This window comes from Salmo salar, chromosome ssa13 (assembly GCF_905237065.1).
Source record: "Salmo salar chromosome ssa13, Ssal_v3.1, whole genome shotgun sequence".
Classification (NCBI taxonomy): Eukaryota; Metazoa; Chordata; class Actinopteri; order Salmoniformes; family Salmonidae; genus Salmo; species Salmo salar.
The window spans coordinates 38,087,946-38,232,124 of NC_059454.1; the positions used below are offsets into that span (position 1 = coordinate 38,087,946).

General features: G+C 43.7%; 5 protein-coding genes across 13 annotated transcripts in view; 1 reads left to right on the forward strand and 4 right to left on the reverse strand.

The window, feature by feature from the left end:
• Positions 1-15,161: 15,161 nt before the first annotated feature.
• Positions 15,162-33,255, reverse strand: mcp (Membrane cofactor protein). 6 transcript variants are annotated; one of them, XM_014135560.2, is made up of 12 exons: positions 33,100-33,255; positions 32,707-32,799; positions 24,344-24,529; positions 22,545-22,641; positions 21,931-22,004; positions 21,661-21,843; positions 20,504-20,680; positions 20,111-20,245; positions 17,558-17,587; positions 17,322-17,363; positions 16,761-16,806; positions 15,162-15,589 (listed from the first exon to the last, which is right to left on the reverse strand). In XM_014135560.2, the coding sequence occupies exons 2-12, from the start codon at positions 32,783-32,785 to the stop codon at positions 15,565-15,567; spliced, it is 1,074 nt and encodes a 357-aa protein (XP_013991035.1). In that variant the 5' UTR covers positions 32,786-32,799; positions 33,100-33,255; the 3' UTR covers positions 15,162-15,564. The 6 variants fall into 6 exon arrangements, with proteins under 6 accessions (XP_013991035.1, NP_001134457.1, XP_013991032.1 ...); XM_014135557.1 differs by lacking the exon at positions 15,162-15,589 and adding an exon at positions 15,625-16,185; XM_014135558.2 differs by lacking the exon at positions 15,162-15,589 and adding an exon at positions 15,625-16,185 and having other exon boundaries at positions 32,707-32,921; positions 33,100-33,227.
• A 22,202-nt stretch (positions 33,256-55,457) lies between these two features.
• Positions 55,458-74,638, reverse strand: LOC106567155 (C4b-binding protein alpha chain). 2 transcript variants are annotated; one of them, XM_014136140.2, is made up of 11 exons: positions 74,359-74,638; positions 73,665-73,827; positions 73,325-73,513; positions 72,959-73,058; positions 72,611-72,684; positions 72,335-72,517; positions 64,515-64,691; positions 61,147-61,197; positions 60,276-60,317; positions 58,327-58,372; positions 55,458-57,592 (listed from the first exon to the last, which is right to left on the reverse strand). In XM_014136140.2, the coding sequence occupies exons 2-11, from the start codon at positions 73,741-73,743 to the stop codon at positions 57,568-57,570; spliced, it is 966 nt and encodes a 321-aa protein (XP_013991615.1). In that variant the 5' UTR covers positions 73,744-73,827; positions 74,359-74,638; the 3' UTR covers positions 55,458-57,567. The 2 variants fall into 2 exon arrangements, with proteins under 2 accessions (XP_013991615.1, XP_013991616.1); XM_014136141.2 differs by lacking the exons at positions 55,458-57,592; positions 58,327-58,372; positions 60,276-60,317; positions 61,147-61,197 and adding an exon at positions 61,221-61,978.
• Positions 74,639-91,584: 16,946 nt separating this feature from the next.
• Positions 91,585-111,140, forward strand: ptn12 (Tyrosine-protein phosphatase non-receptor type 12). Of its 3 annotated transcripts, none has more exons than XM_045692217.1 (24): positions 91,585-92,052; positions 93,890-93,998; positions 94,110-94,186; positions 94,296-94,391; positions 94,517-94,555; positions 95,222-95,293; positions 95,674-95,733; positions 96,018-96,160; positions 99,802-99,868; positions 100,042-100,119; positions 100,521-100,613; positions 100,945-101,072; positions 104,967-105,751; positions 105,846-105,932; positions 106,304-106,564; positions 106,715-106,831; positions 106,927-107,040; positions 107,170-107,318; positions 107,958-107,985; positions 108,338-108,400; positions 108,627-108,733; positions 109,710-109,740; positions 109,841-109,924; positions 110,047-111,140. In XM_045692217.1, exons 1-24 carry the CDS (start codon positions 91,927-91,929, stop codon positions 110,106-110,108), a joined length of 2,976 nt encoding a protein of 991 aa, XP_045548173.1. In that variant the 5' UTR covers positions 91,585-91,926; the 3' UTR covers positions 110,109-111,140.
• Positions 110,985-122,586, reverse strand: LOC106567154 (lysine-specific demethylase 9). Its single transcript, XM_014136139.2, has 7 exons — positions 121,861-122,586; positions 120,961-121,592; positions 116,831-116,968; positions 115,226-115,368; positions 114,009-114,176; positions 113,534-113,642; positions 110,985-113,108 (listed from the first exon to the last, which is right to left on the reverse strand). The coding sequence occupies exons 1-7, from the start codon at positions 122,438-122,440 to the stop codon at positions 112,500-112,502; spliced, it is 2,379 nt and encodes a 792-aa protein (XP_013991614.1). The 5' UTR covers positions 122,441-122,586; the 3' UTR covers positions 110,985-112,499.
• A 415-nt stretch (positions 122,587-123,001) lies between these two features.
• LOC106567150 (membrane-associated guanylate kinase, WW and PDZ domain-containing protein 3) overlaps positions 123,002-144,179 on the reverse strand; it is a 192,983-nt gene continuing 171,805 nt past the window's right edge. Inside the window, 17 exon segments of the mRNA XM_014136132.2 lie at positions 123,002-126,255; positions 128,018-128,156; positions 128,478-128,615; positions 128,829-128,904; positions 130,111-130,207; positions 130,461-130,646; positions 130,968-131,174; positions 131,860-132,052; positions 132,262-132,356; positions 132,511-132,568; positions 132,570-132,614; positions 132,616-132,717; positions 133,540-133,571; positions 136,673-136,838; positions 137,093-137,251; positions 137,478-137,752; positions 139,161-139,358. Of these exon segments, the coding sequence (XP_013991607.1) occupies positions 125,201-126,255; positions 128,018-128,156; positions 128,478-128,615; positions 128,829-128,904; positions 130,111-130,207; positions 130,461-130,646; positions 130,968-131,174; positions 131,860-132,052; positions 132,262-132,356; positions 132,511-132,568; positions 132,570-132,614; positions 132,616-132,717; positions 133,540-133,571; positions 136,673-136,838; positions 137,093-137,251; positions 137,478-137,752; positions 139,161-139,358 (3,221 nt within the window). The 3' untranslated portion in view covers positions 123,002-125,200.

The following is a 144,179-nucleotide window of genomic DNA, read 5'->3' on the forward strand; positions in this document are numbered from 1 at the left end:
GCACGTCTAGGACCTGTTGGATCAGAGGGTGAGGGTTAGGGCCATTCCCCCCAGAAATGTCAAGGAACTTGCAGGTGCCTTGGTGGAAGAGTGGGGTAACATCTCACAGCAAGAGCTGGCAAATCTGGTGCAGTACATGAGGAGGAGATGCACTGCAGTACTTAATGCAGCTGGTGGCCACACCAGATACTGACTGTTACTTTTGATTTTGACCCCCCTTTTGTTCAGGGACACATTATTCCATTTCTGTTAGTCACATGTCTGTGGAACTTGTTCAGTTTATGTCTCAGTTGTTGAATCTTGTTGTGTTCATACAAATATTTGCACATGTTAAGTTTGCTGAAAATAAACTCAGTTGACAGTGAGAGGACATTTCTTTTTTTTGCTGAGTTGATGATAAATTTGATATATTAATGATTGGGTCTATAAAAGACAAACTTAAAATGTCCATGTAACCTCCCGATTTAAATGGGAAGATGGTGAAGTCAATGTGCTTTGTGTACATATCCGAGAAAAGTAGAGCGATCTTTCAACTATTAACTTTGATTAAAAAAATAGATAGAAGTCGTGGAGTAGGAAACACCTATCCATTGACAGGAAGATTACCCTGATGAATTATTTAGTGATATCGTAGTTTACATATTTATTCATGGTTCTACTGACTCCAGACCAATCCTTTTTCAAATCATGCGAGAAAAACATTGGCCTTTATTTGTAATGGTAAACCAAATGAGCATATTTATATAACGAACATGAGTTTGGCGTGATAAATATGATTAAACCTCTCACTTAAAGCCTCCATTGAACCAAAATCGTGTCTAAATCGAAAGAGTTTTTCTAGCAAGCTACGAAGAGAGGCCCACCATGCTGGTGTTTGCAACAGCACTTAACAAAGCAGTGATGCCTCTCAGATAGTATTTAAGACCACTATTTGAAGATGTGGTGGGAAAACGGAGGACCTTTCTCCATTAGAGATTTACAAATTAAAGTGCTCCAGTCATGGTCTCAATGTGTGTGTCCCAAATGGCACCCTATTCCCTATATAGTGCACTCTTTTGACCACCACAGCCCTATGGGCCCTGGTTGTTTGTCTCATTTCTTTATTTTATTTTTTTCTTGTTTGTTGTGTAGTAAATATTCCAGCTTGCATTTTCAACATGTTTTATTTGTATTTTCCTGTAAAGCACATTGCATTGTATTCCATGTCTGAAATGTGCTGTATAAATAAAGCTTGATTTGATATAGGGAATAGGGACGCGGCCAGTCTGCATCAGATCCTCCCAGGCCGGCCTGCCAGGGTATTTAACTGTCTCCATTGAAAATTGCCTGGCAGTGTTCAGTTTCCACTGACTCTGAAAAGGCTGGCCCTTGCTGTGTTGTCTTCCTCGTCTTGTTTAGGGCGTACGAGTGTGCCTCTCCTCTCCCCCCTAGCACAACCAACGTTTTGGATTTCAGAGGATAATAACACGGGTGATGGACGTGGAGGCAGGGTTTCAGGAGACAGATTGTGACTTATAAAAAGTGCTTGGGCCGGAGATAAATCGATTTTACTTTTGGTTATACTTTACATTAGTCAAGTTTATTCGTCATATGCATGGGATACACATGCTACACAATACAATGAAAAGCTTACAGTACATCACTCTAAACCATGCGACATAAGAATAATAAAAAGGAATAATAAAATAACCTCAATGGAATAAAAAGTTATTTGCAGGAATGTTTATACAAGGAAAGCACTCAAATAAATGTACACATGCCAGGAGGGAGAATGGGGAGAAAGGTGTTGTTGTTCAATAAGTGGGCTTGACGTGACTTACAGCACGGGATAGAGTGGTACCATACTTTTACCATGTTATTACCAATTTATTCTGTGCTGTAATGTAACGTGCTAACGAATGTTTAGTGTGTATCAGACACACCTCCCAAGCTGTTTGGTAGCTTGACATCCTGCAAACATTTGTATCGTACGTTGCCAGCCTTGGTTACATCATATCCAAGTTGACATGGATGAACTCTGCCAGTTTCTCTGCTAGCTAGGTGCCACTTAACCTGATTTAATGCATGTCAAACACCCATCAACTCCACAAAACGTGTGAGAATTTGACGTATGTGCAGCACATGACTCCGTGAGCTTTAACGTGTATCCTAACACTTGCAATGATTAATAATTGTGTAACCAAGATTAGTACTAACAATTTCATGTTTTGTTTTCTAATGTCCAGCAGGTTCAGTGTGTCGCTAGTATCATCAGTTAAGGTTGGTGTGACCTAACAATGCTCCTCTTGGAAGCTGGTTTCAGGTGGTGGCTTAGAGTGTTGTAGTCATTATCTAGCACCATTTGAAATCAGTGTTCTTGGGGTGGGAAGTAGCTACGTCTTCGCTGTGCCTCGGACCATCAACACCCTACCAAAAATCCCTGAAATGACTAGAGTTGACGGACAAGCAGCAGAGTGAGAAAATTATACTTCGTATTAAGTGGGGGAAACACTAAGGCCGAGATTCAATCAGATGAAGCTTTAACCGGCGATAGCCGACACCTTATTAGCTGGTGTTTTGGTGGTGTTGGAACTGTGTTGGAGCTGTCAAATCGGTGAGCAGCTGCACTTGTGATCATTGTCATGGAAGCCACACCATTCCCACTCCTGTTAGAAGTTCAGAACGAGAAAGTGTAGGCTATATAGAAATAATAACGCTCAAATTGAAAATCATTCAAACGGAATAACGATTTCTATCAGCCTTATTGAGGTGTAGATTACGTATCACATTCCAGTGTTCTAACTTGTAAACATAATCTGATAATGTGACTCCATGCAGCCGATGGCAATGTTCCCTTCAGGTATAATGCCGGCAGCCGCTTGTGTTTTTAACAGCTCTAACGCAGTTCCACCTCCGACACGTCAAAACATCAGCTATGCGGATGTCGGCTAAAGCAGATCTGATTAAATTGGGCCCTACGTGCCATTGACTATATCCCTCAGTGGTGTAATGGCCTCTTCATCATGGATGTCACAGCAGAGACAGACAGACACCTCCAGCTAGTTGTCCTATCACCAAGGGTGACCGATTTCTTTTGGTGTTCAGAGTCTTGTTGTGTTTCTAGCACCATTTGAAATCGGTTACAATAAAGGACAAAGTCAACTGGACAGACTCAGGGGAAATGACTGCATTGAGTGAAGAACCGGACTTCTGATGGGCTCTTGATGCATCCCAGATTATGGTGTACATTCGTTTATAATGGACTCTGCATTTGTAAAACATTGCACACTGAATCACTTCACTTTAATGAGTAATAAGGTATTAGAGGCTGGTCAAAGGTAAATAACAATGCAATGAACACATATTAATCAGACATTGCCTCTGTCTTTGCAGTGTACACACCAGTCAGGAAATCAGATGTAATTTGAAATTTAGTCCACCAGGTGGCAATGATGATCACATGAACACAGTCTCTCAGTGCCCTTCTCACAGTGGGAATTTGTCATCGCCCATAGTTTTCCTGACCATGTCACCTGACTCAGAAAGTATATAAAATATATATATTTTTTAATTTATACATGCATATTTATTTTAGTTTGGTAAATACAGCAACGGAAAAATAGAGGTCCAACAATTTCAAAGATGTTAATATAAGGAAATCAGTCAATTGAAATAAATACATTAGACCCTAATCTATGGATTTCACATGACTGGGAATACAGATATGCATCTGTTGGCCACAGATACCTTTTTTTTTTAAGTAGGGGCGTGGATCAGAAACCCAGTCAGTATCTGGTGTGACCACCATTTGCCTCATGCAGCGTGACACATCTCCTTCGCATAGAGTTGATCAGGCTGTTGATCGTGGTCTGTGGAATGTTGTCCCACTCCTCTTCAAAGGCTGTGCGATGTTTCTGGATATTGGCTGAAACTGGAACACTCTGTCATACACGTCGATCTAGAGCCTCCCAAACATGCTCAATGGGTGACATGTCTGGTGAGTATGCAGGCCATGGAAGAACGTTGACATTTTCAGCTTCCAGGAATAGTGTACAGATCATGAGGTGATGGCGGTGGATGCATAGCACGACAATGGGCCTCAGGATCTCGTCACAGTATCTCTGTGGATTCACATCGATAAAATGCAATTGTGTTCATTGTCCGTAGCTTATGCCTGGCCATGCCATAACCCCAACGCCACCATGGGGCACTCTGTTCACAACGTTGACATCAGCAAACTGCTTGCCCACACGATGCCATACACGCGGTCAGTAGTTGTGAGCCCAGTTGGACATACTGCCAAATTCTTGAAAACAACGTTGGTGGCGGCTTATGGTAGAGAAATGAACATTAAATTCTCTGGCAACAGCTCTGGTGGATATTCCTGCAGTCTCAAACTCAAAAAAGTTCTGGGACACTGTAAAGTCCATGGAGAATAAGAGCACCTCCTCCCAGCTGCCCACTGCACTGAGGCTAGGAAACACTATCACCACTGAAAAATCCTCGATAACTGAGAATTTCAATAAGCATTTTTCTACAGCTGGCCATGCATTCCACCTGGCTACCCCGGTCAACAGCCCTGCACCACCACAGCAACTCAACCGAGCCTCCCCCATTTCTCCTTCACCCAAATCCAAATAGCTGATGTTCTGAAAGAGCTGCAAAATCTGGACCCCTACAAATCAGCCGGGCTAAACAATATGGACACTCTCTTTCTAAAATGTTCTGCCAAAATTGTTGCAACCCCTATTACTAGCCTGTTCAACCTCTCTTTCATATTGTCTGACATTCCCAAAGATTGGAAAGCTCCCTCTTCAAAGGGGGAGACACTCTAGACCCAAACTGCTACAGACCTATATATATCCTACCCTGCCTTTCTAAGGTCTTCGAAAGCCAAGTTAACAAACAGATTACCGACCATTTCGAATCCCACTGCACCTTCTCCACTATGCAATCTGGTTTCAGAGCTGGTCATGGGTGCACCTCAAGGTCCTAAAAGATATCATAACCGCCATCGATAAGAGACAATACTGTGCAGCCGTTTTCATCGACCTGGTTAAGGCTTTCGACTCTGTCAATCACCACATTCTTAACAGCCTTGGTTTCTCAAATGACTGCCTCGCCTAGTTCACCAACTACTTCTCTGATAGAGTTCAGTGTGTCAAATCGGAGGGCCTGTTGTCCGGACCTATGATAGTCTCTATGGGGGTGCCACAGGGTTCAATTCTCGGGCCGACTCTCTTCTCTTATAACATCAATGATGTCGCTCTTGCTGCTTGTGATTCTCTGATTCACCTCTACGCAGACGACACCATTCTGTATACTTCTGGCCCTTCTTTGGACACTGTGTTAACAAACCTCCAGGCAGCTTCAATGCCATACAACTCTTCTTCCGTGGCCTCCAACTGCTCTTAAATGCAAGTAAAACTAAATGCATGCTCTTCAATCGATCGCTGCCCGCACCTGTCCGCCCGTCCAGCATCACTACTCTGGACGGTTCTGACTTAGAATATGTGGACAACTACAAATACCTAGGTGTCTGGTTAGACTGTAAACTCTCCTTCCAGACTCACATTAAGCATCTCCAATCCAAAATTACATCTAGAATCGGCTTCCTATTTCGCAACAAAGCATCCTTCACTCATGCTGCCTAACATACCCTCGTAAAACTGACTATCCTACCGATCCTTGACTTCGGCGATGTCATTTACAAAATAGCTTTCAACACTCTACTCAGCAAATTGGATGCAGTCTATCACAGTGCCATCCGTTTTGTCACCAAAGCCCCATGTAGTACCCACCACTGCGACCTGTATGCTCTCGTTGGCTGGCCCTCGCTTCATATTCATCGCCGAAAACCCACTGGCACCAGGTTATCTATATGTCTTTGCTAGATAAAGCCCCGCCTTATCTCAGCTCACTGGTCACCATAGCAGCACCCACACATAGCACACGCTCCAGCCAGTATATTTCACTGGTCAGCCCTAAAGCCAATTCCTCCTTTGGCTGCCTTTCCTTCCAGTTCTCTGCTGCCAATGACTGGAAGAAATTGCAAAAATCACTGAAGCTGGAGACTCATATCTCCCTCACTAACTTCAAGCATCAGCTGTCAGATCAGCTTACAGATCATTGCACCTGTACATAGCCCATCTGTAAATAGCCCATCCAACTACCTCATCCCCATATTGTTATTTATTTATTTTGCTCCTTTGCACCCCAGTATCTCTACTTGCACTTTCATCTTCGGGACATCTATCACTCCAGTGTTTAATTGCTAAATTGTAATTACTTCGTCACGGCCTATTTATTGCCTTACCTCCCTAATCTTACCTCATTTGCACACACTGTATATAGACATTTCTATTGTGTTATTGACTGTACGTTAGTTTATTCCATGTGTAACTCTGTTGTTGTTTGTGTCGCACTGCTTTGCTTTATCTTTATCTAAATTAGAACTTGTTCTCAACTGGCCTACCTGGTTAAATAAAGATAAAATAAACATTTAAAAAAATACAAAATAAAGATGTTTCTACAACTTGATTGGACATCATTTGGAAAGGCACACACCTGTCTATATAAGGTCCCAGAGTTGACAGTGCATGTCAGAGCAAAAACCAAGTCGTGAGGACGAAGGAATTGTCCGTAGTGCTCCGAGAAAGGATTGTGTCAAGGCACAGATCTGGCAAAGGGTACAAAAATACTCTGCAGCATTGAAGGTCCCCAAGAACAAAGTGGCCTCCATCATTCTCAATGGAAGAAGTTTTGAACCACCAAGACTCTTCCTAGAGCTGGCCGCACGGCCTAACTGAGCAATCGGGGGAGAAGGGATGATCACCCGATGGTCACTCTGACAGAGCGCCAGAGTTCCTCTGTGGAGATGGGAGAACCTTCCAGAAGGACAACCTCTGCAGCACTCCACCAATCAGGCCTTTATGATATTTGGTATTTTATTAGGATCCCTATTAGCTGTTGCAAAAGCAGCAGCTACTCTTCGTGGGGTCCACACAAAACATGACATAATGCAGAACATTAATAGACAAGAACAGCTCATGGACCAAACTACATCAATATGTATGTATATATTTATAAACTCAGCAAAAAAAGAAACGTCCTCACTGTCAACTGCGTTTATTTTCAACAAACTTAACATGTATAAATATTTGTATGAACATAACAAGATTCAACAACTGAGACATAAACTGAACAAGTTCCACAAACGTGACTAACAGAAATGGAATAATGTGTCCCTGAACAGAGGTCAATCAAAATCAAAAGGTAACAGTCAGTATCTGGTGTGGCCACCAGCTGCATTGAGTACTGCAGTGCATCTACTCCTCATGGACTGCACCAGATTTGCCAGCTCTTGCTGTGAGATGTTACCCCACTTTTCCACCAAGGCACCTACAAGTTCCCGGACATTTCTGGGGAGAATGGCCCTATCCCTCACCCTCCGATCCAACAGGTCCCAGACGTGCTCAATGGGATTGAGATCCGGGGTCTTCGCTGGCCATGGCAGAACACTGACATTCCTGTCTTGCAGGAAATCACACACAGAACGAGCAGTATGGCTGGTAGCATTGTCATGCTAGAGGGTCATGTCAGGATGAGCCTGCAGGAAGGGTACCACATGAGGGAGGAGGATGTCTTCCCTGTAACGCACAGCATTGAGATTGCCTGCAATGACAACAAGCTCAGTCCGATGATGCTGTGACACACCGCCACAGACCATGACGGACACTCCACCTCCAAATCGATCCCGCTCCAGAGTACAGGCCTCGGTGTAACGCTCATTCCTTCAACGATAAACGCGAATCCGACCATCACCCCTGGTGAGACAAAACCGCAACTCGTCAGTGAAGAGCACTTTTTGCCAGTCCTGTCTGGTCCAGTGATGGTAGGTTTGTTGCCGGTGATGTCTGGTGAGGACCTGCCTTACAACAGGCCTACAAGCCCTCAGTCCAGCCTCTCTCAGCCTATTGCGGACAGTCTGAGCACTGATGGAGGGATTGTGCGTTCCTGGTGTTACTCGGGCACCTGAGTAACACCAGGACCTGTCCCACAGGTGTGATGTTCGGATGTACCGATCCTGTGCAGGTGTTGTTACACGTGCTCTGCCACTGCGAGGACAATCAGCTGTCCGTCCTGTCTCCCTGAAGCGTCTTATGCGTCTCACAGTATGGACATTGCAATGTATTGCTCTGGCCACATCTGCAGTCCTCATGCCTCCTTACAGCATGCCTAAGGCACGTTCACGCAGATGAGCAGGGACCCTGGGCATCTTTCTTTTGGTGTTTTTCAGAGTCAGTAGAAAGGCCTCTTTAGTGTCCTAAGTTTTCATAACTGTGACCTTAATTGACTACCATCTGTAAGCTGTTAGTGTCTTAACGACCGTTCCACAGGTGCATGTTCATTAATTGTTTATGGTTCATTGAACAAGCATGGGAAACAGTGTTTAAACCCTTTACAATGAAGAGCTGTTAAATTACTTGGATTTTTATTAATTATCTTTGAAAGACAGGGTTTTGAAAAAGGGATGTTTCTTTTTTGCTGAGTTTAGATAGATCTATATCTATATATATATATATATATATATCTATATATATATCTATATATCTATATATCTATATATATATATATATATATATATATATATATATATATATATATATATATATATATTGCTCAAAAAAATAAAGGGAACACTTAAACAACACAATGTAACTCCAAGTCAATCACACTTCTGTGAAATCAAACTGTCCACTTAGGAAACAACACTGATTGACAATAAATTTCACATGCTGTTGTGCAAATGGAATAGACAACAGGTGGAAATTATAGGCAATTAGCAAGACACCCCCAATAAAGGAGTGGTTCTGCAGGTGGGGACCACAGACCACTTCTCAGTTCCTATGCTTCCTGGCTGATGTTATGGTCACTTTTGAATGCTGGCGGTGCTTTCACTCTAGTGGTAGCATGAGACGGAGTCTACAACCCACACAAGTGGCTCAGGTAGTGCAGCTCATCCAGGATGGCACATCAATGCAAGCTGTGGCAAGAAGGTTTGCTGTGTCTGTCAGCGTAGTGTCCAGAGCATGGAGGCGCTACCAGGAGACAGGCAAGTACATCAGGAAACGTGGAGGAGGCCGTAGGTGGGCAACAAACCAGCAGCAGGACCGCTTTGTGCAAGGAGGAGCAGGAGGAGCACTGCCAGAGCCCTGCAAAATGACCTCCAGCAGGCCACAAATGTGCATGTGTCTGCTCAAACGGTCAGAAACAGACTCCATGAGGGTGGTATGAGGGCCGACGTCCACAGGTGGGGGTTGTGCTTACAGCCCAACACCGTGCAGGACGTTTGGCATTTGCCAGAGAACACCAAGATTGGCAAATTCGCCACTGGCGCCCTGTGCCCAAATGAAAGCAGGTTCACACTGAGCACGTGACAGACGTGACAGAGTCTGGAGACGCCGTGGAGAATTTTCTGCTGCCTGCAACATCCTCCAGCATGACCGGTTTGGCGGTGGGTCAGTCATGGTGTGGGGTGGCATTTCTTTGGGGGGCCGCACAGCCCTCCATGTGCTCGCCAGAGGTAGCCTGACTGCCATTAGGTATTGAGATGAGATCCTCAGACCCCTTGTGAGACCATATGCTGGTGCGGTTGGCCCTGGGTTCCTCCTAATGCAAGACAATGCTAGACCTCATGTGGCTGGAGTGTGTCAGCAGTTCCTGCAAGAGGAAGGCATTGATGCTATGGACTGGCCCGCCCGTTCCCCAGACCTGAATCCAATTGAGCACATCATGTCTCGCTCCATCCACCAACGCCACGTTGCACCACAGACTGTCCAGGAGTTGGCGGATGCTTTAGTCCAGGTCTGGGAGGAGATCCCTCAGGAGACCATCCGCCACCTCATCAGGAGCATGCCCAGGCGTTGTAGGGAGGTCATACAGGCACGTGGAGGCCACACACACTACTGAGCCTCATTTTGACTTGTTTTAAGGAGATTACATCAAAGTTGGATCTGCCTGTAGTGTGGTTTTCCACTTTAATTTTGAGTGTGACTCCAAATCCAGACCTCCATGGGTTGATAAATTGGATTTCAATTGATTATTTTTGTGTGATTTTGTTGTCAGCACATTCAACTATGTAAAGAAAAAAGTATTTAATAAGATTATTTATTTCATTCAGATCTAGGATGTGTTGTTTAAGTGTTCCCTTTATTTTTTTGAGCAGTATATATCTATATATATCTATATATCTATATATCTATATATATATATATCTAAACTCAGCAAAAAAGAAACATCCCTTTTTCAAAACCCTGTCTTTCAAAGATAATTAATAAAAATCCAAGTAATTTAACAGCTCTATATATAGATATCTATCTATCGATATAAAAAAAATTAAAGGCAGACTTAGCCTACAAATCAACACATGCAAACTTTCTAGGTCAAATAGGGGAGAGGTGTTGTGCCGTAAGCTGTTGCTTTATCTGTTTTTTGAAACCAGGTTTGCTGTTAATGCGAGCAATACGAGATGGAACGGCGTTCCATGCAATAATAGCTCTATTTAATACTGTCCACTTTCTTGAATTGGGGACTGTGAAAAGACCCCTGGTGGCATGTCTGGTGGGGTAAGCGTGTGTGTCAGAGCTGTGTGTAAGTTGACTATGCAAACAATTTGGGATGTAAAGAAAAATTCTCCCCAATTTCGTCATATCCAATTGGTAGTTACAGTCTTGGCCCATCACTGCAACTCCCGTACGGACTCGGGAGAGGGGAAGGTCGAGAGACATGCGTCCTCCGAGATACGACCCTGCCAAGCCGCACTGCTTCTTGACACATTGGTCGCTTAACCCAGTAGCCAGCCGCACCAATGTGTCGGAGGAAACACCGTACAACTGGCGACTGAGGTCAGCGTACATGCCCCTGGCCCGCCACAAGGAGTCACTAGTGCGCGATGGGACAAGGACATCCCAGCTGGTCAAACCCTCCCCTAACCAGGATGACACTGGGCCAATTGACTGCCGCCTCATGGGTCTCCCGGTCGCGGCCGACTGCGACACAGCCTGGGATCGAACCCGGGTCTGTGGTGACGCCTCTAGTACTGCAAGGCAGTGCCTTAGACCGCTGCGCCACTCGGGAGGCCCACATTCATGTTTTTTTATAAAAAGAAAAAAGTGATGCAGTCAGTCTCTCCTCAACTTTTAACCAATAGAGACTGGCATGCATAGTATTTATATCAGCCCTCTGAGTGGCCAGACGGATGCCACTCCTCAGTAAGGCACGACAGCCCGCTTGTAATTTGCCAAAAGGCACCTAAAGACTCTCAGACCATGAAAAACAAGATTCTCTGGTCTGATGAAACCAAGATTGAACTCTGGCCTGAATGCCAAGCGTCACGTCTGGAGGAAACCTGGCACCATTCCTACTGTGAAGCATGGTGGTGGCAGCATCATGCTGTTGGGATGTTTTTCAGCGGCGGCGACTGGGAGACTCGTCAGGATCGAGGGAAAGATTAACGGAGCAAAGTACAGAGAAATCCTTGATGAAAACCTGCTCCAGAGCGCTCAGGACCTTAGAATGGGGCGAAGGTTCACCTTCCAACAAGACAACAACCCTCAGCACACAGCCAAGACAACGCAGGAGTGGCTTTGGGACAAGTCTCTGAATGTCCTTGAGTGGCCCAGCCAGAGCCCAGACTTGATCCCGATCAAACATCTCTGGAGAGACCTGAAAATAGCTGTGCAGCGACGCTCCCCATCCAACTTGACAGAGCTTGAGGATCTGTAGAGAAGAATTGGAAAAACTCCACAAATACAGGTGTGCCAAGCTTGTAGCGTCATACCCAAGAAGTCTCTAGGCTGTAATCGCTGCCAAAGGCGCTTCAACAGTGTACTGAATAAAGTGTCTGAATACTTATGTAAATGTGATATTTCAGAAGTTTATTTTTAATACATTTGCAAAAATGTCTAAAAACCAGTTTTTGCTTTGTCATTATGGAATATTGTGTGTAGATTGATGTAGGGGGGGAAAAAACGATTGAATCCATTTTAGAATAAGGCTGTAACGTAACTAAATGTGAAAAAAGTCAAGGGGTCTGAACACTTTCCGAATACTTTTCCCCCTACATCAAGTTATCAGGGTTGGGTTAAATGCGCAAGACACATTTCAGTTGAAGGCATTGTTGTACAGCTGACTAGGTATCCCCCTTTCCTCTTTTATCGTGGTATTTATTCGTTGTGTTATTTTTCTCTCTGCATTGTTGGGAAGGGCCCATAAGTAAGCATTTATTTCACTGTTAGTCTACACTTGTTATTTACAAAGCATGTGACAAATACCATTTTATTTGATATTCAAGATTCATTCTTGATTATCCATAATCACGGTAGCATCCAAGTGGATAGATATTCTTGTTTATAATTTTTTTTTTTTTTTAGATTGGGCACAACATAATCCGAAACAAAAACAAACTGCAAATGCATCCAAAAAACATGACTACTTAAAAAGGGATTCTCCGGTACTTTCGTATACTTTTTAGCTAATAGTTCTGAAGTAGCACTCACAAGCCAAAACATTTCCCTGAAAATTGCATACTACACATTTGCAGATTTGTACACAACATCATTGCTCTCGCTCTGCTGTGGGTGCATCATGTGCATCTTGCTAGCTGTCACTATTATGGCGAGGGGCTGAAGCTCATTGGTTGAACTTGAATTGCTAGGGGACTGGCTCACGTGGAGGAAAATGCACATCTTCCAGAAAAACTGTTGCTTTCAAAACTAGGGATTTCTTGGCTAATTGAGGTAAAACAGTAATTCTGCTCATAGATTATGCATGTATGAACTACACGTCGCCACATCCAGTCCAAAGCGCGAAGTTTAAAAAATAATTAGTCGTCAAAGTTCTGGAGCATATCTTTAATACACAAATGAATTTGTCCAAATACTTATGACACCTTGAAATGGGGGGACTAGATAGATCAAATCCAAGTTTATTGGTCGCATACACAGTTTAGCAGATGTTATCGCAGGTATATCGAAATGCTTGTGTTACTGGCTCCTAACAGTGCCGTAAAAAATGTCAAGTACACAAATAAGAAAACAATTTGAAACAAGAAATCACAAATGACAGGATAAATCCAGTTAACAACCCAAATAACACCATCAGTAATCCAAATGCAATCTGTATGTATGTATGTATGTATGTATGTATGTATGTATCACACACACATTAAGAATGATATGTACAGCAGTAGATTTATTACAGTGAACTATGTCAAGAATTCAGTTGATAAATACAGGCGGTGTGCAAAACAGCGTAGCAAAAATGCAATGCACAGTATTAGATCTATTAGAATGAGCAATGTGAAGAATACAGTAGATGAACACACAGGATGAAAACAGTATAAAAGAAATGGTCCAGTGTTTAATGTCTCTATATACATGGGACAGCAGCGTTGGCTGTGTATGTGTATCAGTGGCGATCGGTGCCATTTAAGATGAGGGAAGAATTTTTTATTTTTTAAGAAGTGTGTCCTTATTTCTATTACAGCATATTGGATGACTGTCATTCATATTCCATTAACCCAGCTCAATGTAACATCGATAGGTTTAGGCTACTACACGCTCCTCGATTTTTCCCTATACCCCATCATTAGGTTGCTACAACCTAGTCTATGGAATGTAAGTTTACAAAGTAGGCGCACAGGTCAAGAGAAATTTGAGTAATCAAGGTGACAGACATTGACACATTCAATACCGCTTTGCACACTCTCGCCTGCATCTAGCTGATCTAGGATGTGATCATTAGTCCAACAGTTGCAAAATAGTTTCTATTGAACAAATTCAGGTATTTATTCCCATTTTGTTCATTTTGCTTCCGTTTTAGATTTTTTTTAAACAGAATTGCCGAAATGAATAGACCTGATCACACGTTAATTTTCATAGCCGCCACATACTAACAGCATGAACCCTTTGATCATTGTATAATTCCTTCTCGCATCTACGCACTCTCCTCCTCTCACCTTTTCCCTTCACGTGTGCATATATGAGCTGTCTGTGACCAGGCAAAAAAAACCTCTAAGCCAAACCGTCATATCATAACGGCTAACCGCTACACACAGCCTACTTCGTTGTCACCATATTAGCTAGTCATAGTCAACATAGTCATTAGAACTAACGCGTTAGTAAACCCGCTACAATCATCCAGTACAATGTAGTCAGCAAGCAGTTTAGCACTTACACCGACGGGCCCGGGGGCAATATATTTATAAAACCTAAAGCTTACCTTGACTTGGAAGAGTTCCAGTGTTGGGTAGCCATAGCCAGCTAACTAACATAGCATCCCTCACTGTTTCGGCCAGGCATTTGAGTAGGCTAAACTAGCTAAGTAAGCGAGGGAAAAACACACAAAACAATGAAAGAGCTAGCTCTCACTCTTTTGCTTCTCCTTCATTTTTAAAGAAATGAATTTGTTTAAAACTGTTCAACTATTGGTCTCTCTGAGTCTACTCACCACATTTTATGCACTGCAGTTGTAGCTTGCTGTAGCTTATGCTTTCAGTACTAGATTCATTCTGATCCTTTGATTGGGTGGACAACATATCAGAGCTCTTGCAGCATGAACTGAGGCTGGTTTACATCCTCTGGAAGTTGTCATAATTACTGTGTAAGTCTATGAAAGGGGGTGAGAACCAGAAGCCTCCTAGGTTTTTTATTGAAGTCAATGTATCCAGTGGACGGAAAGTAGTTGTCCTCAGGCTACACCATGGTGCTACCCTACATTGTGTTGTTGAGGCTTCTGTAGACCTTCATTGCAAAACAGTGTGTTTATATAAATAATTGTGTGACGTGAATATATTTTGTATAGTTTTATCTAAAAAGGGTAACCTTTTTAATGTTTCTCTATTTGAAAAAGAATAAATTCATTAAGGATGGTCCTCCCCCTCCTCCTCTGAGGAGGCTCCACTGGTATGCATGTGTATATATGCGAGTATGGCGACTACGTGTATGAGGTGTGTGTGTTTTCTTTGTCTCTTACTTACTCCAGGAGTACTACTTACTACAGGAGATGGTTGTTGGCTGATCAGCAGTCTGATGACCTTGAGATACATTTGGCTCTATACTGAAAAACAGCTTGTAAAAGTTTTAGCTTCACTATCCAAATAAATACACAGGGGAATCGTGTTGGACATTCTAATAAATATGATTTCCTTCAAATTCTTTATTTCAAAGGGTGCAAAACAGACTTTGTACTGCAGGGTTGCCCAAAAGGGGAGAATTGTAACTAACAATGCTGGCAATGAGATAAAGCAGGCTCAGATAAAGAGTTATTTGTGAAGTACACTGGAAACATGAATAGTTACTGAATAATCAGGTTAGGCCACTCATTAAGCACAAGCTTCCAAACGGGAATGAACCGATTCATTCTTCATCATGAGGTTTCTAAACATCACGTAATAGAACTTCCTTTGAAAGGATATGAACCCAGTGTTTGGGAGGGGCTGCTGCATTCATAAGCAGGAGAGTAGTACATTAAATCACAGCAGCCTGTTCACTGTGACTCCCTTCTCAAGGATGCAAGAGGAGACTAAAGCAAATCAGAAGACTTGGTACTGAAAGAGAAAACAGATACAGTTAGACAACCCCAGAAAATACATTTTACATTTATTTTACTTTTTACTTCTCTGCTAAAGGAATGGGTAGACCTGTGGGACATAAACGGGATAAATCTGTTGGTCTTTGACACATACAATATATATTGAAAAGTATGTGGACACCCCTTCAAATTAAAGGATTTGGCCAAATTGAGCACACAGTCATGCAATCTCCATAGACAAACATGGGCAGTAGAATGGCCTTACTGGAGAGCTCAGTGATGCTCACCCGTCAAAATAAAAACATTTAGCATTTCACTGCTATATCATATCACCCATATTTTTTTAATTACATTTTCTTATACAAAGCGAGGTCCATACAAAAATTGCTTGTTGAGATCGGCGTAGAAGAACTTGACTGGCCTGCACTGAGCCCTGACTTCAACCCCATCGAACACCTTTGGGATGAATTGGAACGCCGACTTCTTATTATATAAAATTAAATAAAAAACGGTGTGCTCAGATGTCCATCTTCTTACCCTGGCCAAGGGTGCTACAACTCTCTGTCTTCAGAGTTATTAGTGGCCACATTTCCTGAGTATCCAACTCGAGAGCTGTAACACAAAAGTCAAGCACTGGTCACCATGTCTGCATTTCTGGGTGACCAGGAGGCCAAACCTAGCGTGGAACTCAGACGCGTTTTGTGCTAACAAGCCACTCCTTGCCACATGTCATATGCCAAACGGTTTGCTATATGGCACGGAGTGGTATGGTTTGGAATGTTATGGATACCAGGCTAGGCCAAACCTATTGGCCTCACCAATCCGCCACCCTTGCTTGCCATGTGTGTGACAACCCCTCTGGATCTCCAACGACAGACACACCAAACAGCTCAATGTTTAAGAACACTAGAAGATTTTTGGGACAAAATGGCCATTGCGTTTACTTTGCAGCTTCACTACTGTGGCTGGTGTGTGTATATTGATGTTAAACACCAGAAAGCTTCGCAAATATAAAGCATGCAGCATTTAGCTGAAACGGCATAGGTGGTTATGACAGCAGTAAGACCTCAAAAGAACACATGAAACTGAGTAACAGTTGTTTTAGTGAGCGCAAAGAAAAGAGGGAGGAGCCATGACAAGAAACAAGCCTTGATTGGATGTTAGTTAACGAAATGAGAATTACTTACCGTGCTTTATATTTGTAGATTATAAATCCTATAATACAACCAACGCCTAGAAAGAAAAAGGAGAAGTTTGAATCCTTGAGGTATTATTTTGTTTAACATATGAAGTAGTTAATTTTTACTTGGCATAGAGTTTAAAACCACAACATTCCTTCTCCTTACTGTGACCAACATGACAAAAAAATTATGGGATGTCAACAGAAAGTGGTATCGTTAGAGGTTTGTATGCCAGTAACAATAGCAAATTATTACAATTAACTTAATGTCTGTCCTGCAAGGTAAGGCTTGAACAGAATACTACCATGGTAATAAAAATACATTGGTGAGTACATGTTAGAAAATAAATGATTGGTAGAGCAACAAGTAAACATCGTTGCATGATGACTAGATTTGAAAACGTTCAACATAAAACAAAACAAATAGGGCTTATCCCGTTCATCTTTAGAAGATGGAATATAGTACAATTCTTGGAACTTGTTTTGGAGAAGATGGTACGACTTGATTTAACAGGTCACCATGTTACTGTCATTATCCACACAACTTGTCATTTCTATTGCAACTTACCAAGTCCAACTAGAACACCCACTACTATTTTCCATGTGTGGTCTGTAAGAGAAACAAACAGAGGGAAGGAAGATGCCATCATGAATTTGCAGTGAAGATGAATCATCACTAAATAGCCTAAACACTGCTTGAACCATCAAAGAGAACATCATACACTGTACAACATGTACGGATGAGAGCTAACTGTTGTAACATCATATACAAGACCAATAGATAGCAACTGGGTGACCGCTTACTTTTGGCCTCTGGGGGACCAGGTACGCGATCTGTAACACAAAGAAGAGATATTAAGGTTTGCGCGCACACACAAAATACTTTATTTGAATCCAACAATCAAATGTACAAAAAAAAGGATTCAAACACTTCAAAAGGTCCCTGTATGCACTCAAGGGTACAGGAAAAGCACCTCCTTCTCCAAACTCCAAGGCTTCCCACGACAGCTGAAACAGAGCAGTACCTAGCCAACTGCTTTGCCCTAGTTGTCCGGCTCGCAATCTGGAGGCTACGCACTGCAAGCCTGTGTACGTGGCAAAGACTGCCAAATATCAACGGCACCAGCTTGCACCTACACCCATTTCCATTCATGTTGCGACAGTCGATGTTCATACTCAAATTCGGCCAGGTATCCCCGCCCACTAGATGGATTGGGGATGGGTCGTGAATGCTCCATTGCTGCTAGTAGACTCGGCCACTGAGTAGGACTTGTTTGAAAGCTGATTTTAGCGTTGTAACAAGCTAAAGAATATCATGCAAAATGTGTCCAAAATATTATCCAACCTTCACTGCATTAACGATGGCAGTTATGCTAGTAAATAACCATGTTTTACCACAGAGCTGCAGCACTCATGTCTGGTCCTGGCGAGCATGCACACACAGAGTCTTGCACAGCTAACCTTGTGGGGATATACAATTCAGTCCCATTAAAAATCCTATTTTCCCTAACCTGTACCCTTACCTTGACCCTAGCTCCTAACCCTAAACCGCCTACAAATAGCATGACCTTTTGGGAACCAACTGTCCCCAGTTGGTCAAATATTTGTTGGTTTACTATTCTTGTGGGGACTTATGGTCCACACACACACAGTAGAATGGCCTTACTGAAGAGCTCAGTGACTTTCAACGTGGCACAGTCATAGGATGCCACCATTCCAACAAATCAGTTCATCAAATCTCTGCCCTGATAGAGCTGCCCCGGTCAACTGTAAGTGCTGTTATTGTGAAGTGGGAACATCTAGGAGCAACAACGGCTCAGCCGCGAAGTGGTAGGCCACACAAGCTCACAGAACGGGACCGCCGAGTGCTGAAGCGCGTAAAACCATCTGTCCTCGTTTGCAACACTCACTACCGAGTTCCAAAATGCCACTGGAAGCAACGTCAGCACAACAATTGTTTGTCGGGAGCTTCATGAAATGGGTGTCCATGGCCAAGCAGCCACACACAAGCCTAAGATCACCATGCGCAATGCCAAGCGTCGGCTGGAGTGGTGTAAAGCTCGCCACCATTGAACTCTGGAGAAGTGGAAACGCGTTCTCTGGAGTGATGAATCACGCTTTACCATCTGCCAGTCCGACAGACGAATTTGGTGGATGCCAGGAGAACGCTGGCTGAGAGAATGCCAAGTGTGCCAAGCTGTCATCAAATATATTTGTATAACACTATTTTGGTTACTACATGATTCCATATGTGTTATTTCATAGTTTTGATGCCTTCACTATTATTCTACAATGTAGAAAATAATAAAGAACCTTGGAATGAGTAGGTGTGTCCAAACTTTTGACTGGTACTGTATACATGGAAGGCGGGAAAGCCCCTAATGAGGACATCTTTCACTAAGTTCTCTGCATCAGACAATATTGTACTTCTAGTTTTATGACAAGTGTGTGTGTGTGTGACAGAGAGAGGCTGGGATTTGTCAACAACCTCACGGTACAATAGCGCAATACTTAGGTGCCGATACGATTCTCAAGATTCCATACATATTGCGATTCAATGTTCCAAACATATTGCTCACCATATGTCTGCTGCAGAGGGACGCCAGAGCCATGAGAAAATGAATGTTGATCAGTCATTGAAATAAAAAGTGCTGAAAACAAATTTGCTCCCATTTAAAAAGATGGAAAACAAGCTATGAAGGAGTTTTCGTGCAGGTTCAGCCAACTAGTGCAAAAATAATATTGCGATTTTGTCAAAAGGGGGTGTTTCTACATTCATGTGGATGCTACCATGACTACGGAAAATCCTGAATGAATCATGAAGAGTGAAAACGTTAAGACGCACAATGCTAACCTCCCGTTATTCTATCATTCTTCACAATTCATTCAGGATTATCCATATAATCAAGGTAGCATCCACATTAATGTACAAGTGTTTAAAAACATATTCTTATTTACAATAAAAAGTGACTCCAAAATGACACAATATATTATTTACCATTCATTTCTATTGGGCACTAAATAATCTGAAACACAACCTAAACAAACAGCAAATGCATCCAACAAATGTGCAGAGTCACAAGCTTGATGTAATGTAGTCTTTTCGTGCTATGAATATGGGACCAAATACTTTACTTTTTACTACTTTAATATAGCTAAGAGAATTTGTCCCAAATACTTTTGGTCCCCTAAAATGGGGGGACTATGTACAAAAAGCTGACAGTCTGCACTTTAACCGCATAGACATTGTATCATTTCAAAGCCAAAACAACAAAAATATTCACTGTTCCAATACTTTTGTAACTCACTGTAAAATTAGATTAGGATTGTAACAAGCAGTATCAAAATGGACTCAACCTTGGTTTGTGGTTCTCTTTGTAGCAGTGGTAGCAGCTATTGTGGTAGTAGCTGTTGTGGTAGTAGCTGTTGTGGTAGTAGCTGTTGTGGTAGTAGCTGTTGTGGTAGTAGGGGGATTTGTTGTAGTCGGAAGGGCTATTAAGGCATGCAATGCAATTAGGCCAATAACTATTCTTGTCCAGTCTGTCACATCAATTTACTGTTGTTATCCCTCCACATACCATATTATCTTATCAAAATATTCTCTATATGTTTAAATAAGATCAATTCAATTCAGAAAGTCAGTTTGCTGACACATTGGTCTTCTGGTCCTAAACACCAAATGACGCACAAAATATCTGATCCAAAATATAGGCTAAAGTATGTTAAGTAACACACTGAAACAAGCCTTACCTTTGCATGTGGGAATAGAAGCTGACCAGCCTTCTATTTCACATGTCAGACTGGCCTGTCCCGTCATCTCATATCCATCGTTGCACTTATACGTCACATAAGACTTGTGCTTGTAGGGGGGCAAACGACCTTCAATCCTAACGCCATTCTCAACAACAGGAGCAGGACATGAAACCACTGCAGATGTAAACAAAGAGATGTTTATTTCTCTATGGTTGTGAAGTAAAGGTGGCCCAAGTCTCTTATTTACTGGTTTTAGGCTACTTGAAGCAATATAAAACACAATGTTGTTATAACCACCTATTTATGTATATTATGCAACTAATCCATTCAATAAATAAGCTAGATTTTTGTAACTCATTTCCCCTGAGCTCAATGTTGCATCATGGTTTTAAGTGTATAGTACACATTAGGGCATGGCTGCCCAAACCTCTTCCTGGAGATCTACTGTCCTGTAGGTATTCAGTCCAACCCTAATTTAGAATATCTGATTCAGCTACTTAAGGTCTTGTTGAGCAGCTAATAAGTAGAACCAGTTGTGTTAAATTAGGGTTGGACTGAAAACCCACAGGATGATAGATCTCCAGGAAGAGGGTTGGGCAGCCCTGCATTAGGGTGTCCACGGTTCAGTCTCATGGACATCTGTGCTATCAGGCTAGATACTGTGATATTTATACACTTATTTTATCATCTGGACCGTGACCTTGCTCATGATTGTGTAGTGGACAGGACTGGGTAGGTTCATTTCTAAACGTAATCCGTTACCTGCCCAAAATTGTAGTCAGTTACATAACCTTTGGATTACTCAAACGCAGTAATGTAATCTGATTGCTTTCCCCTTAAGAGGCATTAGAAGTAGACAAAGGATCCATCAAACGCATTTGGGGTGTCATCATAGTGGTCTCTGACTTGTGGTCAGACTCGCTCAGGTGGAACAAACTTAAAACTTGCTCCGTTTTTCAAAGCTGAATTGAATGTCATTGAGAAAACAGAAAAGTGTTGAATCCTTTCTGAAGTCAAATAATCCAAGAAGTAATCTAGTTTTCAAAAGTATCTTATCAGTGTGAACAGTTCATACAAACAGTTCTATGTTTTGTCAACAACCATAATTATGACTTTAAAACAGAAGGGGGTAAAAAGGCAAGCTTTCAACATACTTTTACACTCAGGTGGAGCTGGCTGGAATTCTCCGTCCTTTTCACAGACTATGGATTTAGCTCCAACCAGAGTGAATTCCTTCTCACAGCTATATCCCACAACACTTTTATATTCGTACTCTTCTTCAGATGGCATAACAGGTCCACCGTTGACAATGGTGGGGGGCTTTCCACACTTCACCACTGCAGAGTAGAACACAACAGCAGTTATAAACAGTTTTGATCTAGGCACAAGCATAGAACTGTTAAAGTTATTTTCACTTGACTAACCTTGACATACAGGAACTCGGCCATCCCAGCCTCCGACCAAACAGTTCCTTACACCGCTGCCCACAAGCATATAGCTGAGAAAGAGAAAGATTAGACAGTATTTGGAGCATTGCTTTCAGGATAGCAAGTGTTACAGAGACAGCTCTGATCTTAAGCAAGACAGTAAAGGAAGATCATGGGCTAAACATTACAAACATTTCCTTCAGCTTTTAAGGAGAGGAAGTTTGATTAAGGCCTAACTGGAAATCATAAAATTGGTCCTACAAAAGGACAGCTTTGTGAAGCATGACAGTTGACATGTTAAAGCACTCAGTTCAGCCCATGAAGATAGACTCATCATGGACATTGCAATAAGGGCTTCCAGCATTTTAAAATAGCCAACTGGGTGGGGATTACTATGAGTTGGGAGCCCAGTGAAGAAGAATAAAAATTGACAACTTTAAAACGTAGCGGTCACAGATCCAATAATGGCACAGATACAAAGATGAGTGCTCGCTCTCTCTATGGTTCAGCCCTATTAGAGAGAGAGAGAGAGAGAGAGAGAGAGAGAGAGAGAGAGAGAGAGAGAGAGACAGACAGAGAGAGAGAGATGAGGCAAATAGCCTTGCACTGACCCAGTGTTACAGAAAGCAACAGCCCTGGCGCCAAACAGAATCCCCGAGAGATCATACTGGCCGTTTATCACATCTCCTGGGCTGCCACACGACCTTACTGAAACAACCATAAAGAAAAATAGTCATGTACGGAGGAAACATAGGCTAGCCTGACCTGTTTTGTGCCAACATTCCACTCCTTGCCACTCTGTGTCATATGCCAAACATGACATGGAGTGGCAAGGAGTGGAATGTTAGCATAAAACAGGTCCAGATTCCAGGCTAGGCTACTTTGTCAGTGAGTTTTATGAATGGGCAATGAATATATCAAGTTGTGAGTGGGTGGGTAAAAACTGTTTAGTGAAAAGCATGAGCTGGTGCATACCCAAAAGAGTTAGTGGAGGTGGACTAACGGTGAGTAAACTATAGGCTATGAAAAATAAATGTTAAAAAAAAAGAGCGTTGCACACTGTATACACAAGCTCCCAGTAATTTAATGGGTAAACCACCAACATTTCTGCATCACTGTGCCTTCTTCAGGGTAATATCATGAATGCTTAAACCAGGTTATATAAACAACCAGTGCAATTAATGCAACCAATAACTAGTGAGGGTTATGTCATAGTAATTAGGGTGCGGAGGATAAAAAGTCACTGTTAAAAGACAATAGTTTACAGCATGTTAAATATATTAGGCTATTGTTATCATACTTCATGATTAGATATTGTACATAGTATTAACATGAAAATGCATTTTCCTATTTCATATCTATATCTATATCTATATTGAATTGTTTCCAATTAATTTCATCTTAGTTACAATCTTTTGGTTCAAACGCAATGCATAACAAGCATCTCTACCATCAAAGGGAACATCTTAGGTGCACGCTGATAAGCTGTGGAAAGAATATCTTCATTTAGCAGACCTGGTCATAAAAAAAGGGGGACTTGTTTATAAAAAAGGGCCTGAGGTCCAAGTCAACATTCAGACCACTAGTATTTTTGTATAGGAGATCCAGTAGGTCCTCCCTCTGTAGTAGTAGGGTTTCAATGTTACCTCTTCTCCTTGGTAGGGTAACATGCTCGATACCATTTTGTATTTGATGAAAGAGAGAGGATGGTTAGCTTCAACAAAGTGAGCTGCTACTGGATAGTCAGTGTTCTTACACCTGATTGAGCTGCGGTGTTCAGCTATGCGTTGTTTGAATTTTTTCCCCCCCTTTGTCCTACATGGGATTTCCCACATGGACAGGTGAGGAGATGGATTCCTCCATGTGTCTTGCATGAGATGACACCACTAACAGGGATTTTTTATTATGACACACCTCACTACTGTCATTGGTTGCACAAACTGTGTCTATATAGTCTGAGGTGCGTTCAGTTCGCATGAACGGTTGCTACATTGCAGAACAGTTTGTGCTGAACGACACGTTTCCCCAAATCGCTCTTGAACAGACTGAGGTACATTTGCTCCCGTGGGGCGAGGTGTGGCTTGAAGCAATGAGTGACGTATTTAAAAAGGACAGAGCCACGATGACAAGGCTCCCCAACCCCTCCACGTTTTTCAACAGGCCGTTCCGTACAGCACCGTTTACGTTTAATTGAACGCTCCAGAATGTAAACATTTACTGAACGCAGCCCTGGTTCAAGCATTCATGATATTACCCTGAAGAAGGCACAGTGATACTGAAACATTGGTGGTTTACCCAATAAATTACTGGGAGGTTATATAGAGTGGGCGACTTTCTTTTTATAACTAAAAACATTTACTGGAATATGGCCTAACGTTTGCACAATAAAAAATTTAAATGTTGGAATTACATTCGCATGTCAGTTTCACATCACTCCACACGCCAGCAGTACAGGTGACTGATCGAGATCCTCCTGCACTGACATATCCAGTTGCACACTCAAACGTTGCTCTTGTTCCATCTCCAAATGTCTCTTGAGTTGATGTAAAAACCATGTTTGACCCTTCTAACGGTATGGGTTTGGAGCAGTCTTGACCTGAAAACAAAGGAGACAAAATTGAATGACCAAGGTGGACAAATACTGGAGACAACACCTTCAAAACCCACATTGTCTCACGTCAGATGGCGTCGTTCTAACCCGACACGCAGTTGCCAGGAGCCACGTGTCAAACTAAACGGGGAACTCATGGTGCTTTCAAGACAACTCATACACTCGAAGGGTTAACATTTACGTACGCGTTTTGCGTAGAGCTTCCTATTGGTCGATTCATATATTTTCCAAGTGGGAAACTCTGAGCTAATTTTTCTACAGTGGGTTTCCAAGTCAAAATTGTTAGTTTTGAGCTGTTTTGAACGCAGCATCTCTTAAACTGAGATTTTGCTCATTCTCCAAACACTAGTTCTTAGTTTTGAAAATCACACAGATATAACGCACTGGTTACCAGAGACGGAAGTGGAAGCGAGACACCCCACTCAGTTTTTTTCTGGTTCAATTTAAGGCAAACGAACTAAGTAGATCAGACTCAGTTACTATTGCATTGGTGTCTATAGGAGACCCACCCTGTTAATTAAATAGACCAGAATTGTTTTTCAATGGTAAAGAGCCTGAGTGAACCATCTTTGCTGGCTCCTACGGAAAGACATGCTTGATCAGCTCCTCTTGCCCCAGCTAGCAGCCTTGTACTAGCTTGTTTGAATGGCCATTACGGTAGCTAGTTTGCCAGCTTGTTGATGAAGTTGTATGTCACTAAAGATACGGGACTGTTCTAAGAAATCATCATGTATCTGACTGACAACTGGCACTGTCTCACTACTTTGTAACATGTTGCCAACGCGATGACGTCGCAGCTAGAACCGTCAGCTGTGCTGCAGAATTCGGCACACTAATCAGAACATTAACAATAATGAAAACTAATTTGTGTTATTAGATAGCATTTCAGTACACTATCAGTGCAGATGGCCGTCGCACAATCTGATGTGAGACAATGCTTCAAACCATAGACGGTATAAGCAAAGACAGTACAGTATGAAGATATCCAGGCTATATCACAACCGGCCGGGATTGGGAGTCCCATGGGGCGGCGCACAATTGGCCCAGCGTCGTCCGGGTTTGGCCGGTGTAGGCCGTCATTGTAAGTTGTTCTTAACTGACTTGCCTAGTTAAATAAAGGTTAAATAAAAAAATAAGCGTAAACGAGATGGGATGGCGTATCGCTGCAGAATGCTGTGGTAGCCATGCTGTTTAAGTGTTGCTTGAATTCTAAATAAATCACAGACCGTGTCACCCGCAAAGCACGCCCACACCACCACCATGCTTCATGGTGGGAAACACATGAAGATCATCCGTCTCACAAAGACACGACGGTTGGAACCAAAAATCTCAAATTTGGACTCATCCGACCAAAGGACAGATTTCAACCGGTCTAATGTCCATTGCTCGTGTTTCTTTATTGGTGTCCTTTAACAGTGGTTTCTTTGCAGCAATTCGACCATGAAGGACTGATTCACGCAGTCTCCTCTGAAACTGCAGTAAAAGTGCAGTGGACTGTGGTATTTTGGACACACTTATACTGCCAACTTATTTTGTAAGGGTTAAGCTAGCCAAGTTAAGCTAGCTAAACGTCTTACCTGTGATTAAATGTTTTACACACACACACGGAAAGTATTCAGATCCCTTGACTTGTTCCACATTTTGTTACGTTACAGCCTTATTCTAAAGTGGATTAAATACGTGTTTTTCCTAATCAATCCACATCCCATAATGACAAAGTGAAAACAGGTTTAGAAATGTTTGCAAATGTATAAAAAATTAAATACCTTATTTACATTTCAGACCCTTCGCTAAGAGACTATAAATTGAGCTCAGGTGCATACTGTTTCCATTGATCATCATTGAGATGTTTCTACAACTTGATTGGAGTCCACCTGTGGTAAATTTAACTGATTGGACATGATTTGGAAAGGCACACCGGTCTATATAAAAAAAGGTCCCACAGTTGACAGCGCATGTCACAGCAAAAACCAAGCAGTGAGGTTGAAGGGATTTTCCGTAGAGCTCCAAGACAGGATTGTGTCGAGGCACAGATCTTGGAAAGGGTACCAAAACATTTCTGCCGCATTGAAGGTCCCCAAGAACACAGTGGCCTCCATCATTCTTAAATGGAAGAAGTTTTGAACCACCAAGACTCTTTCTAGAGCTAGCCGCCCCGCCAAACTGAGCAAACGGGGTTGAAGGGCCTTGGTCAGGGAGGTGACCAAGAACCCGATGGTCACTCTGACAGCTCCTGAGTTCCTCTTTGGAGATGGGAGAACCTTCCAGAAGGACAACAATCTCTGCAGCACTCCACCAATCAGGCCTTTATAGTAGTGGCCAGACGGAAGCCACTCCTCAGTAAAAGGCACATGACAGCCCATTTGGAGTTTGCCAAAAGGCACCTAAAAGGACTCTCAGACCATGAAAAACAAGATTCTCTGGTCTGATGAAACAAAAATTGAAAACTTTGTCCAGAATGCCAAGCATCACATCTGGAGGAAACCTGGCACTATCCCTATGGTGAAGCATGGTGGTGGCAGCATCATGCAGTGTTGATGTTTTTCAGCAGCAGGGACTGGGAGACTAGTCAGGATCAAGGGAAAGATGAACGGAGCAAAGTACAGAGAGCCTAGACGAAAACCTGCTCCAGAGCTCTCAGGATCTCAGACTGGGGCGAAGGTTCACCTTCCAACAGGACAACGACCCTGAGCACACAGCCAAGACAACGCAGGAGTGGCTGCGAGACAAGTCTGAATGTCCTTGTGGCCCAGCCAGAGCCTGAACACAATCGAACAGCTCTTGACTTGAAAATATCTGTGCAGCGACACTCCCCATCCAACCTGACAGAGCTTGAGAGGATCTGCAGAGATGGGAGAAACTCCCCAAGTATGCCAAGCTTGTAATGTCATACCCAAGAAGGCGCCAGGCTGTATTCGCTGCCAAAGGTGCTTCAACAAAGTACTGAGTAAAGGGTCTGAATACTTAAAATGTGCACAAACCTGTTTTGCTTTGTCGTCATTGTAAATAAGAATTTGTTCTTAACTGACTTGCCTAGTTAAAAAGGTTAAACATATATTTTTAAATACATTATGGGGTATTGTGTGTAGATTGAGGGGGGGAAACTATTTAATCAATTTTAGAAAAAGGCTAACCTAACAAAATGTGGGAAAAGTAACGGGGATATGCACTGTATGTGTATCCTACTTGAACAGCGTCCCCACATTTCCCACTCCAAATAGCCTGAAGCCACAGGCTTCTTTTCACACTGAGGTAAAGTTGGTTTTATAGTCGCACATTCAACGGATATTCACCAAAAGCCACTTGAAAATCAATAACTAATTCACCGTTTGTCACAAAATCAAACTAGATATGACTTATTCTATAAATGTCTAGCATAGTTTTACAACCTTTGTTTTGAGTAGAAATTCCAGTTGACTTGATAGAAATACATAACTATGGCATCTATAAAATGGCATCTATCAAAATGCCATTTAAACAGTATAAATCAATAGCGTTTTCACTGACAATCAAACTAGGCATGATTTATTCTATAAATGTCTAGTGTACTTAAAACCTTGGCTTGGAGTAGAAATTTCAGTTTTGATAAATACATAATCTCATATTGCATTTAAAGACAGAAAAAAAATCTAACTAATTCAGTGATTTCACAGAAAAGTGAAAATATGCATTTGCAATAACTTTAAAGAAATGTTAATTTCAAGTGCAATTTGTTCTATATGAAGTTGGATAATGTTTACAATCTTACATTGTATGCCAAATCAATGTTTGCATTTTTAGTGCAACATATTTTAAAGTAGTTACAAGGCACAACAGTCATTTATGTCTCTAATTTAAAACAGGAAAGAGGGCCCTTCCAATCATTTTCTATTTTGGCTTTGTTCAAGTCCTCCTTTGTCATCTCCAGACAAGCTGAATGGTACCATCTCCTGAGGTAATAGATTCAACTGTTCAACACTTAAAGCCAAATGTGTTATACCCTGGGTATTCCCAGAACACATTCTGGAAAGTCTATAGATTCAGTTGTCACTTTATTAGGTACAACCCCCTTTGCATCTGGAACAGCGTGAATTCAAAATTGTTGATGAAACTGGGAAAGGAGCTAGACTGTTCACGTTATGTCCAGTTGGAGTTTATTACAGTCAGTACAAGTTTTGGAACTTTTCTGAGTTACAAAAGACCAGACTGTGCTATCATTTTGCACATTCTAAAGTTCTAACAAACACTAACAGAATACTTCTCTGCATGCTTTAGTGTCTAGCAAGCCAAGACCACAGGACTTGGTGTATGTAGGAGAAATGTATTTTTGTGAATAGGGTGGTGAACCTAATAAAGTGGCGAGTCTAGATATCACAAACAACTCCTTTTGAGCAGTGTGTGTTATACGTTTGATCAATGGGTATAATGGTAAATCTGATCCCCAAGGTCCTCATAGGCTCACTTGGATATTTAGAGTTGGAGGTAAAGAAAAAAAATATGAAACTAGGACATTAAAACACTGGCAGAATTCTTTCATCCACATAAAATATGTCTTTTAAAGTAGAAATACCTTTAAGACCACTGTCTTTCTGGATGTTTTAAAAGATTTGCAAATAGTTCTTTCTGCAAGGAATGTCAATTGAAAGGGATATGGTAATACCTATGTAGTTGATGTAGTTTCTCCACTGGTATAATGGGTATAAATGTGTGGTAGTTGCACACCTCCCTGCTGAATTATGTAGAGCTGATTTGGGCCAGTAGATTTATTTATTTGTCAGTTTGCGCTGTTCTGTGAATGGAGTAGTACACAGCGTTGTACGAGATCTTCAGTTTCTTGGCAATTTCTCACATGGAATAGCCTTCATTTCTCAGAACAAGAATAGACTGACGAGTTTCAGAAGAAGTGCTTTGTTTCTGGCCATTTTGAGCCTGCAATCGAACCCACAAATGCTGATGCTCCAGATACTCAACTAGTCTAAAGGCCAGTTTTATTGCTTCTTTATTGCTTCAGTTTAACTGTGCTAACATAATTGCAAAGGGTTTTCTAATGATCAATGAGCCTTTTAAAATGATAAACTTGGATTAGCTAACACAACATGACATTGGAACACAGGAGTGATGGTTGCTGATAACGGGCCTCTGTACGCCTATGTAGACATTCCATTAAAACTCAGCTGTATCCAGCTACAATAGTCATTTACAACATTAACAATGTCGACACTGTATTTCTGATCAATTTGATGTTATTTTAAGGGACAATTTAAAGGACATTTCTAAGTGACCCCAAACTTTTGAACTAGTGCATGTTATGGTTCACTCTTAGTTTTCCTTATCTCCACTGTGGAATGTCCATGTTGATCCTATTGGTTGTCTTGGTCCTCTTGATCCACCAACCGGTCTTTGTTAGTCAGGCCTGACCCCTTCATCCTGTAGTTTTTTTCCTGTAATCTAATTTAATATGACTTAAGATGCAAAATTTTATGCCAGGCCCCTTCTAATAGGGTATGTCATGATGTTGGCCTGTGAGTAAGGTTTATGACCCCCCCCCCATAAATACCTTTCTCCAATCTCTCGCTCGACTCTACTGAAGGACTCTTGAATAGCCTTTGTTAAACATAGAGAGTCTGGGAACATCAAACGGTGGGGGGAAAGGAACCATATTTAGGTAATCCAACCAGTGGAAAATATGCGTTGGTACTTAATGAATATGATGTCAGTTCGGTTGTCATCTGAGACATTATGACTGATGACAGGACGACAAACTGTATCTGGGAAAGTCTACACATTCTAGTTATCAGATTCACATGGAATTGTTGTGTAATTTAAATGTTTAAATATAAAACTAAATATAAAAGCCTTTCTGTTCCGAGTACGCGAGGCCTGCAGCCTCTGCGTTAAAAGGGCGAATAACTTTCTGTTCCGAGGACGATAGGACGACGGTCCATACGTTAAAGGATTCAGATAATAACTACAGAACTAAGCCAACCTCAGCGTGAGCTTTGGTTGCGAATGATATGAACTTTGAACTCTTATTCACTACAGAAGTGATACCTCCTAGCCATTGAGTTAGCAGCGGCCGCTGTAAACGTGGGCTAGGAAAGGACGGAAGACGTATCCAGTCTAACACACAATGACGATACTACAACGTAAACCATTTACCACCAGAGACATTCTTCCGAGGACAGCAAGATCTCTGCTGGGCAACACGGCCAGCATCTACGACCAACCTACCGAAGTGCAGCTCAGAGTAAATATTTATATTGCATTTCCCTTTTCCAAATGGGCGGTCATTTAGAATGCATAAGATACTGTATTTACGATAGCATAGCTGCTCCCTTTGTTCCTCAGTCTTCCCGGCTCCGTCCACCAGGGACGTTTTCTGTATGACATAATTTGCATTCTGTGTATATGTAATTCTGTGTGATTAGTTAGGTATTTAGTAAATAAATAATTAAACCCAATTTTGCATTGCTGATTCAACTTGTTAGCCAGGGTTCGTGAAGATAACCAAGAATTTACAACTTTCAGATGAGACTGAAATAAGTTGACGATTAATATTGACTGCTATTGATATAAAATATTACTAGGTCTTTAAGAGTTTATTCGGAAGATAACAGCTCTATAAACACTCTTTCGTGGTGACGACTTTCTAGTTAATTACATTTACATGATTAGCTCAATCAGGTAATATTAATTACAGAGGAAGGATTTTATAGAATAGCATGTCATATCACTTAATCCGGCATAGCCAAAGACACGACAGGTATAACAGACTCGTTAGAAGTTTGACCACATGCCCTCTATCAAAAACTGTAATGTTTACACAAAACAAAAGGTTGTAAAAGTATGCTAGACATTTATAGAATAAATCATAGCTAGTTTGATTTTTCTGTAATAATCTGTGAAAACGTTGTTGATGTATATAGCTTTAAAAATTGCATTTTATAGATGGTACGTATTTCTATCAAATCAGAACTGGCATGCTTACTCAGAACAAAGGTTGTAAAAGTATGCTAGACATTTATAGAATAAATCCTACATAGTTTGATGTTTGTGACAAACGGTGAATTAGTTAATGATTTATACAGTTTTAAATTGCATTTTAAAGATTTGCATTTCCATCAAATCAAAACTGGAATTTTTATTCAAAACAGGTTGTAAAAAGTTATTTATAGAATGAACAATATCTATTTTTATGTTTGACAATCAATGAATTCGTTATTGATGGAACGAACTACAAAAATCTCTGAAACTGGAAACACTTCTCCCTCACTAGCTTTAAGCACCAGCTGTCAGAGCAGCACACAGATTACTGCACCTGTACATAGCCCATCTATAATTTAGCCCAAACAACTACCTCTATTTATTTAGCTCCTTTGCACCCCATTAATTCTATTTCTACTTTGCACTTTCTTCCACTGCAAATCTACCATTCCAATGTTTTACTTGCTATATTGTATGTACTTCGCCACCATGGCCTTTTTTTGCCTTTACCTCCCTTATCTCACCTCATTTGCTCACATTGTATATAGACTTACTTTTCTACTGTATTACTCCATGTGTAACTCTGTTGTTGTTGTTGTTGTTGTTGTATGTGTCAAACTGCTTTGCTTTATCTTGGCCAGGTCGCAATTGTAAATGAGAACTTGTTCTCAACTTGCCTACCTGGTTAAATAAAAAGGTGAAATAAAATAAATTTAAAAAAATTACAATTTTAAATGGCTTTTGGCTAATGCATGTTGAATGTCTGAATATCGGAATATTAAACCAACTTTACCTCGGGTCTTTTCACTGGCTCTATTTCCCTGCATGGAAGCATTGCAAACCATCGGTTGGGATTTTTGACCTGGCATCATGAACTCCTGAACAACACTGCAGCCTACCGCCATGTTATGTTAATTCTGTATAACAAAAATTAATAATCGACGAAGACAAAGTTGCCGATTTTACAATCGGGGTCAATAGGAATCTAATGTTGGTTTTCCCTATTTTGTATCCCAACTTTTCTCATTGCCTTCTCAAACCCTGGCCTGGTCTATTTGACAAGCGTTCCCGGAAGTCTCGGAGTGTTGCGCCTCTGGGTTTAGAAACTATATGGTACACGCTTCAAACCACAGAGTTTCAAACCAATGAATGAAAACATGCACTCATAGAAATAGAGTTCTGCTTCGAGATGACCCTACCTTGAACAGTGGGAACCATGAAGGCAAGGTGGACCATCCATATTGTCAAGGACCAACAGACGTCTTTAGAGGGGTGCATGACGTCTTCGTTTCCTGTAACGAGCAGCAGCACACGGTCTCCTGGATTGGTTGATTTGTTTGATAATCTGTACTGTAAAATTTGACCCCCTCTTATACGGATGAATTTCTCTCAAAATCCACTTGTCGTAATCACACTGTGTTCACAATAAAATACAGGCACAACTAAATTAGCTAGCTGGTACTGGAGACTGCGAGCTAGCTAGCATGTCTAATTAACGTTAGCTAGCTATTGTGTTTGCGTACATCGCACTTTCTTCTATAACAATGTCCAATAATGATCAGTTAGAGTATTAGGAAAACTCATAGTCCTACCTTATTGTTCAAGTAGTCTAGCTACGACTTCTTCAACTGGCAACTCTGCCTGTCTGTTTCGCAACAGCAAATAGACGTTTATTTGGCGTATTTCCTGGACGGCGGCGGTTTGGAAGCCAGTGAGAATAGTGGAATTTGCGGTTTGCCTTCAAAATAAAAGTTCCCCATGTAAACTAATCCAAAGAGTGGAATAATGCCATATTTGGACTAAATAATGCTAAACAAGGTTGTAATGGTGTTACATAGCTTAAAAATTAAATACAATAATGAATTATATTTACAATAAATATAAACAGTCGAAATCCCACTGTGGATGTATTAGATCAGGGGTCTCAATTTGTCTATCACTGTGTGTAGCCAATTGATGTGATAACCATCTTGAGGGATGACAGAAATACTTTCCCCGAAACCTTCTCAATTAAACTTTAACTGCAAAGTAGGCTTACATGGCAGAAGTAGTGTATATCATGAGTAAGTATGTTATTTATATATATTATTTGTCATTTGCTAACTTAGCCGTGAAATGAGGAATGGTTCTGTACTACTGCTGCTATTGTAACCGATGTGAAATGGCTAGTTAGTTAGCGGTGGTGCGCGCTAATAGCGTTTCAATCAGTGACGTCACTCGCTCTGAGACATTAAGTGGTTGTTCCCCTTGCAAGGGCCGCTGCTTTGCAAGGGCCGCTGCTTTTGTGGCGCGATGGGTAACGATGCTTCGTGGGGTGTCAGTTGTTGATTCGCGCAGAGGGTCCCTGGTTCGAGCCCAGGTTGGGGCGAGGAGAGGGACGGAAGCGATATCACTATCAACTATCAACACATTAGATGGCACATTCTTCACTAGCTAGATGCCCAATTAAAGGGGAATTATACAAAAATAAAACATTTCTTTCATCCCCCCATCCCTGAAAAAGGTATTCAGATTTAAGCATTGACATGGACCCTCCATTATATTGCTAGAAAATATAGTGCACGACTTTCGCTAAGTACCTGGGGAAGAGTTGCCTATTTGAAAGCTAGTTTTGTAGCTCACAACATCTAAAAACAATTTTTAAGTAGCTCATTCTAGAAAAGTTTGGAGACCGCTGTATTAGACAAACTGGACTGCATAATTGCATTGGGTGCATACATATGCACCGTTACCCAAATTCCATTGGTGGAAAAAGTACCCAACTATCATACTTCAGTAAAAGTAAAGATACCTTAATAGAAAATGTCTCAAATAAAAGTCACCCAGTAAAATTCTACTTGAGTAAAAGTATAAGGTTTAAAAATAAATAGACGTCTATGTTTGCTTCAGATTTGGTCCAGTCTGGACCAGCCTTGATTTGGCCCAAATATAGATGTCTATAAATTACATATTTTCAACTTTCATTGAGAAATGAAAATGTATCTGATTTCAATGTCCGGAAAATACATATTTTCAGCTTTCATTCAGAACCTAAATCGAACTTCGTCTGGAAAAATACATATTTTAGACGTCTTTTCAGCTTAATTTTTGCTTACTGGGACTATTCTTGTAGGCAGTGGCGGACTTAGGTATAGGCGACATGGGCAGCCGCCCAAGGCAGCACAGGGCGCCCGCACAATTGTTTTTGTAATGGTGACATTTGCTCGTCACGTCAATGATATCTTGTCACCATGTGGGCCTGTGGGTCTATTAACCTTGTCGGAGTGGGTGCCCTGATTCTAGTTTGTGAGCTAGGCAGGCTACTGCCTGGGAAGGTCTCCCACTCAGAAGTACAAGATGGGGAGGGGGGCGGGGGTAGGTTGACCTCAGGTCTCCCACTGGAAGCCCGAGGTAGGGGGAGAGGGTGAATCTATCAAATAGCGCAACTAACTTTGTACAGTACTAATGCAAGTAGTAAAATTAGTCACACTACGAAATGCTACAAAATAAACCACAATTCATTCATAATACTGTGAATATATAGTTTCACAGACATATTGTTGCATTTTTCTGGTTTGTGTGAAATCGTTAAGAATAATATAAAACCAGTCTGCACACCACCAAGGTGAACTGGTTTAGTCTTGACTTGGTTGACCGTGTTGGGGGATGGGTAATGTATTGATGCTCGAGTGCCAAATCAACACAAATGGATTAGAAAAGGTCTAAGCCATCAGGTACCCAGTTTAGGAAAAAGAGGAAAGAAGAGGAGAAACGCCCAAAAGATAAAAATATGCAGCTATGTCATATCTTTATGAGTATAATATTATGCATGTAATGAAATAGGCTAGTATAACACTTATGTTTGTTAGCCTGTGTTGCTATGTTGCTTGGTATGCTATTACACATAGGGCGACAATACTCCGTTTTCTGTCCAACATGCTACATAACATTGCTTATAATTTCACAGTTTCATCATGATGATGTTTGTAGCCTGCAGCAAAACAATTATAACCTAACTAGCACATTATTGATTTGGTTAACTTTTATTGAGGTGACAATGTCACGATTCTCTAAAGCTGAACCCAGAAGCAGACCAGGACAAGGTGAGTAAAATGAAGGTGAGTATTTATTTACAGTCTCGAGGTGAAAATAGAATAATCCAGGAGACGGAGCGGCAGCGGAGGTGAGTTGATGAGAGTGAATAGGCAGATCCAATGATGTCACTGAAACCACCGACGGCCAGGCAAGGGAGTTGAATGTTCTGGGAGGATGACTGTAGACAGAGTAAACGGGGGTGAGTAACCGGCAAAAAGTACAGAACAACAAAACTAACTCTGGTAACATGAGGCTGATACGCTGACACAACATACTGTTCATTGCTAACAATCCGGCAGGGAATGGATGTCAGGTCAGGGCTTATGAAGAGAAGAGGTGATGATCAGGACCAGGTGTACAGATGGCTGATGAGATGCAGGTGCGGGTAATCAAGAGTTCTCCCGTCTAGCTTCGTCGCCTGGAAATCAGACAGGGTGTGTTCAGGAACCTCAGGAAACAGACTCCAAAACAAAAAACAGTCAGCTCAGGCAGAAAACGGACTCAGGAAGCGGGATTCCTGACAGTACCCCCCCTCCGACGAATGCCACCGGAGCGCCAGGATGGAGGAGGTAGAAGGAGCACCAGGATGGAGGCGGTAGAAGTCACGAAGGAGGGCATCAAGGATCTGACGCCGAGGAATCCAACTCCTCTCCTCAGGACCATACCCCTCCCAGTCCACGAGATACTGGAAACCCAGACCCCGCCGTCTGGAATCCATGATGCGGCGCACCGTGTAGACTGGACCACCTCCGATCATCCGAGGAGGAGGAGGGGGTAGCAGAGGACTGAGGTGCACAGGCTTGAGGCAGGAGACATGAAAGGTGGGGTGGACTCTGAGCGTTCTAGGCAACTTGAGTCGAACCACAACAGGATTGATCACTCTCTCCACCACAAACGGACCAATGAACTTCGGTGACAGTTTCTTCGACTCAGTCCGCAGAGGAAGATCCCGTGTAGCCAACCATACCTTATCTCCGATGGCATAAGCGGTGGCTGGAATCCGGCGACAATTCGCCTGGAACTGATAACGGTCAGAAACTCTAAGGAGAGCCTTTCTGGCCCGATGCCAGGTCCGGTGGCAACGACGAATGTGGGCCTGGACCGAGGGTACCGAGAGATCCTTCTCCTGAGAAGGAAACAAGGGAGGTTGGTAACCGTACAGGCACTGGAAGGGAGACATCCCAGTAGCAGATGTAGGGAGAGTATTGTGGGCATACTCGACCCATGGGAACTGAGAGGCCCAAGAGGCGGGGTTGGAGGAGACAAGGCAGCGCAGCGTGGATTCCATCTTCTGGTTGGCTCTCTCCGCCTGACCATTAGATTGGGGGTGAAATCCAGATGTGAGACTGACAGTAGCTCCAATGGCCAAACAGAAAGACTTCCAGATAGCAGAGGTAAACTGAGGACCACGGTCGGAAACTATGTCACTGGGCAACCCGTGGACCCTGAAAACCTCCCTAACCAGGATCTCGGACGTCTCAGAGGCAGAGGGAAGCTTGGAGATGGGTACAAAGTGGGCGAACTTGCTGAATCTGTCCACAATAGTCAGAATGACCGTGTTCCCATCAGAAGAGGGCAATCCAGTGACAAAGTCCAGGGCCAGATCCGACCATGGTCGCCGGGGAATAGGTAGGGGGTGAAGAAGTCCAGAGCTGGCCCGATTGGCACTTTTATTCTGTGCACATACTGGGCATGCAGCAACAAACCTCCGGGTATCTTCTCCCATGGCAGGCCACCAAAACCGTCTGTGTAGTAACGCCATCGTCCGAGCCATCCCCGGGTGACAAGCCATCTTGCTGGCGTGGGACCATTGGAGGACGGCAGAATGGACAGATTCAGGCACAAACAACCGACCGGGTGGACCGTTACCGGGACCGGGCTGCGTCCGAAGGGCCGCCAGAACCTCCTCCTCAACCTTCCATGTGACTGCTCCCACGACGAAGTTCTGGGGAAGAATCGTCTCAGTCTTGGCCCCACTCTCCTCCGTCTTGGAGAACATCCGGGACAAGGCGTCCGCCTTGCCGTTCTTAGACCCAGGTCGGAACGTCAGGGAAAAATTAAAGCGTCCAAAAAACAAAGCCCACCTGGCCTGACGTGAGTTGAGACGTCTAGCCGATTGCACGCAAGCAAGATTCTTGTGGTCAGTCCAGACAATAAACGGTCGCTCCGCTCCCTCCAACCAGTGACGCCACTCCTCCAAGGCCAGTTTCACCGCGAGAAGCTCCCGGTTACCCACATCGTAATTCCTCTCCGCAGACGAAAGACGACGAGAGTAGAAGGCGCAGGGATGGAGTTTACCGTCAGTGGAGCGTCGCTGGGACAGGATGGCGCCAACCCCCACATCAGACGCGTCCACTTCCACGACAAACTGCCGAGCAGCCTCAGGTTGAGAGAGAATCGGGGCGTTGGTGAATCGACTCTTCAATTCCAGAAATGCTCGGTCTGCCTCAGGATTCCAACTGAAGGTCCTGGTGCTAGAAGTCAGGGCAGTTAATGGAGCGGCCACACGGCTGTAGTCACGGAGAAATCTACGATAGAAATTCGCAAACCCCAGAAACCTCTGGAGCTGCAATCTCGTATTGGACTGGGCCCAATCCAGAACTGCCCTAACCTTCTCTTGGTCCAGCTTAATCTCTCCCCGGGAGATGATGTACCCGAGGAAGGATGTAGTGTGGGCGTGAAATTCACACTTCTCGGCCTTCACAAACAGGCGGTTCTCCAACAATCGCTGCAGAATCTGCTTGACATGCTGGACGTGGCTGGAAGGCTCCTTAGAGAAGATCAAAATGTCATCCAGGTAAACGAACACAAACAAACCGATCATATCTCTCAAGACGTCATTAACCATGCTCTGGAAGAACACTGCTGGAGTATTGGTGAATCCAAACGGCATCACCAGATACTCGAAATGACCCATCGGTGTATTGAAACCAGTCAACCACTCGTCCCCCTCTCTGATCCGGACCAGATGATACGCATTGCGTAGATCTAGCTTAGTGAACACCGTAGCACCCTGTAAGGAATCGAAGGCTGAGCTCATCAATGGCAGGGGATACTTGTTCTTGACCGTAATATCATTCAACCCCCGATAATCAATACAAGGTCGAAGAGAGCCATCCTTCTTACTCACAAAAAAGAATACTGCCCCCAGGGGTGATGATGAGGGACGAATGAGTCCAGCAGCTAGAGACTCCTTTATGTAGGTCTCCAAAGCTACCTGTTCAGGTCGAGAGATACTGTATAACCGTCCCTTGGGATAGGCAGCTCCAGGGAACAGGTTAATGGAACAATCATAAGGTCGGTGAGGAGGAAGTGACAGAGCCTCCTGCTTACTGAACACTTCACCCAATTCGTGATATGTTTCAGGAACCAGGGACAAATCTGGGGGTTTAGAATAACTGACCTGACTGGGAACAGAATGGGAACAGGCCGTCTTCAGGCAGTTAGCATGACATTCAGTGCTCCAACTAGTTACCTTGCCAGTCACCCAATCGAATGTGGGATTGTGTTCTCTCAGCCAGGGGTATCCAAGAACCAGAGGTACATGGGGAGAAGGCAGAATGAAGAAGGAGATAACCTCTGAATGATTCCCTGACAACAGCATCTTGACCGGTTCAGTCCTCATAGTGATTCGTGCCAGACTACTGCCGTTCAGAGTGGTTGCTTCAATGGCTTCCGGTAATTTCTCATTGGAAAGCCCCAGCTGTTCCACCAAGTCGGCATCTATAAAGCTGCCATCTGCACCTGAGTCGACAAATGCGTTAATCGCTAAACTCTGATTCTTGTTCATGAGTGTAGCAGGAAAAAGGGGTCTAACAGAACTATTGAGAGGTTGAAACTGACTCGCTAAAAGACCTCCCAAACTTAGCGAGCCGGGCAGTTTAACGGGCGCTGGGAACAAGCGAAGATGTAATGTCCCGAGCTACCACAGTAGAGGCAGCTGTTGGTCTCATGTCTACGTTGGCGCTCCTCCTTGGTTAACCCGTGCCGCCCCACTTGCATGGGTTCAGGATCTGGAAGCAGAACCCCTCCACTCATCCCGTGAAGTGAATAATGATTGACTCGTTCCGGCCCGCTTCCTGACCCGAATGGTAACCGAGTAGCTGACTGATGGGACGTGCCCCATTGCTTCTCCCTCCTCTCTTGGATTCTGTTACCCACCCGAATCGCTAATGCTACCAGATTGTCCAGGTCACTAGGCTCAGGATAGGAGATCAACTCGTCCTTGAGTTGCTCCGACAACCCCTGGTAAAAAACCGCTTGCAGTGATTCCTCATTCCACCCACTCTCCACAGCCAATGTCCTGAATTCAACAACAAATTCTGCCACACTGCGCGCTCCTTGGCGAAGAGAGAACAAACGCTTAGCTGCGTTCTTACCTCGGACAGGATGGTCAAAAAGCTTCCTCAGCTCTGCCGTGAACTCCTGGTATGACACCATGCAGGTGTCCTGTCGTTCCCATATGGCTGAAGCCCACTCCAGAGCTCTTCCACGCAGCAGTGCAATAACAAAAGCTATCCTAGCCTTGTCTGTGGCGTAAGAGTGGGGCTGCAGATCAAACACTAGCCCACGCTGCATAAGAAACGAACGGCATCTTCCCAAATCGCCTTCGTACTTATCTGGCGTCGGAACCTTGGGCTCACGGAAGGGAACATCTCCAGATGCGACAGGTGAGAGGGGTGAAGTAGGTGGTGGATGATCCGCCGGCAAACTGAGCTGGGCCTGGATACTCGTCAGACTAGCAGAAAAGTTCCGAACCGAAAGCGCAATCTCCTGTAGCGCCGTGCTATGTTGTCCCAACATCTTCCCTGATGGGAAATGGCATGGCGAACAGAGTCCAGGTCCGCTGGGTTCATTTTTGGCCAGATCGTTCTGTCACGATTCTCTAAAGCTGAACCCAGAAGCAGACCAGGACAAGGTGAGTAAAATGAAGGTGAGTATTTATTTACAGTCTCGAGGTGAAAATAGAATAATCCAGGAGACGGAGCGGCAGCGGAGGTGAGTTGATGAGAGTGAATAGGCAGATCCAATGATGTCACTGAAACCACCGACGGCCAGGCAAGGGAGTTGAATGTTCCGGGAGGATGACTGTAGACAGAGTAAATGGGGGTGAGTAACCGGCAAAAAGTACAGAACAACAAAACTAACTCTGGTAACATGAGGCTGATACGCTGACACAACATACTGTTCATTGCTAACAATCCGGCAGGGAATGGATGTCAGGTCAGGGCTTATAAAGAGAAGAGGTGATGATCAGGACCAGACAGGGTGTGATCAGGACCAGACAGGGTTCTTCGTCGCCTGGCAACCAGACAGGGTGTGTTCAGAAACCTCAGGAAACAGACTCCAAAACAAAAAACAGTCAGCTCAGGCAGAAAACAGACTCAGGAAGCGGGATTCCTGACAGACAAAGGTTTTCTGTGATTGTATTGACTCAGTAATTCCCCTTACTGAGCTCAGTAAGGGGAATTTCCAGTGGTGTAGGCTAACTTAAAAGACGTATTATGCTGATATTTTGTATCTTTTGTGATTTATTGAGTCTTTTGGAGTGAATAAAAATTACAGTTAGTGCAGAATGTTTTTTTTTGGGGGGGGGGCTGCCACTGCTTATAGGGGCTGCAATTAATTTTCTTCGCCTAGGGCTCAGATGTGTTTCACACATCATTGCGCAGGAGGAAGGCAGGTCTGGGCTTCGCCCGATGAACGACACACCGAATGACGACTTTCGGTGTATTGATGTGGCATTTCGCTTAGTCTCTATCTCAGTATTTCCCAACCTACGTTTTTGTGGGTATGTATATGATTGTCCTTGTTCGGAAGAGTCTTTCAGTGATGTTCCTATCAGCTGATTCATTGCTAAATATACGAGCTGACACAGTAAATCTCTGGTAGGTAGAAACTATGAAAGATTACACATTTCCCGCTTGATGACAAACGTGAGTGAAAAACAGACCATAAAAAAATGTGTGCCTTGAGAAGTTCTGATATTAGTGTGTGTTGGTCGTTCTAAATAAACAACGCCATCAGGCAAGTTTGTGGGGACGTCCCGTCTACGTAGTGGGCCGTTGTCTGCATTTGCTATGAATGCCTGACTGATTCACTATGAGCAGACGAATACACAGGAAGTCAAAACTTCCCAATGAAAATACGTAAAATGAAAATGTGCTCGTTCTAGCTTGTGGTTTGGATAATGTTTATAATGTTTATGACAAACACAGTGATGGAAAAAGTACCCAATTTTCATACTTGAGTAAAAGTAAAGATACCTAGATACCTAGAAAATGACTCAAGTAAAAGTGAAAGTCACCCAGTAAAATCCTACTTGAGTAAAAGTGTAAAAGTATTTGGTTTTAAATATACTTAAGTATCAAAAGTAAATGTAATTGCTAAAATATACTAAAGTATCAAAAGTAAAAGTATAAATAATTTCAAATTCCTTATATTAAGAAAACCAGATGGCACCATTTTATAGTTTTTAATTATTTACGGATAGCCACTATGTAAAGAATTCAGAGTAAATTAAACAGATACTTAATAATGATAGAGTAACTACACTATATATACAAAAGAATGTGGACACCCCTTCAAATTAGTGGATTTGGCTACTTCAGCCACACCCGTTGCTGACCGGTGTATGAAACTGCCATGCAATCTCCACAGACAAACATTGGCAGTAGAATGGCCTTACTGAAGAGCTCACAGAACGGGACCGCCGAGTGCTGAAGCGCGTAGCGTGTATTAATCGTCTGTCCTCGGTTGCAACACTCACTACCAAGTTCCAAACTGCCTCTGGAAGCAACGTCAGCACAAGAACTGTTTGTCGGGAACTTCATGAAATGGCCGAGCAGCCGCTCACAAGCCTAAGATCACCAATGCCAAGCGTCAGCTGGAATGGTGTATAGCTTGCCACCATTGGACTCTGGAGCAGTGGAAACGCATTCTCTGGAGTGATAAATCACACTTCACCATCTGGCAGTCCGACGGACGAATCTGGGTTTGGCTGATGCCAGGAGAACGCTACCTGCTCCAAAGCATAGTACCAACTGTAAAGTTTGGTGGAGGAGGAATAATGGTCTGGGGCTGTTTTTCATGGTTCGGGCTAGGCCTCAACGCTACAGCATACAATTACATTCTAGACGATACTGTGCTACCAACTTTGTGACAAGAGTTTGGGGAAGGCCCTTTCCTGGTTCAGCATGACAATGCCCCCGTGCACAAAGCGAGGTCCATACAGAAGTGGCTTGTCGAGATCAGTGTGGAAGAACTTCTGTTCTTGGCCTCCCGAGTGGCGCAGCGGTCTAAGGCACTGCGTCTCAGTGCAAGTGCTTTTTTTCTCAGTTGTAAATGCAAGCAGAGCAGAAACTGGCTACTCTTTAGTTGAGTGATCTAGCTGGCAAGGTAACTGCTGTTTGACAAAAAAAAAAGTTTATTCCCAGTGCTGAGCTAGTAGTGAAACTGACATGTTACATTAGCTAATATTTCATCCCCTCTTGACTTAGGTGAATGACCTGCAGTGGCGATTCTAGCTTTTATTGCTCCCTGGGAACCCCTTTAGCCGCCCCCCCCCCCAAAATAGGCCCCATTCTGCACTAACTGTAATTTTTATTCAGACATTTGAAACAACACAAATAAATAATCATAACATTTAAAACTATATAAATATATATACAAAAATAAGACTCATAAATATCAAAAATAAGTAACAAAGACAAATAGAAACAAATTGTTGTATATAAATACAAATAAAAAAAGAGAATCTAATTATTACACTATTAACCTATTGCTAACAAAAAACACACAAATAAAACTAAAGTGCACAAATCCTATATCACACAAATACACAAATAGAATAACACACTTATAAAGAAGAGAACCTGATTATTACACTATTACACTTCAAACAAGAAACACACAAACTAAATTGCACAACTAATTGCATTAGTACTGTACAAAGTACAGTGCGCTACTTGATAGAGTCATCCACTCCCCCTACCTCGGGCTTCCAGTGGGGAGACCTGAGGTCAACCTACCCCCGCCCCATCTCGTACTTCTATGTGGGAGACCTTCCCAAGCAATAGCCTGCCTAGCTCACAAACTAGAATCAGGGCACCCACTCCGACAACGTTAATTGACCCACAGTCCCACACGATGACATGATATTATTGACGTGGCGTGCAAATAAGTGATAGGAAACCGATCGCGCAAATGTCACCATTTTATATATATATATATATATATATATATATATATATATATATATATATTCCAATCTTCTTTTTTTGTGCGGGCGCCCCATGCCGCCCCAGGCAAGATGCCGCCCTGGGAGGCTGCCCATGTCACCTATGCCTAGCTACCACAGCCAGTTCAGCTCTAGCTATCTGTCTGGTAGCAGTATCTAAGAGCTGTTGTGTGTATGGTAGTTTGGTAACCTTTGTTTTGTCCCGTTTCAACAGAAGTAAATTTGATGATGTACCATTGTAACTTTAGCTAGCAGAGGGTAGGTAATATTATGGCTACCGTTAACTAGCTAGCTAATTCACTAACTTAGCTATTGTTTTTTCCTCAATCACACTAGACCTGAATCAAACGATGAAACCAGCGGCCAAACGATTGAAGACCTGTCACACCCTGATCTGTTTCATCCGTCTTTGTGCTTGTCTACACCCACCTCCAGATGTCGCCCATCTTCCCCATTATCCCCAGTGTATTTGTACCTGTGTTGTCTGTTGCCAGTTTGTTTTGTTCGTCAAGCCTACCAGCGTTTTTTCCTTGCATGTGTCTTTTTTTTAGTTCCTGTTTTCTAGTTTTCCCGGTTTTGACCATTTCTGCCTGCCCTGACCTTGCCTGCCGTTCTGTACCTTGTCACACCACCCTAGATTATTGACCTCTGCCTACCCTGACCCCAAGACTGCCTGCCGTTCTGTACCTTATGGACTCTGATCTGGATTACTGACCTCTGCCTGTGTCACGTTCTTCAAAATGAGTGGACCAAGGCTCAGAGTGTCTTGAGTTCCACATCTTTATATAAGTGAAACTAGAAACAAAACTTACAAAGAACGTGAAGTCCTAGTGTCACAAGCACATACACAAACAAACAAGATCCCACAAAACACAGTGGGGAAATGGCTGCCTAAATATGATCCCCAATCAGAGACAACGCTAAACAGCTGCCTCTGATTGGGAACCATACCAGGCAAACAAAGAAATACACACAATAGATTACCCACCCTAGTCACACCTAACCAAAATAGAGAATAAAAAGGCTTTCTATGGTCAGGGCGTGACAGCCTGCCCTTGACCTGTCGTTTTGCCTCCTCCTGTAATACACTTTTGTTACTTCGACACTGTCTGCATCTGGGTCTTCGCAAATATTCAGACATTTTTTCAGTGCAATTCGAGCTTTTATTAGTCAGTATAACAATGTAACGTTATTGATCTGTCAGTTTCCCTAGCTAATTCCCTGCTTTTCACACTGCCATGGTATGAACAGCTTTACAATTGTTTTATTTAACTAGGCAAGTCAGTTAAGAACAAATTCTTATTTACAATGACGGCCTAGGAACAGTGGGTTAACTGCCTTGTTCAGTGGCAGAACGACGGAAATTTACCTTGTCAGATCGGGGATTCGATCTAGCAGCCGTTCGGTTACTGGCCCAACGCTCTAACCACTAGGCTACCTGCCGCCCATCCATTTTCACTAGGCTACACTGTCATGGTGCACAGTCAGTACACAACACTATGCTCATCATGCCTTAGCAGGATCAGATGGTGACAGGTGTCCCTGCAGGGTCAGACAACCAGGGAAGACCAGTCTACAGAGGTCAGGTGAATTTTTGCAGATACACTTTATTTCTACATTTACATTCTCTGTGCTGCAAACACTGGACAAGCAAAAATATTGAAACTATTTTAAGGCAGTCTCTAAAATTAATTTCCAAACTGTATCAAGGGATGATAAAGGCTTTTCCCGGTGACACAAAACATGTCGAAAAATAGGAAGTCCTGGGAGACGATGTTGATGATGATGAATGGATAAAGATATGTTAGAATGCCCAGTCGTGTTCATAGAATCTCAGACATAAATTACTGCAGTTTAAGCCTATCCATCCATAGCACGTACTATAATGCAGTGAATCTGAATATCATGCACACAGAAATGTAATTATTCTGTTGGAAGTGTAAAACACCAAAGGGGACATATTTGCATATGTTGTGGTCTTGGGAAGGCTGGCTGAATTCTGTCAAAGAGTATGTTCTTTTATCTCAGTATGTCTACAGATTCTCCCTTCTCCCTGTTTTTGTTTGCTTGGAAATGTTGATACTGGAGACTGTTATCAGAAGAAACTGTGTAACCTAGCATTTATAGCGGCTAAGAAATGCATTGCCATTAATTGGAAGGTTGGTTATCCTCCCACTGTCACACCCTAATCTGTTTCACCTGTCTTGGTGATTGTCTCCACCCACCTCCGGGTGTCTCCTGTTTTTCCCATTAGTCCCCAGTGTATTTATCCCTGTGTTTCCTGTCTCTCTGCCAGTTTGTCTTGCCAAGTCAACCACTGTTTCTTCTAGCTCCTAGTTTTCCCAGTCTATGTTTTTTCCTAGTCCTCCTGGTTTTGACCCTTGTCTGTCCTGATGCCAAATCCACCTGCCTGACCACTCTACCTGTCCTGACCTCGAGCCTGCCTATCCCCTGGTACTGTTTGGACTCTAACCTGGTTTATGATCTCTCGCCTGTCCCCAACCTGCCTTTCGCCTACCCCTTTTGGTGTAATAAATATCGGAGCTCAACCATCTGCCTCCTGTGTCTGTATTTGGGTCTCGCCTTGTGCCCTTACACCCACAATGTATGGAAGAAATGTCAAGTTATGTATCACTAGATTGTATTTATTACAAGACAAAGGGTATACTGTGGAACTTTCATAAGGTCTGGATGCCATATGGAATACAGTACGACAAAAGGAGTCGGTATTGAAAACATGCCCACGTCATGGGAGATACCTATTAGGCAATCCCTAGCTGTTGGGCTGCTCAGTCCTGGCCTTGGGGGTCTGCCGTACTGTTGGTTGACACTCTGGCCTTGGCCTAACACACCTGAAACCAATAATGAATGTTTCACTGAGATCCTAAAGCTGAGTTGGTGTGTTGGGTTGGTGCGCTGCAGGGACGTGGACCCCTAGGGGTAGGACGGGGTGACCCAGCTATATTGTGTGCAAGTACAAATATATGAATTATATGGAGGGTGTACTGTTTCTGTGTGTTAATATGTGTATGTGTGTTTTTTTATAAAAAAATATTTTTTCCAAACCTTTCCTTGAGACATAAAAAAAAAAGATGGGAAGGAAGTTGTGTTGGGGCGTGCAGGCGGCTCGGGCTGGCTTAATAAAGACAATCTTTGTACTTCATTTGTAAGAGTTGTTCATTTGTTAAGCTATTGGTTAAAGGTGCAACATAATATTGGTTATTGAATTATCATTGATCTAGTTCGGTCTTATCAATCACTTAAACATATTTAATAATGATATCTTACCTAGCTTGGGCATTTTTGCTTACTTTATGTTCTAAATAGAGACTGCTAAAGGGCCATGGGTCATATTAGATTGTATAGAAATGCAGGAAATGAGCTTTAGATGCCCCCAAAAATGGGAGGTACCCCAGACCCCCACCAAGTTATGACCCCTTCACTTCTAAAACCAAAGTTGCCCCTGAAAATATCCATCTACTCTCATACCATTTGTTGATCAAACATTCTCAACCGAAGCTCTCAGATGGGCAGCATGTACTAGACAGCGCAAAGAAGTGGGGGAAATGTTAATAGCGGTATTTTGACATACATAAGTGAGAGAAGTGCTTTGATAAAGCAACCTATGGTTTACAGAATAAAGTTAGGAATTTTCATGTGAGACATGAGTCAGGAATTTGTGTTTCAGTGAGATTGGGACTGAATAGGAAAATAGCCAACAGGGTCTAGGAAAATAGAAAATATAATTTCCCCTCATGCCTCTCGGAATTGTGAACAGACCATGGGTGGGACAGAGATGCCTATGTAATGAATTGTGCATAGGCCTATCAAATTGGTAACTGTCTGAAGACACAATGAAAGCTCAAAGAGGCACACATTTTATAGGTTGTGGTGGTTTTCTGCAGGGTTTATTAACTGCATTCGGTTCGAATCGCAATTTTAATTATTAGTGTGCTTTGAATTTATGCTGTGTATTTTTGCATTAGTGCGACTAAAAAAAGGTTGTAATTTCCTGTGAGTTTCTATTGAATAAATTAAGGTAGGTCCTCCGTTTCATTCCTATCAGGAATGTGAAGTAACAATATTTATTGTAACCACAGGCAGGCGAACGACAGGTCAAGGCAGGCAGGGGTTGATAATCCAGAGCAGAGGCCAAGGTACAGGACGGCAGGCAGGCTCAGGTCAAGCAAAGGTCAGTAATCCAGAGGTGGAGCAAAGGTACAGGACGGCAGGCAGGCTCAGAGACAGGCAGTGGTCAGGTGGGCGGGTACAGGGTCAGGACAGGCAAAAGTAAAAAAAAAAAAAAAAAGGAGGACTAGAAAAAGAGACTAGGGAAAAACAGGCGCTGAGACAAAACGCTGGTAGGCTTGAACAAACAAGACGAACTGGCAACCGACAGACAAGAAATCACATGTATAAATACACAGGGGATAATGGGGAAGATGGACGACACCTGGAGAAGGGTGGAGACAAGCACAAAAACAGGTGAAATAGATCAGGTTTAGACAGTTCTGTTTGCTTCCGTTTGGTTTCTAAATGGTAAACGGTTTCCGTTGCGAGACGTATTGAATACACCCCAGAATGTCCAAAAAAACTATTGTTTTTGTTGAAAAACATTTTCTGTTTTGAGTAAACAGTTAATTACAAAACACCCCAGCTAGGAACCAACCAGGTCAAGTCAGTAGTGAACCTGGGTGTATTCCTACTACACCGGCTCTGACACTCGTCGGATGTGGCAGGGCTTGAAAACTGTTACGGATTACAAAAGGAAACCCAGCCACAAGCTTCCCAGTGACGTGAGCCTACCAGACGAGCTAAATGCCTTTTATGCTCACTTCGAGGCAAGCAAAACTGAAGCATGCATGAGAGCACCAGCAGTTCCGGATGACTGTGTGATCACGCTTTCTGAAGCCGATGTGAGCAAGACCTTTAAACAGGTCAACATTCACAAAGTCGTGGAGCCAGACGGATTCTCAGGATGTGTACTCAAAGCATGTGCAGACCAACTGGCAAGAGTTGGGGTGGAATGTGAATTGGAGTGGGTCATCACTAACATTTTCAACCTCTCACTGACCGACATGTTTCAAGCAGACCACCACAGTCCCTATGCCCAAGGAAGCGAAGGTAACCTGCCTAAATGATTACCGCAACGTAGCACTCACGTCAGTAGCCATGAAGTGCTTTGAAAGGCTGGTCATGGCTCACATCAACACCATCCTCCTGGAAAACCTAGACCCACTCCAATTCACATACCACCCCAACAGATCCATAGACAACGCAATCTCAATCGCACTCCACACTGCCCTTTCCCACCTGGACAAAAGGAACACCTATGTGAGAATGCAGTTGACAACAGCTCAGCGTTCAACACCATAGTGCCCTCAAAGCTCATCACTAAGCTAAGGACCTTGGGACTAAACACCTCCCTCTGCAACTGGATGCTGGACTTCCTGACGGGCCGCCCCAGCTGGTAAGGGTAGGCAACAACATATCTGCCACGCTGATCCTTAACACGGGGGCCCCTCAGGGGTGCGTGTTTAGTCCCCTCTTGTACTCCCTGTTCACCCACGACTGCGTGGCCAAACACGACTCCAACACCATCATTAAGTTTGCTGATGACACAACGGTTGTAGGTCTAATTCACCAACAACGATGAGACAGCCTATAGGGAGGTCAGAGAGCTGGCAGTGCGGTGATCGTGAGGAGGAGCTGATCGTGGAGGAGCTGATCGTGGACTACAGGAAAATGCGGGCCGAACAGGCCCCCATTGACATCGACGGGGCTGTAGTGGAGCGGGTCGAGAGTTTCAAGTTCCTTGGTGTCCACATCACCAACAAACTATCATGGTCCAAACACATCAAGACAGTTGTGAAGAGTGCACGACAATACCTTTTCCCCCTCAGGAGACTGAAAAGATTTGTTATGGGTCCCCAGATCCTCAAAAGGTTCTACAGCTGCACCATCGAGAGCATCCTGACCGGTTGCATCACTGCCTGGTATGGAAACTGCTTGGCATCTGACCGTAAGGCACTACAGAGGGTAGTGCGTATGGCCCAGTACATCAGAGGAAGGCCCAAAAAATTGTCAAAGACTCCAGTCATAGACTGTTCTCTCTGCTACCGCACGGCAAGAGGTACCAGAGCGCCAAGTCTAGGACCAAAAGACTTCTTAACACCTTCTACCCTCAAGCCATAAGACTGCTGAACAATTAATCAAATGGCCACCCGGACTATTTACATTGACCCCCCTCCATTTGTTTTTCACTGCTGCTACGCGCCGTCTATTATCTATGCATTGTCACTTTACCCATACCTACATGTACAAATTACCTCTACTAACCTGTACCCCTGCACATTGACTCGGCACCGGTACCCCCTGTATTTAGCCTTGTTTTTGTTATTTTATTGTGTTAATTTTTATTATTTTTTACTTTAGTTTGTTTAGTAAATATTTTCTTAACTCTTTCTTGAACTGCATTGTTGGTTAAGGGCTTGTAAGTAAGCATTTCATGGTAAGGTCTACACCTGTTGTATTCGGTGCATGTGACAAATCAAATTTGATTTATTACGCCGATTCTGTTGCAAAGCGTTTCTTAAATGGAAGCCAACGGAACGAAATGGGGAGGGACCTACCTGAATTTGTCAAGTAGAGACTCTCATTTTAGTTGAGAAACTGAACATTTGCAACTGTTTGGACTAATGATTACACCCCTGAAGGAGTGGCACGCTGAGCTGGATGGATTGTTTAAAAAAATGTAACATAATCACCACTTTGGTATTTAAAGTATCAGAACCACTCCATGTAAATGTGCTATGTAGAACAATTCTAAGTGTGACCCATGTAGAGTAACTGAGGAAACGGCACACCCTTTCATAATTTCCTGCCACTCCTCCCAGCTCTGACACAATATTTGTCAAAGCTGTAGATATGCTTCCAAATACTTGGGCAAGACATCTGCATATTTTATGCATGGTTTCTAAGCAGTAAGATACTGTAAGTATTCTTGTGTGTTTGTGGTTAACCCAATATCATCACAGCTTCCACAACTTTATGGACACATATCTGATCTCTTAATATACAATAATCTATCACATACCATGATGGAAAACTTTTATATTGAGGTTATTCATTTAAAGGAGGGGCTACAACCAGAAGTGGTTTGTCATTTCCGGTTAAGATCTGAAAGGTTTGGCTGTCCATTATGTTGAGTGTCTACAGTGAAAACGGACTCTCACGCTGTGCAACATTGTCTCATTGTATGACAGTGTTCCTGGGAGGGATAGAATAACAATCACCATGAGATTATAAATGGATCCTAAACTCATCATCTTGTCACACAACTCAGTATTCTCCCCTTCTAACAAAACAAAATGTGTGCTACAATGCAATAACTTATTTATTGCAACATACAGACGTTTATTTTTTAGCTCTCAACTGCATTTATGTTACGCTTCTTTTTTCCTGTCTCCGACCAAAATCAATGGATAAGACTTGTTTTATACGGGGCAATAAAAGCTGGATTGAGAAAGTTATCAAACAAGTAGCCTAAATCAATCACAGGAAGAACATACATGATGAATTCCTGACAAATGCAATGAAAGTCACCGGACTCATTAAGCAACATTTCTTTATTGCATTATATTGTTTTACTGTCACACTCGATCAGGTTTAGATTACTAATACACACAAGAATAGGCCTACAGTAAGTCAGTATTTAGACCCCTTCACTTTTTCCACATTTTGTTACCTTACAGTCTTATTCTAAAATGGATTAAATAAAAAAATGTGCTGCGCAATCCGCACACAATACCCCATAATGACAAAGCGAAAAAAGGTTTTTAGAAATGTTAACACATTTATTTAAAAAATGAAGAAATACCTTATCTACACAAGTATTCAGACCCTTTGCTATGAGACTTGAAATTGATCTCAGGTGCAACCTGTTTCTATTGATTATCCTTGAGATGTTTCTACAACTTGATTGGAGTCCACCTCTGGGAAATTCAATTGATTGGACATGCTTTTGAAAGGCGCACACACCTGTCTATATAAGGTCCCACAGTTGACAGTGCATGTCAGAGCAAAAACCAAGCCATGAGGTCGAAGGAATTATCCGTAGAGCTTTGAGACAGGAATGTGTCGAGGCACAGACCTGGGGAAGGGTACCAAAGAAATTCTGCATCATTGAAGATCCCCCAAGAACACAGTGGCCTCATCATTCTTAAATGGCAGAAGTTTGGAACCACCAAGACTCTTCCTAGAACTGGCTGCATAGCCAAACTGAGCAATCGGGGGGAGAAGGGCCTTTGTCAGGGAGGTGACTAAGAATCCGATGGTTACTCTGACAGAGCTCCAGAGTTCCTCTGTGGAGATGGGAGAACCTCCCCGAAGGACAACCATCTCTGCAGCACTCCACCAATCAGGCCTTGGTAGAATGGCCAGATGGAAGTATCGACTATCAATAGACCTAATAATAACACATATTCAACTGACAATTTACTGATAGTTCCAGTGGAGGGTCCTCAGAGAAGGATTTCAGAAAAATACAAATAGTTACATTAAAAAAGTTATCCTTTTTAGATAAAACTATACTAAATATATTCACGTCAGCAAATAATTGATTAAAACACACTGTTTTGCAATGAAGGTCTACAGTAGCCTCAACAGCACTCTGTAGGGTAGCACCATGGCGTAGCCGGAGGACAACTAGTTTCTGTCCTCCTCTGGGTACATTGACTTCAATACAAAACCTAGGAGGCTTATGGTTCTCACCCCCATCCATTGACGTACGCAGTATTTATGTCAACTTCCGGAGGACGTCCTCCAACCTATGTTTCCCACCCAATCAAAGAATCAGAGAATTAATCTAGCACTGAAAGCATAAGCTACAGCTAACTAGCACTGCAGTGCATTACATGTGGTGATTAGTTGATTCAAAGAGAGCAGCTCCAAAATGCAAGCGTTTCAGCCTAACTCAGTGCTTTCTGTGGTGGTGGGGCACCGTGATTGGCTCCAAAAATCTAGCCCCTTTGGTGCTGCCATAGAGTTACATTAGAAGTGCCCATCCAAGAAGGCTCAAGTTCATTGGCCACAGATAAAATTATGTCAAATCACATATGTACAGTAGCTTTGATTGGACTGATCATGTTAACGTCATACTTTCAAAACCTTAGCTAGCAGTCATCATGAATCAAATCGACAGTCTTCTGCAAATCTTTTGTAATCCTTGTCAGATGAAGAGAAATAATTAAGTGAAATGATCGATAAATGTATCAGTGCTCATTGGGCAATGGACATAAACATTACACAAGTTAAAAATCGCAAATTCAAAAATGAGTGGTTTGGAAGGAATCGGTGACAGTGGCTGTGTGGTCCCAAATCTGCGATTAAGAGGCTCTTTTCCAAGTTTAAAATTATAAACATTCAACATTGGCCATGCTGTCAATGAAGCATGATTTGTGCCAAGCTCAAAACAACTGTTAACTCAGACCTGCGAAAACTTGTCTTCAGTCAGTTCAAGACAACTGGGAAGTTGGGAATAAACGAGCTCCAACTGGGAAAATACGTTTTGAACGGTCATCCAACTCGGAATTGTAAATCCAGCCTCTTTCTAGAGCTACGACCTAAAGATCAATGACGTCATCACAATTCTACCCATTTTTTTTTCTCACAAGTTCCCAGTTGTTTCGAAAGCACCATAAATCCAGAGAATGCCAGACTTTGATGACAGAATTTGCCCACGAAGGACCGCCGCGCCACCTTCCTGTTCAACTGAGCACAGCCCAAGGTGAGTCCAACAATGTATTGTATGCTGCTGCATAAATTATGTAATATGCCAGGGAGATATGTATACTGTAGTTAAGAAAGTAATACTAAGTGTATGTTGTGTAGTAAGATGTTAGTAGCCCATGTGCCTCACCCTAATAATTTGGTCTATTAACCCCTCTTAATTTCACCTACTGTTCTGACTTTGTGGTGCACATGTAGCCTATAACCTGTTTTAGAGAAATGTAATCATCAAATATTGTAAGAGCTTTCATTGTCTGCTTATATGCCCCTTTATTTATCATACAGTTCTGACTTGGTGTACAGGGAGAACACTAAGAACAGCCCATGTTCTGAATTCTGTTGCTATACATTTCAAAGGTGCTAAATAAATAGTTCTATTAACTATCTCCATCCTAGCTCGCTCATTGTCTTAATAGAAATTACAGATTGCCTCTTAACCGCTTGTCATCCCCTTATGCCATAGTTTGTACATCTCAATTAGAAACCACATTTAAGCAAGTCAGCCACATCAGCTATGTTTTTTTAAAGGCAGTAAGGCTGAATGAACTGTTTTGCTGCCAGACAAGGCTCTGCTGATAGCCAGGTGTAGCAGTGGTAAAATGTTGGGACTGCTGTTGGGACAGCTTTATGTAGGCCCTAACAGTTTGTGGGCACAGTTTGTCACCGTTATAGTGTAATTAATGTATTGTTTAGTGTTGTGGTTTTGCTGGCATGCATCCCACTTTTTTGTTGTTGTTGCCCCACCAAGATGTACATGCTAAAATCGCCACTGACTACATCCCAGGTTGCGTCTGGCAAAACCCATTCATAAACATCAATATCCTGCCAGGCACGATTAAATCTACATTTGCCCGGCGTTTTAGCTATCGATGTGACATTTGGCGGAGCTTTATCAGTCAGTTCTGTACCTGCCTGGTTGAGTGCTAGTGTGGGTGGAAGGAGTGAGCTCGCCTGGCAACCTGAGCACAAAACACGTAAGGGGGGAAAAAAACATGGATATTAATTCGCAAGACCAATACATTTTTCAAATATTTCTCATATTAACATATTTCATCATTTTCTGTTCTCTAATTTTTATTCAAGTACCAACTTGTCTGTTCAGACCAAAATGTCTGATTTTCAAGGTATTCCAATACTTGAATTTCAGAGTGCCAAACTTAAGTACTTTAAGCACCTTGTGCAAACCCTGCTCTTGGAGTGGATCCATCGTCAGCATTGTGGAATAATAGTAATGCTAAGGGACATTTTGAATTGTAGAAGTCTGATCCGAGAGCAGCATATGCTTTTCTTTTGATCCCATCAGTATCGACACATGGTCTAATGACTTCCTTAGCGAACGTTATCGCTACGTGCTTGTTCGTTAAACAAGTACAGTTGGCTCCTAAATAATGATTGGTACTATCTTAATAATGTTTAAAGGGATACTTCAGGAATTTGACAATGTAGCCCTTCACCTTCTTCCCCAGGGTCATATGAACTCGTGGATACCATTTGTGTGTGTCTGCGTGCAGTTTGGAGGTAGTTGCTAACTAGCGTTAGCACAATGACTGGAAGTCTATGGTAACTGTTAGTCGATACCATGAACTTCGTCATTGCGAAACTACCTCAAACGTCCTTAATACTAGATACAGATGCGTTTCTCAGTTCATTGCCAAAATCCTTAAGTATTCCTTTAAATTACATCAGAGGCCCAGAGCAGTTTCGGCAAGATAACAGACCCATCTGAGATGTGTAAATATTTGGTAAAGAACCAAGGACTGCCATAACCCAAACACAGTATACTGTAACAGTAACTATGGATACTAGTTCAGTATCAAAAGTTTTCAATGGACAGACAAATGACACCACTTCATGTATAAATGAGCGCTGTTTAATTGATTGGCACATTAAACAAGTAAAAATAAATTAAATAAACTTTCATAACTGGCTGACCACAACATACTAGCTTAAAAGTGGTTCCACACTGATAATAAAAGTGGTTATAGACACAGACAAAGTACAGCATTTAGTGTCAGTGGTGAGATCTACATTATACTTAAACACACATTAATACTTCATTTTATTCATTAAAATTGCTCCCGTTAGATAGTTGTCTTAGATATAATGAAAGATGACCTTCTGGAACATGTATTTTCATTCCATTTTGAAAACATGCTGTTTTACATTTAATACTGATCTGTTTATTTAGTAGGGTACATTGATCAGAATAAAGCAAAGTCAAAACCTACTTTTATATTCACCTAACATTGTGCTCTACTAAATAACATGGGTTCGTATGAAGCAACCACTTGATTAGATCCCACGAAATACATAAAAAATGTAAATCGCATTTTCATCAACACTTTTTTTTTTTTTAAAGCTGTAAAGACCACCAGTATGAGACAACCAAGCAATGGAATGAAAGGGGGAGTGGAAAATGTCGGTCAAGATCAAATAAATACAGGGTATAACCGCAGAATGTTTTGTCTTTTCCATTGATAAGGCAAAGTAAAGAATCTACAACTAACATTCAAAATTCACTGTGCTGATTTTCATCTACTTTGTATATAGAGTTTTTCTACTTTACATTTACTCTGCACTGTTGAAGTAGTAAGCATTTTACTACTGTTACACGCGCTATTCTGTGCATGTGACAAAAACTGATTCATTTTAGCCTTATATATTAGTGACAACTGCAGGCTTCCTCCTAGAACACCATGGCCCAGTGGTCTTATTGCAAGAGACGTTGCAATAAGGCAGCAATTCAGCTGTCAGGTACAGTGGATGTTAAATTAGAAGTGGTTGAATAGCAGATCTCCAATACATTTGCTCAATATGCTTCAGCCAGTTGCCATAATGAATCTCACAGATTCAATGTGACAGATTCAAAAACAGTTTACAGGGGAAAAAAGTCTCAAACATGATTCATCTCTGGAAATAGACATTGGAACATTACATGCATTTATTTCCCCTTTTTATTAAAACAAAATGTTTTTACTTCTTTTTAAAAATACATCTTTCCTTGGCTTATCTACAGTAGAACTATACAAATAGGCTATAAGTTCAAATAAAGATTCCAAAGCTGGATTGTGAGCCAGAGTCCTTGATCCCTCAAAGAGCTAAACACAGTCAAAAGTATACTCTAGTGTTTCAAGCATGGTCTCCTTGTAAAACCAAGCTTTTCAAATTCACATCACAATACTTGTCTAAGGCCAATGATTAGAGCTAAACTTGGTGAAAGCAATTGATTCACATTGAACCATCTTTGTTCTTGATCTCCAGGATATAAGCGTTTCAACACACCTGCAACCTGCTCTAGCAAACCAATATGTTGACCTTCGGTGGCATGACTTATATTAAGACATTGCGTCAAACACACTCCGATGTATTTATTTGGTCAGTGAAGCTAAAACTTAATTAGGCTCTATACTCCAGCAGTTTAGATCAAATGTTTGACATGAGGCGACAGTACAGAATGCCACATTGATTTGAGGGTATTTTCATACAAATCTGTTTTACTGTTTAGAAATGACAGCACTTTATGCATCTAAACTGTGAGTCTTGCTGGGCATCTTAATGGATATGATTTCATTTATTTCAGAGCGGGCAAAACTGGCTTTGTGATGCAGGGTTGCCCTAAAGGGCAGCTTCCATACATATGAGAGAATTTTAACTAAGAATGTTAGCAATGAGAAAGCAGGCTCAGATAAAGAAATAGTTATTTGTGAAGTACACGGGAAACATGAATAGTTATTGAATAAATCAGGTTAGGCCACTCATTAAGCACAAGCTTCCAAATGGGAATGAACCAATTCATTCTTCATCATGAGGTTTCTAAACATCACGTGATCGAGCTTCCTTTGAAAGGATATGAACCCAGTGTTTGGGAGGGGCTGCTACATTCATAAGCAGGAGAGTAGTACATTAAATCACAGCAGCCTGTTCACTTTGACTTCCGTATCAACGAAGCAAGAGGAAACTAAGGCAAATAAGAAGCCCTGGCACTGAAAAATAAAATACCAAAAATACAGTTAGAAAACTCCCGGAAATACATTTCACATTTATTTCTACACCTTCCCTGCTAAAAGAGTGAACATAAACGGGATACATTTGCCTTCAGAGTTATTAGTGGGTACATTTCCTAGGTAGCCAAATCAATAGCTGTAACCCAAAAGTTGAGCAATGAGGGGTTGTGACTGCATTTGACTGCATCACTGGATGACCAGGAGGCCAAACCTAGCCTGGAACCCAGACCTGTTCTATGCTAACAATCTACTCCTTGCCATGTGTCATGGCAAACTGTTTGTTATATGACAGAGTGGTAAGGAGTGGAATGTTAGCACAAAACAAGTCTGGATCCCAGGCTAGGCCAAACCCATTGCCCCAACAATCTGTCACCCTTGCCCAACACGTGAGTGACAACCCCTCTGGACATCATCAACGACAGACCCACCAACCAGTTCAATGTTTAAGAACACTAGAAGATTTGACAAAATGGCCATTGCGTTTACTTTGCAGCTTCACTACTGTGGCTGGTGTGTGTATATTGATGTTAAACACCAGAAAGCTTCGCAAATATAAAGCTGAAACGGCATAGGTGGTTATGACAGCAGTAAGACCTCAAAAGAACATGAAACTGAGTAACAGTTGTTTTAGTGAGCGCAAAGAAAAGAGGGAGGAGCCATGACAAGAAACAAGCCTTGATTGGATGTTAGTTAACGAAATGAGAATGACTTACCGTGCTGTATAGTTGTAGATTATAAATCCTATAATACAACTAACGCCTAGAAAGAAAAAAGAAGTTTGAATCCTTTAGGTATTATTTTGTTTAACATTAAGTAGTTACATTTTTACTTGGCAAAGAGTTTAAAACCACAACATTCCTTGGTTGGGATGTCAAAAGAAAGGGGTATTGGTATAGGTTTGTGTGCCAGTAACAACAAAAGTATTACAATTAACTTAATGTCTGTCCTGCAAGGTAAGGCTTGAACAGAATACTACCAAGGTAATAAAAATAAACTCAGCAAAAAAAGAAACTGCCCTTTTTCAGGACCCTGTCTTTCAAAGATAGTTCGCAAAAATCCAAATAACTTCAGATCTTCATTGTAAAGGGTTTAAACACTGTTTCCCATGCTTTTTCAATGAACCATAAACAATTAATGAACATGCACCTGTGGAACGGTCGTTAAGACACTAACAGCTTACAGACGGTAGGCAACTAAGGTCTCAGTTATGAAAACTTATGACACTAAAGAGGCCTTTCTACTGACTGAAAAACACCAAAAGAAAGATGCCCAGGGTCCCTGCTCATTTGCGTGAACATGCCTTATGCATGCTGCAAGGAGGCATGAGGACTGCCGATGTGGCCAGGGCAATAAAATTGCAATGTACGTACTGTGAGTCGCCTAAGACAGGGAGACAGGATGGACAGCTGATCGTCCTCGCAGTGGCAGACCACGTGTAACACCTGCACAGGATCGGTACATCCGAAAATCACACCAGCAGGACAGGTACAGGATGGCAACAACAACTGCCCGAGTTACACCAGGAACGCACAATCCCTCCATCAGTGCTCAGACTGTCCGCAATAGGCTGAGAGAGGCTGGACTGAGGGCTTGTAGGCCTGTTGCAAGGCAGGTCATCACTAGACATCACCGGCAACAACGTCGCCTATGGGCACAAACCCACCGTCGCTGGACCAGACAGGACTGGCAAAAAGTGCTCTTCACTGACGAGTCACGGTTTTGTCTCACCAGGGGTGATGGTCGGATTCGCGTTTATCGTCGAAGGAATGAGCGTTACACCGAGGCCTGTACTCTGGAGCGGGATCGATTTGGAGGTGGAGGGTCCGTTGTGGTCTGGGGCGGTGTGTCACAGCATCATCGGACTGAGCTTGTTGTCATTGTAGGCAATCAACGCTGTGCGTTATAGGGAAGACATCCTCCTCCCTCATGTGGTACCCTTCCTGTAGGCTCATCCTGACATGACGCTCCAGCATGACAATGCCACCAGCCATACTGCTCGTTCTGTGTGTGATTTCCTGCAAGACAGGAATGTCAGTGTTCTGCCATGGCCAGCGAAGAGCCCGGATTTCAATCCCATTGAGCACGTCTGGGACCTGATGGATTGGAGAGTGGGGGCTAGGGCCATTCCCCCCAGAAATGTCCGGGAACTTGCAGGTGCCTTGGTGGAAGAGTGGGGTAACATCTCACAGCAATAACAGGCAAATCTGGTACAGTCCATGAGGAGCAGATGCACTGCAGTACTTAAAGCAGCTGGTGGCCACACCAGATACAGACTGTTACTTTTGATTTTGACCCCCCCTTTGTTCAGGGACACATTATTCCATTTCTGTTAGTCACATGTCTGGGGAAGTTCTTCAGTTCATGTCTCAGTTGTTGAATCTTATGTTCATATAAATATTTACACATGTTAAGATTGCTGAAAAAAAACGCAGTTGACAGTCAGGACGCTTCTTTTTTTGCTGAGTATGTTAAAAAATAAATTGGTACAGAAACATTGTTGCATGATGACTAGATTTGAAAATGTTCAACATAAAACCAAACAAATACTGCTTATTCTGTTCGTCTTTATAAGATGGAATATAGTACAATTCTTGTTGTATTTAACAGGTCACCATGTTGGACTGTTACTGTCATTATCCACACAACTTCTATTACAACTTACCAAGTCCAACTAGAACACCCACTACTATTTTCCATGTGTGGTCTGTAAGAGAAACAAACGAGGGAAGGAATATGCCATCATGAATTTGCAGTAAATATTAAATCATCACTTAATAGCCTAAGTAATGCTTGAACCATCAAAGATATCATATTCAACACCAATAGATAACAACTGGAAGACAGCTTACTGTTGTAACAACATGTACACGGAGTGTACAAAACATTCACATTGAGTTGCCCCCCCACCCCATTTGCACTCAGAACAGCCTCAATTCATCAGGGCATAGACTCCACACTCGGGGGCTCCCGAATGACGCAGCGGTCTAAGACACTGCATCTTAGTGCAGTGGTTCGAATCTAGGCTGCGTCACATCCGGCCGTGATTGGGAGTCCCATAGGGCGGGCACAATTGGCCCAGCGTCGTCCGGTGTAGGCTGTCATTGTAAATAAGAATGTTTTTTTATTTTTTAAAAGGGATGCTGGCCCATGTTGACGCCAATGCTTCCCGCAGTTGTGTCAAGTTGGCTGGATGTCCTTTGGGTGGTGGACCATTCTTTATACATACTAAACTATTGAGCATGTAAAACCCAGCAGCATTGCAGTTCTTGACACAAACCGGTGCGCCTGGCACCATTCCCTGTTCAAAGGTACCTACATTTTTTGTCGTGCCCATTCACCCTCTGAATGGCACACATACACAATCCATGTCTCACTCGTCTCAAGGCTTAAAAATCCTTCTTTAACCCGTCTCCTCCCCTTCATCTACACTGATTGAATTGGATTTAACAAGTGATATCAATAAGGGATCATAGCTTTCACCTGGTCAGTCTATGTCATGGAAAGAGCATGTAAAACATCAATAGGCAGCTTACTGTTGGCCGCTGGGGGACTAGTGGGACCAGGATCAGGTGGACCATCTGTTGCTAAAAGAGGTGATATTAGGGATCACACACACACACTTAACACCAACAATTACAGCTTATTGATGTTGGATAAATAAAATAAATCAAAAGAATGCAGTGAAAGAATTAGGTGGTGTTCGAGGCATCGCATGCCAGTGAACAAACTCGTGTTCAATTTAAAACACAGCCAATACTTTATTTCTGTGTTCGAGGTAGTCTATGTGAAACATAACTCAAGGTAAGGTTCAGCCCTATGTGAGTACAGATTGATGTTTACTTCAAATGTTTTTGATATGGGTTGTTTTTCCCCCATGACTACTTGATAGGTACATTGTTACACACTGTATATTCAGATCACAATCAATCCTTTGTTTCAGGTGAAGGAGAAAAGCCACAATAAACTACCACTTGTTGCTGGCCAGGCTAAATTTGATTCAAGTGTCAATTAAAGTTTAGACAAGCAGATCTCTTTGGACACAAATAAGTAGGGGAATTTAGCGAGCATATTAGGCTGTGTACTTCACAGTACCAATGATGATTCTCCACCTCAGCCAGATTGACATGCAACTTTGTGTGGAGGTAATTTGTAAGGCTCACCAGAAACACACCACTGGCTTATTCTATTACCATAAAGGATAAAAGTTCAGGCTAATAAAGTCAGTTGAGGTGTTAGTAGGGCTGTGACTGTCATGTAATTGATAATTGGCCAGCCAAATGACTGCAGGTCACTGTAATAACCATTCAAAATGTTTTTGGGAAACACATTTTCGCCTAGTAGGGGGCTTTGTTGTAGTCGGAAGGGCTACAAAGGAATGCAATACAATTAAGCTAGTACTTATTCTTGTCTAGTCTGTCACAGCACTTTACTGTTGTGATCCCTCACATGCTTTAGTCAGCCAGTGTGGTCTGAGGAGTAGAAATAGTCTTGGACAAGATGGCTAATCAATCACTAATAAAGTGTAAGTCAGCAGACCTCAATGGAAGGTAAGCAGCTCACTAGACCATGGGATTGTTTGAATGGATCAAATGTTGAACTTGAACACCAGTTTGTTTTAAATAGTAACCAACTTTGCTACTAAAAGCATTAGGGCTGTTCTGGGGAAAAATAAAATAAAAATCTTCTCTTTCAACCAATTGATTTTAAAACATGTATTTTTACATATATAACCACACCTTGTGTGTTAATAAAATCAACTATTTATGCATTGAGATTTTCTGAGGCTTTAAACTAGAGGTCGAATGGCCGATTAATTAGGGCCGGCATTTTTAGACACGGATTATGGCCGATTACATTGCACTCCACGAGGAGACTGCGTGGCAGGCTGACTACCTGTTATGCGAGTGCAGAAAGGAGCCAAGGTGCTAGCTAGCATTGAACTTATATTATAAAAAAAAACAATCAATCAATCTTAACATAATCACTAGTTAAACTAGTAATATCATCAACCATGTGTAGTTAACTAGCTTGTCCTGCGTTGCATATAATCGATGGGGTCCCTTTAATTTATCATTGAATCACAGCCTACTTCGCCAAACGGGTGATTTAACAAGCACATTCTCGAAAAAAAGAACTGTCGTTCATAAACATCAATGCCTTTCTTAAAATCAATACACAAGTATATATTTTTAAACCTGCATATTTAGTTAATATTGCCTGCTAACATTCATTTCTTTTAACTAGGGAAATTGTGTCACTTCTCCTGCGTTCTGTGCAAGCAGAATCAGGGTATATGCAGTAGTTTGGGCCGCCAGGCTCGTTGTTAACTGTGTGAAGATCATTTCTTCCTAACAAAGACCGTAATTAATTTGCCAGAATTTTACATAATTATATATATATTTTTTAAAGTAGTATTTTATTTTTAACTTTTTATATTTTTATTTATTTTAAAATCGGCCGATTAATCAGTATCGGCTTTTTTTGGTCCTCCAATCGGTATTGAAAAATCATAATCGGGTGACCTCTACTTTAAACTCACGGTGATGAAATAACACACATGACTTAAGAGGGAGCCAGAGATCAAGATAACCACAAGGGAAAAAAAGTAACCTGTCCGACCATCCTCCTTCCGCTCCTACTGGCTTTCGGAAATTCTGCCGTTACGCTCCTGAAGTTGCCAGTAATAGGCTACACGAGGAGTCTGCAAACTTTCTCATGTGGAATTCCAATTTATTTTACAATTTCTACTGATCTGCGTGCCAAGTTATGGTTTTCATATGCACACTTTGCGTGGAACAGTTTAATTTAATTTATAATAACGTCTTTGTATCTCAATCTTTGTCATGTTATTAATCAAAATTCTATCCAAATCTAAATGAAAATTACAAACCTAAAAAGTAACATCTTTTGCCAACTACGTAAAAACATTGCAGCCTGCAGGTAGAAAATATCCTGATTAAAAATAAATATCCTATAAATTACATAGGCTAAGCACGGCCGGTCTGTAACAAACTTGAAACATTGTATCAACTATTAACTTGGGTCCAGACTGACATTGTATAAAATATTTAGGGACCCTCAGAGTTTGCTGTGCCAGTGAGCTCAGGACAGACACAGCTGTAGCCAATTTGCGCAAGGGATAAGAATTATTCAGGTAGGCCTATTTTATGAAATTTCCACTGGATCAGAGCATAACATTTTTCCCTTGCACACTGAGTGGTTATCAAAAGGGAGAGAGCTGGAAAGATATTTAAAATACATTGAGGAACTATTGTCATTCTCAATGGATGTAAAAACAGACTGTTTGCTTGCTGTTTGAGGTGAAGAGAGAGTGCGCATTCTGGAGGGAGACGTGCATTGTGCAGCCACACTCCCCTTCTTGGACTGTGCCATCCCTGCGGCCTCTGCAATGGATTCCTTCACTGAGATGGGTGTCTTGTGTGCCGTATAAATAAACACACTTATTTTACTGCTCGACTAAAAAATGTTTTTTAAATCTTGGTCGACCGACAGCCCATTATTGACCAGACAGTCAACCAGTCGAATACTTGGGGTCAGCCCTAAAAAGCATGCAGGCGAGTAGCAAGGAATGGACTAGAAGGAAATAGATGGAAATCAAAATGACCAAATCCAAACTAATGCATTCAGGGAAAATAATTACATGAGGTTGCTATGCACAGGCATGCATATGGTGAAAAATAATGATTAGCATTAAGACTAGGCCTACCACACCTACCATTGTGTGTTATCAAAATAGTCTCAATATGTTTATATAAGATAGTCAATTCAAAAAGACTGTTTGCTGACATATTGGTCTTCTGGTCCACCAAATGCCACACAAAATATCTAAGTTAAAATATAGGCTAAAGTATGTTAAGTAACACACTGAAACAAGCCTTACCTTTGCATGTGGGAATAGAAGCTGACCAGCCTTCTATTTCACATGTCAGACTGGCCTGTCCCGTCATCTCATATCCATCGTTGCACTTATACGTCACATAAGACTTGTGCTTGTAGGGGGGCAAACGACCTTCAATCCTAACGCCATTCTCAACAACAGGAGCAGGACATGAAACCACTGCAGATGTAAACAAACAGCAATTTCATTAGCTACTGTTGTGAACAAGGTGGGCCCAAGTTTCTCATTAGTTAAAGGCTATTTGAAGGCAATATTATCACCATTTTGCTATAGCCACTTATTTATGAATTCTGGAACTAGGCCTTCAATAAATAAGCTAGAGTTTTTGTTACACACTTCGTCTGAGCTCAATGTTGCATCATGGTTTTTAGAATAGGCCCAGAGTACACATAAACCATGTTTTAGACTGCTCTATTAGCCTGTGTTGTATGTTTATACAACGGGTGGGTCTAATCCTGATTGGATAAAACTGCATTCCAGCCTGTGTATTTCACAAGATACCACCTGCTAAATCTATGACGTTGAAATGCCTATTTACTATGTCCCGTTTCACTGCGCAATCCACTGTTTCATCAACCCTGCCAGGAAATGTATAAATAATGGCGCGGAAGGAGATGCCGTTTTACGATCCCGTAACCAATTGTGCTATTGTGTATGTTTTTTTTGTGTTATTTGTAAGTTATTTTGTTTATGATGTTTCTGCCACCGTGTCTTATGACCGAAAAGAGCTTCTAGATATCAGGACAGTGATTACACACCCCATACTGGGGGAATACTTTTTCTTCAATTTACTTCAGACAAGGCCCTTATCCCTGTAATTCGCAGGAGAAAGAGAGGTATCGTGGACGAAGATCCGGGTGCCTTGTTAGAATCCGTCACTGAGAGGGTAATCTACCTTTACCATCGGTCCCATTAGCCAACGTACAATCAATCAATAATAAAATAGGCAAACTACGATCACGTATATCGTACCAACGGGACATTAAAAACTGTAATATCTTATGTTTCACCGAGTCGTGGCTGAACGATGACATGAATAACATACAGCAGGTGGGTTTTAAGCTTTTTCGGCAGGATAGAACCGCGGCCTCTGGTAAGACAAGGGGTGGCGGTCCATGTATATATGTAAACAGCCGGTGCACGAAATTTAAGGAAGTCTCAAGGTTTTTCTCACCTGAGGTAGAGTCTCTCATAAGCTGTAGACCACACTATTTACCAAGAGAGTTTGTGTATTTTTCATAGCCGTCTACATACCACCACAAACCGATACTGGCACTAAGACCGCACTCAATGAGCTGTACACGGCCATAAGCAAACAGGAAAACACTCATCCAGAGACGGCGCTCCTAGTGGCTGGGGACTTTAATGCAGGGAAACTCAAATCTGTTTTACCTAATTTCTATCAGCATGTTAAATGTGCAACCAGAGGATGGAGATTTTATATACATTATATACATATATATATTATACATACACCACCTTTACCACCTATAACTAAAGACCACCTTTACTCCACACACTGAGACACGTACAAAGCTCTCCCTTGCCCTCCATTTGGCGAGGGAGATCCGACCAAAATTCTATCCTCCTAATTCCTGCTTACAAACAAATACTAAAGCACCAGTGACTCAGTCAATAAGGAAGTGGTCAGATGAAGCAGATGCTAAGATAAAGGACTGTTTTGCTAGCACAGACTATAATATGTTCCGGGATTCTTCCGATGGCATTCACTGGCTTCATCAATAAGTGCATCGATGACGTCGTCCCCACAGTGACTGTACGTACATACCCCAACCAGAAGCCATGGATTACAGGCAACATCCGAACTGAACTAAAGGGTAGAGCTGCCGCTTTCAATGAACGGGCCTCTATCCCGGAAGCTTATAAGAAATCCTGCTATGCCCTGCGACGAACCATCAAACAGGCAAAGTGTCAATGCAGGACTAAGATTGCGTGGTACTACATCGGCTCCGATGCTCGTCGGAAGTGGCAGGGCTTGCAAACTGTTACAGACTACAAAAGGGAAGCACAGCCGCGAGCTGCCCAGTGACACGAGCCTACCAGACAAGCCAAATTACTTCTATACTTGCTTCAAGACAAGCAACACTGAAGGATGCATGAGAGCATCAGCTGTTCCGGACAACTGTGTGATCACTCTCTCCGAGTAAGACCTTTAAAGAGGTCAACATTCACAAGGCTGCAGGGCCAGATGGATTACCAGGACATGTACTGTGAGCATGCGCTGACCAACTGGCAAGTTGCTCTCGAGTGGTGCAGCGGTCTAAGACACTGCATCCCAGTGCTTGAGGCATCACTACAGACACCCTGGTTTTAATCCAGGCTGTATCACAACCGGCCGTGATTGAGTTAGGGCGGCGCCCAATTTGCCCAAATTCGTCCGGGTTTGGCCAATGTAGGCCGTCATTGAAAATAAGAATTTGTTCTTAACCGACTTGCATTGTTAAATAAAGGTTAAATAAGGAATAAAAGTGTCTTCACTAACATTTTCAACTTGTCCCTGACGGAGTCTGTAATACCAACATGTTTCAAGCAGACCACAATAGTCCCTGTGCCCAAGAACACTAAGGTAACCTGCATAAATGACTACCGACCCGTAGCACTCACGTCTGTAGCCATGAAGTGCTTTGAAAGTCTGATCATGGCTCACAAAACCATTATCCCAGAAACCCTAGACCCACTGCAATTTGCATACCGCCCCAACAGATCCACAGATGACGAAATCTCTATTGCACTCCACACTGCCCTTTCCCACCTGGACAAAAGGAACACCTACGTGAGAATGCTATTCATTGACTACAGCTCAGCGTTCAACACCATAGGGCCCTCAAAGCTCATCACTAAGCTAAAGACCCTGGGACTAAACACCTCCCTCTGCAACTGGATCCTGGACTTCCTGACAGGCTGCCCCTAGGTGGTAAGGGTAGGTAACAAGGCATCCGCCATGCTGATCCTCAAAACGGGGCCCCTCAGGGGTGCGTGCTCAGTCCCCTCCGTACTCCCTGTTCACTCATGACTGCATGGCAGGCACGACTCCAACACCATCATCACATTTGCTGATGACAAGAGTGGTAGGCCTGATCACCAACAACGATGAGACAGCCTATAGGGAGGTGGTCAGAGACCTGGCCAGGTAGTGCTAGGACAACCTCCTCTTCTCCCTCAACGTGATCAAGACTAAGGAGATGATTGTGGACTACAGGAAAAGGAGGACCGTGCACGGCCCCATTCTCATCGACAGGGCTGCAGTGGAGCAGGTTGAGAGCTTCAAGTTTCTTGGTGTCCACATCACCAAAAAACTAACATGGTCCAAGAACACCAAGACGGTCGTGAAGAGGGCACGACAAAACCTATTCCCCCTCAGGAGACTGAAAGGTTTTGGCATGGGTCGTCAGATCCTCAAAAGGTTCTGCAGCTGCACCATGGAGAGCATCCTGACCGGTTGCATCACTGCCTGGTATGGCAACTGCTCGGCATCCAACCGCAAGGTACAATAGAAGGTAGTGCGTACGGTCAGTACTTCACTGGGGCCAAGCTTCCTGCAATCCAGGACCTCTATACAAGGCGGTGTCAGAGGAAGGCCCTAAAAATGTTCATAGATGCCAGCCACCCTAGTCATAGACTGTTCTCTCTGCTATCGCATGGCAAGCGGTACCGGAGCGCCAAGTCTAGGTCCAAGAGGCTTCTTAACAGCTTCTACCCCCAAGCCATAAGACTCCTGAACAGCTAATCAAAGGGCTACCCAGACCCCTCTTTACGCTGCTGCTACTCTGTTTATTATCTTGGCATGGTCACTTTAACTCTACTTACATGTACATATTATCTCAATTACCTCGACTAACCGGTGCCCCCACACATTGACTTTGTACTGGTACCCCCTGTATATAGCCTCGCTATTGTTATTTTACTGCTGCTGTTTATTTGTTACTTTTCTTTTTCTACTTAATCAACAAAGTTAAGAAAAATGTGTTAAGGGCTTGTAAGAGTCATGACGTGGCCCTTTCTGGGTGTAGATCATGGCCCACGTGAGCATAGACATTACGTCGGTGTCACGGAACCACACTTTTCTACTAAAATGTATAAAACCCACTCCTGATGAAATTCACACCAGACCACGGAAACCCCGGTGTTAGCTAAAGTTGCAAATGGTTGAATTTCTAAGACTAAAACATGCCAGGTGATGCTGGTGTGTGAAGTGGTTTAAACTACAACTCTACCAAAGGACAAGACTACACCATGTGAAGCATTGGCTACACGGCTAGAAATGGTTAAACTGAGACTATCGATTCCTACAGAATAAGAGCAAATTTTAGATGTATAATTACTAGTCTGCAGCTAAAAATGACGCAAGTCTAGAACGAGAATACTGACAACCGCCGAAGCATCTATTTATGAGAACATTTATGAATGGTACTCTAAAGTATCCATTCTAACCACCTACAAACACAAAAGACAGACCAATTTTCGGGGAAACATAAGAGACTTTTGTCGACTCTCTCCAGCAGATGGACCGGCGACCACAGAGAGAGACAGAAAGAAATACTTGTAAATATGTCAATTGCAATTTATTTTCGAATGAGCGGTCATCGTTCATGTAAAGTATTAGCAATTTCTATGAGTAGTAATCCTCTATGAGTTTCCCGCTCTTGAACTGCCACACTGCCCCTTTTCTTTGTTTACCAAGCCATCATATTGGTTTCGCCCGCTAGGGACTTTTCTTTGTATCATGTAGCAACACGATGTATGAACTAATTGTGTGTGTATGTATTTCTGTGATTATTTAGTTAGTAAATAAATAAGCCAATTTGTATATCGTTGAGTCATAATTTATACTAGGGTTTGTGCACATAACCAAGAATTTTATAACGTTTGGAATGAGACTGATGGAAGGTAAAGATGAATAATCATTAATAGAAGACTGTACTCGATCAGATATGAAAATATCTGAAGAGTCGATTCGGGAAATAAGGACTAAACATTTTCCCGTGGTGCCCTGACTTCCTAGTTGATTAAAGTTTCTGATTAGATTAATCACGTAATATAATTACACATAGAAAACTGATTGATAAAATAACAGTCTTCACATTTAATGATAGTAAAGACAAGACATAAGTAAGCATTTCACTGTAAGGTTGAATTCGGTTCATGTGACGAATAAGATTTGATTTATAAACTTAAAAACCATCTAGACATCATCTCCCATTTCTTTTAGACTAGCATTTGGTTTTCAACAGTAGAGACGTATAAACCTTACCGTCTCGCTCTCCAACCTTCTCAATATTGAATTGCGATCTCCATCGTCCCATATAAAGTGAACGTGTCCGAACGAGACAGACAGCTATTTGAGCTGGTTGTCATAGCAACATACAAAACTTTTTTTCAGTTGACTGGCTAAATGGAAACTTTGTTGCCAAAACTAAAATGGATGGAACATTTCTGTCAGCAAGACTATGGATGAATCGGAAAAAGAGATGGCAATAATACCCAGGCATGCAGATTTGGGGGATACTGCATTGAATAGACCTAGAGAAAAGCTGCAACGAAAAAACACAGTTAAGAATACAAACTGGGCTGTGCGTTGCTTCGAGGGCTGGCTAGCAGAGAAGAAAAAAGTTGTTGACTTCAAAGCTGTCACGAAGGAAGAGTTTAACATCCTTCTCTGAAAGTTTTATGGAAATGGACGAAATGGGAAGGGGGAGCAGTACAGCATAAGTAGCTACCTGGCACTCCGGAGTGAGCTCAACCGGCTTCTAAATGACCCACCCATCGGTCGCAGCTGGTGCCTTATGAAGGACACTGAATTTACCACTTTTAACCATGTATTTCTGGGCAACATCAAACAGCTAAGGCAGCAAGGAAAATATCACAAACAGCTACCCTGAAAACACCGATAAGGACATGGCCCTGCTCCAAAACTCCCAGGCTCTGAATCCCGGTACATCAAGGGGTTTGGTCCAAAAAGTGTGGTTCGACCTCCAGTTACATCTGGGTCGAAGAGGAAAACAGACAACTAAAGCCCAACTCATTCCTCGTGAAAACAGATGAGAACGTTCTAAGGTGTTGTTCATAGTCTGTTTGGGTTAATTCTAAGTTGCACTCGTAATTAGGCTACTGGAAAACAATAACGCATTCTCTCTCTCTCAGATACGCCACTCTCGCATATAATGAGGCCACAAACAATCATCTGGACCCAAGGGAGAGGGGCTGGGAGTCCAAGAGGGCATTCGTGTTCGAGCAGCCAGGGAACCCACTATGCCCGGTGGCATCACTGGAGAAATATCTATCGAAATGCCTGGATAACGCCCTTGCATTTTATCTCCACCCAAGGAGAGGAGGGTGTATCGGGGACTCGATCTGGTACATGTCAGAGCCGATGGGCGTGAACTATCTGGCAGCACTTCTACCCAAGGTCTGCAGGGAACAACTACATACACAAATCACAGCATCAGGACCACGACAGTCCAGAAACTAGCCAATGCTGGTTTAGAAGCGAGGGAGATTATGTCAGTGAGTGGGCATCAGTGCGAAGGTTTGCTCCATAGCTACTGGCGTCCCTCACCGACAGACAGAAAACACTGGAGCAACATCCTGGCCGAAAACAAAGAGAACACTGCAGCACCATCAACACCCAAGGCAGCAGAAGTAGTAGCACAGACTCCGACAGATATTTCAACCAACGCACAATCCAGGTGAATGTACAGATAAATGCGACATAAAATAAGTAGCAATAGCTATGTCAGCTGTGGTGGATAACAAAGAGTATGGTTTTGTTTATTAAAATCACCTCAAATTAATGTCATGGATTGTCTTTCTTCAGTTTCCTGACAAGCTGATTGTTATAGATGTATCCAAATAAAGCTAACTAGAAAACAGCTTAAACAAATGCAGCTACTTTGCTGTTATTCTGGCTCCACTTTGACGCGACTAAGTTAGCCGTAGTTGGCTAGCTAGCAAGCAAGGGATAAGACCATTTGCCAGCCAGTATGGCATTTAGAACGAACGACTGGGTCGCGTTCATAGATACAGAACAAAAGACTGAATGACTCGGTTGCGTCTCTAGCAATCCTACATTTGTGTCAGGAATATATCTTGTGGAAAGATGAAATAGTATGAATAAATTAATAAAAATAACATTTTTAATGAAAATATGTCAATCATTATTTGAATATGTTGGTAACTTGTTGTATAAAAGTGATAATGTCCTCGACACTGGTGTTTGGAGGATATTTTGGCACAGTTTGCCGGCACTCGACGAAAACGAACAAAATCCGTGCCAACACTCCAAACACCGGCTTCTCGGGCATTATCACTTAAATGTCTCACGCACATCTCTGCTTATGTTATTTTTTATCAGGCTAGATAGTGATATTTTTGTAATTAAAAAAAAAATGTTTAAATGAGGTCATCTGGACCCTGACCTTGCTCATGATTGTGTGGTGGAGTAATGTAATCTGATTGCTTTCCCCTTAAGAGGCATTAGAAGTAGACAAAGGATCCATCAAACGCATTTGGGGTGTCATCATAGTGGTCTCTGACTTGTGGTCAGACTCGCTCAGGTGGAACAAACTTAAAACCTGCTCCGTTTTTCAAAGCTGAATTGAATGTCATTGAGAAAACAGAAAAGTGTTGAATCCTTTCTGAAGTCAAATAATCCAAGAAGTAATCTAGTTTTCAAAAGTATCTTATCAGTGTGAACAGTTCATACAAACAGTTCTATGTTTTGTCAACAACCATAATTATGACTTTAAAACAGAAGGGGGTAAAAAGGCAAGCTTTCAACATACTTTTACACTCAGGTGGAGCTGGCTGGAATTCTCCGTCCTTTTCACAGACTATGGATTTAGCTCCAACCAGAGTGAATTCCTTCTCACAGCTATATCCCACAACACTTTTATATTCGTACTCTTCTTCAGATGGGATAACAGGTCCACCGTTGACAATGGTGGGGGGCTTTCCACACTTCACCACTGCAGAGTAGAACACAACAGCAGTTATAAACAGTTTTGATCTAGGCACAAGCATAGAACTGTTAAAGTTACTGTTATTTTCACCTGACTAACCTTGACATACAGGAACTCGGCCATCCCAGCCTCCGACCAAACAGTTCCTTACACCGCTGCCCACAAGCATATAGCTGAGAAAGATTACACAATACGAGAGTATTTGGACCATTGGTTTTGGGATAGCAAGGGGTTACAACATACTGTTCACTGATCATGCTATCATAAGCTTTACAAACATTTCCTTTAGCTTTTAGTGAGGAAAAGTTTGAGATTTGGCCTGCAAATTGTCAACTTTGTGAAACATGACAGCTGACATATTAAAGTACTCAGTTGAGCCCTATTAAAAAGAGTGAGAGCGCGCACGCACAAGAGAGAGCGAGGGGAGGCAAATAGCCTTGCACTGACCCAGTGTCACAGGTAACAGCAGCTTTGGCACCGAACTCAGTGCCTTCATCGAGAATATATATGCCGTTCTTCACTTCTCCTGGGTTGCCACATGACCTTTCTGAAAACCATGAATAAAATTAGTCAGACTCATGTACAGAGGAAATGTAGGCTAGCTTGGAATAGACTTGTTTTGTGCTAACATGCCACTCCATGTCATATGCCAAACATATTGGCATACGACATGGAGCGGCAAGGAGTGGAATTTGTTGCATAAAACGGGTCCGGATTCCAGGCTAGGCTTAGGCTAGTATTTCAGAGTTTTCTGGATGGTCAATGAATATATAAACTTTTTACCACAATAATAAATACAATTATTGGAATTACTTTTGCATGTCAGTTTCACTTCACTCCACACGCCAGCAGTACAGGTGACTGATCGAGATCCTCCTGCACTGACATATCCAGTTGTACACTCAAAAGTTGCTCTTGTTCCATCTCCAAATGTCTCTTTGGTGATGGAGGCGTCTGTCAAAACCATGTTGGGTTTTCCTATGGGTTTGGAGCATTCTTGAGCTGAAAGATGTGGAAGAAAGAGTTCATGTTATTGACCAAGGCAGCCAAATGCAGGAGTCAAAACCTTTAAACCATAGACTATAAGCTTCAAACCACTGACTGTAGACAGGGTGAGTTGCATAGAAATATAACTGATTCTAGTTGACCATACCTTGAACAGGAAGAACCATGAAGGCAAGTTGTACCATCCCTATTGTCAAGGACCAACAGATGTCTTTTGAGGGCTGCATGACGTCTTCTTTCCAGTAACAAACAGCAACACACGATTTCCTGGATTGGTTGGTTTGCTTGTTCTGTAGTGTAAAGTTCCCCACCTAAACGGATGAACGGGTTATGCGTTTGTTAACATCCTTGTTATTTATGAAGTTTTTGGAACAGTTTTCTGTTGGAACGTTCCACAAATTACACCCACCCGTTAGCTGGTACTGGATGGAACCTGCGAGATATCTAGCCTGGCTAATTAGCTAACGTTAGCTGGATCAGTTACCTACCGTGTTTGCGTACACTTTCTATAACAAATAAGTCATAATGCCAAATAGACCGTTGCTTGTAGGATACTGGCACGGGTGTTAGGCCTGAGAAGTTTATACAAATCTCCTCAGATGAAAACTACATGTTATTCTAAAATAGTGAGATAATGTCTAGATGATTTTTATAGTGGAGAAGAAGTTTATAATTTGCCTGTCAGGGTTGACGATGAGGCATTTTAACGTCATCGATTTATTGGTAACTTGTGGAATAGACACCGTCTGGAATGCTCTTTTAACCAATCAGCATTCATGATTAGACCCACCCGTTGTCTAATTTCCAATAATTATCAGGTATGGTATTTGGAAAACTCTTACCTTATTGTTCAAAGTCTATGCTTTCTTCAAAATCCAACTGTCAGCCTGTCTAGCAGTAGCAAATGTACGTTTGTGTTGCGCATTTTCTTCTTCTTTGGTGAGGTTTAACGGCGGTTGGCATCCCAATATGTTGCATTACCGCCACGAACTGGACTGGAGTAAAAATCCATTATACTTTGCGCTACAACAATGGAAAAGGAGGTGGAATGCCCAACCAACTAACCCTACACTGATTAAATAGCCCACCATCCCATTCCACTATTGTGACCCTATTTGATCCTACACCAGGCCACTTGCCTGGGAGGACAGGATACTGCACAGACCACTGGCCTGGGAGGACAGGACACTACCATTCAATACCCCCTGTGGCTCTTCTGCAGTTAAATCACAGAGAACAATGAGACAGCTGTACAATGAGACGGCTGTACAATGACACGGCTGTATAAATGTGAAGCAGTGGCCGGCAGTGGGAGACAGAACAAGATGGATTTTGGCCGACATTCTGGTAATTTACTCATCAACTAAACATTTGATTTCAATACAGTTTTCTGTTCCCAAAACTGCAATCTGTTATGAATAGAGTGGACACATTTTTTGTAGACTTTACCCTTTGCCAAAGTATTAAAAAGTGTTGTTGTTCAGGAGTGCAAAGGCGAATTGACTTATTGCACACGCTCTCTTCACGAGAAGGCATCCCCAACGGAAATATGCAAATAGTGCTACAACGCGCCAATAGGATCCCGCTAGCTCGTGCTTGGCTCTGCCCACCTCCTTGCTTGTTCTGCCCCCTATGGATCATTTGTTCCCATTTGAAATGACAGACTGTTGTCTAGCTTGGTTTTGTTATAAAAAAATCTTAGATTAAATGTTGTAATAACAAGTACTTCTCTGCAGCTGTCACCACAACATCTATTTTCTGTGACTTAAGTTCCATTCCTACGGTACAGTTGATAACCATGACCGCTACAAAGCCAACCTTACTGAAGTAAATTTCATTCATTATCTTATCACTCTGTGCAGTTTCACCACGCTCTCCACCGGGGTCTGTGTGGCACCAGACGGCGGGCATCATAGGCCCCGGGAATCTTCCGCTTCACCCTTTCTGCACTTTTCTTCATCACAAGACCACTTCTTGACCACCACATTTATATATGTGCAGGTCTAGGGTGTTGGGTAAGGTGGAGGTGATGTTATATATATATATATACACACACACACCTATACACCTATATACCTTTATTTAACTAGGCAAGTCAGTTAAGAACAAATTCTTATTTTCAATGATGACCTAGGAACAGTGGGTTAACTGCCTTGTTCAGGGGCAGAATGACCGATTTTTACCTTGTCAGCTCAGGATTCGATCTTGCAACCTTTCGGTTACTAGTCCAATAAGGTAAGAGTTTTCATGAAGTGCTTTGAAAGGCTAGTTAAGGATCACATCACCTTACCCAACACCCTAGACCAGTGGGGTGGGGGGGATACATTTGGGGGACAGAAACATTTTGTATATATATTTTTTTATATTATGGGCATTTTCCAATAACAGCCCATAATTTTTCAGAATTTACAATCAACACAATAAAAGCTAGACAATAGGCCCCCATTGATTTTGCTAAAATGTTTGAGAATAACACAGCATTAGCCATGTCAAAATGCGTAGAAAACTGCCAAATGTTCTCTACCCCAAGGCAAAATGTAGAGAATTGCAGAAAATTGGCTTTAACATTTTTAAACTTTCTTTCAGCTCCATGGCAGGATGTGTGGAATTGCAGGAGACTAGCTTTGAAACTGCAAAAATGTCTCTTCGCTGCCAAGATAACCTTTTTTACTGATTCTTTGGTCTGAATGTTTTTTTACCACTCAACCCTGATGGTGGGTCACGACTCAAAAGAACCCTCCCCTACACTAACTACATTTTGCATACCGCCCCAAAAGATCCATGGATAATGCGATCACCATCGCACTGCACACTGCCCTATTCCATCTGGACAAGAAGAATACCTGTGTAAGAATGCTGTTCATCGACTACAACTCAGGCTTCTATGCCATAATGCCCTCCAAGCTCATCACTAAGCTTGGGGCTCTGGGTCTGAAACCCGCCCTGTGCAACTGGGTCCTGGACTTGCTGACCCCATGTGGTGAAGTTAAGCAACAACACCTCTGCCACACTGATCCTCAACACAGGAGCCCCACAAGGGTATGTGCTCAGCTCCCTCCTGTACTCAGCATAGAGAGCACACCCCCATCCACATCAATGAGGCCTTAGTGAAGAGGTTGAAAAGCTTCATGTTCCTCGGCATGCACATCCCTGACAATCTGAAATGGTCCATCCACACAGACAGTGTGGTGAAGAAAGCGCAACAGCGCTTGGCCCCTCAGACCCTCACGAACTTCTACAGATGCACCGTTGAGAGCATCTTGTCAGGCTGTATCACCGCTTGGTACAGCAATTGCACATTCCTCAACCATAGGGCTCTCCAGAGGGGGGTGCGGTCAGCCCAACGCATCACCGGGGGCACACTTCCTGCCCACCAGGGCATACAGTATACAGCACCCGGTGTCACAGGAAGGCCAAGAAGAGTATCAAGGACCTGAGCCACTGCCTGTTCACCCCACTACCATCTAGAAGGCAGAGACAGTACAGGTGCATCAAAGCTTGGACCGAGAGACTGAAAAACAGCTTCTATCTCCAGGCCATCAAACTGTTAAATAGTCACCACTAGCTGGCCTCCGACCAGTCCCCTACCCTGAACTTAGTCACTGTTGCTCAACCCTGCACCTTAGAGACTGCTGTCCTATGTACATAGTCATTGAACACTGGTCACTTTAATAATCTTTACATACTGTTTTACGCACTTCATATGTATATACTGCATTCTAGTCAAGGCTCATCTTATATAACTGCTGCTGTAAACATCTTTTCGATTCATATATTGTCCATAATGTCTATACACACCATCATATACAATATGTGTGTATGCGACCAATACATTGGATATGATTTGAATTGAAAAGGCACGTAATCTAATGCCTGCCTCAGACCACCCGTAGAACAGCTAAGTGCATCGTTTGATGCTTCGTTTTTTTGCCCTCCCTTGTCGCTTTATACACAGAAGAGCTCTGCCAAACATAGAATCAATCACATGGTTTATCCATCTCGCTCTGACGAATCACCTCAGAACAAAGTTGACTACAAATACAAAGTTGCCAATGTCTTTGCAATAGATACAAACCAGCAACGTTTAAAATGATGCTTCATGCAAGACAAAGGGAGTAATCAATATCATCACCTGCCCATGTGGGAACGCCTACACAGGATAAATGACAAGACAATTAAAACAACGCATAGCTGAAATGAAATGATCTATCAAATGATGTTGCCATTTGATAACAATATCCTAGTATATTCAACATGCTGTAAACTATTGTCTTTTAACAGTTTCACACAATTCATTCTGAACAACCTATTAATTTCATTTTTTTTACTAGGTAAGTCAGTTAAGAACAAATTCTTATTTTCAATGACAGCCTAGGAACAGTGGGTTAACTGCCTTGTTCAGGGGCAGAATGACAGATTTGTACATTGTCAGTTTGATCTTGCAACCTTTCAGTTACTAGTCCAACGCTCTAACCACTAGGCTACGCTGCTGCCCCAATTTTGACACACCCCTCAATATTGTCATTGGTTGCACTAATTGCACTGGTTGTTTATATAACCTGGTTCAAGCACTGTGATGCAGAAACGTTAGTGTTTTACCCAATAATTTACTGGAAGTTTATATATAGAGTATGCGACTCTCTTTATTTATTTTTATAGCTACGAGATGTGTAGCCGAACATGTGTGCATTGTGCAATGATGTGTGATGGAACATTTTATGTTGGTGCTTTTCTATTGACCAATTTCTGTGTTCTACAGTGGTTCTTCCTTTAAAAGTTGCGTCATACTGCAGCACACCTTGCGGGCTGCAGCAGAGTTCTATGGCATGTTATTTCATTGTAAGCAATTGTTACCATTAGTGCTAGTTTGACCACCAGAGGGCATCTTTGAGAAGAATTTGATAGCCTTCAATATTGGCTGTTCTGGAGAATTTTAAACCTTTTTTTGTAGGGACATAGTATAAGGGATTGTTTTTAAGAAATGTATCTGAGATTCAGTGAAATTAAAATCTCATTGATTTATCAAGACCTGTCCCCATGCTTGTCTCAGAGCAGCACAAAACGGTGCTGAAATAGTTGACCACAGTGGGTAGGCGATTGCTTTAAACCTATTGCTTCTAACTTCAATAAGATTTTTAAATAGACCTACACCACTTTTAACAGCACATTACTCAACACTAGTGAGACTCATGTCGCCTACAGTAGAACCTACAGTATATCATTTATTTTTATTTTTAAATGACGTGACTCTCAGCCAATTATTAGATTTAGAGGATTGGAGGATTCTAAATTAATATCTAAGTGGCATCTTTTGTTAGGGCAAATCTGATCTGTGAGAATATCTAAGGGGTTTTTATATAATTATAAATTAATTAATAATAATAATAATAGTTTCTTTGTTTTAAAAATAACAATATTGGAGATTATTTTGTTTTCAAATAACCTAAAGTGAGCGAGAAAATGGCCATTCTTGAACATGGGGTGAGACATTGTTACTAATTTGTAAATAAAGCCAGTTTGTTATTTCAAAGTATTTATTTCTGTTTTGAGAGTGAGAGAGCCCACCGTCGATTCATGGGTCTCCCGGTTACGGCCGGCACGGGTATCGAACCAGCATCTGTAGCAACACAGTTTGCACTACGATGCAGTGTCTTAAACCGTAGCGTCACTCAAAGTTTTAAAGCTGATCAATTGCCTTGCACAAAGTATCCTGCTAATAGCCCATAATGGCGCTGTAAATCATGACTCGTCGGGAGTAGGCTACAGTACTACAGTAAAAGCAAAATAATCCTAACATTTCCATCATCTAACATTAGATTAACCAATACCCAAATGGAGATTCAGTGAAAATAAAAATCTTATTGATTTATCAAGACCAGTCCCCGTGCTTGTCTCAGAGCAGCGCTGTCTTGACCTCTGAATGCTGTCTCTTCCATACATTTTGAAGAGTATTTTCCATTAAGCAACAATTTGTTTACCTTCATTAGGCTACTTTGTTCCATTATTTCTGCCATTCATTGATATTTATTCCCAAAGTAATTCGTTATGGATTCATCTGCATTTTGAAAAAGTATTTTTATAATTATTTATTTACGAAAGCATATAGATGCTGATGAAGAAATACAGTATTGTACAGTATACGCTTTAACCAACATTTTTGCGGTTGCATGAGGTCGCCTGCACACATTTTAAACATTTGGATAATAAAGCATTTAAAGCATTTTGAAGATAGAAGCCGCCTGCATTTGTTTATTAGGCTACTGTGCAGTCTGACAAGTACACATCCTTGGAATAGCAGAACAGCATAATGGTCCGGATGGTCCTTTCTGTGCCTGGTGAGCAGTTGGTCAAGTTCTGTTGTCAGAAGAGGAATGGAAATATCAGGGTGAACCGACGACCTGACGAACCCGCCAGGTATGTTGACTCTGCCTATTGGAGGTCGAGTTCCAGAGCTCACAGGTGTGCCTGGCATGGATTGTGACAACATCTCATTCCTTGCCCTGTTCAACACGTCATTCTCCACCTGACTCTCCACCAATGACGTGTGACTCTCCGGCAATGCCGCCTGGCTCTGGACCAATGCATCAGCTGTCGCCCATATCTCTGCCCTCAGATAATGTTTTTCTTTCTGCTGGTCTGCCTTCAATGACTCGATCTCAGTCTTCAAAGTTTGAATGTGATCCATGTGCACCTTCATCATGGTAACGCCCTGAGCCCCCATCGATTACAGTGGCCTATGATAGAAATGGTAGATCAATTAAGAATTAAAAGTGACTCCAACACACAAATGCTGCATACACATTAAAAATACACAAGACCTACACCACTTTTAACAGCACATTACTCAACACTAGTGAGACTCATGTTTTTAGAGGGAGAGAAACCAAAAGCCCACCATCGCCTCATGGGTCTCCCTGTTACAGCGGGCACAGGTATTGAACCAGCATCTGTAGCAACACAGTTTGCGCTGCAATGCAGTGTCTTAGACCGCTGCGCCACTCGGGCACTGTACAACGTAGTAGAGGGGGCTTCAGTACCACAGTACTGTTTCTCTTAGAATAAAAACCTTAGTGTAGCAACAGTTTTAGCAGGTAAATGCACAATTATCAGTTTCTATTTGGTTTATGTCGCCCATTCATTGTCAGTTAGAGACAAAGTAGCGCCTTGGGACCCAAAAGCATAATCAGTGCTCTAACTCCCCCTTGCGCTGGTCTGGAGCAATAAAGTAGTGACGCAGGGTACCGTCCTAAATCGAAAATTACCTCTAAGTCCCACAGCATAACCGCAAACCTTTTAGTTGAGCAACCACTGTATGTTTGTGCTTTTCTAATAACCGTTTTCTGTGTTCATGCAAGTGACTGATTGAACGAATCCTCACTATCAGTATCTGCAATTTGGCAGTACGCCCAGACGCTTGTTTTGAGAATGAAAGATATCTCTGTTTCAAGGTCTCAGCTTAGAGACACGGATCCTTGTGAGGTATTGGTCTGTCACATGCATGACCCAGTATTGGTTGGTCACATGAATTAATTATGAATTAATAAGCTAAATCATGCAAATATAACTTGTCTGTATATAAGAGATCTAACGGGTCTGCCCCGATGGAGCTCCTGACAGATGTTCACTATGGTGCATCAAGTTTGTTGGAACCTCTCCAGTTAACTGATAATAAAAAATAATTCCTTTAAGATTGACTTTGAGTGTCCCAGAGTAAGATTTTCCACAACAGATGTGACAAATCTTGATTTAGTGCATTATTATAGGGTAAGCATTAGAATAGAATAGAATAGAATAAGGCTCCTCAATATTTGCAGCCATAGGTGATATCTTCCTAGGAGCTTAGCCGTCATCAGTATTGTGGAATAATTCTAATGTTAAGGTAAGATCTGAATGGGATTTGCTGATCCAAGAGCAGCGTTGCCTTTCTTTTGATCCCATCAGTATTGATACATGCCTCAACGAAGCACTTAGCGAATGTTCTGTGTGCGTGGTGTTTTGGGAAACTTATGTTACATCTTCGTCTGTTGTAGGATGCATCGTAAAACACTCGTAAGCCTAAGTTCCATTGCTATCGGGAAACTAGGTTCTGGTCTTTTTTGGTTACTAGGTGAAGACAGGTTCATGGGTCCAGAGTGATGGGTGATGTGTCAATAAATTGGCCAGTACTTGTCTTCAGAGGTGTGGCTATGCTTGTCTTCAGTCTGTCACTACAGTCATAGCTTCTCTGGCCTGAAGCAGATGTAAGACTACAAAGACTGTTTTACTAGTACAGACTGGAGTTTACTACAACAGTCCCAGGCTTCATCAATAAGTGCATGGATGATGTCGTCCCCACAGTGACTATAAGACTGTATCCCAACCAAAAACCATGGATTACAGGCAATATCCGTGCTGGGCTAAAGGCTAGAGCTACCGCTTACAACCTGTTTAAACAAGGTCACCGGGCCAAACGGAATACCAGGGCGCTTTCTCAAAGTATAACCAGACCAGCTGGCAAGTGTCTTCATAAACAGTTGTAATCTTTCATTGTCCCAGTCCTTAATCCCAACATGTTTCAAACTGACCACCATTGTCCCTTTTCCCATAAACTCCAAGGTAACCTGCCTAAACGACTATCGCCCTGTAGACACTCACATCTGTAATTAAGAAGTGCTTTGAAAGGCTGGTCATGACACATATCAACACTATCATCCCAGACACCCTGGACCCACTCCAAATCACGTACCGCCCCAACAAATCCACAGATGATGCAATCTCAACTGCAATCCACACTGCCCTATCCCACCTGGACAAGAGGGGAATACACTTAGGTTGAAGTCATTAAAACTCGTTTTTCAACCACGCAACAAATTTCTTGTTAACAAACTATAGTTTTGGCAAGTCGGTTAGGACATCTACTTTGTGCATGACACAAGTCATTTTTCCCCAAAAATTTACAGACAGATTATTACACTTAAAATTCACTGTATCACAAATCCAGTGGATCAGAACTTTACATACACTAAGTTGACTGTGCCTTTAAACAGCTTGTAAAATTCCAGAAAATGATGTCATGGCTTTAGAAGCTTCTGATAGGCTAATTGACATCATTTGAGTCAATTAGAGGTGTACCTGTGGATGTATTTCAAGGCCTACCTTCAAACTCAGTGCCCTTTTGCTTGACATTATGGGAAAATCTAAATAAATCAGCCAAGACCTCAGAAAATAAATTGTGGACCTCCACAAGTCTGGTTCATCCTTGGGAGCAATTTCCAAACGCCTGAAGGTACCACGTTCATCTGTACAAACAATAGTACGCAAGTATAAACACCATGGGACCACGCAGCCGTCATACTGCTCAGGAAGGAGATGCCTTCTGTCTCCTAGAGATGAACGTATTTTGGTGCAAAAAGTGCAAATCAATCCCAGAACAACAGCAAAGGACCTTGTGAAGATGCTGGAGGAAACGGGTACAAAAGTATCTATATCCACAGTAAAATGAGTCCTATATCGACATAACCTGAAAGGCCGCTCAGCAAGGAAGAAGCCACTGCTCCAAAACCTCCATAAAAAAACAGACTATGGTTTGCAACTGCACATGCGGACAAAGATCGTACTTTTTGGAGAAATGTCCTCTGGTCTGATGAAACAAAAATAGAACTGTTTGGCCATAATGACCATTGTTATGTTTGGAGGAAAAAGGGGAAGGCTTGCAAGCCGAAGAACATCATCCCAACTGTGAAGCACGAGGGTGGCAGCATCATGTTGTGGGGGTGTTTACTGCAGGAGGGTCTGGTGCACTTCACAAAATAGATGGCATCATGAGGAGGAACATTATGTGGATATATTGAAGCAACATCTCAAGACATCAGTCAGGAAGTTAAGCTTGGTTGCAATTGGGTCTTCCAAATGGACAATGACCCAGTATACTTCCAAAGTTGTGGCAAAATGGCTTAAGGACAACAAAGTCAAGGTATTGGAGTGGCCATCACAATGCCCTGACCTCAATCCTATAGAAAATTTGTGGGCTGAACTGAAAAAGTGTGTGCGAGCAAGGAGGCGTACAAACCTGACTCAGTTACATCAGCTCTGTCCGGAGGAATGGGCCAAAATTCACCCAACTTATTGTGGGAAGCTTGTGGAAAGCTACCCAAAACGTTTGACCCAAGTTAAACAATTTAAAGGCAACGCTACCAAATACTAATTGAGTGTATGTACACTTCTGACCCACTGGGTATGTGATGAAAGAAATAAAAAGTTGAAATAAATCACTCTCTACTATTATTCTGACATTTCACATTCTTAAAATAAAGTGGTGATCCTAACTGACCTAAAACGGGATTTTTACTGGGATTAAATGTCAGGAATTGTGAAAAACTGAGTTGAAATGTATTTGGCTAAGGTTCATGTAAACTTCTGACTTCAAACGTATGTAAGAATGCTGTTCATAGACTATAGCTCCCCATTCAACACCATAGTCCCTTCCAAGCTCATCACCAAACTGAGGATCCTGGGACTGAACACCTGCCTCTACAATTGGATCCTGGACTTCCCGACGGGCCGGCCCCAAGTGGCCTAACCTTAAGCCCCCTCCCCCTTCACCACTCCTCTCTTCACCATACTGAGCAGCACCTAACCAAAACTTTTATCCTACCCCTTACCCTGAGCTGAGTTTATATCCTAACCTCAATCCCGCCCCTTACCCTAAACCGGGTTCATATCTAAATCCCAACCCTACCTTCCCTAAACACTGATACATCACATTCTTTCCATTTGAGCCCACCCCTCTGTTTATTCATGTTTTTGTTTGGTCTGATGTTTTGTTTTAAATCCTCTTTTTGTTTTTCTTTTCATTTCTACAATTGCAAAGCGACTTTGAGTCCTTGACAAGCGCTATATACTGTACATCCCATGTATTATTATTATTACGGAGAGGAGGTCAGACTTAGCAGTGTGGTGCCAGGACTACAACTTCTCCTTCAACGTCAGTAAGACTAAGGAGCTGATCATGTACTATAGGAGAAAAAGGGGAGTTACAGACGACGCCCCCCCCAAAAAAAAACTCCACTGTTACAGTAAGGGTGAGAGGTTAGCATGTCTTTGGGGGTATGTTATTTGTGCAACTGTAACTTTCTCACTCATCAATATTCACGATTCATTCAGAATTATCCGTAATCATGGTAGCATCCACATTCATGTAGAAATGTTCAGAAGTACATTCTAATCTCCAAAATGCCACAATACGTTATTTACTATTCATTTCTATTGGCCACAAAATAATCTGAAACCAAAACAAAGAGCAAATGCATCCAACAAATTTTGTAGAGTCACAAGCTTGACATAGTCATTGTGTGCTGTGTACGTGGGACCGACCAATTTTTTTGTTGTCTTGTACTGATTGTATGTGGGTGTTTTGATGTGCAGGGTATTGCATTCCTCATTTTGTTTATAGTGTGCAAGTGGAATTCAGCAGATGAGAATGCAACAGGGTTGGGTATGTTTCCACTTGACACTGCAGAAATATGTATTAGATGTTTATGTGTTCCGATTGGTTGGTTGAATTTACATATCAATAAGGTGTTATTCCGTTGGTCATGCTTGCAGATAGGGGGATATCACAAATGTAAATCTAAACTTGACATGCAAGCGGTAGGTCTGAAATATTGTATTCTATTTTCATATTTACAATATGTTCACCACCATTCAAAAGTTTAGGGTCACTTAGAAATGTCCTTGTTTTTGAAAGAAAAATAAATAATTGTCCATTAAAAAAAGATCAAATTGATCATAAATACAGTGTAGACATTGTTAATGTTGCAAATGACTACTGTACCTGGAAACGGCTGATTTTTTAATGGAATATCTACATAGGCGTACAGAGGCCCATTATCAGCAACCATCACTCTCCTGTGTTCCAATGGCACGTTGTGTTAGCTAATCCAAGTTCATCATTTTAAAAGGCTAATTGATCATTAGAAAACCCTTTTGAAATGATGTTAGCACAGCTGAAAACTGTTGCGCTAATTAAAGAAGCAATAAAACTGGCCTTCTTTAGACTAGTGTATCTGGAGCATCAGCATTTGTGGGTTCGATTACAGGCTCAAAATGGCTAGAAACAAAGACTTTCTTCTGAAACTCATCAATCTATTCTTGTTCTGAGAAATGAAGGCTATTCCATGCAAGAAATTACCAAGAAACTGAAGAGCTCATACAACGCTGTGTACTACTCCCTTCACAGAACAGCACAAACTGGCTCTAACCAGAATAGAAAGAGGAGTGGGAGGCCCCGGTGCACAACTGAGCAAGAGGACAAGTACATTAGAGTGTCTAGGTTGAGAAACAGATGCCTCACAAGTCCTCAACTGGTAGCTTCAATAAATAGTACCCGCAAAACATCAGCCTCAACGTCAACAGTGAAGAGGCGACTCCGGGATGCTGACACTGTTGACATTGAGACTGATGTTTTGCGGGCACTATTTATTGAAGCTGCCACCTACTCATTCAACGGTTTTTCTTTATTCTTACTATTTTCTACATTGTAGATGAATAGTGAAGACGTCAACATTATGAAATAACATATGGAATCATGTAGTTACCAAAAAAGTGTTAAACAAATTCAAATATGTTATATTTGAGATTCTTCAAAGTAACCACCCTTTGCCTTGATGACAGCCTTGCACACGCTTGGCATTCTCTCAACCAGCTTCACCTGGAATGCTTTTGTGATTGTGGAGGCAAGGTCATCTGATGCAGCACTACATCACTCTGCTTCTTGATCAAATAGCCCTTACACAGCCTGGAGGTGTGTTGGGTCATTGTCCTGTTAAACAACTAATTATATTCCCACTAAGCACAAGTCAGATGGGATGGCGTATCGGTGCAGAATGCTGTGGTAGCCATGCTGGTTAAGTGTGCCTTGAATTCTAAATAAATCACAGACAGTGGCATCAGCAAAGCAACCCCACATCATCACACCTCCTCCTCCCTGCTTCACGGCAGGAACTACAAATGCGGAGATCATCCGTTTACCTACTTTGCGTCTCACATAGACAAGGCTGTTTGAACCAAAAATCTCAAATTTGGACTCATCAGACCAAAGGACAGAATTCAACCTGTCAAATGTCCCTTGCTAATTTTTTTGGGCTCAAGCAAGTCTCTTCTTCTTATTGGTGTCCTTCAGTAGTGGTTTCTTGCAGCAATTCGACCATGAAGGCCTGATTCACGCAGTCTCCTCTGAATAGTTATTGTTGAGATGTGTCTGTTACTTGAACTCTGAGAACCATTTATTTCAGCTGCAATTTTTTGGGCTGGTAACACTAATGAACTTATAACTCTGGGTCTTCCTTTCCTGTGGCGGTCCCCATGAGAACCAGTTTCATCATAGCGCTTGATGGTTTTTGCGACTGCACTTGAAGAAACTTTCAAAGTTATTTTCCAGGGCTTTCTAAAAGTATTCAGACCCCTTGACTTTTTCGCCATTTTGTTACGTTAGAGCCTTATTCTAAAATGGATTAAGTAGAATTTTCCTCATCAATCTACACACAATACCCCATAATGACAAAGCAAAAACACATTTTTAGACATTTTAGCAAATTTCTAAAAAATAAAAACTGAAATATCACATTTACATAAGTTTTCAGACCCTTTACACAGTACTTTGTTGACGCACCTTTGGCAGCGATTACAGCTTCAAGTCTTCTTGGGTATGACGCTACAAGCTTGGCACACCTGTATTTGGGGAATTTCTCCCATTCTTCTCTGCAGATCCTCTCAAGCGCTGTCAGGTTGGATGGGGAGCGTCGCTGCACAGCTATTTTCAGGTCTCTCCAGAGATGTTTGATTGGGTTCCTAATGTTTGGTATGCTGTAGTGTAATCATGACATTTACATTTAAGTCATTTAGCAGACGCTCTTATCAAGAGCGACTTACAAATTGGTGCATTCACCTTATGATATCCAGTGGAACAACCACTTTACAATAGTGCATCTAAATCTTTTAAGGGGGGGGGTAGAAGGATTACTTTATCCTATCCTAGGTATTCCTTAAAGAGGTGGGGTTTCAGGTGTCTCCGGAAGGTGATGATTGACTCCGCTGTCCTGGCGTCGTGAGGGAGCTTGTTCCACCATTGGGGTGCCAGAGCAGCGAACAGTTTTGACTGGGCTGAGCGGGAACTGTGCTTCCTCAGAGGTAGGGGGGCCAGCAGGCCAGAGGTGGATGAACGCAGTGCCCTTGTTTGGGTGTAGGGCCTGATCAGAGCCTGAAGGTATGGAGGTGCCGTTCCCTTCACAGCTCCGTAGGCAATCACCATGGTCTTGTAGCGGATGCGAGCTTCAACTGGAAGCCAGTGGAGAGAGCGGAGGAGCGGGGTGACGTGAGAGAACTTGGGAAGGTTGAACACCAGACGGGCTGCGGCGTTCTGGATGAGTTGTAGGGGTTTAATGGCACAGGCAGGGAGCCCAGCCAACAGCGAGTTGCAGTAATCCAGACGGGAGATGACAAGTGCCTGGATTAGGACCTGCGCCGCTTCCTGTGTGAGGCAGGGTCGTACTCTGCGAATGTTGTAGAGCATGAACCTACAGGATCGGGTCACCGCCTTGATGTTAGTGGAGAACGACAGGGTGTTGTCCAGGGTCACGCCAAGGTTCTTAGCACTCTGGGAGGAGGACACAATGGAGTTGTCAACCGTGATGGCGAGATCATGGAACGGGCAGTTCTTCCCCGGGAGGAAAAGCAGCTCCGTGTTGCCGAGGTTCAGCTTGAGGTGGTGATCCGTCATCCACACTGATATGTCTGACAGACATGCAGAGATGCGATTCGCCGCCTGGTTATCAGAAGGGCGAAAGGAGAAGATTATTTGTGTGTCGTCTGCATAGCAATGATAGGAGAGACCATGTGAGGATATGACAGAGCCAAGTGACTTGGTGTATAGCGAGAATAGGAGAGGGCCTAGAACAGAGCCCTGGAGGACACCAGTGGTGAGAGCGCATGGTGCGGAGACAGATTCTCGCCACGCCACCTGGTAGGAGCGACCTGTCAGGTAGGACGCAATCCAAGCATGGGCCGCACCGGAGATGCCCAACTCGGAGAGGGTGGAGAGGAGGATCTGATGGTTCACAGTATCAAAGGCAGCAGATAGGTCTAGAAGGATGAGAGCAGAGGAGAGAGAGTTAGCTTTAGCAGTGCGGAGAGCCTCCGTGACACAGAGAAGAGCAGTCTCAGTTGAATGCCCAGTCTTGAAACCTGACTGATTAGGATCAAGAAGGTCATTCTGAGAGAGATAGCAGGAGAGCTGGCCAAGGACGGCACGTTCAAGAGTTTTGGAGAGAAAAGAAAGAAGGGATACTGGTCTGTAGTTGTTGACATCGGAGGGATCGAGTGTAGGTTTTTTCAGAAGGGGTGCAACTCTCGCTCTCTTGAAGACGGAAGGGACGTAGCCAGCGGTCAAGGATGAGTTGATGAGCGAGGTGAGGAAGGGGAGAAGGTCTCCGGAAATGGTCTGGAGAAGAGAGGAGGGGATAGGGTCAAGTGGGCAGGTTGTTGGGCGGCCGGCCGTCACAAGACGCGAGATTTCATCTGGAGAGAGAGGGGAGAAAGAGGTCAAAGCACAGGGTAGGGCAGTGTGAGCAGGACCAGCGGTGTCGTTTGACTTAGCAAACGAGGATCGGATATCGTCAACCTTCTTTTCAAAATGGTTGACGAAGTCATCCGCAGAGAGGGAGGAGGGGGGGGGGGAGGGGGAGGACGATTCACGAGGGAGGAAAATGTTGCAAAGAGCTTCCTAGGGTTAGAGGCAGATGCTTGGAATTTAGAGTGGTAGAAAGTGGCTTTAGCAGCAGAGACAGAAGAGGAGAATGTAGAGAGGAGGGAGTGAAAGGATGCCAGGTCCGCAGGAGGCGAGTTTTCCTCCATTTCCGCTCGGCTGCCCGGAGCCCTGTTCTGTGAGCTCGTAGTGAGTCGTCGAGCCACGGAGCAGGAGGGGAGGACCGAGCCGGCCTGGAGGATAGGGGACAGAGAAAATCAAAGGATGCAGAAAGGGAGGAGAGGAGGGTTGAGGAGGCAGAATCAGGAGATAGGTTGGAGAAGGTTTGAGCAGAGGGAAGAGATGATAGGATGGAAGAGGAGAGAGTAGCGGAGAGAGAGAGCGAAGGTTGGGACGGCGCAATACCATCCGAGTAGGGGCAGAGTGAGAAGTGTTGGATGAGAGCAAGAGGGAAAAGGATACAAGGTAGTGGTCGGAGATTTGGAGGGGAGTTGCAATGAGATTAGTGGAAGAACAGCATCTAGTAAAGATGAGGTCAAGCGTATTGCCTGCCTTGTGAGTAGGGGGGGAAGGTGAGAGGGTGAGGTCAAAAGAGGAGAGGAGTGGAAAGAAGGAGGCAGAGAGGAATGAGTCAAAGGTAGACGTGGGGAGGTTAAAGTCACCCAGAACTGTGAGAGGTGAGCCATCCTCAGGAAAGGAACTTATCAAGGCGTCAAGCTCATTGATGAACTCTCCAAGGGAACCTGGAGGGCGATAAATGATAAGGATGTTAAGCTTGAAAGGGCTGGTAACTGTGACAGCATGGAATTCAAATGAGGAGATAGACAGATGGGTCAGGGGAGAAAGAGAGAATGTCTACTTGGGAGAGATGAGGATTCCAGTGCCACCACCCCGCTGGCTCGATGCTCTAGGGGTATGCGAGAACACGTGGGCAGACGAAGAGAGAGCAGTAGGAGTAGCAGTGTTATCTGTGGTAATCCATGTTTCCGTCAGCGCCAGGAAGTCTAGGGACTGGAGGGTAGCATAGGCTGAGATGAACTCAGTAGATGACAGTAGACATGACCTGTGTCAGCTGTGCAGTTAAGCTTCTTCTGTTAGTTGTCTCTCTATCTGGTGGCAACACACATAGAGATCACAGGCAGTAGGTGGTACCTTAATTGCGGAGGACGGGCTCATTTTAATTGCTGGAACGGAATACATGGAATGGTATGAAAAACGCCAAACAAGTGGTTTCCATGAGTTTGATACCATTCCATTTACTCCATCTGTAACGGCTCTCGTCGGAATGAGTGGACCAAAGAGCAGCGTGGAAAGTGTTCAGGATTTTTATTGATCAACGAAACACTCAAACAAAGTAACAAAACGAAAAGTTCTGTCAGGTAACAGATACTAAACAGAAAATAACTAACCACAAAACACAGGTGGGAAAAGGCTGCCTAAGTATGATTCCCAATCAGAGACAACGATAGACAGCTGCCTCTGATTGGGAACCACACTCGGCCAAAACAAAGAAATAGACAACATAGAATGCCCACCCCACATCACACCCTGACCTAACCAAATAGAGAAATAAAACGGCTCTCTAAGGTCAGGGCGTGACACTATCCCAGTCATTATTAAGTCTACCTCCTCTCACAGCCTACTGTGATAGATTACACACAAGCACCAAAATAGAATAGGCAAGATGCAGATGTTTTAACAATTGTTACCACAGGCTATCTCAAAGGAGAGAAAGTGAATGTACCAAGTAAGTCATTGTACTAAGGTATTTTTTTAATAGAAGACATCATACTGCCAGTATGAGTACAACTGGTTCTGGAACTTTGATGCCAGCTCTTTCTCTCTATCTTGCAGTAGTCCCAATAGGAACTGTTTAGACAGCTTTATCCTAGCACCATATCATCTCTACAATTCTGCCTGATAGTTAAATGGTAATGTATGGGATTAACATGGATTGAGTGCTCTTTCAGGAGTTCTGAATCCTAAATGGTGATGCGCTGTCCCTGTGCTCAGTGCCTGAAGGTCAGTGGACCAGCTAGACTGTGAAGGGGAATGCCAGACAGAGAGAGGGAGGGAGTTACCCGTCATACATGATCTGAGCCAACCTCCACCCCACCCCGCCCCGCCCCGCCCCTCCCTCCTGGCCCTCCCTCTCTCCTCTTAACTGTGTGTTCTGAATGTGGTTCAACAGGCTGGACCGCCTCCAGCACACTCGAGGGCTGGGCTGGAACAGCTGTTCAAGCATGTGTGTATATACATGTGTCAGTACATCTATGTCTATCTTCGTTTCTATCTCTCTGTGTCTGTGTCTATGTCTGCCTCTCTCTCTCTCTCTTTCTCTCTCCCTCACACACACCCTGCTGAGGTGCTTCCTGAACAGGGCTCGCTCTAGGACCCAGTGAGAGAGAGACTAGGGGGCGCGGTGATATTTTTAATCTGACCACAGAGCCTGTTAACTCGCTGCTGCTGTTTCCTCGAAACTGAAGACAGCTCTGACAGAAGTGCCTTGTGCTTTAGCATAGTCCCTCATCCTCAGTGTGATACTAACTGCTGTAGGGTAGTACCCCAGGCCGCTTGGAGCAGAGACACCCCCAGGCCCCAGACAGAGGGCCTCCCCTCCATGGCCCAGTGGCCCTGTGTGTCCTGACATGCCAGGCAGCAGCAGCAGCACATGCCAAGCCCCAGCAGGCCAGCCATGGAGCAGCAAGCCTGGATACTGAGGGGCTTCCTGGCTCAAGTGGAGAGCAAGGAGGCTGAGGTGGAGGAGGCGGAGAGTGGCTTCACCGGGGAGTTCTTGGTGAGTTCTTCTCTTTATTTGATCACTCTGTTACAGCGGGGCTCCTCTCTCAGACACGGGACGGGTTCCGAGCTGTCTCACTTTATCAACAAGTGGGTTAACTCTGTTGGCGTTGGAGTGGTGCCGTCTTTACCTCTGCTGTGATGCTGAATGTTTACAGTTTGTCTAAGCTTAGAGAGAACTGTGTGTGTGAGTGTATTTGTTTTGATGTGAGTGTGGGCGGACATAGAGTGCTGTTGTGATAAGCCAAACTGTTTCATTCCACTGAACAGAACTCTGTCAATGTCCCAAGAAGAATTGTACAAAAGAACGTCATGCTCAGAGGAGAGACATACTATTTACTGTATGTTGTGCTGTTTCTGTATGGGTTGTCAGTCAGTCCCCGACGACTGCTTATTAGCTTCCTCTTACTGCACTGCTGCCTGTTTCTCAAGGCCCCCATACAAGGAAGGAGATCTACAGGCAAATGCAATGTTATTGATGTAGAACGAGCCCCCCTTCCACCATCACCCACCCTGCACACACACACACACACACACACACACACACACACACACACACACACACACACACACACACACACACACACACGCGCACACTCGCTTAAACACACGCACGCAGACACGCGCACTCACAGTGACTGACTGACGCTTGCGCTACAAAGGCAAATGGTTATGACAGAAGCCTGTTAGTAGGCAGCGTATACACGATGACATCAATCACTAAAACTAAAACTCTGCAGTAACACTTTATTTGGAGAGTCCATCTGTAGACGCTCTACACACTGTTAGTAACATTTCAACTAACTACTAACCCTAGCTCTAACCCTAACCCTTACCCTTACCCTTAGCTCTAACCCTTACCTAACCATAATCTTAGCAAGCAGTTTCTTATCAACAGTTTGTTGATAGTATGACAATCTGCAGTGCATCTACAGATGGAAAATCTGGACTATCCAGATAAAGTGTGACCAACTCTGCCTCGGGCCACCCCATGGTCCTGTTCCCATGGATGGCATCACCTGTGGACCATCGCCATGGTGAGGAGTGACACCTCTGTGACTGAGGGTGTTGGGCCTACTCTCCTCTCCTCTCTCTCCGCATGCCGCACTTGTGTCATGCCCCTGCCGTCCTGACCACCCGGGGGAACAGAGCTCACATCACTTCCTTGTGGAACAAAAAGAGCTCTATGGTCTGCAGGGTGCAGATGTCTGCTCCCGGCCTGCTCTGCATCAGCCTTGTGTTAGGGCTGTCTGTGAGAACTGGGCCTGAACAAAAAGACCAGTGTGTTTGAGATACAGAGGACCAGGAAGGGACACTTTATTTGGAGTGTCACTCATTCACTACTAATTGGAATGGAGTCACTGATGACTGGAAGTCCTCTCTTAGTCTGTGACTAGGGCTGTTTCCAGTAAGCTAATGTCTGTACGTTTGAGCCATGCCAGAGCTGATAAAAAGCTTTGGCAGTAGCAGTGGTGTCACAGTGTTACCCACAGAGTGTACAGGGTGTGACTATAACACTGAATTTAGCTCAAGGGAGGAGTGACAACTTATTGCAGCTCAACTGTCTCTCCTCTTAATTAACACTGAAGAGAACTGTAAATACAAACCATGGTGGGCAGTTACTAAACTCAGACATGGGAACTGTGACAACTGCAACCTCATTGTCTGTATGGCTACTTACTTCCAGTTCCCCAGAGGAACAAGGTAATTAGACACCCTCACATTTAGCCACATAGATCGAAGTGTTAGCCAGACTGAGATAACCCCTTCCCTCCTTCACATGCAAACATACGTGTTGTGTTCTCTAATATTTGCCTCACTTCCCTGTGTTGCAGAGGCTCAAACGCCAGTCCACCAAATACCGCACTGACAAAACCTACCCCACAAAGATAGCAGATAAGCAGGAGAACGTGAAGAAGAACCGATACAAGGACATTGTTCCCTGTAAGTCAGCTTTTACCGTTAAAGTGGTTTGAAGTGGTATATTTATGCAGTACTCACTATAACTTTTCACTACTACATCTCACTACAATTACCATCCTCATTTCCCCTCAGTTGACCACAGCAGAGTGAAGCTATCCCTTACCACCTCCAAGAACGATAACGACTACATCAATGCCAGCTTCATCAAGGTAGGGTGATGGGACTTTGTCCTGGTATACTAGATTGTACAATAGAAGAGTATTTGCAGCAGAGTTCCAGGTGGACAAGTGTGTGACACTTTGCACTGCGTACCCCCAGGGAGTGTCAGGGGCCAGGGCCTACATTGCCACTCAGGGCCCTCTTCCCCACACCGTGCTGGACTTCTGGAGGATGCTCTGGGAGTACAAAACAGAGGTACAACTCTGTCTGTCTGTCTGTCTGTCTGTCTGTCTGTCTGTCTGTCTCTCTCTCCCCCTGTCTCTCTTTCTCTGGTGGGGTTGGTGTACTGATGGACTGATGGTGATCTTGTCTTCTATCAGGTCATAGTGATGGTTTGCAGGGAGTTTGAGATGGGCAGGGTAAGTCACTCTCTATGCTCATGTACACTATACACTTCTCTATTATTACACTCAGTGGTGGAAAAAGTACCCAATTGTCATACTTGAGTAAAAGTAAAGATACCTTAATAGAAAATGAATCAAGTAAAAGTGAAAGTCACCCAGTAAAATTCTACTTGTGTATAAGTCTAAAAGTATTTGGTTTTAATATACTTAAATATCAAAAGTAAAAGTAAAAAGTAAAAGTAAAATACTTAATATCAAAAGTAAAAGTATGAATAATAAAAAAATCCTTATATTAAGCAAACGACACAATTTTCTTGTTTTTTTAATTTACGGATAGCCTGGGGCACACTCCAATACTCAGACATAATTTACAAACTAAGCATTTGTGTTTAGTGAGTCAACCAGATCAGAGGCAGTAGGATGACCAGGGATGTTGTCTTGATAAGTGTGTGAATGTAACCATTTTCCTGTCCTGCTAAGCATTCAAAATGTAATGAGTACTTTTGGGTGACAGGGAAAATGTATGGGGTAAAAAATACATTATTTTCTTTAGGAATGTAGTGAAGTAAAAGTTGTCAAAGATATAAATAGTAAAGTAAACTACTTAAGTAGTGTGTTATTAAAATGGTCAGTGTTGTGGCTTTATGCGCACTGAAGACTGTTTGTGTTACTCTTTTGTAGAAAAAGTGTGAGCGCTACTGGCCAAAGAAACAAGAGGAACCTTTTGTGTGTGACCCGTTTACAATTTACTGCGTGAGTTGTAGACTACTTCCTCTCTCTTTCTCGCTCTCTGACCACTTCCTGATTTGGTTGGTCAAATGGCCTCTTAACCATAACTAGGTTATCTACACTACAGTGATCAGTAGTCATGAATGGTAGATGAATGCAACCTTTGAAAATCCAGATACAGGCACTTAAAAAATATGTTGATGTGCTTAGTATTTTTGCTATGGGATTCTAATTTCTGGGGTTTTCCTCAAACATGCCTGAAATATGCCTAAACATTGATAATCACTCACGTGTCAAGTAAATGTAGTATACTAATGTCATTCTCAGGTTAAATAGACTAGCGTCTGCAGGTTTTCTGTGTGAAAAATAATGCTGAACTGACAACTCTGTGTGTTTGTGTACAGGACTCAGAGGAGAGTAAAGGAGACTATGTGAGCAGGAACCTAAGAGTGACCTACCGCAATGTAAGTACTGTTTATACCCTTACTATAAACTGAGATGCAGCTTTAATTAGAAACTATCATGGATAGAATCTGCGGACATAAATGCTTAAAAACGCAAAGTTGTGATGGAATATTTTGTGGGTGGAATTGTAGTATACTTTGGTGCCGACTATGTGAGTAATAAATCCCCTCAAAACTAACATCACATGAGGGAGGGGTAAACAGGAAGCCCCGTGTGAGTACACAGGTCTCCTGGTGTGTCTCTCTGTCTGTGTTAACATTGAACTTTGTTGTTTGTCCCTTAGTGGAGTCGTACCCTGAGACAGCTGCACTATATCAACTGGCCGGACCACGGTGTCCCAGACACCATCCCTCCAATCCTGGAGCTCCTGCAGGATATGAGAGCTTACCAGGCCCATGAGGATGTACCCATCTGTATCCACTGCAGGTCAGCTCTCCCCACACACACACACACACACACACACACACACACACACACACACACACACACACACACACACACACACACACACACACACACACACACACACACACACACACACACACACACACACTGAATCACACCATACTTTAAGTTAACTGTGTACTGTGTGTATGAATCATTGTCTGATACGGAGACACAATAAACCATCTCAAAGCACAGAAAGTTAGGTTCCCTTTGCATCTAATGCTAGGCAGTCATATATCTCTATCTATGATGCTGTGGGGTCCTTTCTCATGAAATAGTCATTGTTCCGTAGGTGGAACACATTCTTGTGGGCCTCCTGTTGTAGACCCCTTTATGCTCAGGCACCTCCCTCTTCTCTTAGACACACAGACAGGAAGTGTTTGTGGGCGGATGGCCATCAGGCGACAGTGGGTGTTACAACAAACACTCGTATATATTTTCCTTTTCTCTTACTGTCTCTGGCCATGGTTACAGCTAACACATTAACTCAAATGTACTTAGCACTGTAAGCCACGTGGAGTGAAAAGGTAACCTATTGTAAGTCCGTTGCTTATCTGAGGGCCTAGTGGTGATTTTGTGTTTTTCAACCCTGTCCTCCTTTAATAACTCTGTTGACTGACTTTCGTGAGTAAGACACGAGAGAGAACAGCACTTTTTTTCCATACTATGACCACAGTGACACACGGAAATTCCATCGGTGGCGACAGGCCTCCTCTTTGAAAGTTGCTCAACGTGTTTGTCATAGGCTTGAGTCAAGTGTTGCATGACACTCCAGAAAGAAGACTCAACAGATACATCCTCAAATGCATCAGGAGTTTTCCACAAGACACGTTATCCCCTCTCTCTGTTCTCTATAATAAGACTATGATAGACACTCTTTAGCACCCCATTTTAGGCCCAATTGCGAGAGATGATTTACCCCAGTCAGATGGTATTACACTTCAGTAGTCAGTGAATAGAAGTGTCCGTGTACCAGGCTGACATCCAGGCGTGGTTTACAGGAGGCATCACAGATAGATGAACCACCAGGAACGGAATGTTCAGTCATAGGCATCAGGCATGCCCGTGCCATAGACCCATGCTCTCCTCTCTACTCAGTCAGTTGACCCACGGGCGGGATTGAGGATAGGAAAGTATTACCGTATGAAATTACAGATCTGCTTACACACGTTTTCCTTGGAACAGTTCACTCTCCACGGGAGACTGGGCTGCCCTCATATCACCTACTGTTGAAGTCGGAAGTTTACATACACCTTAGCCAAATACATTTCAACTCAGTTTTCACAATTCCTGACATTTAATCCCAGTTAAAATTATCTGTCTTAGGTCAGTTAGGATCACCACTTTATTTTAAGAATGAGAAATGTCAGAATAATAGTAACGAGAATGATTTATTTCAGCTTTTATTTATTTCATCACATTCCCAATGGGTCAGAAGTTTACATACACTCAATTAGTATTTGGTAGCATTGCCTTTAAATTGTTTAACTTGGGTCAAACATTTCGGGTAGCCTTCCACAAGCTTCCCACAATAAATTGGGTGAATTTTGGCCCATTCCTCCTGACAGAGCTGGTGTAACTGAGTCAGGTTTCTAGGCCTCCTTGCTCGCACACGCTTTTTCAGTTCTGCCCACAAATTTTCTATAGGATTGACGTCAGGGCTTTGTGATGGCCACTCCAATACCTTGACTTTGTTGTCCTTAAGCCATTTTGCCACAACTTTGGAAGTATGCTTGGGGTCAATCATTGTTCATTTGGAAGACCCATTTTGTCACGACTTCCGCCGAAGTTGGGTCCTCTCCTTGTTCGGGCGGCGCTCGGCGTCGCCAGTCTTCTAGCCATCATCAATCCACTTTAATTTTCCATGTGTTTTGTTTTGTTTTTCCTCACACTTGGTTTTAATTCCCTCAATCACTTGTTGTGTATTTAACCCTCGGTTCCCCCCATGTCTTTGTGTGGGATTGTTTATTGTAAGTGCTTGTGCACGTGTTGATTGGTGCGCGACGGGTTTTGTACCCATATCTTGTTATTTTTATGCCGTTGGTTTTGCTATTAAACTGCTCCGGCTATTACCAAGTTCTGCTCTCCTGTGTCTGACTTCCCTGCCACCGGTTACGCACCCCTTTACACATTTGCGACCAAGCTTTAACTGCCTGACTGATGTCTTGAGATGTAGCTTCAATACAACCACACAATTTCCTTCCTCCTGATGCCATTTTCTTGTGAAGTGCACCAGTCCCTCCTGCAGCAAAGCACCCCCACAACATGATGCTGACATGATGCTGCCAGCCCCATGCTTCACGGTCGAGATGGTGTTCTTCGGCTTGCAAGCCTTCATCTTTTTCCTCCAAACATAACGATGGTCATTATGGCCAAACAGTTTTATTTTTGTTTCATCAGATCATAGGACATTTCTCCAAAAAGTACGATCTTTGTTCCCATGTGCAGTTGCAAACCGTATTCTGGCTTTTTTATGGAGGTTTTGTGATAGTGGCTTCTTCCTTGCTGAGCGGCCTTTCAGGTTATATCGATATAGGACTCATTTTACTGTAGATATAGACACTTTGTACCTGTTTCCTCCAGCATCTTCACAAGGTCCTTTGCCGTTGTTCTGGGATTGATTTGCACTTTTTGCAACAAAGTACGTTCATCTCTAGGAGACAGAACGTGTCTCCTTCCTGAGCGGTATGACAGCTGTGTGGTCCCATGGTGTTTATACTTGCGTACTATTGTTTGTACAGATGAACGTGGTACCTTCAGGCGTTTGGAAATTGCTCCCAAGGATGAACCAGACTTGTGGAGGTCTACAATTTTTTTTCTGAGGTCTTGGCTGATTTATTTCGATTTTCCCATGATGTCAAGCAAAGAGGCACTGAGTTTGAAGGTAGGCCTTGAAATACATGCACAGGTACACCTCCAATTGACTCAAATTATGTCAATTAGCCTATTAGAAGCTTCTAAAGCCATGACATCATTTTCTGGAATATTCCAAGCTGTTTAAAGGCACAGTCAACTTAGTGTATGTAAACTTCTGACCCACTGGAATTGTGATACAGTGAATTATAAGTGAAATAATCTGTCTGTAAACAATTGTTGGAAAAATGACTTGTGTCATGCACAAAGTAGATGTCCTAACCGACTTGCCAAAACTATAGTTTGTTAACAAGAAATTTGTGGAGTGGTTGAAAAACGAGTTTGAATGACTCCAACCTAAGTGTATGTAAACTTACAACTTCAACTGTACCTGAGCTGTTGAGTAGAGTCTGACGGTCTATCTGTCAGTTAGGCTGTGTGGGCCAGGAGCAGGAAGGACCAGGCCTGCAGGGACAGGCAGCAGAATGTATGTGCCAGATCAGAGCTGACAGTGTTGACAGCCAGGGCGTTAATAGCAGCCTGCAGTGCAGTGAATGCTCACACTGTGTACACTCACATACACTGCTGTTTGCAGGTTGGGGTGCTAAAGCGCTATTACACATTAATAGCTCAGCAAGGCTTTTCATCACGCTAGGTGAAAAGAGTTTGTACTATCAAAAATGAATGTATATTGTACTTGTTTGTGGTTCTTAATTAATGTACTGTATTTTAGGTTAACCTTGTTTTCTTCCTGTTTGTCCCTGCAGTGCTGGCTGTGGAAGAACAGGAGCACTGTGTGCCATCGACTATACCTGGAACCTGGTGAAAACACAGGTGAGATAACTGTACCTGCCCTACCCTATACAGTACCATCTCCTCCGAACCAGAGTGCGAGCAGAGGACCAAAGACTACTGTATCTATGTCGTGCTATACTGAAAGATACCGTTTCTGTAACTGTATGTGTCACCTTACTGATCATTACCGACGCCTTTGTGTTAACTTCCAGCTGCTCACAGAAGACTTCAACATCTTTGACCTGGTCAAAGACATGAGAACACAGAGGCCTTCTGTGGTTCAGACCAAGGTAGTGTTCTCGCTTCGTATTCTTCATAGGGTTTTACATATAACCACATGCATCAACACATCCGTTGTGACAGGCTTTTTTAGGACTGAGTGTGTGTTTTCACTTCATAGTGCTATTTTAGCATAATCACATACAGCACATACAAACAGTGTGACATGCCTCTATCTGAGCTATTATCACAAGGTCAGTAGCTCCACATTATCTGATGCCAACCCACTCAAAGCCTTAATCTGTAACAAGTAGAGCCACATATTTTTAGCAATCTCTAATGTTTGTAGCAACTCCCCATGTGCAATCTCTCATGACTATTTTGTTGGAATGCTTCACAATAATATCTTGCCGTGGCAACTGATAAGGGATCGATTGAACACTAACAGAACTGGTTTTGTGTTTAACTACAGGAACAGTACGAGCTACTGTACAGAACCATCAAGTTCCTGTTTGAGAAGTACCTGCAGTCCATGGCACCAGTCCCCCCCTCCTGTACAGAGGAGGTGAGACAGACAGCGTGTTTGAGGGGATCAGTTTGAGCAAGGCGAGGCGCAGAATCACTGATTTTGTTCACCTAATGAGTAGTTATTTGGGATGAAAGGTGATTTGTAGATCCGGGATTCTGCGCAGTTCGTCTGTTATGTAGTCTACTTCAAACACGGACAAAGACTCTTGCTAGGGGAACCAGGCTGGCTGTTTGGTTACGTGGTAGCAACAGTTAAACCACAGGCAGAGGAACACAGCAAAACAGACTACGACCAGTGATCTGTGTTTTATGTAAATACTGTCTCAGAGGGGGAGTGATTAAGCATGCAACTCTGTTGAACTGTTTAGGTGCCAGCGGCCCCCTCACCCCCTACAGCCAGTGACAGTGAGCTCTCTGACCTCAGTGAGGAGTCTGAAGCTGAACAGGAACCAGAACCTGAGCCCCAGCCTAAAATGGAACCACAGACAATGCACAGGTACAGCACAGTAAAGACTTTCCCACCCATCAACCATAGATCTGACAATTAAAGTTTTTTTCACGGTGCATTACTGTAAACCTTGAAGCATATCTCTATAGCAAAATACACTACATGACCAAAAGTATGTGCTCACCTGCTCGACGAACAACTCATTCCAAAATCATGGTCATTAATATGGAGTTGGTCCTCCCCTTTGCTGCTATAACAGCCTCCACTCTTCTTGGAAGGCTTTTCACTAGATGTTGGAATATTGCTGCAGGGACTTGCTTCCATTCAGCCACAAGAGCATTAGTGAGATCGGGCACTGATGTTGGGCGATTAGGCCTGGCTCTCAGTCAGCATTCCAATTCATCTCAAAGGTGTATGATGGGGTTGAGGTCAGGGCTCTGTGCAGGCCAGTCAAGTTCCTCCACACCAATCTCGGCAAACTATTTCTGTATGGACCTTGCTTTGTGCACAGGGGCATTGTCATTCTGGAACAGGAAAGGGCCTTCCTCAAACTGTTTCCACAAAGATGGAAGCACAGAATCGTCTAGAATGTAATCGTACGATGTAACGTTAAGATTTCCCTTTACTAGAACTAAGGGGCCTAGCCCAAACCAGGAAAAATAGCCCCAGACCATTATTCCTCCTCCACCAAACCTTACAGGTAGCATTCTCCTGGCATCCGCCAAATCCAGATTTGTCAGTGGGACTGCCAGATGGCATTTCCACTGCACATGAGCCCAATGGCGGCGAGCTTCACACCACTCCAGCCAATGCTTGTCATTGTGCATGGTGATCTTAGGAAACCCATTTCATGAAGCTCCCGACGAACAGTTCTTGTGTTAACGTTGCTTCCAGAGGCAGTTTGGAAATTGGTAGTGAGTGTTGCAACTGAGGACAGAGCATTTTTACATGCTACGTGCTTCAGCACTCACTGGTCCCGTTCTGTGAGCTTTGGGGGCCTAACACGTCGCAGCAGAGCCGTTGTTTCTCCAAGATGTTTCAGTTTCACAATAACAGCACTTACAGTTGACCGGAACAGCTCTGCCTGGGCAGAAATTTGATAAACTGACTTGTTGGAAAGGTGGCATCCTATGACAGTCCCACTTTGAAATACACTGAGCTCTTCAGTAAGGCCATTCTACTGCAAATGTTAGTCTAAGGAGATTGTGTGGCTGTGTGCTCGATTTCATACACCTGTCAGCAACGGGTGTGGCTGAAGTAGACAAATCCACTAATTTGAAAGGGGTGTCCACATACTTTTGTATGTACAGTGCATTCGGAAAATATTCAGACCCCTTGACTTTTTCCACATTTTGTTAAATTACAGCAATATTCTAAACTGGATTAAATGAAAAATGTCCTCATCAATCTACACAAAATACACCATAATGACAAAGCAACAACAGGTTGTCAGAAAGTTTGCAAATTTAAAATAAAAAAACTGAAATACCTTCTTTACATACAGTTGAAGTCGGAAGTTTACATTCACCTAGGTTGGAGTCATTAAAAATTGTTTTTCAACCACTCCTCAAATTTCTTGTTAACAAACTATAGTTTTGGCAAGTCAGTTAGGACATCTACTTTGTGCATGACACAAGTCATTTTTCCAACAATTGTTTACTGGCAGATTATTTCACTTATAATTCACTGTATCACAATTCCAGTGGGTCAGAAGTTTACATACACTAAGTTGACTGTGCCTTTAAACAGCTTGTAAAATTCCAGAAAATGATGTCATGGCTTTAGAAGCTTCTGATAGGCTAATTGACATAATTTGAGTCAATTGGAGGTGTACCTGTGGATGTATTTCAAGGCCTACCTTCAAACTCAGTGCCTCTTTGCTTGACATCATGGGAAAATCTAAATAAATCAGCCAAGACCTCAAAAAACAAATTGTAGACCTCCACAAGTCTGGTTCATCCTTGGGAGCAATTTCCAAACGCCTGAAGGTACCACGTTCATCTGTACAAACAATAGTACGCAAGTATAAACACCATGGGACCACGCAGCTGTCATACCGCTCAGGAAGGAGACACATTCTGTCTCCTAGAGATGAACGTACTTTGGTGCAAAAAGTGCAAATCAATCCCAGAACAACGGCAAAGAACCTTGTGAAGATGCTGGAGGAAACAGGTACAAAAGTATCTATATCCACAGTAAATGAGTCCTATATCGACATAACCTGAAAGGCCGCTCAGCAAGGAAGAAGCCACTGCTCCAAAACCACCATAGAAAAGCCAGACTACGGTTTGCAACTGCACATGGGGACAAAGATCATACTTTTTGGAGAAATGTCCTATGGTCTGATGAAACAAAAATGGAACTGTTTGGCCATAATGACCATCGTTATGTTTGGAGGAAAAAGAGGGAGGCTTGCAAGCCGAAGAACACCATCCCAACCGTGAAGCACGGGGCTGGCAGCATCATGTTGTGGGGGTGCTATGCTGCAGGAGGGACTGGTGCACTTCACAAAATAGATGGCATCATGAGGATGGAAAATTGTGTGGATGTATTGAAGCAACATCTCAAGACATCAGTCAGGAAGTTAAAGCTTGGTCGCAAATGGGTCTTCCAAATGGACAATGACCCCAAGCATACTTCCAAAGTAGTGGCAAAATGGCTTAAGGACAACAAAGTCAAGGTATTGGAGTGGCCATCACAATGCCCTGACCTCAACCCTATAGAAAATTTGTGGGCAGAACTGAAAAAGTGTGTGCGAGCAGGGGGGCCTAGAAACCTGACTCAGTTACACCAGCTCTGTCAGGAGGAATGGGCCAAAAATTCACCCAACTTATTGTGGGAAGCTTGTGGAAGGCTACCCGAAATGTTTGACCCAAGTTAAACAATTTAAAGGCAATGCTACCAAATACTAATTGAGTGTACGTAAACTTCTGACCCACTGGGAATGTGATGAAAGAAATAAAAGCTGAAATAAATCATTCTCGTTACTATTATTCTGACATTTCACATTCTTAAAATAAATTGGTGATCCTAACTGACAGTCCTACAGTTGACAGTGCATGTCAGAGAAAAAAACAATCCATGAAGTCAAAGGAATTTTCCGTAGAGCTTTGAGACAGGATTGTGTCAAGGCAGCAGCATTTACATTCCCCAAAGACACAGTGGCTTACATCATTCTTAAATGGAAGAAGTTTGGAACCACCAAGACTCTTTCTAGAGCTGGCCACAATGCCAAAATGAGCAATCGGGGATAAGGGCCTTGGTCAGGGAGGTGACCAAGAACCCCACAAGTTCCTTTATGGAGATGGGAGAAACTTCCAGAAGGACAACCATCTCTGCAGCACTCCACCATTCAGGCCTTTATGGTGGAGTGGCCAGACGGAAGCCACTCCTCAGTAAAAGGCACATGATAGCCCACTTGGAGTTTGCCAAAAGGCACCTAAAGCACTCTCAGACCATGAGAAACAAGATTCTCTGGTCTGGTGAAACCAAGAATGAATTCTTTGGCATGAATGCCAAGCGTCACGTCTAGAGGAAAACTGTCACAATTCCTACGGTGAAGCATGGTGGTGGCAGCATCATGCTGTGGGCATGTTTTTCAGGAGCAGGGGCTGTGAGACTAGTCAGGATCGAGGGAAAGATGAACGGAGCAAAGTACATAGAGATCCTTGATGAAAACCTGCTCCAGAGCGCTCAGAACCTCAGACTGGGGTGAAGGGGTATTGGGTATTTGTCCTTATGGAGTATTGTGAGTAAGAAAATAAACAATCCATTTTAGAATAAGGCTGTAATGTAACAAAATGTGGAAAAAGTTAAGTGGTCTGAATACTTTCCGAATGCACTGTATAGTGTATATCACAATAGCCAATTAGGGTATAGAGAAAAATGCCTCCAGTGGCCTTACTTCAATAAAATGTCTGGATAACTCCTATTTTGTTCCAGGCACCCAGAGAGCGAGGAGCCTGATGAGATATCCAATCACGCCGTACCAGTGGCCTTCTTTGCCCCAGAAGTGCATGTTGACCCACTGTGTGACGCGGCTAAGTGCTCCCCCTCAGCCATCCTCAATGCTCTGAGAGCTAGGGACAGTCAGAGGGAACAGCAGAGACCATACTCCCTACCAACACAGACTGTGAACCAGAAACCACAACCCCGCAAGAAACAGCCCAATAACATGGCCGTCAATCAGAGACCACCATACCCGCCACCGACACAGCCTAATTACCCGAGACCTTATTTCCTACACACACAGCCTGCTAACCTGCCCACCAGCCAGGACCTGAGACAAGAGCCCAGCCCCAGTATCCCCATCATAACCCCTCAGGCACTCAGGACTCAGGAGTTCTCTCAGATAGCCATGGAGCATGAGAAGGTGAAGATGGATGGAGAGATCACCCCACTGGTAATACCAGTGCTTCCTGTGGACTTATTCTCCAACCCCCTCTGTCTCACCATGGAGGACCCCTACTTTGGGCCTGACTCACCCCTAGCTGCTGAGGATCCCAGAGGGTCTGATGATGAGGAGGAGCAGGCTCCACTGAGCCAGTGGACAGAGAACCCCTGTTTCAATGGACCCAGTCTGACCCTTAACAGCCAGCTGATGGAGCTGCCAGCCCTCGCCCTCACCACCACCAACGCTGCCCCAGGTGCAGTTTCTTCAGACGAAGACAGTCCACCTCCATTACCTGAGAGAACTGCTGAATCATATATACTGGCTGCTGGTGCAGGTGAATTTTGACATGCTTCCTGTTTAAAATGTGAGATTAACATATTCCAACAAATTATTTGGAGGGCTAAAAAATATCTTCCTGTGCCCCTCAGAGCGCTCGGATAACATCTCTAAACCTAAGATGTTAGAAATCATCCTCCCTTCTAATGCTGAAGCTGAGGCCCTCAGTGGGGGGAATGGTGAGTGGGGGGAATGGTGAGTGGAGGAATGGTGAGTGGAGGAATGGTGAGTGGAGGAATGGTGAGTGGAGGAATGGTGAGTGGAAGAATGGTGAGTGGAGGAATGGTGAGTGGAAGAATGGTGAGTGGAAGAATGGTGAGTGGAGGAATGGTGAGTGGAGGAATGGTGAGTGGAAGAATGGTGAGTGGAAGAATGGTGAGTGGAGGAATGGTGAGTGGAAGAATGGTGAGTGGAGGAATGGTGAGTGGAAGAATGGTGAGTGGAGGAATGGTGAGCGGAGGGCCTGTAAAGGCACTCATAACACTGTTTATAAGCTCTTCTTGATAAGCACTCGAACATGCATTTCCTCTCAACCTAATTTCCCCCATAGGGAGTCCCCTGACGCCTATCCCTCCACTGCCAGAGAGAACGCCAGAGTCCTTTGTGTTGGCCAACGATGCCGGTAGGAGCACTCCTGTCTTCCCTCCCCTCTCAGTCCCTGTAGAGAAGATGGTCCAGGACAGGCCAAAGGACAGCAGGATTGGAACATCCTCAGAATGGTGTGGCCGTATAGGGGACACACCAGCTCTGGTGGAGAAGAGATCTTGGACGAGGAGCAGGAGCTTAAAAGTTAAAATGACAACACTCTCAGGTACATTTGTCAAAGATGTATTTTTTCTCAGAATAATAAAGAGGTCTTTTTTTATTGATTGTTCATGAAAAAATATTACAAAATATTACCGGGATAGTCACAAAACGCCATATGATTTTAATCTATATCTCTGGCCTTTTCCCATTACAGTATCACCCCTGGTTACAGTTCCTGCCCTAGTTGTATCTTCGGATCCTGCTCCCTGTACATCTATAAACCTTCCTCCTCCCCCTCCCTACCCTCTGGTCCCTACTCTCTCACCTCCAGGTAAGCAAAAGTGACACCCATTTTATGCTTTCAATGTAACTTTTTCTATAATGAGGGGTCCTCACTGACTTGTTTGCTTTCTTGTGAATGATCAGAGAGACTGACTCCCCCGCTACCTGAGAGAACCCCAGAATCCTTCATCGTGGTCATGCAGGACGGTGAGCACATCTCTTCATCACCGCCACCTTCGCAATCATCATCATCATCATGTGAGTGCTGCTGTCAATGTTAACCCTCCGGACAGAATTCATAAACATGTAAACGACTCTGTGTGTAAACTCTGTCTCAATCGACGTAATGAATCTACTGTGTACTAATCTGACGTTCTACTGTTTGGGCAGTTGCATTTGATCAAAACAGCACGCCCTGCCTGCATAGTCTGAGCAGCCAGACCACAACCACACAGCAGAGGATCGGTACGTCCTCAGAGTGGTCGGGGAACTCCCAACCCAAAAGATTCCTGGATGGAATCATGAATCGGAGCAAGGTAGCAGACATGCTGTAGCTGTGAAGGCTATAAAGAGACACCCTCATAGAAATAATTATACTCCAATGGGGATGGTTCTTGTAATTATATTTCTATGGTCTCACCCATATTTAGAGAGTTGGGCCTTTTACTTTTAGAATTTTGAATATTGTTCTAATTCTAGACATTCAGTTACTTAGCAGAATTGAAATAGTCCCCATATAATGTTAATTGGGAGCCAACATGGCTGCCATAGAATGTTAAATGGGGAGCCAACATGGCTGCCATAGAATGTTCAATGTGGAGCCAACATGGCTGCCGTAGAATGTTGTAGTCATGTAAATGCATCATAATGCAGAAACCTCAACGGCCCAACTCTCTAAATACATGGCTCTGGTCACACTACCTGACAGTGCGACTCACAATCTCTTACAGTCTCTTACTCTAACAGTCATGTGTATTCAATGGTTACATCTAGAACAGGATACTGCCACCCACCCCTTTGTGCCATAGATTACCTCATCTTCCTAAATGCCCCTGTGAGATATAAAAATCACTAAGCATTTTTTGTCTTCCTTGTGATTCATGCTATGACTCAGATGTTCCAGTTGTCGTTTATACTTTAGTACATTAACACAACACTGTAAATTGTTCACTCAGAGTGTCCGGGCGAAGAGTTCACGGAAAGGTAAGCTATTCTCACAGTATTGGCTGAGAAAAGCCATCTGTCTTTTTTGGTGTGTTTTCCTTCTTCTGCTATCGGTCAAGTCTGTCTGTTTGGAGTTGACAAAGACTAAGTCAACTTCCGTCTACTTAAAATGGTTGCTCTGGGCTCTACTCCCTTACACAATAAAATGCCCTAATAGGGATCATTGAATTGAGTCATAATGCTGCACCTACCAAAATAGAAGTCAAGATGATGAGCCATAATGTCAGTGAAAAGATTGGAGGTAGTCTTTCAAGCCACTGGAGGGTGGTATTGAGCTATCTGATGTTTGAGACAAAATGTATGTTGATTATTCCGTCTGTTTCCTGTGCAGAGCACCTGACGACTGTTCATCTGGTTGCTCCAGCCGTTGTGGCCTTGGCGACAGGAGGAAGTGGTGAGTTGCAACGCACAGAACGTAGACCCCCGATTACAACTATCAACTCTGTCTGACTAACTGCACACAGGCCCCATGTAAATCAGATCTCTCTCCTTATTAAGAGTAAATCACAGTAATCCAACCATCCGCCCTATTCCCATATAGTGATGACTCTTGATGATATTGAATTTAACTTTAAAAAAATGGTTCCCTAACTGTGAAACATCTGATGACTGTTTCTTAGCTGAGATGGAGCATCAGCAGCCTGTGGTCAACAGCAACTCAACCAGCTCTGGGACTACTGACAACAAATCAGACATGAACAGTGGGAAGAGCATGTCTAGAACAAAGGTAATGGCTATGTACATAGAATTACAGTAACTGACAGACTTGATCTATTGGTTAAAAAAATGGAGGATCTGGTGTTTCTTTACTGTGCTATTATTTGAGTAGGGGAGAGGGGGGTAAATTGAGCCATTTTCTACATTCATCTCTGTCAAAGGAAATATTGAAATAATACTAACAAAGATATGTACATATATTTCAGGATGTCGTGTAACCCTAGAAATAATCAGAATTCATGTAAAAATGACAGTTTTTAAAACATAGCTGGTCCATAAAGTGGTCTCTTGCCTCAACATACCTCAGGTATAGGGTAAGTTGAGCCACGAGACATGGTAAGTTAAGCCTCCTACAAATTTCTGAACTGAATGAAACACCACTACCTTTTTAAAACCATGTCTATCTTTGTTTCCCAAACACAATTCAACACAATCACAATCACTTTTTTGTCTTTTAATAATTTTAGGCTTAACACTAAAACACGTTGTACTTTTTTGAAACCCTTCACATTTTCAGGCCTTGTTGTTACCTCATATCCTAGCAATAATGCCTTGCATTATGCCTGCGAAGAAAACACTTACGTTTTCGTAACTTGCCATTGGCTCAACTTACCTCAAGGCAATTTTCTTTGACTATATTAGCCCACACAGATAAAATGATGCACTTCCATGCTAGCTTTAAGACCTCATATTGAAGCTTATGGAGACCACAACTGATGTATAGAACAATATTTAAATGATCTCCTTTGGTTTAGATACAAGCATCATGAAACATTTAACCCAAATGAATTTGACTTGGTGAAAATCTGTTTTTTGGACATAACTTGCTTGCCACTTTTTCAATGTGGTTTCTTCCTTCAGACTTAATTATGTGTATGGTTTCCTAGAAAAATGTGTGGCTCTACTTCCCCCTTTGTCTTAACTTACCCCACTCTCCAGCTGTGTCTTATCATCTAAAGCCAGCAGTCTCGGTTTTTCTTTTTCAGAGCCTGAAGTTCTTCAAGCACAGACAGAAACGTAAGTAACAGATCTGGATCTGCTGCCTGGAACATACATCCCCCCCACCTCTAGTGTACCTCTACTAGCTAAAATAGTAACACATTCTTCCAACCCACAGCAAAGACAGCCCCCCCACCAGCAACAACCCACTCTGGATCACCTCCTAATGGTGCCTCTGCCTCATCATCCATGTTCAAATTTGGTAAGCATTCTCAAAAGAGATCCATGCAAATCTCATTAACCATCAATAGTCATTTTCATTCAAAAGTCTCTCAAAGTATCATAAAGAATCACAAACAGTCTCACAAAGTCTGTTCTCTCCAGGATTTGGGAGTCGTTTTGTGAAGCCTAAAGGGCCGAGGACTCACCCTGAGACGTGGTTTTAAGACAGCCGGTCAACAAAGCTGGACATGTCTGGCCACTGTCCTGAGATCACAGGGCTGGAACCCTGCATGTGGCTAGTCGATACCGGCTACTCAACTGAACCAGTGATAGCCTGGTCCCAGGCCTGTTGGTGCTGTTTTGCCAACTCCTGTGTCATTATCAAATGAGACCAGTGACTGTTCCCAGAGGAATTATCAGTGTGAAGGAAGAGTATTCCACGCAGACATGGAGGATGACATACTGTACTGTAGCATTCTCCCTCTGCATCGATTCTGGAAGGACACAAACACGGTTTCTCAAACTGCTGTTACAGCCCGGTGATCAACCTCTGATGAGCTTTTTTTAACAGAACCACCTGCTATTCATGACAAATTGATTGTACTGTGGTTGCGAAAAACGCAATTACATGTTGGCAAAGGATGGATGAGTTGATAAATATGTTTAAGAGAGGGCTACTTTTGACTATTTTGCCTGGTCAAATGCTGTTAGGTACTTTGAATTGTTGTTAACACTTGATGCATGTTATATCCAGATAGTTTTACATGCTGTTTGATGTTGTTTGTTTGTGTAGTCTACTTTTGATCCAGACAAAAGCTAGATCTACACCTGCACTGTTCAGTGTGAATGTTACCCACCACGATGGGACAACTATTTTTAGGATAAATATATTTGTACCGGTAATATTTTTCGTGGAGGTGTGAGATAAGACAGATACTGTACATACATCACGTTCATTGTGTGTGTAAGTTGGTGGATGTGTTTTCTATACGGGCTATAATTTGAAAGCAAAGCCAAGACCTATTGCTGTAAATTTACCCATTGATGAGGATCACTGATTTCTTCTCTATAATGCTTACAAAAGTAATGCCACTCAGTTGTTTCATACATAACAGGCATACAGTTATTTATTTATTTTAAAACACAGGAAAAGTTGATGCATTCCATTGTGTGTTTTCAACTCAATTTACATGACTGATCACACTTTTAATAACATAATTCTATTAAATGTAACTTATTATTTTTACCCCAAAAAACTGTCTTGACTTTTTGTTACACAACATAGTAAAAAAAATTATAATATTGAATTAATTAAGATACAAACATCAACAACAGTAATTATTTGTATTAACACGACACATAGCATGCCTTGGTCATCAGCCACACTCCACACCGCTGCAGAATATGACAAAGCTCAAAAGAAACCATAGCTGGGTCGTTCCACTAAATATTTTAAGTAGAAAATGTGCACCAATACAGAATTTGTTAAATCCTTTTATATTCAAATAAGTGCCCTTTAATATAGACAATATGGAGAATTCAATAAATCAGTTTTTTTTTAGATGAATAAAGACTTACTAAAGTGCTAAAATTCAGCATTTTGACATGTCCCTCCATCAACCCTCTGTCACTTTCAGGGAGATTTTAACCCACTTAACCCCATACTTTCTCCAAGTTTTCACCATAATTGTAAAGCCCTTGTTATTTTGTTGCTATGACAAAGTCATTTCTGAGAATTATTATATTTATTTCATATATTTATTTCATGTGATTAGAGGTTTCTTTGTCTGTCCCTCATTTTAAGGTCGACCCCGTTACGTAAACTGAACTCCAGTTTTAATCTGATGAAACTATTCCTTTTTAAAACTTTTTTTCAAAAGAAACATTGAACATCTAATAATCAAATTGTCGTTTTTAAAGCAGGTGACAACCCTGAATCCATTGATAGACAGGCTAGGATGTTTTAAAATGTGGTGAAAACTTGCATTCAATTGCCACTCCCTGTTGTAAACAATACTTTTTCATCTCCCCTGTCAGGAGGGGATTTATGGCTGACTTAAGATGAAATCGTCAACCCTGTTACGGTCAACCCTGTCCCTTTATTTTGCACTTAATAGGCACTTACTATATATATATATATATTTTATTTAACCTTTTGAGATGGGAAAACATGTCCTTTAAAAACCAATTAGGCAGTGTACATGATATATACCATGGTACTCTATCTTGACCGGTAAAGCGAGTTGCTTCGGTAACTCATGAAAAAAGTTAATTAACTCCCCAGAGGGATCTAAGTTTCAGTTACTAAAACAAACATAAAACAACACTGACACTTTTTTTCTGACAAATGTTTCTAAATTTAAATTACACACTTCGGCTGAGAGAAAAAAAATCTGGGCTTGTCTCAAACTGCATTTACACATAAAAATAATACATTATAGTCGGAATAATTTAAAAGGAAAAAGTTCAATTTCAAGAAGAAAAAAGAAAATCCTTTAAATTTTTTTTTTTTTTACATAGGAATGTCAGTCATAAATGCACACAGTTGCACTCCTTTAAATAAGCTCCTCTACCTCAGAGGGTAAAGTAGGTAAAGGAGTAAAGGGGAGCGGAGGTCATTTTAGGAAGTCAGGGGGGCAGTGACGCTGTACATCATGGTGGGGTCGGGGGGAGTTGTAGTTTAGACCAGGGGGAGGACGGACCAGGGCCTGTGGAAGCCTGGGCTCCAGTGTGGGGGGGTTAGAACCAGAAGAGACAGGTGGCAGGGGGCTGATGCCCGGGTATGGAGGTCGCAGGTGGGCAGACTTGGCAGGCTGAGGAGGGGCTGGTTGGGGCTCTCTGGGTGGAGTAACAGGCTTCTGAAACACTGGTTCCTCTGTCTTGGCCACCCCTCCCTGGGTCCTGTCTCTCTGTGCTGGACCAGCGCAGTGGAGCACTTTGGCATTTGACTGGGCCGGGGAGAGGGAGGATGAAAAGATTTTACCTGATGTTATGTTCTGGTCGTTGGGCTTGTGCTGGGCGTGCTCCCCCCCGTCCTTCTCCTCATGGTACTGTCTGAGGCGGATGTGCCAGGCCAGGCTGCAGACTGCCGAGACAGTCTTGAACTGGTGAATGACGTTACGGGGGATGAAGTAAATGTCGTCGTCACACAGCTGCACGCGGACATAGCGGATGCCCTCCCGCCTCAGCTGGTTCAGCTTGGCATCGTCCACCCACTGGACACACTGCAGGGAGATGAGGATTATGGGTAGGCCTACCTGATCCTCCTAATTTCTCCTCATTGTAAAACAAGGATTACTCCCACAAACACCATGTTGTTCACTGTGTCAACGTTTTTCGGCCATAGACCTTTTTTAATCCTGATCCTTCCCAAACATAAAAAGTAAGCCTGACGTGTCTGGTATCAAGGTCAACACTACGAACTCTTGAAAATGAAGATCATACAGGTCTGGTCATTCTCTGTGGCCAAAATTAAGCCTCTCGTTCTGCTAATTAAAGCTCTAAACTAACTCACTAAATGGCATATTATGTCATCTCCGCTGAAGCTTTCTGCATTAAAATCTGACATTTGACCAGCTATCATCCCACACAGAGAAGAATCATGCGTCACCTTAACATGTTCAAGGTTCAATGAGAGCTCAGTTCCTACCTGAGACACGGGGGGCTCGTACAGATCCAGCTGCAGCCTCTGGACCACATCGTTAAAGTCCTCCGCGTGGAAACACACAGCATCTTTGGTTATCCTCGGACGCTCACTCCTGTTGATCAAAGAACCGTCACAATAGTTAGGTCACCGCAATAGTTAGCTCACCGCAATAGTTAGCTCAGCGCAATAGTTAGCTCAGCGCAATAGTTAGCTCACCGCAATAGTTAGCTCACCGCAATAGTTAGCTCACCGGACATATGGATCACACCTAAATAAATGTTGATACAATCGGGAAAACTCAGTGGTTTATAACAATTAACAGGCATCCTTTATGACAACAGTAACACTAGATGAAGCTTCCCAAACTGGAATTCTTTCACCAGTACATTCATACTGCATCGCAGCTGAGAGCAGAGCCGAATGAATGCCAAACGCTTCATAAACACTCATCATTCCCCAAACGACACTAAAAACCCACCACTCTCCGAACTGCACAGCCTTCAGCACACCCACTGCTGCGGTACTCTGCCAGTCAAAGCTCTGGCCCACGTGGTCGGCATGAGCCCTGGTCCGGTCCTCAAACAGAACCTCTCTGGGCTCACTGGTCCTAGGCAGGTAGTGAAGGTTCTTTATCTCATTCATGGACCTGCAAGGAGGAGAGGGAGAGCAGGTAGTACTCCAGTCATCCACCCGCAGTGAGGCATAGCCGAAGTTACCCTGGGTAATGCAGGCTGAAATTACATCATGGCTAGAACAGCCAAGTAGAGCTAAACTAATTAATGATCCTGAACTCTGGAAAACTACACTGAGTGTACAAAACATTAAGAACACCTGCTCTTTCCATGACATAGACTGATCAGGTGAATCCAGGTGAAAGTTATGATCACTTGTTAAATCCACTTCAAATCAAATCACATTTTATTGATCACATACACATGGTTGTGCTTCTAGTTCCGACAGCGCAGCAATATCTAACAAGTGATCTAACAGTTCCACAACAACTACCTAATACACACAAATCTAAGTAAAGGGATGGAATAGGAATATGTACATATACATATATGGATGAGCAATGACTGAGCGGCATAGGCAAGATGCAATAGATGGTATAAAATACAGTATATGCATATGGGGTGAGTAATGCAAGATATGTAAACATTATTTAAGTGGCATTAATAAAGTGACTAGTGATCCATTTGTTAGAATCAGTATAGATGAAGGGGATGAGAAAGGTTAAATACTTTTTTTTAAGCCTGGAGACTCTTGAGACATGGACTGTGTATGGGTGCCATTCAGAGGGTGAATGGGCAAGACAAAAGTTTAAGTGCCTTACAACGGGGTACGGTAGTAGGTGCCAGGCGCACCGTTTTGTGTCAAGAACTGCAACACTGCTGGGTTTTTAAGCTCAACAGTTTCCTGTGTATATCAAGAATGGTCCACCGCACAAAGGACATCCAGCCCACTTGACACAACTGTAGGAAGCACTGGAGTCAACATGGGCCAGCATCCCTGTGGAACGCTTTCAACACCTTGTAGAGTCCATGCCCTGACAAATTGAGGCTGTTCTGAAGTCAAAAGGGGGGGGGGGGTACAACTCAATATTAGGAAGGTGTTCTTAATGTTTTGTACACTCAGTGTATAAATAGGCTTATACTGTATGTATTACTATGATAAAAGTCTTGTCATGGGATCTACCGGCGCCTTTTGAAGGGAGACTTGGGCATGTCAGCGGTTGGCACCATCTGCTCGCCCGGCCGGACCCACATGATGGGTCCATCATCACTCTGGGAACGACAGTCCAGCTTCAGGCTGGAGAGACTGCCCCAAGGCAGGGTCATCTGGATGGACAAGACACAGAGGGTTAGAGCAACAAACTGTAATATATACTGTAATAACCATAGCAGATTTGGAGTAATTCAAGATGCCCACAATGAGACAGAAATTACAAGTAACAACCATTTCTGTCTCACTTTGTTCATAAATGATATGTACTCTATGCACAAAAACATAAAATGAATCCATGTACACTAAACAAAAATCTAAAAGCAACATGTAAATTGTTGGTCCCATGTTTAATGAGCTGAAATAAACGATCCCAGAAAAGTTTCATACACACAAAAAGCATATTACTCAAAAATGTTGCACACAATTTTTTTTACATCCCTATTAGTGAGCATTTCTACTTTGCCAAGATAATCTATCCACCTGACAGGTGTGGCATGTCAAGCAGCTGATTAAACAACATGATCATTACACAGGTGCACCTTGTATAAGGGACAATAAAAGGCCACTCTAAAACGTGCAGTTTTGTCACAACACAATGCCACAGATATCATGTTTTCAGGGAGCGTACAATTGGTATGCTGACTGCAGGAATGTTCACCAGACCTGTAGCTAGATAATTTAATGTTAATTTCTCTACCACAAGTCACCTCCAACGTCGTTTTAGAGAATTATCAGTATGTTCAACCAGCTTCACAACCGCAGACCACGTGTATGGCGTCACGTGGGTGAGCGATTTGCCATTGTGGCAGTGAGGTTATGGTATGGGCAGGCATAAGCTATGGACAACAGACACAACTGAATTTTATCAATGGCAGTTTGAATGCACAGAGATACCGTGACGAAATCCTGAGGCCCATTGTCGTGCCAGGCATCCGCCACCATCACCTCATGTTTCAGCATGATAATGCACGGCCCCATGTAGCAAGGATCTGTACACAATTCCTGGAAGCTGAAAATGTCCCAGTTCTTCCATGGCCTGCATAATCACCAGACATGTCACCCATTGAACATGTTTGGGATTTTCTGGATCGACGTGTACGACAGCGTGTTCCAGTTCCCGCCAATATCCAGAAACTATGTACAGCCATTGAAGAGGAGTGGGACAACATTCCACATTCCACAATCAACAGCCTGATCAACTCTATGCGAAGGAGATGTGCCGCGCTGCATGAGGCAAATGGTGGTCACACCAGATACTGACTGGTTTTCTGATCCACGCCCCTACCTTTATTTTTTTTTACGGTATCTGTGACCAACAGATGCATATCTGTATTCCCAGTCAATAGATTAGGTTCTAAGGAATTGATTTCAATTGACTGATTTCCTTATATGAACTGTAACTCAGTAAAATCTTTGAAATTGTTGCATGATGCGTTTATATTTTTGTTCAGTATATATGTTCTAAACTACTTCCAAGACCCAGTAGGCCAGTAAACTGAACCCAACGACACTACATCTGTTAACGATAGGGTGAATTCTAAACAAAATCATCCCTGCCTTTTTCATCCGACTGACCTTTAGAAAGGGGGACTCCTCCAGCATGTCCAGGAACTCTGGGAAGTAGTCCCCCACCTCCTCAGCCATGGCTCCCACCAGACTGATCTGTCTCATAGGACCGGCCCTGTACGTCCCCGAGCAGTAGGTCCGACCCACCTGCAGACACACACAGAGGGAGAGATCATGTTGATTTGGCTAAACCTGAAATGAATGCAATGCCAACATGAATTGGTTTTAGGATATATAATTAGGATATCGGATTAACACTGACCCGGCTGGATGGTTAGTTGAGCATGGAGCCGTACAGGGCTTTCCAACATTTAGATAACGCTAGTTAGTGCGATATAATCAAGCAGTGCCCTAAAGACAACATTCACCATGCATTCATTTAGCTCCCCTGAACCCATTAGTAGCCCTTGGATATTCCAGTGGAACAGCTGCATTAAATTAGGCCTAGGCTAATTGTCTGTGTAAACTGCACAGAGCACTGTGTGTGTGTGTGAGTGTGTGTGTGTGTGTAGTGTGTGTGTGTGTGTGTGTGTGTGTGTGTGTGTGTGTGTGTGTGTGTGTGCAGTGTTATCAGCCCTATGAAGGAAAGGAAAGGGAGATACCTAGTCAGTTGTACAACTGAATGCATTCAACTGAAATGTGTCTTCCGCATTTAACCCAACCCCTCTGAATCAGAGAGGTGCGGGGGGCTCCCTTAATCAACATCCATTTCTTCTGTGCCCGGGGAAGAGTGGAATGGAAGATGGCACTGACGGAGATGGCAGCATCGCGACTAGCTCTTAGAAAACTTTGCAGTATGTTTTTCTTTTACATCATTAGCTCAGGAAATGTTTTGTGTCATTACATACAGCCGGGAAGAACTATTGGATATTAGAGCGGCGGTAACTCACCAGAACTACCTGCATTACGACCAGGAATATGACTTCCCCGGAGCAGATCCATTATCCACTCTCCCCAGAGCAATTTAACTTATTCCAGAGGCCGATCCAAAACATTGCTGCCGGAGAAGAGGCACTCGAGGCGGCCTGCTGGTTCGACTTAGGAGGCGCGCACACCACCCACCGCTTCAGAGTATATTACTCGCTAAAGTTCAGTCTTTGGATAACAAAGTTGATGAGCTTAGAGCAAGGATTTCTTTCCAGAGAGACATCGGGGCCTGTAACATACCTTTTTTCATGGAAACATGGCTCTCTTGGGATACTCTGTCGGAGTCGGTAAAGCCAGCAGGATTCTCAGTACATCGCGCAGACAGGAATAGATCTCTCTCCGGGAAGCAGAAGGGCGGAGGGGTATGTTTCATGATTAACAACTCATGGTGTAATTCTAGGAACAAGTCCTTTTGTTCACCCAAACTAGAATACCTCACAATTAAATGCCAACCATATTATGTCCCAAGAGAATTCTCCCCCGTCATCGCCAAGGCCGTTTACATCCCACCTCAAACCGAAACCTCGACGGCCCTCAAAGAACTTCATGGTGCAAACTGGAAACCACATATCCTGAGGCTGCATTTATTGTAGCTGGGGATTTTAACAAAGCAAATCTGAGGACTAGGCTGCCGAAGTTCTATCAACATATTGAATGTGCTAATCACGCTACTAAGACTTGACCATTGCTATTCAAACTTCCGGAATGCTTACAAGGCCCTCCCTCCTTTCGGCAAATCTGACCACGACTCCATCTTGCTCCTCCCATCCTATAGGCATAAACTCAAACAGGAAGTGGCCGTGCTTCGTACTATTCAACACTGGTCTGACCAATCGGAATCAACGCTTCAGGATTGTTTTGATCACGTGGACTGGAATATGTTCTGGGTAGCTTTCGAAAATAATCTAGATGCATACGGTGACTGAGTTCATAAGGAAGGGTATAAGAGATGTAGTACCCACTGTGACTATTACAACCTACCCTAACCAGAAACCGTGGATAGATGGTAGAGGTCGCGCAGAACTGAAAGCACGAACCACCGCATTTTACCATGGCAAGGTGACTGGTAATATGGCAGAATATAAACAGTGTAGTTATTCACTCCGCAAGGCAATCAAACAAGCTAAATGTCAGTATAGAGATAAAGCGGAGTCGCAATTCAATGGATCAGACACGAGACGCATGCGGCAGGGACTACAGACAATCACGGACTACAAAAGGAAAACCAGCCACGTCGCCGAGACCGACGTCTTGCTTCCAGACAGGCTAAACACATTCTTAGATCCACAGACATTCTTAGAACCACCCCAATAGATCCACAGACGATGCAATCGCCATCGCACTGCACACTGCCCTATCCCATCTGGACAAGAGGAATACCTATGTAATAATGCTGTTTATTGACTATAGCTCAGCATTCAACACCATGGTATCATCCAAGCTCATCACTAAGTTCGAGGCCCTGGGCCTGAACCCCGCCTTGTGCAACTGGGTCCTGGACTTCCTGACGGGCCACCCCTAGGTGGTGAAGGTAGGAAACATCACCTCTACTCCGCTGATCATCAACACTGGGGCCCCACAAGGGTGCATGTTCAGCCCCTTCCTGTACTCCGTTCACCCATGACTGTGTGGCGAAGCACACCTCCAACTCACGCCACCATCATCAAGTTTGCAGACGAAACAATAGTAGTAGGCTTGATTACCAAAGATGCCGAGACAGCCTACAGGGAGGAGGTGAGGGCTCTGGGAGTGTGGTGCCTGGAAAACACCCTCTCACTCAACATCAACAAAACAAAGGAGATGATTGTGGACTTCAGGAAACAGCAGAGGGTGCACCCCCCCTATCTACATTGACGGAACTGCAGTGGAGAAGGTGGAAAGCTTCAAGTTCCTTGGCGTACACATCACTGACAAACTGAAATGGACCACCCACACAGACAGTGTGGTGAAGAAGGTGCAACAGAGCCTCTTCAACCTCAGGAGGCTAAAAGAAATTGTCTCGTTACCTAAAACCCTCACAAATTTTTACAGATGCACAACTGAAAGCATCCTGTCAGGCTGTATCACCGCCTGGTACGGCAACTGCACCGCCCCCAACCGCAAGGCTCTCCAGAGGGTGGTGCGGTCTGCCCAACACATTACCGAGGGCAAACTACCCGCTCTCCAGGACACCTACAGCACCCAATGTCACAGGAAGGCCAAAAAGATCATCAAGGACATCAATCACCCGAGCCACTGCCTGTTCATCCCGCTATCATCCAGAAGGCGAGGTCAGTACAGGTGCATCAAAGCTGGGATCGAGAGACTGAAAAACAGCTTCTATCTCAAGGTCATCAGACTGTTAAACAGCCGTCACTAGCACATTATAGGCATAGACTAGGAATTACTGGCCACTTTAAGGAATGGAATACTAGTCACTTTAATAATTTTTACATATGTGGCATTACTCATCTCATATGTATATACTGTTTTCTATTCTATTCTACTGTATCTTAGTCCGTTCCACTCTGACATCGCTCGTCTTAATTAATTCCTACTTAGATTTGCGTGTAATGGGTATATGTTGTGTAATGTGTTAGATATTACTGCACTGTCAGAACTAGAAGCACAAGCACTTCGCTTCATCCGCAATAACATCTGCTTATCACATGTATGTGACCAATAACATTTGATTAACTTGGTCAGGGGCAGAACCAGATTTTTACCTTGTCAGCTCAGGGATTCGATCCAGCAACCTTTCGGTTACTGGCCCAACGCTCTAACCACTAGGCTACCTGCTCCCCCTATGCGTGTCCATTGGTCTGTCAAACAACAGTAAAACGCCATGGAACAGGCCTCTAGGGAGCATAGCAACAGGGAAAACTTGGCAAGAGTTCAGCTATAGACAACGTTGGTGTACTTTGGACTGAAACAACTATTGGAAGAATGAGCCCATTTATAACTTTGCTTAAGATAAGTACTGTTGTTGTCTAAGAGCTGAAACATAGCAAAACAGTTAGAACACCTGATTCACTTGGTCACTTTATCAGGTTGGTTGAGGTGTTGATGATGGGCTGGAACAAAAGCCTTCCCACCCTGTAGCTCTCCAGGACCAAGATGGTGACCACTGCCAGTGTATTTAATATCAGCTAAGACAAAACACAATATGAAGTCCCATACAGGTAACATCAGGTCACTGACAGGCCATTTCCATTATGTTTTTAATACTATACCTGAGAGTGGAAGTTTGCGATAGTAGTGGTCTCTATATCCTTCTTCCCCAGGATCTCCATCTTGACCGGCGTGGAGGGGAAGTTGAAGGCAAAGTAGTCCAGGAAGTCAGGTAGGAAGGCAGCAGCCCCGTGCACCACAGCCAGGGCGTAGCGGGCTGCCCCTCTGGGCCTCTCAGCGAAGGCCAGCTCTAGGAACTCCTGGGTAAAGCGCTCCATCTCCACAGGCCGTAGAGAGGCCAGCTCATCAGCGTAGGCGTGCAGGACCGACGCTCCACCGTTGGCCTGGCGCTCCTCGTGGATGAAGCGTCCGTAGACAGTACCTGTCTGTAGAGACGAGCTGCGGATGAAGTGGTCTTGGGGGGACAGGAAGGGGGGCTGGGTGTGGTTGTGTACCCCTTTCGGAGCGTGGTGGTTGTTGGGGCCTGTACCAGGCTGGCAGTGTTTCTCCTCCTTCACATGGCCAAGGCGGGCTGAAGGACTGTGGTCTGCCAGACCTCCATACACAGTCTGGACCTCCTTGTTGAACGTGCGGATCTTCTTACCACGCTCATCCTCACGACGCCTCCTCTTCTTCTTCTTCCTCCTCAACAGGTACACCTCCAGGGACTGGCTGTTCTCATCATGATGGGGCTCTGGAGGCAGGAAGACGATAGCTCATTACCATGCACATCTTTTGTCCATACCAAAATTGCAATTGGTTCACAACTACGAGTATGCAAAACATCATCACCTGTTTACGCACCTTGCATGTGCATCACCTGGCAGCTTCTTTTCAATGTGTAAACAAACAGATTAGTCCGTTTGCCTGACTTAATTGTAAGTTTGCATACGATTCAAGCAATTACGAGTGGTGACATTAAGAATTAATAGAATAAAACAGAATATGTAAGAATAACCTACCTTTATTTTTCTTACATAGGCCTACCCCATGTTTCACGTTAGCCTCTGTGTTTTCCTTCTTGAGTTTGAGCTCTTTCTCACTGTGCTTTTCCTTGTTCTCCTGTATCTTGGCCTTGGGCTTGGCCACTTTGAGGGGCGTGAAAGTGAACTGTCCAGGCGGCAGAACCGTTTTTTTTTTCCTGTCCAACTTGGCTGCTGCAGATACCACCTTATGCGCAGGCAGAGGAGATTGAGGGTGCGTGTCCTTTGCGCCTTTGGTGTTGTTGTGGTGATGGTGGTGATAATGCTGGTGGTGGTGATGCAGAGTAGGTTTTTCGGTGCTGGAGTTGCGTGGTTGTGGTTGGCCATTCTGATGCGGCTGGTGTATTCGCTGCTGTTGAACATGTTGTGGGTGATGGTGGTGGTGATGATGACTGAGCTTCACTTTCTTTGCTTCCTTTTCGGATGAACGTTGGCGTTTATCCGCTGATGGTGACAGCTCCCTCTTGTTCTTTTTCTTCTTTTCTTTGGCTAATTTACCAAGACTGTCCCTTACATTATTTTCTACTTTAATACGGCCCAAGTCGACCTGTGCAGCCATTTTGCACGTATATTTAAATGGCTAGAAATTCATACTGCGCAACTCGATCTGAATTTGTAGTTCTTGTATGCATCCAGCGGTCCTGTATTTGCAGTTTATCCACCCTTTCTGCCCTATCCGCACTTGATACGCACGCTCAGTATGTGAGCTCTACGGGTTGTGTAGTTTTCGAGTTGCATGGGCTGTATGGGAGTTGAAGTTCCTTTTTGGGCAATACGTGCGTCTCTGCACGCAATCACTACAGCTGACGTAATGTTTTTTATAACCTGAGCGCCTCTGACAGATAGCCTACTGGCGCGCACTGTTCAAAACATCTCAAATGTAATTCGGTAATGAGCTGTCTGTTCTATGCATATCATGTTTTTCTCAAAACATTGATTCTATAATATATTCTGCATATTGTATTTGCAAAGAAAGCTGCATAGTTATATTGATACTTTCAAATATTTCAAACCAAATAATTTTACTCAAGTATGAAAATTGGGTACTTTTCCCACCACTGGTTATTACAGCAGACAGGATAGATTCATTGTACCATTAAATACACTTTACACAAAGGAATATGTTTATGTTTCCAAACTTTATTTATCAGTGCATGAACAGAATGCCATGACCAGATTACTTCCTCTCACCATTTTATTTTCTTCTTAATTACTTAAAAAAATAATAGAGCGATTTACATAATTTTTGGGGGAATGAAGGTAAGTATTTATACAGGTGCTGTACAATTTATAAACATTTACAACTACCACATAATGTAGAGACCAAAAGGCTGTTCTGCTGAAGCAATGCAAGGCCACATTATTATACAGACACACGTGACATGAACAATAAGGATGTAAAAGGGAAACTATATATAACGGTGAAGAGTTAATCAAAATCAGTATACTTTTCTAAGATTTTATCAAGAGATAGCAAAATGTGAATTGAACTACACCACAGGGCAAGCGTCGCTGACTAATCCGTTTCTCAATAGCTTTTCATTTAAAAGCTATTCCATATATTGTGAGTGCATAATTCAATGCAGTATGTCGTCCCTCTGTTTTCCATGGTTGCTAGGAAGAGGAGAAGACTGCTTTGTTTAACAGACTTTAAGCTGGACACACAAACGTAAGGTCTTAGTAGATATTTTTCATACATGCTACATCATTTATGCCCTAAAACAGAGTTGGCTATATCATAACAATTGTTTAAAATGATGTCGTAAAGTCGTGAACCTGATTCTGACTGTTTCTTTACTTCCTCCAGAGGGCACTACAGTCTAAAGTGTATCAGAATAAACCAGGAAATGTTTGGTATTACCTGGGTATTACTGTAGTCTTTAGATGTATTGAATATTAACATCTTGGACTGGTGTACAACTCAAAGCACATTTTGATGCGCACCTTAGAATAAAAAAAAACTGTGGTGTCACAAACAAAATGCAAAGGTCTCAACTTTTAACGTCAATCTGTTTTATACAGCTAATTTAACCCCACATTTAGATTAGGAAACGCCTTGCTAAATAATACACATGAGATAACGTACAGTCAAAGCTACAGCAATATCTAAAATAAATACCTGTCAGCTTGCAGTATACACATTTTGCCAGAAGACCTTAAATAGCTGCTTACAATAAACAACATCACGGATTAAGGATGGAACAGGCTGTGAATGGATAGAAATAGAATGTATAGGGATCATAGACTGACATACACAATTATCTAGTAGTCCATATGTCATTTACGTGGCTCATCCAACATGGCGGCACAGTTCAATTGATACAGTGATTCATATGTCATGTAATGTACACTAGAACACAGTAGTCATGAGCAATATTTGAAGTACTCCCACAGGTGTCTGTGGCTAAAAAACACATTTACATTTTCAGTGGTTATGTCTCTTCTACACATTCTATTTCTATGCTTAGCTCACTACATCCAAATGTAGCGTATGAATACGTAGATATATATACATATATATTCTTTTGTCATATTTCATCTCAATAAATTACAATATGCTTCATAATAAACACACGTGTAGCAGTAAGTAAACGATATACCTAACCACAAGTGTATGGTCATCAGATAGATGCATATAAAGCTTTGTCGTAAAGATCTAAAATCTACTGCAAAGCTGATAACAGCGATTCAGAGTCTACACAGAGAGCATGACTGGACATGGACAGACAATGATTGAAAACCCAACCCCCTTCATCTCCCAGTGACTCAAGGAGTAATCACCATCACCTCTTTATTCATCCATCAGGGACATAGCAGTGGATCAATCCCACCAGGAACACAAAACGCTGACTGATTGCCTGGATACGAGCCCATCTTTCAAACCGTCATACAGAGTGACAAACTGCATCCTTCATCAAAGCCTCCTTTCATTACCGACAAAAGAGTTTCACAGAAAGGATTATACATGACATGAACCAACTCCCTTCCCAGCATGTCCGAGTCCCTGATTGGCACAAAAACAGATTGGATTTCACTGTCCTTCACATCAGACAGGCACCCACCGCCACTGCAGAGCCACAAACTGACTGCACTTTGAACATTAAGACAGCCTGGAAGGTTGGCTGAGGCAAACTGTGAAAAGAAGCATTGATATGCAATAGGAGGCAATGTGATGATGAGGAGTAACACAGTGATGCAAAATAACCTCAATCCCCTACACTCCTCATTGGTCCATTCTAAATATCATCAATGCAGATGAGCAGAACTGTAGAAGTCTTGTATGTATCTGTTATGGACGGGTTAGTCCGTCTACGACGCATCAGTTACCCTCCGCATGAGGGTGGATCTTGGCTGAGCTGGGGACCTTCCACGGCCCCGGGGTGATGGTGGCCGGTTTCTTACTGCCGGGGTTCCCGTTATATGTGTGCTCCTGGATAGCAGCACTACTTGTGCTACCCCGGGTATCACTCGGATTCTCCTCCTCTGCCGCCTCTCTGTGTTTGCTCTCTCTTCCCTCTCTCTGACCCCCCTCTCTACGATGCAGGGTTCCACCCTCAGAGTCTGGCCGCGCCTTCTCCCTCTGTGTCTGGGAGTGGGACCTATGAGGCGCCGCCCCCCTGTTCTTCCTACGGCTCTCGCTGGTTCCCCAACCTTCGCTCTCCCTCTCCTGTCTGCGAGTGGGGTCCTCCTCCTGATTACTCCTCCTCCTCTCTCTCCCCTGCGTGCCCTCTCCAGAGGCCGGGTTGGAGCTGGGATGCTGCTGCCCTCCAGAACGCCTCTGACCCTCATCCTGGCCCTTTGAGGGCAGCCTGGAGACTCCTGCCTCTGGATCCCTCCTAGGGGTAGTCTTCCTGGGGCTGGAAGAGCGTCCCTCTCTGCCCTCCCGGCGCTCTCTCTGGCCGTGGCTGTGGGCCTTCCTCTCCCTTCTTACGTCTCCCTCTAAAGACCCGTTCTTGTTTTCAACAGTCCCCGCCTGGCTTCGGTCTCCTCTGTCTGTCTTCCTGGGGCTCTGGGAGCGCTCTTTGGTATCAGCCCGGGCTTCGGTGGCTCTCTTGGGGCTAGCATGCTTGTTGCTGTGGGATATGGAGTCACTCTTCTTGGGGAGGGTGTTGGGACTGGTGTGTCCCCTGTGGTGGTGAGGCTGCTGCCCTCTGGCCTTGTTGGGCTCCAGCAGCCTGGAGGGGGAGGGGGCAGCAGCAGCGGACATGTCCCAGTCAGAGGGCTCTTCGGGGGCAGTGGTGTTGGCGGACGAGGGCGGGGACAGCTCTGAGGTGGACAGGGAGATGGAGGATGGAGAAGCGGGGGATGACTGCTCGTCGGATGCAGAGAGTCTTGGAAAGCTTGAGGGTGAAATGTTCACTTTCTCCTTCATACCTGGAATAAAGGCATTGAGAGAGTCATAGTGAGCGAGAAATGAAATGGTTCCACCTCTAGCTAACTGAGAGAAAGAAAATAAAACAGATTGTGATATTGAAGCAGATTGGAAAGACAGTTATATTAAAGTCTGGGAAATATTGTATATTCAATATGTGAAGGTGGTGAATTATCTTAATCTCTTAAAATAAGAGCACATATAACACAATTAATTTCTTTCTCTATTTTCCCATTATAACCTTTCAAATATGAGCTTCTGAGTCAAATAGACAATATGAATCTGAGATATGTATCAGTGGAGGCCAGTGACATCAAAGGGAGGTAGGTGCAAGGTTTTCTCCATAGTCGCATGGCTGACGTTTCAATTTCCCTCTCGAGCTGATAAGAGTAACACTGGCGTGATTGAGAGAGCAAAGATGTAGCGGAGAACCAGCAAGTGAGATGGACTTAGTGGAGCTGAAATGGGGTTTTCCATTTCTATGAGGAACAACTCATAGAAATCCATTCTTATTCATCTCAGGACAGGAGAGAGCTGATACCGGTGAACGCACACACACACACACTTTTAACATTTGCCCTCCTTCCATTGATCAACATCTAGTTAACGACTTTCTCCAGGTCTCAATCTTTGTGATGTCGTGTGCGTTCAGTGGCGTCAGTGTTTGGGTTCTGTAATAACCTTAAAACAACCTCAGGGACTCTAGAGCCACGTCGTACTCCAGCGTGGGTCTCAGGCCCCAATTCAATCAATTGCAGATAAAGGAAAACTGCAGTTTCACTCAGAATGCTAACTCTATTTTAAGGACGTGATTGGTTTTGTCCTTGAGAAAAACAACTTGTCTTTTGGTGGTAAACACCTCTAGTACCGCATTAACATTCAGAGGAAACCTGTACTGTAGCGCAATTTCCTTTATCTACGATTGATTGAATTGAGGCCTTAGTTAGTAAACTTGTTTCCCCGGAGCCACTGCCTCCGTTCAGACCACCTCCTGCAGGTCACAGTTAGAGAAGCTCTCATCCTACGAGGCCTTGTCTGGGCATAGGGCTGTTACGAGAGGAGCTATCCAGTTCTGATTGAGGGGGGCAAGGAGGAGAGATAGACAGAAGCTAATTTTAAAAGGAGAGGACAGAGGCAAAGAGGAGGAGAGAGGAGAACGAGGTGGTTTACCAAGGTTATTAGGGACAGACCAAGAAAAGCAGTGAGGCCACTAGTGATGCTCTGGTTTCATGTAGAAGCACAGGGTGGAGGAAGAAGAGTTCACACCTACAGGGAGGAAGAAAAGAGAGAGAGAGAGAGAGAACAGTGCCAGGACAGCCAGACAGAGAGGTAGAGCCAGATAGATAGAGCGGTATAAAGCGAGAGAGAGAGAGAAAGGTAAAGAGAGACGCTTGCAACAGCCTTCACATGCAAAAAAGGGAGGTACTGTAAAAGCTGGGTTATAATGTGTGTGTGTGTGTGTGTGTGTGTGTGTGTGTGTGTGTGTGTGTGTGTGTGTGTGTGTTTTTGGAAGGAGTAGTAATAGTGTTTGAGCAGTGTTGAGACCCTACAAGTAGAATAAATAGTATTCTAGAAATACAATACTAGAACACACATGGTTAGTCCCTGGTCAGTCTTCTATACGCATGTGTATCTTAAGCAGCAGTAAGTGTCTGAGTAGGCTGTGTGTCGAGTTCAGATTCTAATTCTCTGGTTGAGAACATGGTCACTCTTCCGTGTGTGTTTGAGTAGAGTATTCGTCCTATTGAGTCCGAGGTCACTCACTGGGGTCAGGGACCCGGCCCAGGCCAGGTCTGAGGAGAAGCAGGACCTTAGTGCCCCCAGCCTGGATCAGCTCGATGGCCCGGGTGTGTGTGATGCCTTGGGTGGGCTCGCCATTGATCTCCACGATCTGATCTCCAACCTGTGGTAACAACACACACACACGACATGACATCCCATAGGGATGGGTTAGGGGAGTGTTCGGCCGGGGTAGGTCGTCATTGTAAAATAAGAATTAGTTCTTAACTGACTTGCCTAGTTAAATAATTGTTCAATGAAAAATAAATAAATATCACAGTACAAACGGGCTAAACGAGTTAAAACAGGTTCTCTCTCGCAGAAAAACAGGTTCTCTCACACAGACGCCTTTCATCACACATGTGGTTCTGTACCCAGTCTCATAGAACGGGCAGAAGAAGCCACCCTTTATGAGAGTAAGTATTAACGCCCTGGGTCGACTCACGTGTATCCTGCCGTCCTTCAGTGCTGGGCCCTCCTCCGCCAGTCTCAGTATGAACAGGCCCATGTTGTACTCCTTCCCTCCCCGCAGACTGAAGCCAAAGCCCCGCTGGCCTCGCTCCAGCTCCACGTGGAAACAGCCCTGATCCAGAGGAAATGTACATCTCTACCACGTTCAACTCAGTTATTCGGCTAACGTTTAGCTATAATGTCCTGATTATGTTGTAATAGATGTGTAATGCAAGCTTTGTGATATTCAGGTACCCAATATTGTTCCCCCATGGGTAGGAAAACATAACCACACACTAAAACACACATACACACAGGGTTTGACCGTTTATCGCCATAGCCTCACCTGCTTGGGGCCTGAGGTGATGAGTTGTCCCAGCTCGCTGGGTGGGACGGACTTAAACTCCAGAGGGTCTTCATTCCTAAACAGTCACAGACAAAACATCACAGTGTGTCACTGTTGTCGTAGGAATGAGCGGACCAAAGTGCAGCGTGTGTGTCGTTCCACATTTTATTTTCACTGTGAAACTTTGCAATACATACATAAATAAACTGAACGAACAAAAACAACAAACCGTGATGCAGAGTAGAAACATACACTAACTCAGAAATAATCTCCCACAAACCCAGGTGGAAAAAACCTCTACTTAAGTATGATCTCCAATTAGCGACAACGAGGACAAGCTGCCTCTAATTGGAGATCATCCCAAACAAAACCCAACATAGAAATACAAAACTAGAACCTGACAACATAGAAAAACTAAACTAGAACACCCCCCTGTCACGCCCTGACCTACTCTACCATAGAAAATAACAGCTTTCTAAGGTCAGGACGTGACACAGTGTCAGTGTTCTCAGCATCTACAGTACCGGAGAGGTTTCTTCCTTCCCAGGGTTCTTAGTGCCTCTGTCCTTCAGTGTGATTATACAGCGCAGGGTAAATGGGTATATGCTATAATTCTTCTGAAGAGACCAGCTGTTTGTTCTGTAAACTAAAGTAACTGCCCCTTGCAGAGCTTTACAGAGCTCATGACAATCAATTGTGGGAGCTGAGCGTCAGTGATATTAAAGAGTCTTTCTTAAAAAGTGTGCTTTCCCTGACTGCCTCTGTCTACGGGGAGAGTTTACATACTTAAGACTGCCGAGTCAACAGCCTCCCTCTCTCGCTCCCCTTACTTCCAGAGACCTGCCTGACCCTAGCCATGTGTTAGAGATTACCGAGAAGGAAGGGTTTGACTTGATTAGAGAAGAGAAAAGGGAAATGAGGAGAGATCCAGGGTGAAACCACACAGTGAGCAGAGAGAGAGAGAGAGAGAGAGAGAGAGAGAGAGAGAGAGAGAGAGAGAGAGAGAGAGAGAGAGAGAGAGAGAGAGAGAGAGAGAGAGAGAGAGAGAGAGAGAGAGAGAGAGAGAGAGAGAAGAGTTAGGGGAGGCGAGGGGAATTATGGGTCTGTAGTAATGGATTAAGTCTGACAGGTAATCTGGTTTAAACAGGAAGATCAAAGACAGAGTGCAGGAAAACCACCCTCTGTTAATCCTTCCCTTTCCTCCTTTCCTCTTCAGGATGGGCCATGTAGCGGTGTGTGTGTGTGTGTGTGTGTGTGTGTGTGTGTGTGTCCACTCCTGTACCTGTCAATGTGGCTGGCAGGCTGCTGGCCCATAGCTCTGTGCTGCGTTGCAGGGCTCTGCTTGGCTGAACTGGTTTCAGATGCAGGACCACTATTCTCTAAAAGAACACACAGAAGACTTTCAGTATGGAATGTCATGCACACTGGCACTTCATCCTCACCAGTCACAGTCATCTCAACTCCGTACCATTCCTCTTTCCCTTCTAGCAATATCAAAAATAACAACAAAAAACAAACAAACTACTAACAAACTTAGTAGTTCTACAGTAAACATAAACAAAAAGACTACAGAATCCCATTTCAAGTAGGACTCTATATCCCAGAGTTCAGTGCGTCTGTGGAAGTTCTTACCATCCTCCGGCACCACAGTGAGGGTGACAGTGTTGCCGGCCTCCTTGATGAGCTGGACGATGTCATTGTGGGACAGTTCCACGATGGACTGGGAGTTGACAGCTGAGATACGGTCGCCCACCTTCAGCTGACCGTTGCGGTCCGTGGGGCTGCCCTCGATGATGCGGCCAATCTTGTGAGGAATAACTGAAGTGTGAGAGAGAGAACGAGATGACAGGACAATTTAGCTCAGCTCTGTCAGGTACAGTGCGGAGGGTGCTCGTGAGGCAGTAATTGTTTTTCAATGTACTACCAACCGTACTGCAGCACAGCTTGCCGGGTGCCACAGAATTCTATGGCACGTTATTTTAGTGTCAGCCATTGTTGTCAGAATGACGCAATTTTCCACAATCTGCCACCATCTTCCACAAACTGTCGCGGCATAAGCTCAAAACGTTTAAAGGAAGAACCACTGTACCAGACTAGCTGAGCTGAACGTTCTATGATATGAATCTCCTTCTCTCTTACCTCCGGGAGGCGGCTTGTTCTTGGAGGTAAGGATTACGAAGCCGAAGCCTTCGTTGTCTTTGCGTTGTAGGGTGACGTTGTAGCACTCGGGGTGTTGGGGGGAGCTGGCCGTAGGGACCTCGATGCGGAGCAGCTTGGGAGAGCCGTTAACCAGGGCTGGAGCCACCTTCTGCTGACCACTAGCAACGTCCTCCTCTCCCCTCCCCTCTGATCACACACACACACACACACACACACACACACACACACACACACACACACACACACACACACACACACACACACACGTTCATTTGGGGTAGCTTACCGTTTACATTTGAATCACCTAATTACGTTGTTTAAGGTCGCTCACAGCCATTCGTATGAAAGCTCAAAGACAATAAGTGGTTTATAATGCTCAGTTTATGTCACCACATTATTCCTTTAGGCTGATCCAATGCCGTTCCAGTGCTCATTTTAAAATGAACCCCACAATTACTGTATTGAAAGACTCTGATGTGTGTACGACATATCTGAACTGAGCACAGAATAGGAAATCAATATTTGGAGTGAAAATCTTTGTCAAGCCTGGATATCAACCGCCACGCGTCTATGATTGATGCTTCATTTTCTCAGTTCAAACACGTCTGTCATTACAATACATCACATCCAAAGCAATTTCAAAAGTGTTTTCCCTTGTCATTTATTTGTGTGTGTAAACAAAGCTGCGTACAGCGGGGGCTTGTCTGTCCATCCGTCCGTCAAAATATAACGGACCAGAACAGAACTCGTCTTGTTTTCCTGTTTGTTATGTATATCATCTCCCACGACTGGACCTGTCTACAGCACTTCTCACAGCGATCATCACTTTTAGAAGAGTTGCATAAACACTCAAAAACTCTCTCTCACTCACCTGTGTGAGCAAGTTTCCTGCGGACTGTCAGCAGGACTTGTCCGTTGCGGGCAGCGTTGGTCATCAGCTCCAGCACCTGCTTGTGAGATCTGCCCTTTACCGGCACCCCGTCGATACACATGAGCTCATCACCTGCCCGCAGACGCCCGTCCTTCTCTGCCGCGCCCAGGGGTACGATGGCACCAATGTACACCTGAAGCCAGGGAACAAAGGAGGGCATGATGACATTTATCTAAGCCACTCAAACACAGGGGCATAACTTCAACCAGATTTAGAGCCAGTTTCCCAGACCCAGATTAAGCATACTCATGGTCATTGGTCCGGCTAAACAGCCCACAGTGTGCCCAGAGTCTTAATGCTGGCTGAACCAGGATGGATCAGTCTCTCTGGGAGGGTACTTACGGGCTGATCTGGCCCCTCTCCTCCTAAAACGCGGAAACCAAAGCCTGACTCCTGGTTCCTCTTGATGAACACATCTAGGTCCTTGGTGTTGGGGGCTGGACGGGGAAAATGAGGGAAAGGAAGAGGACACATTGAATTCACCGCTGCTATAGAGGAACAGGCAAAGACCGACACGTTCTATGTTCAGTACTCATTAGAACAGTGAGAGTCAAGAGGAAGGAAGGAAGTGTTAAGTACTGTATTACTCACGTTTGCTGTCCAGCAGGGCCTTGGACTTGAGGTAGAGTTGTGAGGGGTCAGGTTTGGGGGGAGGCTGATCGCATGGTGTTGGGGGGGAATGGAAGGGGCTGGGGGGGCCGGGGTCAGGGCTGGCTCTGGGGGGCTGAGGGTCTCGGTGCTGGTGGACATCTCCTTCTCCTGTCTCTCCTGCCTCTGCTGCGACATGGGAGCAGTGCACTGCAGCACAACAAACCAGATGACTCAATTAAACTCTACATCGCATACAGCATCATCTACAACTCAGACACGTCGGGGTAATAGTGCTGGATTTAGCAAGACAGTACATGTTCTTCTGTACTCCCAAACTACTCTTAGAAGTTTTCCACTAGTGTCTGCAGTGCTGGCCTTTGTTAATAACACAAAGCTGTAGGAAAATACTTCCACTGAGCCGGAGTCTTCTATTCGGATGTATTATATCTCAACACAAGTCTCTGTTGTTGACCCAGTTGGCTCATATACTCTGTTGTAAAGAAGGCACATCAGAACTGTTGAACATGGCTTTACAGCTTAAACACTGTTACACAGTATAGCTACTACCAGCCAGGATGTTAAATAGCTGTTTTCCAGGAGCACATTCACCCATCCGAGTCAGCCGGCTGCCTCCAAAAATAACACCAGCGTGCGTGTGAGTCGCGACAGCTCCCTGAATAATGTACTGCTCTCTACAGCAGACTGCTGTTGGTGGGGAATGAAACTAAGACAAAGTTATATCAGGGCTTGTTTTAATAATTCATCCGCTATCTGGTGTTTAAAAGCCCTGTGTTTCCATTTATGTTCCCAGACCCGCTCTACACTCTCTAGTTGAGTCCCAAATGGTACTATTCCCTACATGGTGCACTACTTTGACCAGAGCCCTATGGACCCTGGTCAAAGTAACACACTATATAGGGAATAGGGCTCCATTTGGGACACACGTCTCTGATTAGAATCCCCTGTAGAGGCCATGGGGAGAGTCTCTGGGAGAGAGAAGGGTAATTAAAAGCATTTATTTTAACTTACAGGTTTTAGAGACTTCACAGGAGATGTCTGACCTGGGGAGGGAGGGAGAGAGAGAGAGGGAGAGAGGGAGAGGGAGAGAGAGAGAGAGAGAGAGAGAGAGAGAGAGAGAGAGAGAGAGAGAAACAACGTTAATAGACAGAAAGATGACTCAATAGAGTATAATACCAATGCATTATGGAGGACAGGTTCCAGTGCCTTAGGGGGATGACTGGGTTAATGTGCTGGATGTCTGATAGATTATTATACATCTCTATTTCGTCACTCTATTACTCCTGCTCTGCTGTAGACTCTACATTCTCTTTCATCATACACTGCTCTAGCTCAGTGGTTCCCAAACTGTGGGGCACGTCCTCTAAGTGGGGCGAGAGGGGTCGGCAGGGCCGAACTGCGCAGGGGTCAGTCCGGCTTTCAACTTACTCTTGAAAGTTGTAATAGTACAAGGTGCAATTTTTGAAATTGGGTAGCGCATCCTCAGTTTTCCATCATTGTATACATTCGAGAGCTATTTATAACTTGTCAGAAATGTCCAGATCAACTAGCCCATGTCAGCTGACAGTTTTTAGCTAGGTTTTTTGTTGTTGTAGTAATGTTCGAGTCACTCAAATATCACATGAATACACATTAGACATGGCAAAAGGTATAGATTTGCAGGAAATTCACTTTAAATGTTCTCTCCTCCAACAAGTAGGGGTGTGAACAGATTGTGTCATCTATAGTGTTTGTGGCCATAGAAATAGACGTGGTATGCGTGGGCTGGAAGGGGGGGCCTGAGTGAAAAAGTTTGGGAAGCCCTGCTCTTCAGAATGAGTAGTGACCATGATCGTAGCCCCACTGTCCCATACGTCCTCTCTCCCTGCTCTCCTCTCTGATACTAAAGCCAGGAAGATCATGGTTCAACTTAACCAGCTGGTGGCACTATATTCAAGCATCAGCATGGGAAGGATCTCTGATCTCAGCAGAGAAACAGACCGAGGGAAGAGGGACGAGAGAAGAGATATGACATTGTGCCTCGCCGTGGGTTAACCTTGTAATGTATTGTCCACACCTGCTACCACAAGTCAGACAGTCTATTCAGATAAGGGCTCAGCAGTTCACCCTCATTAAGAGAAGCACAGTGACCATGAAGGGATGACCCAGGGGTGTATATCCAGCTGTATGACACACAGCTAGTCACCACCTTTCATTGACCATGGGGAATGGTGACAATCCATATTGATATTACTAGTACCACCTAAGGGCAAGCCCCAATACTGCACAGCGGAAGGACCCCGGAGTAGGCTTCTGAGTGTGTGGTGTGGCCAGCCGAGTTCTTGTTCCCCATCTCTGTGGCGGTCAGTGGTGGAGAGCTGATGTTATAGACCCAGGTTCTACACCTTAGCCCCTAGGTGAACTCAGAGAGAACTCTACAGTTAAACACCCCTCCCCTCCTGATAACCCTGCCAGGCCAGGCTGTGGTCGGTCTCGTGCCAGGCCAGGCTGTGGTCGGTCTCGTGCCAGGCCAGGCTGTGGTCGGTCTCGTGCCAGGCCAGGCTGTGGTCGGTCTCGTACCATGCCAGGCTGTGGTCGGTCTCCTACCAGGCCAGGCTGTGGTCGGTCTCCTACCAGACCAGGCTGTGGTCGGTCTCCTACCAGACCAGGCTGTGGTCGGTCTCGTACCAGACCAGGCTGTGGTCGGTCTCGTACCAGACCAGGCTGTGGTCGGTCTCGTACCAGACCAGGCTGTGGTCGGTCTCGTACCAGTCCAGGCTGTGGTCGGTCTCGTACCAGACCAGGCTGTGGTCGGTCTCCTACCAGACCAGGCTGTGGTCGGTCTCGTACCAGACCAGGCTGTGGTCGGTCTCCTACCAGACCAGGCTGTGGTCGGTCTCCTACCAGGCCAGGCTGTGGTCGGTCTCGTGCCAGGCCAGGCTGTGGTCGGTCTCGTGCCAGGCCAGGCTGTGGTCGGTCTCGTGCCAGGCCAGGCTGTGGTCGGTCTCGTGCCAGGCCAGGCTGTGGTCGGTCTCGTACCATGCCAGGCTGTGGTCGGTCTCCTACCAGACCAGGCTGTGGTCGGTCTCCTACCAGACCAGGCTGTGGTCGGTCTCCTACCAGACCAGGCTGTGGTCGGTCTCGTACCAGACCAGGCTGTGGTCGGTCTCGTACCAGACCAGGCTGTGGTCGGTCTCGTACCAGACCAGGCTGTGGTCGGTCTCGTACCAGACCAGGCTGTGGTCGGTCTCCTACCAGACCAGGCTGTGGTCGGTCTCGTACCAGACCAGGCTGTGGTCGGTCTCCTACCAGACCCTCCATCAGTCTCCCCACATCAGTCTCCCCACATCCTTCCCTGGAGCAGTCAACAGCACAACCTGACTCTGCTCCCTCCCCCAGGCCTCCTCACAACAAACAACATCTCTGGCTGAAAATACTGCTTGACTCCTTAGGACCCTTCAGAGCACTGCATCTTAACTCCTTAGCATTCTCCAGAGTATTGGAGCATATTTCTGTGGGTTAACACAACGTACAGCATCTTGGCTATTGTAGTGCAGGCAAACGGAAAGAGCTCTTCAGTTTATTCAGTGTCAGCATTCTCTTTGAAGTGGTGAGCAGGGCCAATATCACTTTCCTTCGTCCAAAATGTCAGACTGCCTCTGTTAGGCTGTCTGCCACTGAATGCTTATCTAACTATCTAGCCAAACACTAGAGATGCTTGAATCTAACTCCCACTAGCATCCCCTCCTCCTCACCTTTCTGGTCAAGGTATCATATTCACAGCCCCACCATTACTGCTCTCTGAGCCTGCCTGCTTGTATGCAGAGGTGCAAATGGGAAATAGATAGTGGGATAGACGAGCATGAAATTGCTTTATTAAACGGTGGCTGGCTCTGGGGCTGGCCTCTGGGAGGGCTGGCCTCTGGGAGGGCTGGCTCCTGACGAGCTGAACGGCCATCTAATTGACTTCCTCGAGGAACTACTATTACCACAGTACGTATTCACAGCCGTATGACCCTGTCACACTAAAGTCATGACATCACTAACGTGGCAGTGTACAGTTTAGTCTCGCAGCTCCTCTGAATCCCAGTATGTTGACTGTGATGAAAGCATGCACCACCTACCACCTCCTATGTTTCTCCTCCTACCATCCCCGCTCTCTCACCTCCCCTGAGTACCAGGACGTTGACCTCGCTGCCCACCGGCAGGTCTTTGAGGATGTCCACCACCTGGGCGTGGCTCAGTGTCTGGACGTTCTGACGGTTGATCTCCTTGATAACATCCCCCTTCAGCAGGCCACGGCACCACTGGGCATCCAGGATCATCTTCACCTGAAATGACATTCCAATAGGTTAGATTGGATTGGATTCGGTTAAGCTATATTACATTAGATTACATTTCTTATCCTCCGGAAAAAGTACCTTCGGTAACTCTTAATGGACTTTTATAGTCTCTGCAACAGCTACTGCTACATAAGGCATTATTATAACAATCCGGCGTACCTAAGGGCAGCTATAGTAAAGTGTTGCCGGAATTCATTTTTCCAGACATAAAACAAAACCAACAACCCAGATATAAATGGTACCTTCTGGCCCAGGGGGCAGTCTGCGATGGCAAAGCCGAACCCTCCCGGCCCCTTCACCAGGGGCACGCCCACCAGCTCCGGCTGCAGCAGTGTGGGGTCTGGACCCTCAGGGTAGTGGCGCCCCCCGTTGGTCATGGTTGGGACTGCAGTGGCGGTGGTCTGTCAATCAATCAACCCAAATCTATTTATAAAGCTTTTTTATATTTTTATTTATTTATTTTTTTTTAAATCAGCAGTGGTCACAAAGTGCTTTAAGAGAAACCCAGCATAGACCCCTAACAGCAATCAAAAACAGAAGCACAGTGGCCAGGAAAAATTCCCAAGAAGGAAGAATCCTAGAGAGGAACCGGGATCAGCAGGGTGGCCCATCTTCTTCTGACTGTACCTGTCTAGGAAGGGTGCCGTCTGGGCTGGTGACGTAGTGGATGTCCTTGGTGTTGGAAGTAGAAGGTGACGGGGTGGCTTCGGGGGCCAGGGGCAGCGCGGTGGCTACATCCCCTGGGGCATCGTCACTCCCACCGGTGTCCTCAGGCAGGGGGTAGCCCCGACACAGCACCATGTCCACGTACTGGTTGACTGGGATAGACTGAAACAACTGAACCACATCAGCATGGGTCTTCCCCAGGACACACAGGCCGTTGATGTCCACGATCACGTCGCCTGGTACAGCGGAAGCAAAGGAGGGAGAAATAGGAGGGAAGCTGTATCAGCATTGGGTACTGATGGGTACATTCCTAGAATGGGAGTGTGCTATGGTTTAGTCGTGACATAGTAACAAGGTTCAGAGCATGGAGTCAATTAAACCACAAGTCAGTTTGGATCACTTTGAACAAAGTGCCCATTCCAAAGCATATTCTGGTCAAGAGCTGAAATGCGTTTCTTTGGAGTCCGCTCCGCAGCTGCTCTGGGGCTGACGAACTAACAAGGAAGTACGGTACAACATAACTCTATATCATTCCCCTCCTCCTCCGTCATTCTAGCCTGGGTTTATTAGCTCAGCTGGTCCCAGACTGATCAATGAAGAGTAGGGGAATGTTCTCATCTCCAACCAAAACAAACGCGGGAAACTCTCATCACTGCTGGCTAGCTGGGACTCCCCTGAAGGATCCACCCAACACAACCAATAGCTGTTGCTAACAAACACATCTAACATTTCACCGTGTTATATAAATGAGCTGAACAAACCAAGATGGAACAACAGCCAATCACTGTCAGGGCAAACACTGGTAATTAAGCCCATACTTCACGCACCCTGAATGAGTCAGAGTTAAGGAACGCGAGTTAACTATTAACTCAGATATGAGATGGGATCGCTTCAGAGACCCAATGTCCAGATCAAATGACTCTCCATGCTCATCAAAATGACACCACTCTGGCATCAACTCCTGCCAGCGGTACACTTGGCGTGCGTGGTTCAGCGACAGAGAAATGTACATGGATTGGAGAGCATCTTATCGCTGTATTAATAAGGAATCAAATGTACATTTTGTCATCTAATAAATTAGAGGACACCGAGGGGGAACGACATACGGAAACATTTGTTCCCTTGCAGTTGTACATTTAGAACACTGGACAATAGCATTGTTGTGGTTGTGACACAATACGGCGTACAGCGCTCTAACACGTTATCGCAGACAATAAACAACAACTCGTTATAACTACCACGCATCTGATGGTACGGTCTATAGAATTAATATTCTCCTAAAGCATTCAATGAGCCACTGGCAGGTGTATATCACTGGTAGTAAAGGTTGTTTATTGAAGACAGCAGGGACTACATACTGTATGTCACAACCTGATCCAAGATACATGACCACCCTTCTAGATAAGCATGCTCGTAATAACCATAGGTATGCAAAGCAGCACAGCCAAGAGACCTATGAAATCTGAAATATATGGCTCCTCTTCAAATCAGGGCGTAGTACTGTTACTGCCGTGGAGTTTTACTGTCAAGAGGCAGGGTGTGGACCCTGTACAGTCCATGAAGATTAACCTTGCTGGTGTGTGTGTGTGTGTGTGTGTGTGTGTAAGAGTCTGTTCGTGTTCACACGCATGTTCCTACACTCACCGGAGGCCATCTTGTTGTCGTACGCGGCAGGGCCGTCTCGGAGCACGTTCTTCACCTGGAGGAACTCATCATGGCGGTCGCCCCCGATGATGGTGAAGCCAAACCCCTGGGGGCTCTTCCTTAGAGCTGTCCTCAGGATGGAGCCCTGGAGATGGGCTGGGTCCCGCACAAAACCCCTCACACCCACAACAGGCTCATCTGATGGAGAGAGGGAGAGAGAGTGGAATAGAGAGAATGAGGGAAGGCGAAAGAGAAAAAAAAAAAACACTTAAGAGAGAAAGATTACTTAATACAAGAAAAGCAGAGAGAGAGCGAGAGAGAGAATGAGAGATGCAAATTGCAGGAGAAAGTACTATATCAGCAATTTAACGATAATTATTATGACTGTAATTCAGCTAATTGCTCTCAAATCTTATTGACCGATTAAAGTATTTTACTTGACAAATTAGTGACTACTAATTCCTTGTTTGTTTGTGGCAGTATCATCACAAGGCCTGTCAGTGTTGTTCAGCTGCATTGATCTGACAGAGAAACAACGCTATGCTAGCTGCTAGCGCTAATCCACGATGACAGACGACAGTGACACATCTATGCCGCTACGCTTATTTTAGTCTAATATATCCGCATGGGACAACTGTATGTGTGTGTGTGTGTGTGTGTGTGTGTGTGTGTGTGTGTGTGTGTGTGTGTGGGGGCAGACAGACACAGATGCGTGCTCACAGGCTGTTAGCCATCTGTCCCTTGCATCGTCACAGTGTAGGCTATCGCCACGGTGACAAGACATCTGACAGCTGCACGTCACTCAGACGGTCACTAATTCGACCAACACTCAAATCACATATCAACAGTGTATGGAGGTGTATAATCAAATACAAAATTATTACTAACTCATCATGGCTCTGCCACAAAATTAGAAGAGACAATATATTTTATAATTAGTTTGTCAGCCACCCATTAAAAAAATAATTACGGGCTTAAATAGATTAGTATGAATCGAAAAAGGTTTGACAGCAATACCCAAATAAAATTCAAGTCACCTGGGAACAGGTTTTTGATGTCCCACTACCTTGGCATCGGGTCTATGAACGATGAACTGACATAAAACTATTGACACATAAATCCATTAATTTCAATTTAAGCTATTATATAAAATACTTGCTACAGAAAGAATGCTCAATATACGGGGCATTGAACAGTCAGCAGATTCTGCCACGAGGAAAGAATAAATCAATAGAACACATTTTCTGGTACTGTCCATCGGTAGCTGTCTTTTGGAGTCAGGTCCAGGAATGGTTGTTATGTCATAATGTCAGGGTTCAGATGGACCTGCAAACTCTATTGTTAGGGGGATCTGAAAAAACCATGATCAGTCAATGGGAAATATCATTATACTCTTGGGTAAAGTATTTACTTTAGGGCAATATCGATAAAAATGTCACCAATAGGAAGGTTCAGGACCCTCGTAAAACATCATAGTTAAATGGAGGGATGTTCTACAAAAGGAAATAGCGAAATAGCATACTGGGAAAGATGGGTTAACCTGTGGAGATCGGTGGGTTGGAGTTGAAATCAGAATGAATGGTGGATTAGCTGCTGTGTGTGAAAATCCAGCACTTGAAGAAAGAGAAAATTAGGAATATTTGTATAATTATTTAACTACAAGTAAATAGCTGTAAGTAGCTGTAGAAGTATGGTTGTCCGTTAGTTTACTCCGATCAGGGTAGGGATGGTAGGGGAGGGAGAAGAAAAGTATAGAGACATTTTTACAAGAAATTAATATAAAGGGGGATTACAAATGGTGCAAACAATTTCAACTACAATCTACACTATATATACAACAGTATGGGGACACCGCTTCAAATTAGTGGATTGGGCTATTTAAGCCACACACATGTTAATGACAGGTGTATAAAATTGAGCAAACCGCCATGCAATCTCCATAGACAAACATTGGCAGTAGAATGACCTTACTGAAGAGCTCATTGACTTTCAACGTAGCACCGTCATAGGACGCCACCTTTCCAACAAGTCAGTTCGTCAGATTTCTGCCCTGCTAGAGCTGCCTCGGTCTGTAAGGGCTGTTCTTGTGAAGTGGAAACATCTAGGAGCAACAATGGCTCAGCCACAAAGTGGTAGGCCACACAAGATCACAGAACGGGACAGGCGAGTGCTGAAGCACGTAGCCAGTAAAAATCATTCGTCCTCAGTGCAACACTCACTACCGAGTTCCAAACTGCCTCTGGAAGCAACGTCAACACAATAACTGTTCGTCTGGAGCTTCATGAAATGGGTTTCCATGGCCGAGCAGCTACACACAAGCCTAAGATCATGCACAATGTCAAGTGTTGGATGGAGTGGTGTAAAGCTCGCTGCCATTGGGCTCTGGAGCAGTGGAAACGCATTCTCTGGAGTGATGAATCACGCTTCACCATCTGGCAGTCCGACGGACGAATCTGGGTTTGGCGGATGCCAGGAGAACGCCATCTACCCCAATGCATAGTGCCAACTGTAATGTTTAGTGGAGGAGGAATAATTGTCTGGGGCGGATTTTCATTGTTTGGTTAGGCCCCTTAGTTCCAGTGAAGGGAAATCTTAATTCTACAGCATACAGTGACATTCTAGACAATTCTGTGCTTTCAACGTTGTGGCAACAGTTTTGAGGAAGGCCCTTTCCTGTTTCAGTATGACAATGCCCCCGTGCACAAAGCGAGGTCCACACAGAAATGGTTGTTTCGAGATCAGTGTGGAAGAACTTGACTGGCCTGAACAGAGCCCTGACCTCAACCCCATCGAACACCTTTGGGATAAATTGGAACGCCGACCACGAGCCGGGCCTTATTGCCCAACATCCACACCAAGTGCCCGACCTCTCTAATGCTCGATGCTGAATGGAAGCAAGTCCCCGCAGCAATGTTCCAACATCTTGTGGAAAACCTTCCCAGAAGAGTGGAGCCTGTTATAACAGCAAAGAGGGGACCAACTTTGCAGGCTATGTTATGCCTGTAGGAAGGTGCATGGGGGAAAAAAAAGTCCAAGAGAACAACTGTGTGTATACTGCAGGGGGAAATCCATCTGAGAAACCACCATAACATGGAGGCAAACAGAAAGAGAGCTAACCTCAGTCACGACAAATTGCAGCGCTCACCATGTGACTGAGACAGGGCGACGGAGAGAGATAGGAGGGAGAGAGAGAAAGGGAGAGAAAGAGAGAGAGATAAATAGATGGACTGAAAGTGATAGAGATACAATGGATAGATACAGAGGATAATCAGCCATGGCCTCAGTGATTTATAACCCCTGACCTTGGTTTCCATTGGGAGAGTTATGGGCTGTGTCCCCGTCTAATGTTGCTACACCCACTGGCGGATGGATGGATGGAGGAGAGGTGGGGGTATCAATCTCATTAGGAGGGGTAAAGATATACACCCCTCTCCTCCTCCACTACCCGCCATGTCCTCTACCCGTCAATGTGTCATGGGATTTTGATTTGCATAATTGGATTTTCAGCGCTCTGAGAAAACAGATTATGCTGAGTGTGATTAACATGACATTCTCGCACACCAGCAGTGTCACTGAGCTGTTTGTGTGTGAGGATATGTGTGTGTGTGGAGGAGTTAAGGGGGTGCTACATAGACATGTTTACATAGCCCTGATTATGTCAAGGTAACACAAAGGGATGGCCTATTTCTCAGGCAGGCAGTCAAGGCCGCTCGCTGTGATTCTATGAAATGCCATACAGTGAGGATTGTCAATGAAGGGTAATGACGGTCCCCTACAGCTTCAGCACTGTGGAGACAGACAGCTGCCTCTTTTTCCGAGAGGGAGGTCAGACTGGGGAACCTTGTCAAAACAATGTTCAAAACCCTCCACGTGGCAGCACGCCCCTCTGGCCTACTCTCCGCTCCGCTGGGAGACAGACCACCATTAGCCATTAATACTCATTAACAACCCTGGGGAGCGTGTGGGGAGCAGGGAACAGAGTAGAGAGCTCTGTCAGAGCAGTGCAGAGAATCACCCTGGAGAAAACTAGAGGATCAGCCAAAAGAACCGTCCAGAAAATAATACCATGGAAAAAATTGTATTTTAGCTGGACAGAAAATGGACTGGAGCTGTGTCTCAAATGGTATCCTATTCCCTTTACAGCGCACTACTTTTGACGAGAGCCTTATCGGTCCTGGTCAAAATTAGTGTAGCATAAAGGGAATAGGGGGCCATTTGGGACGCACCCTGGGAGTTGTTCTGCCCTAATAGGCTATGCAAGTAGAGCAGTGTTTCTTCTATTCTAAAGGGTCTGAGTTGATCTGGTACTAAAACTAGGGTCTCTGTTCAATCAAACCCTGATTGTTTTACCACATAGTTTACCAACAACCTCCAAGGACCTCCCCCATCAGGAAAGATGACGATGATACTCAGAGCAAAGCAACAAAGCCTGAGGAGCACACAGCCTTCCACGGCTAATATACAGTTGGCTGGGTTTTCCATTGGCAGGAAAGAACTGCTACGTCCGGTAAGACTAGCGGTGCGGGTGTGTGTCTATTTGTCAATGTCTAATATTAAGGTAGTCTCGAGGTATTGCTCGAGGTAGACTACCTCATGATAAGCTGTAGACCACACTATCTATCTGGATCATCTATATTTTTTGTAGCTGCCAATTTACCACCACAAACTGACGCTGGCACTTAGACCACACTCAACGAGCTGTATAAGTCAATAAGCAAACAAGGAAATGCTAATCCAGATGCGAGCCTACCAAACGGGCTAAATGCCTTTCATGCTCACTACAAGGCAAGCAACACTGAAGCATGCATGAGAGCACCAGGTGTTCCGGAAGACTGTGTGATCACGCTCTCCGTAGCCGATATGAGCAAGACCTTTAAACAGGTCAACATTCAGACAGATTACCAGGACGTGTACTCCGAGCATGCACGGATCAACTGGCAAGTGCCTTCACTGACATTTTTAACCTCTCCCTGGCAAAGTCTTATACCTATATATTTCATGCAGACCACCATAGTCCCT

Coding starts and splice junctions, on each gene's coding strand:
- mcp (XM_014135557.1), bottom strand. CDS start 32,785: ATGCACCCCTCTAAAGACGTCTGTTGGTCCTTGACAATATGGATGGTC. Junction 22,642..24,343: donor TGTGAAACTGACATGCGAAT/GTAATTCCAACA, acceptor TGGTTGTTTCAG/TAAGGTCGTGTGGCAGCCCA. Junction 20,246..20,503: donor TTCTATTCCCACATGCAAAG/GTAAGGCTTGTT, acceptor ATGCCTTAATAG/CCCTTCCGACTACAACAAAT.
- LOC106567155 (XM_014136140.2), bottom strand. CDS start 73,743: ATGCAGCCCTCAAAAGACATCTGTTGGTCCTTGACAATAGGGATGGTA. Junction 73,059..73,324: donor AGTGAAACTGACATGCAAAA/GTAATTCCAATA, acceptor CATGGTTTTCAG/AAAGGTCATGTGGCAACCCA. Junction 57,593..58,326: donor ATCTACAACTATACAGCACG/GTAAGTCATTCT, acceptor TTTATTTTTCAG/TGCCAGGGCTTCTTATTTGC.
- ptn12 (XM_045692217.1), top strand. CDS start 91,927: ATGCCAAGCCCCAGCAGGCCAGCCATGGAGCAGCAAGCCTGGATACTG. Junction 95,294..95,673: donor ACCCGTTTACAATTTACTGC/GTGAGTTGTAGA, acceptor GTTTGTGTACAG/GACTCAGAGGAGAGTAAAGG. Junction 109,925..110,046: donor ATCATCCATGTTCAAATTTG/GTAAGCATTCTC, acceptor TGTTCTCTCCAG/GATTTGGGAGTCGTTTTGTG.
- LOC106567154 (XM_014136139.2), bottom strand. CDS start 122,440: ATGGCTGCACAGGTCGACTTGGGCCGTATTAAAGTAGAAAATAATGTA. Junction 121,593..121,860: donor CCTATGTAAGAAAAATAAAG/GTAGGTTATTCT, acceptor TCCTGCCTCCAG/AGCCCCATCATGATGAGAAC. Junction 116,969..120,960: donor TCGCAAACTTCCACTCTCAG/GTATAGTATTAA, acceptor GTGTGTCTGCAG/GTGGGTCGGACCTACTGCTC.